The 110,451-nt window shown below is 43.1% G+C and overlaps 1 protein-coding gene across 1 annotated transcript; it reads left to right on the top strand.

Moving 5' to 3' along the window:
- Positions 1-18,564: 18,564 nt before the first annotated feature.
- On the top strand, positions 18,565-99,949 carry SNX31 (sorting nexin 31). Its single transcript, XM_061122862.1, has 15 exons — positions 18,565-18,630; positions 18,744-18,818; positions 31,614-31,728; positions 38,232-38,296; positions 53,464-53,574; positions 58,402-58,492; positions 60,329-60,416; positions 63,485-63,554; positions 74,580-74,672; positions 79,512-79,715; positions 87,481-87,594; positions 90,935-91,012; positions 96,930-96,986; positions 98,592-98,594; positions 99,857-99,949. The coding sequence occupies exons 1-15, from the start codon at positions 18,565-18,567 to the stop codon at positions 99,947-99,949; spliced, it is 1,323 nt and encodes a 440-aa protein (XP_060978845.1).
- Positions 99,950-110,451: the final 10,502 nt, after the last annotated feature.

Below are 110,451 nucleotides of genomic sequence, written 5' to 3' on the forward strand. Positions count from 1 at the left end.
AGGCTTCCCTGTCCTCCACTATCTCCCAGAGTTTGCACAAGTTCAAGTTCATTGAGTCGGTGATGCTGTCTAACCATCTCATCCTCTGGACCATGGCGGACCACTAAAATTCTTTTTCCCTGGAATTTCAGCCCTGGGCTCAGTGGACTGAAGCACTAGGGCTGGAACTGTTACAGGTAACATGAATGCTAGGGAGGGGGAAAGGGAGAGCTGTAAGGCACCTTTATTCTGTCAGATGATTTTAAAGAGGGAAACTGACTAGCAGAGGTGCAGAAAGAAAAGAAACAGTTTCAGAAGCATTCTAGTTCCAAGACCCATCCCTTCCCAAGATTCAACTGTATTCTGCTCGTAGGCTCTTCCAGAAGCCTTATATCTTTCAATGAATTTCTACCCTTTATTTACATCTCCAGTGAGTTTCTATTACTTGTCCCTAAAGAATTCTAACACTTTATTCCTCTAGGTATTCTAAGTTCTCTCCTCACATCAAATCAGATCACTAGGAAGCCACGCTGTGTAGTGAGAGTAAGAAGGTGGGTCATCCCTGCAGGACAGGACGGGAGAGCTGGTGGGGAGGTTTAAGTGTTGCCCTTAGCTTTAATCAAACGTCAACTCAAGAAACAACCAGAGGCTTTCACAACCAAATGTGGAAATCCAGGCTCTGAGCCTCATCAGCTGTGTCTCTTTGGGTAAGTTACTTAACTCCCCTGATCTCTAAACTTGGAACAATAAAAATACCACTTCCCAGGGTTGCAGTGGACAGCTCAGTGAGATGGAAGACAGAAATGTGCTCAGCGCAGTCATCCAGGCTCAGTAAATATTTCTCTCGCATCCTCCCCTGTCCTCTTTGCCACCTTGCTCTTAGCTGCTAACCAGTCCCTCAGTATCGGCACAAGTAATGCCTCTCTTGCACTTGAATTTTAATCTGAAATTCTGACAAAGCACAGAACGATAGAGGAGAATTGGGTCTTCAAGGTTATCTGGTCCCCTCTTTATTTTTAATTTAAAACAATTAAAAAATAATTTTATTTATTTTTGACTGTGCTGGGTCTTTGTTGCTGTGCAGGTTTTTCTCTAGTGGCAGCGAGCACGGTCTCCAGAACCCTCCGGTTTCAGCAGTTGCAGCTCCCGGGCTCTAGAGCTCTGGGTCAATAGCTGTGGCCCACAGGGGCTTAGTTGGTCTGAGGCTATGAGATCCCCTCGGATCAGGGATCGAACTTGTGTCTCCTGTATTGGCAGGGGTTCTTTGCCACTGAGCCACCAGGGAAGCCCCTTTTTTAATTTTTATGAGTTCAGAGCTGCATATAGGTTAAACAGTCAACTAATTCTATAAAGTTTATGAAGACAAGCAGCAGTCTCTGGACCTCACCCCCGTCTCACCCTCCAGAGAGAGGCAATCTCTCCTTGTCTCTGACTGATGATAACCTCCACGTTACCAAATGTCACCCTTGCAATGCCACTTATTTTTTAGGATCAAGCCTCATCTGTTGACCTCTCACTATAGAGAGTGAGAATCTGCTCCCTTATTTTGCAGATCAGGAAGCTGAAGTGGTTCAAGACCAGTGACTTTCCCAAGGCTCCACTCAGATAATCGGGTTGAGGTCGAGTTTTGTACTTTTTTTTTTTTTTAAAGCTTCACAGCATTTTCTCACACTCATGAAAGTTTGAGAGCCACTGCCAAGGCAGTGAGAGCTTTGGAGGCAGAACTTCAGCAAGACTTCAGCTTCAGAAGTCTTGACTCTGATGCTTCTGGCTATGTCACCTTGAGAAAACCTTTTCTGAGCCTCAGTTTCTTAATCTATAAAATGGGCACATTTTAAAGGCCTTATAGGAATAAAGGGGGGTCAAATGCTGTATGCAGATCTGTGATGACTGAGAGTTCCAGCGACAATAGCATAGGCACATCAGTGAGCTTCCCATTTTCCTCATCAGCCCAGTGGGCCTCACCTGACCCCATCTTACCTCTTCCTCCTCCATTCCAATTCAATGGGCTTAGTCCTATTTTTCTAAGAGGGCTAAGGGCTTCCTCACCCTTGCCCATTTTTTCTACCATAAACACTTGTCGCTTTCATCTGTTCATCAGACTAATCCTGACATACTTAAGGTCTCAGTTAACTGTGCCTTGCCCAGAGAAGCCTTACCTCTGCCCCTGACTCAGGGTTGACACCCTCCCACCCCAGCCCCATGCATGCGCCATGCTCAATGCTAGTCCCTGCGTGGAACAGATCGTGCTTGGAGACTACTGTGTTTTTTTCTTGCTGAATGTCTGGCTTCCCCACGAGCCAGTGTGGGCACAGAAGCAACATCTGTACAGTCACTGCAGTACCCACAGCCCAGACACAGGGCCAGATACGTGGTGGAAGTGGAAGTATCAGTCCCTCAGCTGTGTCTCTTTGTGACCCCATGGACCGTAGCCCATCAGGCTCCTCTGTCCATGGGATTCTACAGGCAAGAATACTGGAGTGGGTTGCCACACCCTCCACCAGGGGATCTTCCCAATCCAGGGATTGAACCCAGGTCTCTTTGCATTGCAGGCCTATTCTTTACCCTCTGAGCCACCAGGAAGACACATGGTAGATCTCCACTAACCATTCTCTTCTCTTGGCTGAATATCAGTCGCTCTTGCTGGCCTGGCTCACTGCTGGAACCACCAGCTCAACCTTGCTCCTACAACTCCCTGACTAGAGATGCAGAAAATCTGGTTGTCCTCAAGTTCATGTTTATTTCACCAAAATCAAAGTCTGACAGCTGAACAGTAAGACGGGCTCAGCAGGTGGGACATACTCAGGCATGTGGTTGTTGACAGAGTGTCCCGGTTTGGCTGGTAATGTTCTGTCTTCATTGCCAGCCTTGAAGTTGTGGCTGTCATTTCTGTTAAACATTTTTTTCTTTAAAAAATTTTTAACCTGCCTCAGTTTTTATTTTGAAAATATTTTTATTAAACTTTTCTTCTTTTTTTTTTTTTTCCTGGCTGTGTTACATGGCATGTGGGATTTCAGTTCTACAACCAGGGATCAAACCTGAGTGCCCTGTATTGGAAGCTCAGAGTCTTAACCACTGGACCACCTGGGATGTCCCCAGATCTTTATATGAACCCTTAAATAAGAGTTTCAAGTGACAGGGAGCATCCTGCTCTATTCCTAAACTGTGGGGCATCACTGCAGTTCACACGGTATCCATGGTATCCTCACAAGCAAGGAAGAGGAGCCAAAAGAATCAAAAGGAGAAAGAAAGCTTTTCCCAAAAGGCATTCCCTATGACCTCAGAAAAGCGCAGCTTGGGTCATTTCCAGACATACTGTTGGGAAAGAGTTCTCTTTTTAAACTTTCAAAGGTTTTTGTTCAGTGGCAATATTATGTTACCCATTTCTGTTGATTTTTCAAAAGCCAAAAGTATTCTTTAAAAACAGTAAGGCCAACTGTTATGATTCTTTATCATTGGAACAGAAATTTCTAGTGCTAAACAAATTCATACCTAGAAACGTTTTCCATTCAATGAATAAACACCTGAAATGGATGTTGTAGGGGACTTCAGCAAGGGGTAGGATTGTTCAGATGGCAAATGATGGAGCCTGGGTACTGCAAATACAAGGTGTAACTGCCATCTCCCCACCCCACCTATGACAGGAGTGGCTAAGCTTCGCTAACAGTTAAGTGGGGCAGTGTAGAATGTGGTCTCTAGAACCATGCTGCCTCTGAATCCTGGCTCTTCCTTTTAACAGCTGCATGACCGTGGGCATTGACTCAGCTACATGGTGCTCAGTCAGCTCATCAGCAAGGAGGAGGGGGCGTGCCTGCCTCGCGCATGCAGTGCTCAGTCTCTCGGGCGCGTCCGACTCTGTGTGACCCCATGGACTGTAGCCCACCAGGTTCCTCTGTCCATGGGATTCTCCAGGCAAGAATACTGGAGTGGGTTGCCATGCCCTCACTCCAGGGAATCTTCCCAACCCAGGGATCAAACCTGCTTCTGTTTACATCACCTACATTGCAGGCGGATTCTTTACCACCAGTGCCACCTAGGAAGCCTGATAAAGCACTTCGAGGGGTATTTGGCCCAAAGTACATACTCAAAAAAATATTAAGCTCTTAAGTCAAAAAGTAGACACAACCCTTTTATTGGCATAGAGCTGCTGGTAGTAGTCTCTTATGATCCTTTGTATTTCAGTGTTGTCTGTTGTGATCTCTCCATTTTCATTTCTAATTTTGTTGATTTGGTTCTTCTCCCTTTGTTTCTTAATGAGTCTTGCTAATGGTTTGTCAATCTTGTTTATCTTTTCAAAAACCCAGCTTTTAGCTTTGTTGATTTTTGTTATGGTCTCTTTTGTTTCTTTTGCATTTATTTCTGCCCTAATTTTTAAGATTTTTTTCCTTCTACTAACCCTGGGGTTCTTCATTTCTTCCTTCTCTAGTTGCTTTAGGTATAGAGTTAGGTTATTTATTTGACTTTTTTCTTGTTTCTTGAGGTAAGCCTGTAATGCTATGAACCTTCCCCTTAGCACCGCTTTTACAGTGTCCCATAGGTTTGGGGTTGTTGTGTTTTCATTTTCATTAGTTTCTATGCATATTTTGATTTCTTCTATGATTTGTTGGTTATTCAGAAGCATGTTATTTAGCCTCCATATGTTTGAATTTTTAATAGCTTTTTTTCCTGTAATTGAGATCTAATCTTACTGCATTGTGGTCAGAAAAGATGACTGGAATGATTTCAATTTTTTTTGAATTTACCAAGGCTAGATTTATGGCCCAGGATGTGATCTATTCTGGAGAAGGTTCTGTGTGCACTTGAGAAAAAGGTGAAATTGATTGTTTTGGGGTAAAATATCCTATAGATATCAGTTAGGTCTAGCTGGTCCATTGTGTCATTTAAAGTTTGTGTTTAGAACAGACTTTTGGACTCTCTGGGAGAAGGCGAGGGTGGGATGACCTGAGAGAACAGCATTGAAACATGTATATTATCAAGTGTGAAACAGATCGCCAGTCCAGGTTGGATGCATGAGACAAGTGCTCGGGGCTGGTGCACTGGGATGACCCAGAGGGATGGAATGGGGAGGGAGCTGGGAGGGGGGGATCAGGATGGGGAACACATGTAAATCCATGGCTGATTCATGTCAATGTATGGCAAAAACCACTACAATATTGTAAAGTAATTAGCCTCCAACTAATAAAAATAATTGGGGGGGGGGGAGGAAGTAGACAACCCAAGTAACCACAACAAGCCAATGGATAAATTGCAGTATATCTGTACACTGGAATACTACTCAACAATGAAAAGCAAAGCTCTCAACTAACACCTACAAGAACCTGGGTGAATTTCCAGATAACTACCCTGAAGAACCCCGGCCAGAAACACTACATGATTCCATTTATACAGAACCTGTGAAAAAACAAAAACAAATTTATAGTAACAGCACATTAGAGGTTGCTTGGGAATTGGGGGTGCAGGGAGCAGTGGTAGGGAAGAAAAAAGGGCACAAAGAAACCTTTGATGGTGATGAATGAATATGTTCACTATCTAGACTGTGGTGATGGTCTCATGACTATATGCATATGTCAAACTTATTACACATTTTAAGTAGGTCATTTGTTATATGTCAATTATATCTCAATAAAACTGCTTAAGAAATGTCAGCCATTACCAATTTCCCACTAATCCCACCCTTGTTAACAATGTCCCAGGTGGTCATTACTGGATCAGACTCCTTCAATTCTAGTCCTATTGGTTATCCCTGGTTTAAACAAACTTTTCTGATTCTCTCCCACTTTTGAGAATATATGATTCTGTAACTTACTAGTCCTCTGACCTTAGACAAATCACAAGCTCTCTGAGCCTCCATGTTTTCCATCTGTAACACATGGAAATTATATCTATCTGCCTTTCTGGATGGTTGTGAAGATAGAATGTGGAAATGTTGAAGTGCTCCAAAAATACTGTACGGTGTTACGTGTACACAAGGGAGGGACATGTGCTGCGTTCCTCTGAACACGTACTGTGTTTGCCAAGACTTGGTCTGCCAGCAGAACCTGATACCAAGCACCTCTTAAAATAGCCCTTCTACAAATACTACTTGGGTTTATGGTTTTTGTATGAATACCTTTGTTAGCTCATTTTTATGGTTACTCATCAGGCTGTGAAGAGCAGGGGTCCAGTGATGTCAAGAGTCTGAGGGACCCAGGCGAGGCCACTCGGAGAGGCATGCCAGTGTTGGTGGGATCACCTTATGTAGGAATTTTCCAGGTGGAGGTGCCACCACCTGTCAAAGCTGCTTCCTTCTGGCCCAGGGCCTCTGCCCTTTGGTGAGTTAAAACCTGCTGCTTATTAGCATAGTGGGGCCTAGGTTTGATCTCTTGTCATAAAACAAAACAAACAAAAACAATTGTTTAATATCACTCCAGAGAACCTGCTGGGTCCTTTGCAGAAAACAGCACTTGTTAGAAGACCTCATTTTAGTGGTGAGAAGGAGTTTATAAGCTCAAAAACAAACAAAAACAAAAAATAAAATGCTGGAAAGACACAACTAAAATTGTACTAAATAGGTGTTGAGAGGTATAAACCAAAACACAAACAGTGGTTCAGACTTCCCAGGTGGCGCAAGCGGTAAAGAACCCACCTGCCAACACAGAAGATGTAAGAGACTGTGGGTTCGATTCCTGGGTTGGGAAGATACCATGGAGTAGGAAACAGCAATCCACTCCAAGTAGTCTTGTCTGGAGAATCTCATGATCACAGGAGCCTGGCAGGCTACAGTATGTAGGGTCACAACTAAAGCAACTTAGCACATACAACAGTGGTTACCTTTAGACTTAGGGTGCAGATTTTTACTTTTCTCTTGGCTTTCCTGCATTTTCTAAGTTTTCTATGAGTGGATGTCAATTTTACAATAAGAAACTTAAAAAAAAAAACACACAAAACACAATAAAGGTATGTCTGGCATAGAAGTGCTACCTTTGCCCAGAAAGGCAAAGACATTCTTATTACCTCTAACCAATAAAGATGACCATCAGCTGTAAACAGAACACAGAATTAAAATGCCTCTAAGTATGATCTGTCAGCTCAGGCACCCATCTCTGAGGGCTGTGGCACTGGATAGTTTCAGGAAGAGCTTGCTATGCCCCTTGATACTGAAATGAAAATGATAGTGCTGTCCCCAAGCCTCCTTAAGTCCCTTACTGCTAGATCTTGTTCTGGAATCCACACATCTCAATTCTTCTTGGGTCAACATATTTTCTACCTGTATGACTTAGCTTGAGACTAATCATACCCTGAATTGCCCCCAAGCCTATCAGTCACTGGATCCCACCAAGAGCCATGAAACAGCCTCACTGGTTCACGTCCATCACTGCTCAAACCGAGACCACGAGCTATCGCAAGAAACTTTCTAAAAAGTACAGTGACCCCAGGAGCATCTCATGTATCTACTCCGGCCATGCCCCACAACTGGTTTTGTTTTTTCTTTTTTTTGTCTTAGACTTTCCTGCCAAGCCCAAACAGTCAAGTTTCAAATCTTGGGGTTTACCAGCTGGGTAATCTTGGATGAGACATTTAATTTCTCTGTATTTCAGTTTCCTTACCAGTAAAGTGAGCTCAGTAAAATCTCTTTCTTAGAACTGGTGTGAGAATGAAGTGATTGATATGGCAAAGTACTCCAAGTAGCACCTGGCACACAGTACCTACTCATACTCATGAACTATTTTTATTCAATGCCTCTGCTCAGCTTTTGAGCTGCACTCACCTCAGTAGGTCCCCATCAGTGTGCGAAAAAAATCTTCATTCTGCAAACGAATGTAAGACTTGGAATAAAATCCCAGGCAATGCTTCACAGACTTCATTTTAGCCCAGAAAGCAGCTTGGATGAAGTTCTAAATGCAGCCAGCCTCCCAGGGAGCCATCTCTCTGAGATTAGACGCTGTCTCACACAGAGCAAGGTAGAGCCAAACTCCAACCTTCAGAATCCGAAAGAGCTAGGAAAGGCTTTGACCATAATGGCTTTTATTACCTTCCCATAGCCCTCACACCTGGCAAGTTTTAAGAGCCTGATGCCCAGGATGTATCCCCAAACCAATGAAATCAGGATCCCTGAAGGCAGGACCCAGGCTTCTGTATCACAAGCTCCCCAGATAATTCCAATAAGCAGTCAAGGCTGAGAAGCGTTGCCTGGGCCTAAATCAAAGGTCATGAGTGGGTGAATGTTTTCACAGTAGGAATGGGTGACAGGTGGTTGCTAATACACATTGCTATTTAAAGATATAAAATACTGATAAATTGGCAAGATTGGAGGCAGAAAAGGGTCAGGAATGGGGCCTTTCATGAGACAGGCTTGGACTTGGGACCCTTTTCTGCAGTGCTCACATCTGACAAATGTCTCCTCCAGTAACAAAATGAAAGAAACTATAAGGGACCAAAAGTAACCATGTACTTGTGCGCGGTTGGGGGCAAATTATGAGCAAGAAGATACAAAAAGACCAAAACTGCAACTTCCACTTCTGAAGTGCCAGGAGCAAAAGCAGGGAATCTGCACGTGACCTCTGCACGAAGCACCACCAAGAGGGCCAGCATACCACATACACCACCCCTCCCAGCCGACCCATCAATCCGCTCCCATGCTCACCGCATTTTAGGGACCATCTTGCTTCACCTCGGGGAGCTAGCTGTACCTGTTACTGGTTTTTACTTCCTTGTGTAGCAGCGGGTGTCCCAGTGAGGTCTTGCCTGAATTCCTCCCCTGGCCTCTTATCAATTTCTGTTGATCAAAGAGTCCAAGAACGTGGGCCGGTAACATTAAGATGTTCAAGCTCCATGGTACTTGATCTTGACAAAAGATGCTTGACTTTGCGGGGATCCTCAGGTAGTACTGCTTGTGTTCTTATAATGGATAGAGCTTTAGGGGACCATTTCCCTCTTGTTGGCTAACACCTGTCCTACTCAGAACTTCCCACGTGAACCCGAAGGCAGGGCTGGGCAAAGGCACATTTGAGCCTCACACTTCTGGAATGGAGGCACTTGGGGTCTCACGGAGGAGAGTTGAGGGATAAAGGGGAAATGACCAGCCCTTCCGCATATGCTGAAGGTATGATGGGAGCCAAGCCTGGAAGCATAGTGAAGAGGGCTATGAAGAGTCTCCGAAGAGATGAGAGGCAGTCGGAGGAGGCCTCGAGGGAGGGACATGGGCTATGTGTCCTTAAGAAAGTTTCTCACCCTCACTGTGCCTGTTTCTTCAAAGGTCAAGTGAGGATAATAGTACCTATCTCAGGGTCACTGTAAGGATGGAGTTAGTACAACTTAGATAGTGCTTGGCACCGAGAAAACCCTAACAGGGGTAGGTGTGTTTTCATCTTCATCACCATCAGTATTAAGCAGCAATGGTTATTTAGACTCTTCTACAACTTAGATTAAGCTTTCCTCAATAACATGCCCATAACTTTTGAGAGGTGACAGACTCCTTTCCATTGTAGCTTTTGGGTAATGCTTTGGGTGGTCTTTGAATTCTGATGTTCAAGGTCTGTGCTGCTGTGAAAATCGTGGTTGACATCTACACTATCTGTAATAATTTAATAACACTCTTTCACTTCTGGAGGCTTCCCTGGTGGCTCAGATGGTAAAGCATCTTTCCGTAATGCGGGAGACCTGGGTTCGATCCCTGGGTCAGGAAGATCCCCTGGAGAAGGAAATGGCAACCCACTCCAGTATTCTTGCCTGGAGAATCCCATGGACAGAGAAGCCTGGTGGGCTACAGTCCATGGGGTTGCAAAGGGTTGGACGCAACTGAGCGACTTCACTTTTACTTTTCACTCTATATCCCATTTCTCTACAAAAGGTCATTTGTTCTTCATCCCTCTCATGAAAACCATCTATCTTTCCCCAAAAGCTACGCTGCCCTCAGAGACAGTTGCCAAAGTGGGTGCTTGTGGCCCAGTGGACTTCACACAGGGTTATGGCAATTGTCTCTTGCAGTCTCCATGGGCCAACCTGGGTACCTAGAATTGGTCAGGCTCACAAAGGACATATGAAGTAGGCTTACAGGAGGCTGATGTATACTGGCCAGCCTCTGATTTATTGAACTACCAGGGGGAGGGCAATTCTCCATGACAGGGTATTGCTGGCTGGGCGCTCCAGGACACCACTCCCTTGCTAGTCTTCCCAGAAACTCAAATTGCTGGTCAGAAGTTTGTGTGGTGAGCATCAAGTCAAAGTGGAGGACACTGGATGGTCTTGAGTGGTACCTCGTCCTGACTGTGCAAAAGCCTGAAACTCATCCTCTGTCTCACAGCTCCATCACCATTGGTGATGGATAAGTCACTTCCTCCTCTGCACAGAACTTGGGGAGGGGCAGAAGGAGGCGCCTGGGCTGGTTGGCTGCCCTTCCACCAACCAGAGGCCTTAGGGTTCTATATCCTTTCTCGGACACTCACTTCAGTAAAACTGGTTAGGTAACAGCTCTGATTTCATTCATTCCAGAGGAAGTCTTCTAGTTGCCTTGACCACACTTTGGAGGCTTTTACCAAGTTTCCACAACATAAGCCCACATCACACCCTCTGTGTCTTTGCCAGGTGACCAAATCCTCTCCTGTGATCTTGGCCTCCACTTGTATTCCCATTCGTGGCCTCATCCTTCCTCTCCAGCTTGAATATCTGAGTCCTCCAACTGACTTTCTTTCCAGCACATCCAACTCAGCACATCCAAACTCGTCTTGGGCTTCTCCCATCCCCTACCTGCTGTCTCTCCAGATGGAGGCCCCAGTGTCCATCGAGCCTCTCCAACCCAAACCCTGAGGCAGCCATGGGTCTTCTTTATCTTCTTTCTTCACCTCCCACGCCCATCATTTTAAGCCCTGAAACTTTGTCTCTTTTTTCCCCCCACAATTTAAGTACATTGATTTTACTGCAAGATATGATGATATGAAGGACAGGGAAGGCTGGTGTGCTGCAGCCCGTGGGGTTGGAAGAGGCGGACATGACCGAGTGACTGACCAGCAACAACGATGTCCCGTGCCCTGCCATCCTTCTGTCTGGTGACAGGGAAAGCCATGCAGTCGTGTGCAGCCCTTTGTGACCCCACGGACTTACACAGTCCATGGAATTCTCCAGGCCAGAATACTGGAGTGGGTAGGTAGCCTTTTCCTTCTCCAGCAGATATTCCCAACCCAAGAGTCGAACTGGGGTCTGTCTGGTGGTCATCATTAATAATAAAGCTAGATGTTTGATGTTTGCTCTTGCACCTTTATCTCTTCAGAAGTCAATCCCTAGTTCACTGCTTCCCATACACCTGGTTACCAGACCAGAACAGAGCAGGTCACATCAGCAGACAGTTGTTAGGAGCAACCATTACGCATGGAGAGAGGAGCCAAGAGAAAGGAAATAGAGCCCACAAATTACTCTAAAGTTTGGATCAGGTATAACTAGTCAAACTTTGCAACATATTGTGCAAGGATTACAAAGCAGCTTACAGTCAAAAGTTACCAGTGCCTTAAATGGATATCACTTGGCTGCCTGAGAACAAGGCCCGTTGCTAATTACCTACTTTGTGCTGTGCATGCGTGCTCAGTCTCTTCAGTCGTGTATGACTCCTTGTGATCCCATGGACTATAGTCCACCAGGCTCTTCTGGGATTCTCCAGGCAAGAATACTAGAGTGGGTGGCCGTTCCTTTCTCCAGGGGATCTTCCTGACCCAGGGATCAGACCTGGGTGTCCCGCATTGCAGGCAGATTCTTTACTGCCCAGTTTCTGCTGTCCTCCATATTTTAAATCTATCCCTGTGAACACTGCCCTGTCCTCTCTGGCTCAAGGACAGCATTTCCTGGGACTCCACTCCTCAGAGCGTGAACGGGAAGACCTGAAACAGCTCCAGGTTCTTCTGCTGCAGACTTCTCAAACTGTGTCGACAGCCCAGGAGGGGACTGTCATAAGTAGGGTCACCCCAAACTCTTAGAGCAGGCTTTGAAGAGCACTTTACGGGAATCTAGAATCTCTTTTGTCCGAAGACTTCCTTGCTGGTCTGACTGCCTCTGGTGGTGCAGTCACCAGTGACCCATCTAAAACGCGGCCACCACACCTTCTCTCTGTTTATAAAACTTCAGTGGCTCTCCATCTATGGGACAGACTCCAAGCTCCTTGGCCCAGCGGCGATGCCTTTCAAATCCTGCCTGCCTCCCTCACCAGTCTCAACATGTTCCTCTCTGAGCCTCCTTATAATAATAAACTTCTCGTTTTGTTTTGGTTTAGTTGCTTGATTTGTTTGTTTTCCCCAATCATCCTGGGTCTTTGCTGCTCTCCTTCCTGGAATGTTCTCACCAGTTAACTTCTCCTTGTCCTGAAAGGGGGCTGTCCTGGTGGTTCAGGCGGTAAGCAATCTGCCTGCAATGCTGGAGAACCAGGTTCAATCTCTGGATCAGGAAGATCCCCTACAGAAGGGAATGGCTACCCACTCCAGCATCCCATGGGGTCGCAAAGAGTTGGACATGACTGACACATTGACTTTGACTTTGTCCTGAAAGGATCCCTGAAAGGGGCAAAGCTCCCCTCCTCTAGGAAGTCTCCTCTGCCTCCCACCTCTCTCTGTGCTGGTTGGGTCAGGGTCCCCTCTTTGTGCCGTTGCTATGCACGGGGCATCTCTCTGTCCTTGAACTCACCACAGGCTGGTATTTCTGAGTCTCTGTGCCTGCTTCCCCCACCCAGGCATCAAGGCCCCCCGCCCTCCCCCCGCCCCGCAGTCAGTCCTGCCCCTCCTTCCTTCCCAGCCCCTGATGTGGTGTTGGGAGGCACTGGGGCAGAACTGAACTTGTTGGCAGTCTGTTCACAGGCTCCCTTGATGGGCTTGCTTCTGCAATGCCCTGTTCCCAGCCCTATATCTGCAGGGTAATCCCTTTCTGATGTCAGTGCCCCAAATCTGAAGGCCCTTGACTTCCTAGAGTTCCTTCCATGAGCAAGTACCACCTGAAAAGTTATTTTTGTTTGGAAAAGTGATGGGGAGCAAGGGCTTTAGAGACAGACAGGGGTTTCATCCTGACTCCCCTCTTACAAGCCGTGTAACTCTGGACAAGGGTTACACTCCGTGCACCTTGATTTGGTCTCCTGTTAACAGGAATGACAAGTGCACCCAGCCATACAGTTGTAACAGGGGTTAAGTGGGTTTGTATGTGTAAACACACAGCGTCATGCCTGGCCCAGAGTGAGCACTGCAAAAGGTTAGCCTGTCTTGTTATTTTCATGGGGAAAAACTTCCTTGCTTCTTCCAGTTTCCAATGACCCCAGGCATTCTGTGATTTGTGGCAGCAAAACTCCATTCTCTGCCTGTCTCCTCACATGACTTTCTGTGTGCATGTCTATGGGACCTTTTCTGTGCATTGTAAGGACACTTTAACTGGACAAGACATCTTAATCCAGCAGGATCTCATCTCAACTCTTACTTAAATGCATCTGCACAGATCCTATTTCCAAACAAGGTCCCATCTGAGGTTTCAGGTATACATGAATTTTTCGAGGACTCTATTCAACTGATTACAATCAGTCTCTGGGTTTAGGGGTTCCAGATCAGAAAATCACCTAGGAGCCCTGGGTGTTTCATAACGACCCATTAGTATAATTTTTCAGCTTTTATGTTTTCTATAGTTCTGTAGTCCTCTCAAGTTCTGAGGGGCCCAAAACACTCAACACAGCCCAATACGGGCAGAGTCAAGACAGAGAAACACGCAGCCCAAGCCCTCCAGTTTTCCTTTATGACTCACCTGTTTGAACCTCAAGGGGCTAAAGAGAATGCTGACAGATGAAGAAAAATAAGATGGGAAGATTTAACTTCACACCCCTCATCTTACGCCTCTTATACCTTAGTATATTTGCTCTAAAATGCTGCCGATCAACCCAGAAACTCTTTGCATGCTTGCTCAACTGCCTTTGTTCATATGGCCCATGGCTTTGACCCTTGGTGCCCAAAGACTGAGCTATAAGAAAAGAGGAAAGGGCATGTATGCATGGATGGGTTCCCGCAGCGTACGTGCGAGCACCAGTCATTATGAGCCACCCAGCTGGCTCTCTGATGGACCCCACTACACTGCCCATCCTAGAGGCCTGAGGGTGTGGACTCAGGAGAGGCAGGAAACTCAATCTCATTATTCATGCCCTCAGAAAGAGTGTGGGTACCATATATAAAAGGACCAAAATGATTACACATAGGATAAAGAACTATATGCAAAGAATATTTTAAAGGCTTAAAAAGCAGAAAATGTGTACTTGTTTGGTAATACTATAGAAATTGCCTTTAAAAAATCTGTAAACTAGGCTGTAGGTTCTGTGAGGTTAGGGTACTGAAATCTGTCACTGCAATGCCCAGCCAATAGCAGGCATTCAATAAATCATCCTTGACTGAACAAATGTTAAGCTTTTGTTGAATGCCTACCACATGCCAGGCACAGAGTAAATTAAAATACCCCTTAAAAACAATCTAGAATTGATTCAGAATGAGCAGCATAAAATTTATTTACTTAAAAACTTCATTAAGAGTTAAAAACTATAAAGGGCATGGGTGTAAACAAATGGCACAGATTTTACAAGTCATCCTTGAAAAGTAGCCATCTGGTCTCTTCAATAAACAGTGCTGGGAAAGCTTGACCACTGTCTAACACAATATCCCTCCTAATTAAATATGGATTAAAGACTTGAATGTAAGGCCCGAAACCTTAAACGTTCTAGAAGAAAACATTGGTGGTAAGTTCCTTGACACTGGTATTGGTGATGAATTTTGAGATATGACACCAAAAGCAAAGGCAACAAAAGCAGAAATAAATGAGGGGCTGCATCAAACTAAAAGCTTCTGCAGAGCAAAGCAAACCATCAATAAAATGAAAAGGAAACCTACCAAATGGGAGAAAATATTTGCAAGTCATATATTTGATAAGGGTTTAACACCCCAAATATAAAAAGGGCTTACACAACTTATTAGCAAAAAAAAAAGCATTATGGTTTAAAAATGGGCCGAAGGGACTTTCCTCATGGTCCAATGATTAGGAGTAGTGTAGGTGACATGGGTTTGATCCCTGGTCCAGGAAGATTCCACATGCTGCAGAGCAAATAGACTGATGGTCTCCATGGGTTGGGGGTGGAGGAATGGGTGATGGTGGTCAAAGGTACAAATTTCCAGTTATAAGATGAAAAATTTCTGGTGATCTAATGTACAGTATGGTGACTACAGTTAATAATACTGTGCTATGTATAGTATTATTAAATGTTCTCACTAAAAACAAAGTAGTTATATGAAGTGATAGATATATTAATTAACTTTATCATGGTAATATTTTACAATATATATATGTATCAAGTCTTCACATTATACACCTTAAACTTACACAATGTTAGATGTCAATTATATCTCAATAAAGTTGGGAATAAAATACTCCAGCAAAAAAAAAAAAATGTTCATTGACAATGAGTGATTGAGACCTGATTGTCAACTTAGAGGGGTGAGATGAGGTGGAAAGTGGGAAGGAGGTTCAAGAGGGAAGGGACGTATGTGTACCTATGGCTGATTCATTTGATGTATGGTAGAAACCAACACATCATCATAAAGCAGTTATCTTTCAATTAAAAGAAAGACCTGTCAGGGGCAGAGATCAGGCATGGAGGAGGGCAGGGACTTACAGAGAGGCCAGTCCTGTTCTCGGATTCAGGTGTGACATAAGTTAAAGGGAGGAAGTGGCCTGTTTGGACTTTGCTGGGGGTTGAGCCAGGACCCAGGCCCCTCACAGGCAGAAGTAAGTCCCCAGGAGGAGGAACCTGACCAGAGTGCTTCACGTTGCTGCCTGAAGACTGGACCAGACCCCAGAGCGTACGCTTAGCCTCTGGTCAAGGGGACGCTCAGGGACACCTCTGGCCTTGCTTTAGAGTGGCCCTCCATATTAGAGGGGGCCCACAGGCAAAGGAAAACCCTGAGCCCCCTCTGTCCTGGAATGAAAGTCCTCTTGAAGTGGGTGGCGTAGTTAACATGATTTCAGAGAAGGGAAGCACACACTTTAAGAATTCAGGGACTTCTCTGGCCGTCCAGTGATTAAGAATCTGCCTTCCAACGCTGGGGACGTGGGTTTTATCCCTGGTCGGGAAATAAGATCCACATGGAGCGGGGCAACTGACGGGCCCGTGCTCTGAAGCCTGCATGTCACAACTAGAGAGAGAAGCCCGCATGCCACAAAGCAAGATCCTGCGTATGGCAACTAAGACCCAGACACAGCCAAAAATAAATAAATAAATATTAAAAAAAAAAAAAAAAAGAATCCACTCACATGCCAAGACCTCTGAGTGAGAGGCTTCTGAGCTGGGATATAAATTCCTACTGCCACGCTCTTAGCCACACTGCCTTCTACAGCCTCTCTAACTCCAGGGTTCTAAATCTCAATTCCCTTTGCTGAAAAAGCAGAACAGATTCCTAGCTCACAGTCACTGGGGATGTTGAACGGCATGGTGTGCATCAGAGCCCGGCATCCAGCTAGCCGGCGGGAACCAACGGGGTTCAGCAGTGCTGCGCTCCTTCCCTGTCTCAGCTTCTCACGTCAGGCCCTCAGTTCTCACCCATGATAAGCGTCTTAAAGGACTTTCCATGGTTCTGCTGAAGTTCTAGAATAAACTATTTGGACCTATGAAAAACTGATCTGTGACTTGGAAAAGCTACCTCATTCTCTGGCCTGTTGTTGGTAGGATGTTACTCTTCATGTTTACCCGGAAGACTTAATGGGAGGATAAAGAAGAGGATAAAGCCCAGTGTCCACCTTGGGCTTCCCAGGTGGTACTAGTGGTAAAGAACTCGACTGCCAATGCAGGAGAACTAAGAGATGCTGGTACAATCCCTGGGTCGGGAAGATCCCCTGGAGAAGGAAATGGTAACCCACTCCTGTATTCTTGCCTGGAAAATCCCATGGACAGAGAAGCCCGGGTGGGCTACAGTCTCTGGGGTCCCCAAAAGTCGGACACAACTAAAAGTGACTTAACACAACATACAAAGGACAGGAAGCGAGGAGAGAGCCCAGGGCCCACCTATGACAGACATGCATGGGACTTCTACTTCCCTCCACCTTCCCCCCACCCTCCACCCTGAGGACCAGGCAGCAGGAATGCTATTTTGGTTTAACTAAAATAAGAGAATTAGGAGGATTACTTTCCAACTAAAATGAGAGACTGCTGAAAGAACTTAAGATGGTTAGTCCAGAGACCAAAGAGCTTAGGGGAACCCAGCTAACTGGGTGCTGGCACCTGTTTGAAATCAGGGCTTCTTGGGGATCAAGAGTTGCCCAAACCACCCAAATCAAATTTCCATTTGATGAGGTTTCTGGTGTATTAAGGGGAAAAAAATTTTTTTTTTTTAAGGAAAAATATTTAGTATTTAAAAAAATACTAAAGTGGTGTTGCAAATACTATGGCATTTCTTAAGTATTACCTTTAACAAATGTTAATACAAAATACTGAATCCAATACAAATGTCCTAGTCATAGGGTAATTACTTGTTCTTTAGTCGATAAGTCATGTCCTACTCTTTTGTGACCCCATGGACTGTAGCCCACCAGGCTCCTCTGCCCATGGAATTTTTGTACTCTCGCAAGAGTACTGGAATGGGTTGCCATTTCCTCCTCCAGGGGACCTTCCCCACCCGGGGATCAAACACACCTCTCTTGAGTCTCCTGCGTTGGCAGGCAGATTCTTTACCACTGAGTCACCTGGGAAGCCCAGGGTAATTACTAGATGTAGGCATATGTTGAAAATCTTAATTCACAGTGTACTGCAGGCAATGTTGGCTGGCAATGGGACACAATGTTTTTCAATCCTATCAGGACACTGACTTGCAAAAAAAAAAAGTCAACATTTGGAGTCTGAGGGTGGGTCTGCGTGTGACCTGTCTCTATCATGATGGACCCAATGGAAGGGAGCCTGCACATTCTGCTGGCCACAGAGATCAGAATGCGTCCCTGGAGCCCACACTTGGAGCAGACGGGGTTCTCCTGGGCTGTGCATCCCCCAGCCCCTAACCCCAGCAAGGAGCCTGAGATGCCACGGTGGGGTGGGGAGTAGTTAGTTAGTGAGTCACGCATTTGGCAGGTGCACACAACATTCCTGCCGCTGGAGCAACGATTTGTGACTTTCGTGGGTCCATGGAACCCTCTGAAAGTCAGATGAAACCCAGGACCTTCTCAGAAGAATTCCATTGCTCCACCCATCCATGCTCATTTTCCCCTAAAGAGCCCCGGGAGTCCACGGACCCCAGGGTGAAGCCTCTGGCCCAAGGCGCGGGCACTGGCATTTTCTAGCGTCTATCTTGAATTCGGTCCCTGGCCCCGCGGACGGAGCACCTGGAGCCCCGCCTGGGGCGCAGACTGGCTGTGGGGCGTGGACGGTAGCCGCGCTTCACCTCCTTCCCTTCTGGGGACCCGAGCGGTCCAGTCGGAGCGGGGCGGGGACCAGGAGGCGGGCCTCACCTGGGGACACCGGAGGCGAGCGGACCGCGGGGGCCCGCCGCTGCACCCATCGCCGCGGGGCTCAGAGCCCAGGGCCGCGCCGCCGCCGCCGCCGCGGGCCGGGTTCCCAGCGCCGCCCCAGCCATGAAGATGCATTTCTGCATCCCGGTGTCCCAGCAGCGGCCCGACGCGCTGGGGGGCCGCTACGTGGTGCGCCGGGGCGGGGGTGGGGGGGGGTGGGGGGTCGGGGTGAGACGGCAGGGACAAGGCGGGGCGGGGGTTCACCTCACTCAGCTGATTCGGACTGTGATGTCTGTTTGCAGCTGTATTCCGTGTACCTGGACGGGTTTCTGTTCTGCAAGGTGCGTTACAGCCAGCTGCATCGTTGGAACGAACAGGTGAGCGGACCCAGGCGGGTCCCAGCCGGACCACCTGACTTCAGTGCGGCTGTGGACTCTGGGTGCTTGACTCTGACAAGACACCGCACTTCCTGAGGGCTTTGGACTTCTAATCCGGGTCTTGGTAACTGGTTAATCTGAACTGCTTGGCATACAGCTCAATGACATGTTACCTGGTGTAATCACCTACAGCTGTGAGGTGAGGTGGGGTGCGGGTAGGTAATTAATTACCCAACCCACCCCAGCCCAGCGATCCCCACCAGCCCAACCTGGGCTCCATTTCAATGCCAGTTGTTTTCCCAAGACAATATCCTTGATGAGCAAACCAAGTCTAGATCAAGGTGTAGTCTTCAGTCTCTGGTATGTGAGTACTGGGCTTCGCTGGTGGCTCAGATGGCAAAGAGTCTGCCTGTGATGCAGGAGACCCAGGTTCGATCCCTGGGTTGAAAAGATCCCATGGAGAAGGGAATGGCAAGCCATACCAGTATTCTTGCTTGGAGATTTCCATGGACAGAGGAGCCTGGCGGGCTACAATCCATGGGGTTGCAAAGAGTTGGACACGACTGAGTGACTAACACTTTCTTTCTCCCAGAGTTTAATTTTCTCCCCTTTGAAAAGGTGTGTCTCTATTTTTGTTTTCAAAGGAAGGTATTCATAGGCTTCAAATATGGGCAGACTGGAAACCCAGGAAACAGAGGAATTATTCAATTAGAAGGCCATTTTCCACTCTAGTTTCTCACTCTGATGTCCTGATGACACTTTCTTTCAGCATGAAGACTGATTTATTAACCAGGTCTAATGGGTTTTGTTTTCTTAACAAGGAAGTGTTGCAAGTCATCATAGTGGGTTAAAGGAGTACATGGAAGTTTGGAAATGAACTTCACCTTTCTCCCACCTTCATGCACAGTTTTTGTTTTTGTTTTTTTTTAAGATTTTATATCCCAATTATAAAGAACACATACCTAAAGTTAGAAAGAAGAAAAGGAAAAAGAAAAAAGCTTGCCTCAGCAATAGATATTAACATTCTGGGGAGAATCCTTTCAGATAATCTCTGGTTTGTAGTGAGTAAATATATCATATTTTCTTTAAGACCATTTCCTGTTGATGGACAGCTCAGTTCTATTATTATACTATTATAAAAAGTCACTGAAGTGAGCCTTCTTCCTCATACATTCCAGTGTGTTGGAAAAGTCCATTTTCAAGGTATGACTAAGTTTCTCTGGATTCAGTGAAAACAGGTGTAATGTGGTTGTTACTTTTTGTGGTCATTTTTGAATTGCTAGCACCTAACACAGTGCCTGTGACCCAGTAGGTCCTCAGAAATGACTGTCAGTGGCTGAATAAAAAGGACATGGATTCAGACTTCTGCAGGATGACAAGCTACTTGTGACTGAAATCTGGCATTTTCTAGCGTCTATCTTGAATTCGGGGAGTTGGGAGGACTACAGATGGGGATCTTGGAGGAAGAGACAGTAGAGTTGGTTTAGGCAGTTGTAGGATGAACGTAAGGGTCACCTCCCCCCCTCATCTGCCTCCCTGCATGTGAGGTCAGGTTGGGGAGGCGGCCATCACAGGTAAAAGGCGGAAGTCGGCAGAGAGGAGAAGGGAGAGATGGACTGACCACTTCCTGGCGGGACACCTCACCTCTTCTCTGACCTTCAGTTTTCTCCTCAGAAATGACTGTGGATGTCAGCTTCACAAGGCTCTTGTGAAGATTAGAGTCCGGGTTCTCAGAGAACCTGGCGCATAGTTTACGTGCTCGGTAAATATTTACTGACTCAGAGGCTTGTCAAGCCCTCCTTAACCAACAGACTCAGAAAAATGCTTGTTTGCAGAAAAATTCGGACCTATCAAATTCTAGCAGGCCCTGAAGCAGAAATATAAAGCCAATTCTGATCGCCACAAAGATCTGCCTTTTGTAGAGTATACGATGGATATTAGTGAATACTTTGTATTAGTTTTTCAAAATTCTAAAGTGAGGATTTCTTTATCCATTTTCCAACCATCTTACATGTATCATTGTTTCCCTTTTCTGTAGGAACAGTTCCTTTTAAATAAACTATTTAGATCTTAGGAGGTGGCTATTGGTATTATTACTTTAGAACAATAACTAACAGTTACTCTGTGCTAAGGTTGGTGCCAAGAGCTTTATATGTAATATTGTGTTTAATTTTTATAACAGTCTTATGAGCTAGGATTATAATTAGCCCCATTTAACAAATGAGAAAACTGAGGTACACCTTGCCCAAGGTTGTACCACTCCAAGTGCTGGAGCCAAGATTTGATCTCTGGAACCTGTTCTAACCATTTTGTGGTTCCTTATCAAAGTTGGCAAAATATCAGAAAAACAACTGCATCCTAAGCTAACATTTTTTTTTACTTTATTTAAGCATAGCATAATAAAATTTCCCAATTGTGTGTGTCTAGTGTGATGAATTATAAATACATAAATATATTTAATCTACCACCACCATAATCAAGACAGAGAACAGTTTCCACACTCATAATGTTTCCTTGTCCCCTTTGCCCTTGATCCCCTCCCTCCACCTCAAGTCCCAGACAACAAGATCTGCTTTCTGTCCTTAGAGTTCCTGGCACAAGATTTTATTCCACCTGCCCTCTTGGGTGGTGGAATATAGGTGCAATGCCCCTATAAGGTTGGCATTGCAATTGTTATCATTACTCCCATTTTATAGATGAAAAGTCCAAGTAAGTTTGCTAGATTTAGCAAATAAAAATATAGGATCCTCAGTTAAATGTGAATTTCAGATAAATAATAAACACTTGTCTAGTATATCTCCTGCAATATTTGAGACATTCTTAACTGGGAATCCTCTATTTTATCTGGCAACCCTAAGTCAGAGTCCAAAAGACTGGCTGACTTCCCCCAGCCTCTTCTCAGCTAGTTTTTATTCTTCCTGCTCCATGGAAGATGTGAAATGGCTAAGAATTCTAAATCTGATTTAATATTAATACTGAATAAATAAAAAGGAGACAATATAAAGTCCCCATCTGTGTTTATGAATGTGTGTCATGTGTATGTTTGGTGAGTAGAAGTTTATTTCCAATTGATTTGGACGTTCTGCATCACAATAGAACAGAAATCTCATCTTAATAGAATTAACTGATTTACTCATTTACTTAAGAATATTTACTAAGTACCTATTAAATGCCAAGCACTATGTTAAATTAAGTGAAGACTCTGACTTTTAGCACATGTGTTTTTTGGATTTGCGAATTGTATTTCTATTTTGTATGTTGGTGGAGTGGAAGTCGCTCAGTTATATCCGACTCTTTGTGACACCATGGACGGTAGCCCACCAGACTCCTCGGTCCGTGGAATTCTCCAGCAAGAATATTGGAGTGGGTAACCATTCCCTTCTCCAGGGGATCTTCCCAACCCAGGGATCAAACCCAGGTCTCCTGCGTTGCAGGCAGATTCCTTATCATCTGAGCCACCAGGGAAGCCCTCTGCAATTGAGAAGGAGAACCTGACTGAGGTGACGTGGTCCCCGCCCCTTTTATGGGAGGCTAACGCGTATAAGACTGACCTGAGGAAAGATGGTTGTGTTTCCCAGAGGTCAGCTGTGACCCATGCTCTCTGAAGTCATGGCCGGCAGCCCGGTTCCCACGGAGGCTCTCAAGTTCTGGCAGCTTCCCTTCCACTGCTGAGTGTTATCCGTCTCTCTGCCACAGGAACTGCCTGACCTGACTGCTTTCTGTGCCTTTAAATGAATAAAATCGGTTTGATCTATGCCCTTGCCTATACCACCTCCCTCAAGGGGAGTTAAATCTGTGAAAGAAACCTTTAATTGGCTCATTGTGGCCATCCTGTGTAAATGAGGCTGGACTCTGTGGAAAGGATGCTTGCCTCTTTGAAAACGCCCTGCTGGCATCAGTCACAGCAGTGCTGACAAGCCTCGCAAACGATCCTCCGCGCGAGGAGGGCTCCGCACTGGTTCAGTCTTCTTCCCTGCCAGGTGCTGACTCAGTCTGGCTCCTTCCCTTCTTTTACCTGATATTTCTTCTTTTCCCGACTCTGTTCTTATGAGCTGGCCTGTTGCCACTCCCTGGCTCACTTCGCCCTCCTGAGAAGGCCTCTGCCTACTGGGCCGTGGGTTAGAGACCAGCCTTTCTCAAGGGTCACCTCAAGCCCCACCTCCTCTGGGAAGCCCCCTTAATTGCACAAGACGCCTTTCTCTGATTCTTGTGCCACTTTGTGTTTAGACCTTGTCACTTTCCCCTTCTTTGTGTGAAGATTTTGTTTCCCCTCTTTATTTAGTTGAGAAGCCCAAATACTTAAATGAAGGAATGAATGAAGGTTGTAGGCATTGCGTATCCAGCACAGAATCCTGTTTTAAGAGAGGCCCAAGAGAGATTTGATGGAGGAGGAGGGTGGGAGGAAAAGAGGGCAAGGAGAAGGGAAAAGTGGTGAAAAGAGTGTGTCCAGGTTCTGCTGCTCCTTGATCTTGGTTTGAGTCACTTCAGCTGCCTGAGTTACGCATTGGCCACCAACCTTGTTGTCAAGGAGGGAGGATGACAGGGTTCATGACCATGATGATCACTGACTTCACAGGACTGCACTGAGGAAGAAATGGGAAAATACACAAGACTAATGTTCTTTGGTACAAAATACCACAGTCCATGTTGATTTGAGCTTGTGACCCTTTATCTGGACAATCTGAGATTTTTAATACAAGGGGCCTTGGAAGGTGGGATGACTGAGTCAACATCAGAAACAGAGACTATCAAGAGGACAATGTTGTGACCGTAATTCCACTTGTCCCAGGTCACCGCCGAGGGATAGAAATAGGGGGCTGCAAGTGCATATGATAAAATGCACAAGATAAAAGGTCACAAGCTCAAAGCAACCTGGACTGTGATATTTTGTACCAAAGAATGTTAGTCTTGTATATTTTTCCATTTCTTCCTGAATACGGTCCTGTGAGATAGGTGATCATCATGGCCATTAAGCACTGTTATCCTCCTACCCTGACAACGACAGCAATCTGACCACATCCTCCCACCTTGACGTCAAGGTTCAATTGGCCAGTAGAGTTCTCTTCACGTTAAGAGGCTGAATTGTATGATGGAGAAATTGAAACTGGAGACTGTGCTGGAATTAAAAAAAAAAAAAAATTGTTACCTGAATGTGACTTTTCAAAGCAAGCAAACAAAAACACCTCTTACTAAATGGGCACAAGAGGTATGTTTTCCTTCTGATCTCTTGAAACAGTTTTTGAAAGAATATTGGGGCTAACTCTAATAACAGATAATTCTCAGTATGCAAGTGCTTTTAAGAGGTAAACGATGTAGTATTTGAGACCAATAGAAAAGACTGTATTTTGGTAGAGTTGAGGAATTTGTGCGGTTGTGATTGACTTTCGGCGGACTTTACTGCTCAGTTTATCGTGTTTATCTCCCCACTTAGACCCGTGTTTGAGAAAGGAGCGGAAAGATTCCTTGAGAATTCAGCTCAGGTTGTAAAACCTGCTCGAAGAGTTTTGGCTCTGGAGTGGGCATTAGGACCTTAATCCTTGTTGAGTTTTTGTCCAGCTCTTGGCTGTAGGGCTGTGCCCAGATCTCCCCTGGGTAACCCAGACAGCCCTGCTGGTTCATGGATATTGTGATTCCCACCCATTTGGGAGCATCGGTGGTGCTTATGAACACTTGACAAGAAGATTGCCTTTTAAAGATCACTCAATCAGTTAATCAGGAAATAAGTGCATGCAAAGAAGACGAATTCCTGCTTCTACTTAATGGAATTAGCAGAGAGGGGTGCATGCATCCCTTGCCTGGGATGATGCAATGACTGAGGGGCCTGTGGATCCTCTCTGGCATGGCAGGAAGATTTCCTTGAATTTGAAAGAAGCAGAATTGTTGCTCTAATATTTTATACTGCTAGATTTAAAGGAAAAATGACAAATAACTACTGGAATCTGGTGGGTAATTTATTTTCTCCATTTTATAAAGGTTATTTTCAATTGGAGGATAATTGCTTTACAATGTTGTGTTGGTTTCTGCCATACAAGAACGTGAGTCAGTCATAAGTGTATATGTGTCTCCCCCCTCTTGAACCTCCCACGCCATCCCACCCCTCTGGGTTGTCACCAAGCACCAGGTTGAGTTCCCTGTTATTCAGCAACTTCCCAGTAGTGATCTGTTTATGTGTGGCACTGGGTACGCTTCAGTGCTACTCCCCCGATTCATCCCACCCTCACCTTGTACCCACCGCCCGCTGTGTCCTCCCGGCTCTTCTCTGCGTCCGCATCTCCATCGGGCAGGTAATTTACATGAGAGGCAGTAGGCGTGGTAGGAACAGCCTGAGAGAATATAAACTCAAGTGATTCTAGACCTTCTTGTTTTTTTAAGAGAGGCCAGAGCATCGGTTTTCCTTTTTTAAAAAAATAAACATTATTTTTGTGGACCAATCTTAGATTTATTATTATTTTTTTAAGTGCAAAGATGGTACAGAGTTCTCATCTATCTCCCTTGCCCCCAGTTTCCGCTGTTGTTTTCCATAGGTATGGTACTTCGGTTACAGGCACTTCCCAGGTGGCGCTAGTGGTAAAGAACCCGTCTGCCAGTGCAGGAGAACTAAGAGACGCCGTTCAATCCCTGAGTCGGGAAGATCCCCTGGGGGAGGAAATGGCAACCCACTCCAGTAATCTCGCCTGGAAAATCCCATGGACAGAGAAGCCTGGGTGGGCTACAGTCCATGGGGTCCCAAAGAGTTGGACATGACTAAAAGTGACTTAACACAATGAACCTGTACTGATACAGAATTACAAACTATAGTCTATCATTTATTCCAACTTCTTTGGTCTTTACTTAATGTCCTTCTGTTCCAAGGCCACATCCAAGTCCCACATTAAGCTGTTATGTCTCTTTAGGCTCCTCTTGACTGTGACAGTTTCCCAGGCTTTCCTTGTTGTTCATGATTTTGACAGTTTTGAGGAGTATTGGGCGGGTAGTTTGTGGAATGTCCCTCTAGTGGACTTGGTCTGATGTTTTTCAGATGACCCGACTGGGTTTATGGTTTTGAGACAAAGACCCTGGGGGACAAGTGCTCCTAATCACATCTTGTCTGGGGCACTTGCTATTGATCTAACATGTTTGAGACTGCCTTTGGTCGCCTGGCTGAGGAAGTGTGGCAGGTTTCTCCATATCTCCATATAAAGTTGCTTCTTTCCCTGCCTTTCCAGTGTGTGCTCTTAGGAGGGAGGTCCCCATGCACAGACCACACTTAAAGACTGAGGATTTATGTTCAACTCCTTGTGGGATCAAGTATCTACATACATTATTTGGGATTCTTCTGCACCAGGATTTGTCTATTCTCTCAGATTTATTTAGTCAACAATTTATATCTGGGCTATAAATTATTACAGACTCCTGGATATAATACTCCTGGAGTGGACTCCTGGATATTTACTTTATACTTTGGGCTGTACTTCAGTTAGACTTTATTTTATTGTTCAAATTGTTCCAGCTTGGCCTGTGGGAGCTCTTTCAGTTTGTTCCTCTGTGTCTTTGACATACCCCTATTGTTGACTTTTGTTTGCTGTGCACACTTTTTTATTTTCTGGTGCTACAAGATTCCCCAGACTCATCTTTTTTTTAAATTAATTAATTTATTTTAATTGAAGGCTAATTACTTTACTATATTGTAGTGATTTTTGCCATACATTGACATGAATCAGCCATGGGTGTACATGTGATCCCCATCCTGAAGCCCCTCCCACCTCCCTCCCCACCCCATCCCTCAGGGTCATCCCAGTGCACCGGCCCTGGTCACCCTGCCTCATGCATTGAACCTGAACTGGCGATCTGTTTCACATATGATAATATGCATGTTTCAATGCTATTCTGTCAAATCATCCCACCCTTGCCTTCTCCCATGGTGTCCAAAAGTCTGTTCTTTACATCTGTGTCTCTTTTGCTGTCTCGCATATAGGGTCATCGTTACCATCTTTCTAAATTCCATATATATGCATTAATATACTGTATTGGTGATTTTCTCTCTGACTTACTTTGATCTGTATAATAGGCTCCAGTTCATCCACCTCATTAGAACTGATTCAAATGCCTTCTTTTTAACAGCTGAGTGATATTCCATTGTGTATATGTACCACAGCTTTCTTATCCATTCATCTGCCGATGGACATCTAGGTTGCTTCCATGTCCTGCCTATTGTAAACAGTGCTGCAATGAACAATGGGGTGCACGTGTCTCTTTCAATTCTGGTTTCCTCAGTGTGTATGCTCAGCAGTGAAGCTGGGCCGTATGGCAGTTCTATTTCCAGTTTTTTAAGGAATCTCCACACTGTTCTCCATAGTGGCTGTACTAGTTTGCATTCCCACCAACAGTGTAAGAGGGTTCCCTTTTCTCCACACCCTCTCCAGCATTTATTGCTTGTAGACTTTTTGATAGCAGCCATTCTGACCGGCGTGAGATGGTACCTCATTGTGGTTTTAATTTGCATTTCTTTGATAATGAATGATGTTGAGCATCTTTTCATGTGTTTGTTAGCCATCTGTATGTCTTCTTTGCAGAAATGTCTGTTTAGTTCTTTGGCCCATTTTTTGATTGGGTCATTTATTTTTCTGGGATTGAGCTGCATGAGCTGCTTGTATACTTTTGAGATTAATTCTTTGTCAGTTGCTTCGTTTGCTATTATTTTCTCCCATTATGAATGCTGTCTTTTCACCTTGCTTATAGTTTCCTTAGGTTTTTTTTTGGCCCCACTGTGTGGCATGTGGGATTTTTGTTCCCCAACCAGGGATCAAACCTGCACCCTCTGCATTTGAGGTGTGGAGTCTTAACCACTGGACCACCAGAGAAGTCCCAGTCCCAGAATCATCTTGTGTATTTCCTGCCTCAGTCCTAGAATCAACCATTTCTTCATGGAGTCCTAGTTGCTTTTATTGGAGAATAATATTAGAAACCAATATCTGGCACTAGATGTGTTCCCCACTATCACAGTGTCGTTGCTTCTAGACCCTCTAAGCTGACAGAGCAAGAAAATATATGTGTATCTATGCATGTCTATAAATAAATACTTCTGTGTGTAGCCATCTGTGTCTACATTAAGTTAAACATGAGTTCATACCAATGTCTTCAATGGTAATCCATCACCACATGGCTCACTCTAGCCTGTTCCCTTATCTGAAAACTCTCATTACAACAGGAGAAGCCACTCACACCACCTGCATCTGCTGACTTGATTGTTCCATTCTGTGGACACATATAGAGGTACCAGAATGGTTAACCTGTGTCCACGTAGGAAAAAATTTTATCGGCTAGAACTCAGTACTTCTGTACAGCTGCTTTTGCCTTTAATTTTATAGACACCACTCATTTGCAGAGTGACTTAGGTCAGCACCTTTTCCCTCATCCCCTTCACTGCAGTTGTTTCATCTATTTATAACATAGTTAAATTGTTTACTCACATTCTGCATTCCATTCTGGGTTTCCTCCCACTTCCTAAATGATTCTTTAAATATTTACACACATTGAAGTTGTGTTGTAAAGTTCAGTAGGTTTGGCAAATACCTAGTACCATGTATCATAGTATCATACAGACTAGTTTCACCACCCTAAAAGATTCCACGTGCTTCACCAGTTCAACATCCCCCTTTCCAAGCTCCTGGTGACCATGGATGTTTTTACTCTCTCTACCATTTTGCTTTTCCCCCAAGAATATCATATAATTGAAGTCATACAGTGTGTTTTTTCAGATTGACTTTTTGTTTATCAATATGTATCTCAGATTCCTCCATGTCTTTTTGTGGCTTGACAACTCATTTCTTTTTATTGCTGGGGAATATTCCATTGTAGGGATAGACCAGAGTTTGTTTATCCATTCATCTATTGAAGGATATCTCGGTTGTTTTCAGGTTTTGGTGATTATGAGTAAAGCACCTCTAAACATTTGTATGCTGTCTTTTTGTGGCCACAGTTTTCAAATCTGTTGGGTGAATAACTAGGAGTGTAGTTGCTGAATTATGTGGTAAAACTATGTTTACCTTGTAAGAAATTGCCAAAATTTCTTCCAAAGTGGCTGTACCATTTTATATTCTCTCCAGAATATCATTTGAATATTTTTAAATTGCAAAAATAAACGTTGGCATCAAATTCAGATTCCCTAGAAATCAAACAAACAATGCAGCAGACCAAACAAAATATAAGGGAGCTGTATCTTCCCTACAGGTAGGCAGGTAATAACCTTTCTAAGTGTTAGATCAACACTGTCCAATAGAAATTTATGTGCTGGTGGAAATGCTCTGTATCTTCTTTGTCCAATTTAGTAGGAACTTGCCATGTTTCCAGTGGCTATTGAGTATTTTAAATGTGGTTAGTGAGATGGAGGAGTTGAACTTTAAATTTTAAGTTTAAATTTAAATAGTCACAGGTGGCTAATGGACGTCTTATTGGGGGCCCAATTCTGGGCCACCCTAAGAATTTTGGCTCGTACTTGAGTGAGATGGGCTGCTATGAAGAATTTTGTGCAGGGCAGAGGAATGATCTGACTTACATTTTTTTTTTTTTTCCCAGTTCTTTTTTTTTTTTCCTTTATTTATTTATTTATTTTTTCAGTGGGTTTTGTCATACATTGATATGAATCCTGACTTACATTTTTAAGTAACTTTAGATTCTGTATTAGGAATAGATGGAAGGGGAGCAAGGGCGGAGGCAGAGAGATCTGTTGGAAAGTTACTGCAATAACCTGGAACAAGAGATGACAGGGGTGTGGACAAGAGTGATGGCAGTGGGGGAGGAAGAAGAGGCCAGATTTGGGATCTATTTTGAAGTTAGGGCTGGTGCAAGGTAAATATTTGCCAAACACACACTGTATTTTTGACAAAGGTCATGGAATTTTAGTTCGTTCTTGTTTGCAGTCTCATTTCTCTTAGATCTGCTCTTATTTTCTTTAAGCCAGTGAAATTTCCTGTTCCAGAGGTACCATGTTAAAATCGTACTGGTTTCCTTTCTTCTACTTTAAAGAGAATGATACAATGTCTTATTTTCAAGCTTTCACTGTAAATGTGAGTCTGGGATGAAGGTCATTTTTGATTACCTAATTTAAAAATTATTTTTGATGCATCCACTGTGAGCTTGCATAAAGATAGTTTCCAACATGGTCATGGTCTTGGGTCATATGTGGGTGGGGAAGAGGGAGGGGTCTGGCAGAGTTTCTATTGGGATCATATGTCAGCCTTGCAGGACTTTTAGAAACCAACATTGTCCACTAGCAATAGAATGTAAGCCACATATGTAACACTGCAAAATTTTGTGTTAAAATTTTAACATGTTAAAAAAGATTTAAAAAACAGGTGGAATTAATTTTAATGATATATTTTATTTAATCTGATATGTCTAAAATATTATGATTTCAGTAGGTAATCAATATAAAAAGTGATTGAGGAGGGTATGGCAACTCACTCCTATGTTCTTGCTTGGAGAATCTCACGGACAGAGCAGCCTGGCAGTCATATTCCAAAGAGTTGGACATAACTGAAGCTACTTAGCAGGCACATTCCTAAAAAGTTATTAGCAAAATGTTTTACATTCTCTTCCCTTTGTACGAAGTCTTCCCTTAAAACTAGAGTGTATTTTACACTTACCACCCATCTCAGTTTGAACTAGCTGCGTTGGCAGAGACTACCAAATTAGACTGCACAACTCTGAACATCTGCTGTTCTGTTCAAATTGGGTGGGTGTGGGGAGGGGTAATTAAATTCCTAACTCTAACCATTGATGTCATGAATACTACTGGGGAATGAATTAAAGGAATATTGTATGATGTGACTGATGTGTTGTGTAAAAACAAACGAAAGATTAAAATATACCCCAAATCTACCAAACTCAGACTGGAGTTGTCAGTCTGCGATACGTCTCACAGTGTTCTAGGAGCCTCTACTAAAATAAAATCCTCTTTAAGAAAATCAAGGTATTACTTTTTCCTCCTTTTGACCATCAGGAAGTGTTAATTTTAAATAAAGTGCTGGACTGTTTATAATAGCTAGGACATGGAAGCAACCTAGATGCCCATCAACAGACGAATGGATAAGGAAGCTGTGGTACATATACACCATGGAATATTACTCAGCCTTAAGCCAGAAAGATAAAGAACATTACAGCATACTAACACATATATATGGAATTTAGAAAGATGGTAATGATAACCCTATATGCAAAACAAAAAAAGAGACACAGATGTACAGAACAGACTTTTGGACTCTGTGGGAGAAGGCGAGGGTGGGCTGTTTCGAGAGAACAGCATCGAAACATGTATATTATCTAGGGTGAAACAGATCACCAGCCCAGGTTGGATGCATGAGACAAGTGCTCGGGCCTGGTGCACTGGGAAGACCCAGAGGAATCGGGTGGAGAGGGAGGTGGGAGGGGGGATCGGGATGGGGAATACATGTAACTCTATGGCTGATTCATGTCAATGTATGATAAAACCCACTGCAATGTTGTGAAGTAATTAGCCTCTAATTAGCAACTAAAAAAAAAAAAAAAAAAGAACTGTGAACAAACTAAAGAGTAAAAGCCATCTTCCTCAGTGTTATAAAGAGGTATTTCCAAAAAAGCTCCAGTGCTTCCCAAGTGGCACTAGTGGTAAATGTTTAGCCATTCAAGTATTCATATATCAATCAATTCCTTAAAAAAAAAAAAAAATAAACAAATAAAGTGCTGGAGAGAGACTTGCCCCAAGCAGAGGCTTTGATGTCTCACCAACCTTGAATGGTAGGCGCTTTGCCTTAACCTTGTGTTTTCTGGATCTTTCAGCTGAAGCGGGTGTTTGGAAATTGCCTGCCACCCTTTCCACCAAAGTACTATCTTGCAATGACCACATCTATGGCTGATGAGAGAAGGGACCAGTTAGAACAATATTTGCAAAATGGTATGTATTTGGATTTTTTTAAACAGATCTGTGGAAATGTGAAGGTTTATATCTGTCCTCAATGGCTCTTGGTATATTTACAGAATTGTGTAACCATCACCGTCATCTAATCTGAAAGCATTTTTACCACCCCAAAAGAAATTTTATACCTATTATCAGCCACTTCCTATTTCTCTCCCTTACCAGCCCTTGTCTTTATACACTAATTTATGCCTTTATAAATTTGCCTGCTCTGGATATTTCACGTAAATGGAATCATACAATATGTGGTCTTTGTATTTGGTATAAGAATGCTTTGTTTAGAGTCACCCCTCCCCCAGGTGCTCTGTGTTGGTTTTGATTGTAGAAATCAAAGGAATGGCATTTGGATTAAGACTGAACAAAAGGATAAAATGATCTGCTTTTATGTGAAAGATTTCAGGAGATATCAGAAATGTTTCCTGGCAGTGCTGGAGATGGCAGTTTCATCTCTGGCCTCCCTAGGAGCAGAGCTGAGGCACCAGGGATGCTTGGAGGTCTGCTCTGGACCCATGGGGCTAGTGATACAGAGTCTTGGTGCATTTCTGGGCTTCTGAAAAGTCCTATATGCACAGCAAGATGAGCTCTCATAAGAGAGGATGGTGGGGAGAAATTTTAGAATCATTGGCATTCAAACAGTTAAAGGTTTAAAAGGGGGAAATGGTATAGACATAAAATGTTTTAAAAATAAAACCTGGCCAAAGAGTTTAAAATGAAAGACATGTTCCCTTCCACCTCAGATTCCCATGCCTTTAAAAGAAAATACTATTATTAATACAAGAGGCTTGTGTATTTCTCAGAAACCATCCTGTGTATTCTAGTGTGTGTGTACATCTTTGTTGGTTAAAGACAAATTGAAGCTTACTCTGTACATTTTCCTGTATCTGAGTTTTGTTTTGAATTAATTAATTAGCTTATTTGGGCCGCTCTGGGTCTTCATTCCTGCATGTGGGCTTTCTTTAGCGGGGGCTACTGTGCGCTGCGGTACATGGGCTTCTCACCCCAAGTGGGTCTCTTATTGCAGAGCGCGGGCTCTAGAACACGTGGGCTCAGGAGCTGCGGCTCTTGGGCTCAGTAGCTGTGGCCCAAGGGCCCAGTTGCTCCACGGCAGGTGGAATCCCCCCCGGCCAGGGCCCGAACCCATGTCCCCTGTATTGGCAGGCAGATTTCTATTGGCTGTGCCACCAGGGATGTCCTGAATCTGAGTTTTTAGAACTTTTTAGTCTGAAAGAATTTCTGACTTACAGAGATGTTGCAAAATTAATGCAAAAATTTCTGTATATTCTACCCAGATTTCTCAGATGTTAACACTTTACATTTGCTTTATCCCTCTCTCTCACTTTCCCAAGTCTGCATTTGTGTTATGAATGAATGCATAATATATATTGTATATAATTTTTGAGACACTTGTTTTGCCTATATAAACTACCTTATCGTTAAGTACAGCTATGTGTATTTCCTGAGATCAAGGACTTTCTCTTCAGTAACTACAGTGTAGTTATAAAAATCGGGCAATTAACACTGATATAGTAATGCTATCTAGCATAGAGACTTTATTTAAACATCGCTGACTACCCCACTAATGTCCTTCACTACAAAAGAAAAAAACCTTTTTCTTCTGTATGTTGATTTTACTCCTCTTAAAACATTAATCTTACAGATCTTTCTTATTGTTGTTCAGTTGCTCAGTAGTGTCCGACTCTTTGCGACCCCATGGACTGCAGCACCCCAGGCTTCCCTGTCCATCACCATCTCCCAGAGCTTGCTCAAACTCATGTCAATTGAGTTGGTGATGCCATTCAACCATCTTGTCCTCTGTCGTCTCCTTCTCCTCCTGCCTTCAATCATTCCCAGCATCAGGGTCTTTTTTAATGAGTCGGCTCTTCACATCAGGTGGCCAAAGTATTGGAGCTTCTTCTTCAGCATCAGTCCTTCCAATGAATAAACAGGACTGATTTCCTTTAAGATTGACTGGTTTGATCTCCTTGTAGTCCAAGGGACTCTCAAGAGTCTTCTCCAACACTGCAGTTCAAAAGCATAAATTCTTCAACACAGCCTTCTTTATGGTCCAGCTCTCACATCCATACATGACTACTGGAAAAACCATAGCTTTGACTAGATGGATCTTTATTGGCAAAGTAATGTCTCTGCTTTCTAATATGCTGCCTAGGTTTCTCATAGCTTTTCTTCCAAGGAGCAAGCATCTTTTAATTTCATGGCTGCAGTCACAATCTGCAGTGATTTTGGAGCCCAAGAAAATAAAGTCTGTCACTGTTTTCATTGTTTCCCCATCTATTTGCCTTGAAGTGATGGGACTGTATGCCTTGATCTTAGTTTTTTGAATGTTGAGTTTTAAGACAGCTTTTTCACTCTCCTCTTTCACCTCCATCAAGAGGCTCTTTAGTTCCTCTTTGCTTTCTGCCATAAGGGTGATGTCATCTGAATATCTGAGGTTACTGATATTTCTCCCAGAAATCTTGATTTTAGTTTGTGCTTCATTCAGCCTGGCATTTCACATGATGTACTCTGAATACAAGTTAAACAAGTTAAACAGGCAAGGTGACAATATACAGCCTTGATGTACTCCTTTCCCAATTTGGAATCAGTCTGTTGCTCCATGTCCGGTTCTTACTATTGCTTCTTGACCTGCATACAAGTTTCTCTGAAGGCAGGTAAGGTGGTCTGGTATTCCCATCTCTTTAAGAATTTTCTACAGTTTGTTATGATACGCTAAAGTCAAAGGCTTTAGAGTAGTCAATGAAGCAGAAGTAGATGTTTTCCTGGAACTCTCTTGCTTTTTCTATGATCCAATGGATGTTGACAATTTGATCTTTGGTTCCTCTGCCTTTTCTAAATCCAGCAGTACATCTGGAAGTTCTTGATTCACATGCTGTTGAAACCTCGCTCGGAGACTTTTGAGCATTACTTTGCTAGCATGTAAGATAAACGCAATTGTGTGGTAGTTTGAACATTCTTTGGGATTGCCTTTCTTTGGGATTGGAATGAAAATTGACCTTTTCCAGTCCTGTGGCCACTGCTGAGTTTTCCAAATTTGCTGGCATATTGAGTGCAGCACTTTCACAGCATCATCTTTCAGGATTTGAAATAGCTCAACTGGAATTCCATCACCTCCACTAGCTTTGTTCATAGTGATGCTTCCTAAGGACCACTTGACTTCGCATTCCAGGATGTCTGGCTGTAGGTGAGTGATCACACCATAGTGGTTGTCTGGGTGATGATCTTTTTTTGTATAGTTCTTCTGTGTATTCTTGCTACCGCTTCTTATTATCTTCTGCTTCTGTTAGGTCCATACCATTTTTGTCCTTTATTGTGCCCATCTTTGCATGAAATGTTCCCTTGGTATCTCTAATTTTCTTGAAGAGATCTGTATTCTTTCCCCTTTTATTGTTTTTCTCTATTTCTTTGCACTGATCACTGAGGAAGGCTTTCTTATCTCTCCTTGCTATTCTTTGGAACTCTGCATTCAGATGGGTATATCTTTCCTGTTCTCTTTTGCCTTTCATGTCTCTCCTTTTCTCAGACAACCTGAGAAGGCCTTTCTGTAAGGCGTCCTCAGACAACCATTTTGCCTTTTTGTATTTCTTTTTCTTGGAGGTAGTTTTGGTCACAGCCTCCTGTACCTGTTATGAACCTCTGTCCATAGTTCTTCAGGCACTCTATCAGATCTAGTCCCTTGAATCTATTTCTCACTTCTACTGTATAATTGTGAGGGATTTGATTTAGGTCACACCTGAATGGTCTAGTGGTTTTCCCTACTTTCTTCAATTTAAGTCTGAATTTGGCAATAAGGAGTTCATGATGTGAGCCACAGTCAGCTACCGGTCTTGTTTTTGCTGACTGTATAGAGCTTCTCCATCTTTGGCCAAAAAGAATATAATCAGTCTGACTTCAGTATTGACCATCTGGTGATGTCCATGTGTAGAGTCTTCTCTTGTGTTGTTGGAAGAAGGTGTTTGCTATGACCAGTGCGTTCTCTTGGCAAAACTCTTTTAGCCTTTGCTCTGCTTCATTTTGAACTCCAAAGCCAAACTTGCCTGTTACTCCAGGTATCTCTTGACTTTTGCATTCCAGTCCCCTATGATAAAAAGGACATCTTGTTTTGGTGTTAGCTCTAGGTAGTAGTGTAGGTCTTCATAGAACCATTCAACTTCAGTTTCTTTGACATTACTGATTGGGGCATAGACTTGAATTACTTAGAATTGAATGGTTTGCCTTGGAAACAAACAGAGGTCATTCTCTTGTTATTGAGATTGTCCCCAAGTACTGCCTTTCAGACTCTTTAGTTGACTATGAGGACTACTCTATTTCTTCTAAGGGATTTGTGCTCAGAGTAGTAGATATAATGGTCATCTGAAGAAATTATTTTCAGAGTTGCACATATTTTTTTTTTTTTAATTTTTATTATTATTATTTTTTTTTCCAGTGGGTTTTGTCATACATTGATATGAATCAGCCATGGATTTACATGTATTCCCAATCCCGATCCCCCCTCCCACCTCCCTCTCCACCCGATTCCTCTGGGTCTTCCCAGTGCACCAGGCCGGAGCACTTGTCTCGTGCATCCCACCTGGGCTGGTGATCTGTTTCACCATAGATAGTATACATGCCACATATTTTTTTTAAAACATAGCAAATAGAAATTCTAGAAGTCATCTATTTTCCATTCATCTTTTGTAATGGAGAATGTACCCCTTTTTAGACATATTAAATAAATTTTTTTCGAGTTCAAAATGTAATATCTTTTGAAATTTCATTCTGTCTTGGTTTGCTTTCTCAGATCTTCATGAAATACTCCTTAACAACTGGCCTTTTCACAAATGATTACTGTGCTTAATGGGTCACTTCTCTAGACCTGGCCTTTATCCATAATCAGGATGCCCCATGCATCCCCTTGGAAGGTAGAGGAAGGAGGTGCTACAGTGCAGTCTAGCATTGTGACTGAGAGCACAGGCTCTGCTCAGACCTAGAGCCAAGCCCCCGGTTTGCACCTCACTGGCTGTGTGACCCGGGGAAAGAGACTTACCTTCTCTGAGCTTCAGTGTCTTTATCTGTAAAATGGAAATGCTCTTTACTTCAGCATTTGTTGTGAATATTGAGTGAGCTAAAACATGCAAAATGCTTTGCATAGTACTCGGTATTTAACGGTTGTACAGTAAATACTAATTTATTGAACACGTCTTCAACAGCGTTCCCCATCCCAAGGATCCAGGGTACTGATTGTCATGATTAACTTGCATACATGCCACATATAGGCTTCCCAGGTGACTCTAGTGGTAAAGGACCTGCCTGCCAATGCAGGAGACATATGCCACGTGGGTTCAATCCCTGGGTCAGAAAGATCCTCTGGAGAAGGGATTGACAACCTACTCCAGTATTCTTGCCTGGAGACTCCCATGAACAGTGGAGCCTGGTAGGCTACAGTTGATAGGGTCACACAGAGTCAAACATGACTGAAGTGACTTAGCACACATGCCACATATATTCCAGAAAGTAAGACAAGAGCTTGCCCACCTCCCCACCCCCCCCCCCACCCCGTGCTGAAATTATCTCTTTAAAAGAGAGGGGGAAGAGTTTTTGCTCTTACAGAGACTCTCTGTCTTAGTTATTTTATTTTGAAAAACCTGGCATCATTTGGGAAGCACAACCCGAAATGACCTCAGTCAGTGCTAGTTTGGAATGCTGGTAGAAGTGATTTGACAAGATCAGTAAAAGAGCAACGAAAAGAAAGACATTTAATATAGATTTAGAAGATGGATAAGTTCAGCTCAAGTGCAGAGTGTGGGAGAGGACTTGTGGGGAGGAAGATAAGAACTGAGAAAACTGTAGGGAAACCCCTCACGTGTAACTGTGGGGCCCTCGAGGGGCAGTCCCGGCCCCATGTACTCTGGCCACAGCTCTGGGTGTTGGTATCTGGAGCTTTACATCTAAGGGGGTAAATGTCATATAAGTACAGAAGAACAAAACTTTAAATCTTTGGTAGCCTTATTATTGATTTTTTTCTTTTTTTTTTTTTGGATAACCTCTTGAGAGCTCCCATTGTGAAAAGAAGTCCTCTCCATCCTTGTTTCTTGGCTGATTTAAAATTTTCAAATGACCAAGCATCTCGCTAAAGTGGGAGTCTAGATCCTCAGTTTTAGATCTTATTGTTTCTTCGTATCAACTTCATCATCTTTCTAGTAGGGGCAGCAAGATGGCTATTGAGTGATGGATGTGCATGAATGAAAAAGGACTCCTGGAAAGAGTCACCTGGGATGGTGTGATGGGTTCATGTTGTCAGTCCAGGCTTCCTGGAGGAGGAGGGCTTTGTAGGTTTTCATGGATTTGAGAAGTCAAAGGCTCCGTTGCCTTTAAGGAGGCTGCGGTGCACTGTCAAGGTCTGGAGGGCTCCCTGGAGGACGGAGCAGTTTAACAGAACAGTCAATCCAGCCCCCGTGCTAACCTGGCTTGCTGTCCCTGTTTTTCAGTAACCGTGGACCCAAACATGTTGAGAAGTGATGTCTTCGTTGATTTTTTAAAACTGGTGCAGCTGGTAAGCTTACTTTTCTTGACTAAGGTCATGATTTCACTACAGAACATGTCTCCATGGGTGTGTTTCTGACCATCAGCCCTGTGGAGCCTGGATTCAGATAAAAACATTCATTTGGAGGACACGGGAAGATGGTTTCTATTAATATTTTCTTCTTTTGGAGGCTTAGATTCTAAATGGAACATTAAGTGCATCACTTGGCCTTTTGCCCATTTTAATTAAGTTGATACCTTTTATCTGTTGCATAAGCACTGACATCTCAAAACTAGCCATGGAAAAGAGAACACATTATTATTAAGGGCTCCCATGACAACTCTGGGACCCTGCTTCTGTAACTGGGACTTCCAAGTTTGCTACAGTGGAGACCTCAGGATGGCAGTAATAGCCATGCCAGTTTATGTTTGTGTATTCTGTGCTTAGAACTTTACTGTAAATGAATTATGGAGAAAATTCAATCTCCATAGAAGGACAGACAGCAACTCCCTTTCCTTTGTTGGTCTAAAGAACCATTGGCCACTTGCCCCCAGAGGCTGGAGCTTGGCCAAATACATCTGTTTAGCGCAGGATCCATTCGGGTGGTACACTGGGAACATCTTTATGCCTCCTTGTACATTCTTGACTGAATGGAAGAGCTTTGAAAGGACTGAAGTTGTCCAATGATATGATATTACTGAACTGGTTCCTTGGTTCAGGGAGGAGTGATACCTTGATCAGACTTGTAAAAAACAGGAGCAAAGTACGTTTATTCAGTGGTTCAAGTGTGTTGATAAACTTACTGGTCCACCCAGCTGAGAAATGCCGCTGGAGCCTCCCATTGTATGACTGCCCGTATTTTCATGTATACTTAATGTTAGGTGTATGTGTGTGTGTGTGTGTGTGTGTGTGTGTGCACGTGTGTGCGTGTATATACACATACATGTGTATTTTCCTTTTATTTGAAAAGTTTGTTGTTGCGGTGGTGATGGTGGTAACATTCAAACAGCCCAAAATGGTACAAGATAAAAGTAACCTCAAAGTGGTGGAGAATCTGCCTGCCAGTGCAGGAGACGCAAGAGACATGGGTTCAATCCCTGGGTTGGGAAGATCTTCCTGGAGGAGGAAATGGCAATGCACTCCTGGAAAATTCCATGGACAGAGGAGCCTGGTGGACTACAGTCCAGGGGTCGCAAAGAGTTGGATGCGACTGAACACACACCCATGCAACCTTACTCCCACCATAGATCTCCAGGCTCCCTCCTCAGAGGCACTTGCTTACAGTTTAACACGTGTCCCCTCTACGCATTTTTGTGCAGATACAAGCCTTCTCACATATGCATATCCTTTTCTGTCTCATGAATAAGCACTTACTCTACCCACTTTCTGAACCTTGTTTTTCAAAATTTGCATCTTGCAAATCACTCTGTGTGAATGCACAGAGGTACAATCAGCCTTGGTTCTGTCATCTTTGCGTGCACTGTGGTTTTTGTTTTCAATGCTTCCTAAAAGTCATTCACAGGGTGGCAGAGTTTCGGAGCTTTGTTTTGGGTGCCCTTGTTTTGAGTGTTTTACTGCTCTTAGTATTTTTTTTATCTGTATAACTGCGCGGAAGCCTTTTGCCCCACTTTGCAGCGACTCTTTTTTGCTGCATTTTGCAGCATCTCTTCTTTCTTCTTGTGATGACGTTTTCACTTTTGCAGTGGCTTTATTTTTCTCTTCTGTTGCTTCCGTGAATTTGGCTAGCTTCCTTATATGCTTTTTTTTTTGCTTATCTCCTTGTTGAAGTCTTTATTTGTTCTTTGAGGTCTGAGTTCAGAGAAGTCTTGTTTTGGTTAACACAGCCATCATGTTCATTTCCTTATTTTCATCATTTTGCCTTTTTTTCTTTTTTAATTGAGATCTTACCAGACCAGGGAGCAAACCCGTGTCTCCTGCATTGGAGTCTTTACCACTGAGCCACCAGGGAAGCCCAGTGGCATCATTTTGGGGGCATATATTTTTCACCCACATTTGCTCACATTTCTTTCCTCCTTTCCTGAGGGATTTTTGCCTCTGGCTCTTCCCAAGAGACGCTCAATTTTGAAAGAGTTTATGTTCCCGGAGCCAGTTGTTTGTTGACCCACAATGCTGGGAGTTGCCAGAGCTGAGTTGGTGGAACCCGTCTGCTGGATTTTGCCTCTCATTTCTGGACGCTTTCTCACTAACACTGTGCCCCAGGGTGGAGTGGTGTGTCTGCCGGGAAGCCCAAACCACACAGTTCCTCTTCTCAAGATCATGTCTTCCACCCTCTGCTGACGAATCGGCCCCAGGACTGACTTAGTAGTTGGGAGTGCAGGTTGGGAGTGAGATGTTCAAGATTCATAGTTTGGTGGCTGCCCTACTTTCAGCTTGCGTGGCTTGAGGCCATTTACCTGGTCTCTTTGTATCTCGGTCTCCCTGTCTCTAGAATGAGTGGAGTAGCTCTTCTCTTGGGGTTGTTGGGAGGATGAAGTGAGCCGGTGCTCCTAAGGCACATAAATGTCCACTGGCCAATGTTGACACCTGTGAGGTCCTCCTGCCATTACCAACACCAATCCTTTTGCCTCTTCCCCACCTGCTGAGAGATTGCTTTGGGCAAAGACGGCAGGCCTGCGCATCTCTCTCCAGACATCTGGTGGCATCAGATGGGCCCAGACCTGTGCTCCCAGACCCCCTGGTGCCTCCTGATGAACTGTGTTAAGACAGCGTCAACGTGGCTTGAGTCCTGCCCGCTGCCCCTTTGTCCCTCTGCTTCCGTCCTCCCCGCACGGGTCCAGTGTTCACCAGACTTGGCAGCTCCTCTGCAAACCCAGCATTTCAGGCCTGGGACCATTTTAAACTTCTTCAAAGAGGATTTCCCTTCCACTTGTTTTCTGTTTGCCTCCGAAACAAAATGAGGACAATTCCTGAAGATGTTTATAAAAGAGGTTACAGTATGATTTTGAAAAGGATACTGAGTTTAAGTCAGGAAGGTGGTTCTTTGGTCCTCAGGCCCCTGCCCTGCCTGCCGTCCTTTGCTGTTTAGTCCCTAGGTCACATCTGACTCGATCACATCCGACTGTGAACCTATGGTCTGTAGCCTGCCAGGCTCCTCTGTCCGTGGGATTCTCCAGGCAAGAATACTAGAGTGGGTTGCCATGCCCTCCTCCAGGGGGGTCTTCCCAACTCAGGGATCAAACTCACGTCCCTTAAGTCTCCTGCATTGGCAGGCAGGTTCTTGACCGCTAGCGCCACCTGGGAAGCCCCGTGACTGTTTATAGTGGAACAAATATGTGTTCAGTGGTTGCTGGGACTTGATAATGCTCTAGCGGAGAGGGAGGCACCAGGAAATCATACCCAGTCCAATTGTGCAGTTTCCAGTCTTGTTGTGGAGACGGAAAAGTCACCGTGTAAGACCATAGATGTAATGAGCCCAGTGACACAGGAATGAGACCGGGATACAGGGCTACACGCTATGGTACAGGCCTCAGTGCTCTTATACAGGACCGAGTGCTGTGATACAGGGTCAGGATCCAGGAGAGGACTAGGGATATGTCGAGATCTCCATCCTCTCATCCCTGATGAAGCATCTGTGGGCCCACCCACCTCCAGCGGCTCCGTGCCCACTTTCCCTGGGTGCAGTGCAAACAGTATTATTTTCTCCGTGTGGCTTGGTGAGAAGAGGGATGGGAGGCACTGCCACAGAGTGAATGAGTGTCCGAGGGACATGACAGAGGGCACCTTGGTTAATGACCTGAAGAAGGACCTCTAAGTTAGCGTCGGGTGATTTCTGGGGTAAACAGGAAGGTAAGATTATACTCTAGCTTCTTCTTCCCATTCAGGGAAAAACTAGCAAATCATGTTAATAACCGGTGGTCTGGGAGACTCAGGACTGATATTGGTAAAAGGGAAGCAGTAGCCACTTATTACTGGGGGTGAGCAGCTCATCCCCTGACCACCTTCCAGGGCCAGAGTCATTGCTCAGCAGTGAACAGATGTGGTCGGTGCAGGGGAGACTTGACCAGCCGAGCCTGCGGTGAGATGGCTCATGGAGGACTGGTAAGTGCCGGGAGGACTGGGATGAGCACAGGGGATGTGTGGGTCTGCCAGACCATCAGAGGAGCCCAGGGAGCAAGGGTTGGGAAGTTTTCCCACCTCAATATTACACAGACACCCCCCCCCCCCCGCCAAATATTTTCACAGCCTTTAATGAGTGCTTGGCCTGCCGTTTCCCAGGTTATTACCCAATAGTCACACACTCGCAGGCCTGGCTCTCCAGGACTCAGCAGGTACATGCACACCTTCCTGTCTCTGGACAAGGACACAGCGTGTTAGAAATGTGAATGCGTGTGACCGTGTAGGAGCCTTCCGAGGAGCCTCCACCAAGGGCGAGCTGCAGTCGTCAGAAGGGGCTGCCTCTGCAGGATATTCGATCTGGGCTGGACCCGACACTTTCTGTGCAGTATCTCATTCACCCTGGCGACCTGCTGAGGGCGGTGCTGTTAGTATCTCTTTTTCAGTTAAGTAATTTGTCTAAGGATACACATCTCAGTAAGTGGAAGCCTAGGGAGCCTGGATCCGCTGATGTCATGAAGTATTTCTAGAGCGGTGGCAGCCCCCTCTAGCCCCGTCCCTCACCAGGTCCCCCTTGTTTTGTATCCAGACCCCTCCTGCCCACCCACTTACCCTGCTCCCTGCCTTTGGCCTGCGATTGCCTCTGAGATGAAGGGGTTTTTGAAAGGCAAAACCAGTCTTTAGAGTAAGGCCTGTAAGTTCCTGGTTCTTAATCTATATAGTGTGAACAGCATGTTTGAGAAGAAAGAGACTAAGAAGGTATTTGTTGTGGCTACTGTGTACTTGGGGAGTTAGGGGCAATGTATATATTTGGGGAGCGTTGCCCACCACGGGTCTAGGGGCTCTGGGAAGTGACTCTCTCCCCATTTCCTCTTAAGAATGTTTCCTGTTTCCCTTATAGTGAAATGATTAGGACTGATTAGTAAGTGTGCTGGAAATTTAGAGGTTGGCACATCCAAATATGGATTTTCTGGATAATAAAGATCAGGGTAAGTGCTATGGCTACCAGACATTCTTTGGCCTCAGAGGAGAATATCAATAAAGCCCATTGGTGGAGCTTCTTTGAAATATTAAACAATTTTTCAGGGTATTAAATTTGATTTGAAAAGAATTAACACATCTTTTAAAATGTGGTAAGGCAGCCCATGTGTGCTCAGTCACTAAGGTGTGTCCAACTGTTTGTGACCCCATGGACTGTAGCCTGCCAGGCTTCTCTGTCCATGGGATTTCCCAGGCAGGAATATTGGAGTGGGTTGCCATTCTTGTCTCCAAAGGCAGGCCATGGTAATGGAGGATTTAGAGGTATCTTAAAGATAAATGCATTTGGTTTACCAGTGTGAATTGTGTGTTTTAATTCCTGGTCCCCCTAAATCAAGATGACAGCTTAGTTAAGTTTTGTGTTTGTACAATCTGAACCCACCGTGTTGGCTTTTTTCCTCTAACTGCATTATTATGGCTTTTATATTTTATAAATTATATATATATATATATATATATATATATATATACAAGTAAAATTCAAATATCACAAATAGAGCCAAATTCCTCCTGATCACAACTCCCAACATAGAATGTTTCATCTGTTGTGCATTTGCTTTTATCTCATTAAAGTTTTTCAATGCTATCATTTCTCCTCTTCACCATATTGTTCTAAAATTTTTCATTTTTTTAAACCAAATAAAATGTGCTGATAATTTTAAAAGTAAAATAGTGTTAAAAAGTATTATAATATAACCATCTCCTGCTTCCCAGAGGCAATGGCTTTCAAAGCTTTTAGCTTTTTCTTCAGATATTTAAATATCTGGAGATTAATATTATCCATCTCTTTCTCCTGTTCTTCAGTTTGTAGATATTGTCCATTGACTCCCTGTATGAGGGATGAGGGGATTCTCTGGTAGCTCAGACAGTAAAGGATCTGCCCGCAATGAGGGAGACCTGGGTTCAATCCCTGGTTCAGGAACATCCCCTGGAGAAGGGCATGACAACCCACACCAGTATTCTTACCTGGAGAATCCCACGGACAGAGGAGCCTGGCAAGCCACAGTCCATAGGGTCGTAAAGAGTTGGACACAACTGAACGACTTTTACACACACACGCACACGAGGGATGTGGATTCAGCTTTCTTGTATCACCTTCTTTCATTCCTTTCTTCTCCCCAGTTTTATCTCACCATTAAAAACATTAAGTCCTTAGTATTTTGACCTTTATAACAGGTAAATATTTCTTACTACTGAACAAATAATGTTTATGATTATGATTGCCTTTACTTTCATGAACAACTTTTGTTTTCCTTGGAGTTAAAAATGACATCATTGAAAAGGGGGGAAAAAAGATGCTTAATTGTTTTTAAACATATGATTGGAGGGTTGCAACTTTGAGCCCCACCCGCTGGCCTCTGGGTTTGGGAGAGGGGTTGGGGACTGAGCTAATCGTTGGTCATGCTTACATGCTGAAACCTCCACAGAAATCCCTGAACTGTGGGGTTCAGCGAGCTTCTGCGTGGGCGAATATGTGAGGTAGGAACATGTAGAGAAGCCTCATCGCTTCTGTTTAGCTCTTCCTGAGTTTTATCCTTGGTAACAAACGGGTTATAGTAAGAAAAGAGCTTTCCTGAGTTCTATGAGCTATTCTAGGAAATCATCAAACTCCAGTAAGGGGTCATGGGCCTCCCAGATTTATAGCAAGTTGATATGGGAGGCCTGGACTTGCAGTTGGCTTCTGAAGTGGAGGAGGGGCCGTCCTGTGGGACTGGGTCCTTAATCTGTGTGGTCTGTGCTAACTCCAGGTAATTACTGTCAGACGTGTTGATGTGAGTGGAGTAGAGAAAAACAGTGCTTTGCCTTTTAGTTTTCTACGCACAGTGTAAGGGCATTAGAGAATTTTAAGCCAGAGGAGTACATTTTCGGCTTTGCACGAAAAGAAGCATTCTCTGGCTGCTGTATAGAGTGGCTTGCAAGGGGGACAAGAATGGAAGCAAGGTAACCAGTGAGGAGGCCATCACAGGGCTCAAGGAGGGGAGGATGTATCAGGTGGACTCAAGGGCAGGTGGTGAAGACGAAAAGAAGCAGATGGATTGAAGAGATTGTCTAAGATGTGAATATATAGGACTCGGCACTTGATTGGATATGAGTGTGGAAAACATCTCCCTGAATCTTTCCTAGGCCCCTTTATTTCTTAACTGTTGCCACTAAGTCAAATCAAAGGTATGTAATGACCTCCTCATTCCTATGCTAACAAAAATGAACCAAGAAAGCTGCCACTTGAATGTTTGCAGTGGGTGCCCTCCCAGAGCTGCCATCCTTACCTTAGAGCTGAAGGGATGCAGAGCACAGAGGGGAGTCGCCTGTCCAGATTTCCACAGGGTCCCGCACAGTGAGGGCAGAACTAGGCTTGGAACCAGGCAGTCTGCTCTGTGGATCACGCATTTCTTAACCCCACAGTCTAGCCCAGTCCCTTGGTACCTCGTGTATGAATGACCGCCACCCACTTCTCCCAAGTCTCCCACATCCTTCAGTCTCTCCTCTAGTTCGTTTTCACTTACAATGCCAGCCACATCTTTCCCTAACTCCATTTCCACCCTTCCAGAACCACCGTGACCCACTTTTGCCTTTTTTAATAAAACCCTCAAGTGTCTGATTTTAGGGCTTTCTATGATCTGACCCACTCTACCGATGCAATCTACTTCCTCACTTTTCTTTTGCAGAAGACTTTAATATGGGCATGCATCTGTATCATTTTAACTGTTTTCATAACTTAGATATCTCATTGGTCTGCAGTATAGTTTGAGTCGAGAGTTGCACTGAAGTAACAAATTAATGGTAGGTTTTCCCTTAAATCATATCAAAAGGCAATGGCATTTTTCCATTCATTTTGAGAGGGTTTTTCCTCTGAGGTAAGAGATGTTTGTGAGTCTAGGCCAAATACCTTTAAGAACCCAAGACCTAAGCAGAGGTGTGTACCTGGAAAGGGACTATTTGCAGCAGTTGCTCTGGAGAAGCCCTTGACCCTTGACTACTCAGCTAAATATGGGGTCTTGGGAGCCCTACCGTTACCAGTTATCATAACTGCCAGTTATCATAACTGCAGGGGAACTTGGGAAATCAGTCAGAATTCCCCTGGGTAGTTAGAAGTGAAGAAAGTATGGCTGAGGTGGTATGCGGGGAGCTCAGAGCGTGTGCTGGGGAGGAGGGAATCCAGTAGCCCTGACCTGCTGAGGAAGGGCTTGGAGTGATTCTCAGAGGTTCCCGGGAGGTGGGTTGTCCCAGCGCTGGACACTTAAAGGGAAAACCTGGCAGATGTTTGGGTCAGCATTTGCTGATGTGGAGACCAGTGTCGACAGAGGGAAGCCACAGGACTGTTTGAAAAGTGACCAACGTGGTGGTTAATAAGTGTGCAAATTCACTCAGGCAGATGGGCCCTTGTTGTACGTGAAGGGGCAGCATAACATGGTGCCTTATGCTGGTATTATGGTGGTAACATGATGGTCATATCATTTATCCAAGTGAAGTGAAGTGAAGTGAAAGTGGCTCAGTCGTATCAGACTCTTTTGTGACTGCATGGACTATACCGCCCATGGAATACTCCCAGCCAGAATACTGAAGTGGGTAGCCTTTCCCTTCTCCAGTGGATCTTCCTGACCCAGGAATCAAACCAGGGTCTCCTGTATTATAGGCAGATTCTTCACCAGCTGAGATACCAGGGAAGCCCAATTTATCCAAACTTAGACACTAAAAAAAAAAAAAAAAAAAATCTTATGATGATCTTTTATTTTTCAATTTTTACTTATTGCGTATTTTTGGCTGCACTGCGTCTTCATTACTGTACATGGGCTTTCTCTAGTTGTGACGAGTGGGGGCTACTCTCTGGTTGCAATGTGTGGGCTTCTCATTACAGTGGTTTCTCTTGTTGCAGAGCATGGGATCTAGGCACGCGGGCTTCAATAGTTGAGGCTCTCTGGCTCTAGAGCATGGGCTCAGTGGTTGTGCTGCATGGGCTTGCCATGTAGCATGTGGAATCTTCCCAGACTGGGGATCGAATCCACGTCCCCTGCACTGGCAGGCGGATTCTTAACCACTGGACCACCAGGGAAGTCCCCTTAGACACTTAGAAAGGAGCGCTATAATTGTTATGCCTATATTTGTCTGCTGGGGGTGCTGTAACCGGTAGCTCAAAGAACTGAAATTCCAAAAACTGTGAGAAATAAATTTCTTTTTTGTGCACGTGTGCAGAGAGCAAGCTCTCTGGTATCTCTTCTTACAGAGACATTAATCCCATCATGAGGACAGGACCTCACTTAACCCTAGTCACTTCCTAAAGGTCCCATCTGCAACACCATCACACTAGAGGTTAGGGCTCCGACATATGAATGGGGGTGTGGGGCACTGGGGACACAAACATGCACTCCAGAGCAATGCAGGAGCAACCTTCCTGGGCCAGCCAGGAGAGAAGTCTGCCCCATTTGAGTTTAGGCCCTGGATCATGCAGAGCTGACCTTGAGTCCTGCCTCTGCTACCAACTGCAGTATGTCCTAGAGGAGAGTCACTTAACCTTTGCAAACTTTTACTTCATCTGAAAAAGGGGGCTTTAAAATTTTTTTATTTTATTGCAGTATAGTTGATTTACAGTGTTGTATTAATTTCTGTTGCATAGCAAAGTTCCTATCTTTGCATGAAATGTTCCCTTGGTATCTCTAATTTTCTTGAAGCGATCTCTAGTCTTTCCCATTCTATTGTTTGCCTCTATTTCTTTGCATTGATCACTGAGGAAGTCTTTCTTATCTCTCCTTGCTGTTCTTTGGAACTCTGCATTCAGATGGGTATATCTTTCCTTTCCTCCTTTGCCTTTGGCTTCTCTTCTTTTCTCAGCTATTTGTAAGGGCTTCTTAGACAACCATTTTGCCTTTTTGCATTTGTTTTTATTGGAGATGGTCTTGATCACTGCCTCCTGTTCAGTGTCATGAACCTCTATCCATAGTTCTTCAGGCACTCTATCAGATCTAATCCCTTGAATCAATTTGTCATTTCCACTGTATAATTGTAAGGGATCTGATTTAGGTCATACCTGAATGGTCTAGTGGTTTTCCCTACTTTCTTCAATATAAGTCTGAATTTGGCTATAAGGAGTTCATGATCTGAGCCACAGTTAGCTCCCAGTCTTGTTTTTGCTGACTGAACAGAGCTTCGCCATCTTTGGCTAAAAAGAATATAATCAATCTGATTTCAGTATTGACCATCTGGTAATGTCCACGTGTAGAGTCATCTCTTGTATTGTTGGAAGAGGGTGTTTGCTATGACCAGTACATTCTCTTGGCAAAACTCTGTTAGCCTTTGCCCTGCTTCATTCTGTACTCCAAGGCCAAACTTGCCTGTTACTCCAGGTATCTCTTGACTTCCTACTTTTGCATTCCAGTCCCCTTTGATGAAAAGGACATCTTTTGCGGGTGTTAGTTCTAGAAGGTCATGTAGGTCTTCATAGAACCATTCAACTTCAGCTTCTTCTGCATTACTGGTTGGGGCATAGACTTGGATTACTGTGATGTTGAATGGTTTGCCTTGGAAATGAACAGAGATCATTCTGTTGTTTTTGAGGTTGCATCCAAGTACTGCATTTCGGACTCTTGTTGACTATGAGGGCTACTCCATTTCTTCTAAGGGATTCTTGCCCACAGTAGTAGATATAATGGTCATCTGAATTAAATTCACCCATTGCAGTCCATTTTAGTTAACTGATTCCTAAAATGTCGATGTTCACTCTTGCCATCTTCTGTTTGACCACTTCTAATTTACCTTGATTCATGGACCTAACATTCCAGGTTCCTATGCAATATTGCTTTTATAGCATCGGACTTTACTTCCATCACCAGTCACATCCACACCTGGGTGCTGTTTTCTCTTGGGCTCCATCTCTTCATTCTTTCTGGAGTTATTTCTCCACTGATCTCTAGTAGCATATTGGGCACCTACTGACCTGGGGAGTTCATCTTGCAGTGTCATATCTTTTTATCTTTTCATACTGTTCATGGGGTTCTCAAGGCAAAAAAGGGGAACATTTCATGCAAAGATGGACACAGTAAAGGACAGAAATCGTATGGACCTAACAGAAGTAGAAGATATTAAGAAGAGGTGGCAAGAATACACAGAAGAACTATCTTCATGAAAAAAGATCTTCATGACCCAGATAACCACTATGGTGTGATCACTCACCTAGAGCCTCACCTAGGATGCGAAATCAAGTGGGCCTTAGGAAGCATCAGTATGAACAAAGCTAGTGGAGGTATTGGAATTCCAGTGAGCCATTTCAAATCCTTAAAGATGATGCTGTGAAAGTGCTGCACTCAATATGCCAGCATATTTGGAAAATACAGCAGTGGCCACAGGACTGGGAAAGGTCAGTTTCCATTCCAATCCCAAAGAAAGGCAATGCCAAAAGATGTTCAGGCTACCACACAATTGCACTCATCTAACACGCTAGTAAAGCAATGCTCAAAATTCTCCAAGCCAGGTTTCAACAATATGTGAACTGTGAACTTCCAGATGTTCAAGCTGGATTTAGAAAAGCCAGAGGAACCAGAGATCAAGTTGCCAACATCTGTTGGATCATTAAAAAAGCAAGAGAATTCAAGAGAAACATCTACTTCTGCTTTATTGACTGTGCCAAAGCCTTTGACTCTGTGGATCTCAACAAACTGTGGAAAATTCTTAAAGAGATGGGAATACCAGACCACCTGACCTGCCTCTTGAGAAATCTGTATGCAGATCAAGAAGCAACATTTAGAACCAGACATGGAACAACAGATGGGTTCCAAATTGGGAAAGGAGTCCATCAAGGCTGTGCGTTGTCATTCTGCTTATTTAACTTATATGCAGAGTACATCACACCATGTGAAATGCTGGGCTGGATGAAGTACAAGCTGGAATCAAGATTGCCAAGAGAAATATCAATAACCTCAGATATGCAGATGACACCACCACCCTTATGGCTAAAAGCAAAGAGGAACTACACAGTCTCTTGATGAAAGTGAAACAGAGTGAAAAAGCTGGCTTAAAACCCAACATTCAGAAAACTAAGATCAAGGCATCTGGTCCCATCAATTCATGGCAAATAGGTGGGGAAACAATGGAAACAGTGACGGACTTTTTTCTCTTAGTCTTCAAAATCACTGCAGATGGTGGCTGCAGCTGTGAAAAAAAAAGATGCTTGCTCCTTGGAAGAAAAGTTATGACCAACCTAGACAGCTCATTAAAAAGCAGAGACATTACTTTGTTAACAAAGGGCCTTCTAGTCAAAGCTATGGTTTTTCCAGTAGTCATGTATGGATATGAGAGTTGGATTATAAAGAAAGCTGAGCACCAAAGAATTGACGCTTTTGAACTGTGGTGTTGGAAAAGACTCTTGAGAATCCTTTGGCCTTCAAGGAGATCCAACCAGTCCATCCTAAAGGAAATCAGTCCTGAATATTCATTGGAAGGACTGATGCTGAAGCTAAAACTCCAATACTTTGGCCACCTGATGTGAAGAACTGACTCAGTGGAAAAGACCCTGATGCTGGGAAAGATTGAAGGTAGGCGGAGAAGGGGACGACAGAGGATGAGATGGTTGGATGGCATCACTGACTCAATGGACATGAGTTTGAGCAAGCTCCGGGAGCTGGTGATGGACAGGGCAGCCTGGAGTGCTGCAGTCCATGGGGTCACAAAGAGTTGGACATGACTGAATGACTTAAATAGACTAGATAGCAAAGTTATACATATATATATATATATATATATCTCTTTTTCATATTCTTATCCATTATGGTTTATCAAAGAACACTGAGTGTAGCTCCTTGTGCTATTCAGTGGGACCTTGTTGTTTATCCATTCTCCATATACTGCTGGTCCCAAACTCCTGATCCTTCCTTCCCTACCCTCTCCCTTGGCAACCACCTGTCTGTGAGTCTGTTTCTGTTTCACAGATATGTTCATTTGTGTTGTATTTTAGATTCCACATATAAGTGATGTCATATAGCATTTGTCTTTCTCTGTCTGACTTATGTCTCTTTTTATCATCTCTAGGTCCTTCTATGTCACTGCAAATGGCATTATTTATTTCTTTTTATGGCTGAGTAGTATTCCATTGTATATATGTGCCATATCCTTATCCATTCATCTGTTTATGAACATTTAGTTTACTTCCATGTCTTGGCTATTGTAGGTAGTGCTGCAGTGAATATAAGGGTGTAAGTATCTTGAAAACGGGGGCTTAATTTGTGTATATTCCTCATGGAATTGTATGAGAATTGCATTAACTACTATATGTGAAGCAGCACAGAGCACAGTTATCAATATGGTGATCTAACAATAGATCTGTATGTAATAAATACACAGTATTTACACAATATTTACTCATAAACGAGATGCTATCTCTGCATGTTGACTGTATATATAACATATTCACAAACATATACTGTTTTGTGGACCAACCCTTTAAAATTGGAAAACAGCAGCCTTTATCTTCTCAAGTACTCAGGTTCAGAATCATAGCCATTTAGTAACTGTTAGTAGATGGGCTCAGGGTAGGGGTGGTTAACATTTAACCATTATTCAAGGCTTGCCCTTGGATAATAAAATTAGGAAAAAATAAGCCTGTCACTAAGGTGATGGGCCTTTTGAGGTAGCTGGCAGTGTGATTGGGCTTCCCCGGTGGCTCAGCTGATGAAGAACCCACCTGCCCGTGCAGGAGACATAAGAGACAGGTTCAATCCCTGGGTTGGGAAGATCCCCTGGAGAAGGAAATGACAACCTGCTCCAGTATTCTTACCTGGGAAATCCCATGGACAGAGGAGCCTGGCAGGCTATAGTCCTTGGGGTCACAAGATTCCCCTGTTCCCTACAAAGTCTGGTGCCTAATCTGCTGTGTCTGTGATCTGCAGGGGGTGGTCAGGAGGATGAAGGAAGGGAAGGGGCTGCCTGTTGAGGGGAAGGGGTCTCACTGGTCAGCTGACCTGAGCCCCAACCCCATGATCCCCAATAATCTGCTGATCGGTCATTTGGATCTTCCTTTCCCCAAACTGATTCCAGGAAGGAGGTGACCTGGCTGGAAATTTTCTGGTCACTAAAAAAAGGTACCTCCTCTCCCCTTCCCCCTCCCACCTCTATCCCCACCCACTGTATTGCTAACTACTAGTATCCCGGCTCATATAGTAGGCTCAGAACACAGAAGATGATTTGAGTGGCTCTTTTCTCAGTTCTCCCACGGATGTCACATCGCTAGTGCCATCCTAAATGCCTAGGAGGGAAGTGAACGCATTGCACGCAATGGCTGCATGAGTCCATTGTGCAACCTGGGATGAGAAGGGCTGTGACCAGGATCAGCCTCCCAGAGAGGAAGCAGTTCTGTGTACTGACAAGAACCCATTCGGGAGGTGCTGAGAACAGCCAGCCCCAGACGCAGCCACGCTGGGAGGCCCACATGGTCAGTCATTGACCCTTGTCCCTCCCCTGCCCGGGGTCCCTCTCGCTGAGCGCCAAACTCAGCCTCACACTTCCCCCAGCTCTGATGGGCTTCCCATGTCACTGGCATGTCTCTGACCTTCTAGAACACTCTATCCAAGAGGTTCACAGGTCCCTGGATTCCCAGTTGCCTCTGGCACACACAGGTCCCCTGAAGGAGGCTGGAATGCGTGTGCGCAGATAAGGCTGCACTCAGCAGGTCCTCAGCTGGTGCCATTCAACCAGATGGAGACTTGCTTCCCCACACGGGCCTCATGCTTTGCAACTTCAGAGTTTTGTTTAGCAGGAGCATAAATTACCGCCTATCACAAACCTGTAGGGATGCCTGGAAATATTCAAAATGAGTTAAAATCTGGGATGACCAAGAGTCACTTGTATTTTTATCAAAAGCTTTGTTTCTAAAATGGATGCCTTGTTTATCTGGAAATTTTTCAAGTCGCATGTCATCGCTTTGCCTGAACTCCTCTCCACCCGCTCCTCACTCCCACCTCACCCCCTTAAACTGATCCCCCCAAGTTTCTGCACTCGGCTTTCATGTGCTTGGGCACTGTGTTCCCCGAGGGCCTGGAGAAGGAGCTGACTGCCCCCCACAGAAGGGTGCCGAAGTTTATTGTGCTTCCTTTTGCTTACAGGACACATTCAGCATCACCACCAAGAAAGCGTCTCTGGATTTATTTCTGCCCGATGGAAGGAGCATTAAAGTCGAAATTCTAACATCAGATACTGCCGAAAGAGTCCTGGAGGTAAATTCAATCTAAGTTCCAGCCCCAGATCTGAATTTAGGAATCATTCTGTTTGAAGGCAGGGACTAGGATACGGTTACCTTCTGGAAGCTTCCTACCTGTCATTTTATTCTGGATGACTCGTCTGTAGAGATAAGAGACTGATGGAGAAATTATCTGAGCGACTGATGGAGGAATCTCAGCTACAGCCAATCTCCGGGGTCTCTTCGGTTTTCCCCACCGCCCGTGGGCTGGTGTTGGTTCCCTGGAACTCAGCCAGGCATGTGCCTCCTGCAAAAACTCAAGGTCCTTTATTATGGGATGTCCATGGTTGGGAGCAGGATGGAGGATGGAGCCCAGATGAATATATCCAGGGGGACTGATGTCAGGTTCTGGCAGAGAATGACAGGTTGTTAAAGCCAGAAAGAGTGCTCCCTTCTCTGACACAGGGAAAACCCCTGAAACCAATGCCCAATGCTTCTAATTATGGGTCCACAGGGCCTATCCTGTGTTCCAGTCAGCTCTCTAAGGACCCAGAGGATGGGACCCAGAAAGCCTTCTTCCTTCTCCAGATGCAGCGGTAACCAGCCTGTCCCCTGTGGCCTCTCCTCCCTCTACTGGGCTGTGGAGAGGACTCCTGGGCTGGCTCCCAGGTCCCTCTCCTATGGAGGGTTTTAGTTTGTCAACTTAAATAGGAAGGTAAAATCAGGCATCTCAAAATTGTCAAGAAGATGCATGTAAACGGGAATAGAAGAGGAATTGGCAATTGGGGGCATGCAAACTGGAGAGGTTGCTGGCATGTCCACTGAGGGCTTGGAAGAGACTGTATTTCCAGGCTGGGAAGGTAAAGAGGGGAGAGTTCAGTTAAAGTCTGCTGAAACCAAAACAAACAGAGACCGGATTTGAAAATTCCCTGAGCAGACAAAACCAGTCCAGTCACACAAACAAAGCTCCATTCCACTTATTTCATGAGACCAGCCTGACGTGGGTCATATCTTGTTTGGGTCTCTGGAAACCATGAGCAAAATTTCCCAAGGTTGATGTGAGGCAACCCTGGACCAGCTTCCTAGCATTAAAAAAAAAAAATTCCAATATAATCAGTTTTCTGTGAATCGGGCATTTATGAGAAATCAGCCTCTCAGTCCTAAGGATTTGTCTTCTTGAGGGCACACTTGTGTGGTTTTCCATTTTATATCCTCCAGTTGCATTTTAGATTGCAATGCTTTCACAAATTCTAACCTTCCAGAGAAATATTCAATGGAGAATAAGAAGTTAGGAACAGGAGAGGGTCAGAAAGCTTCTAGGACCTTTCCAAGGATGGGAAATCCCTGTGCTGAGGTTCTGGTATGGGCTGGCTTCTGAGCTGGTGACCGGAAGTGCTCCTTGCTGGGCTCCCATCCCTTGAGCCTGCCTTGCCCTGAGACCCTGGGCACTTCCTGTTGCATCCTGGCTCCCCTTCCCAGCCTGGAGATTTGAGCTCACCTGCGCCCTTTTGTTTGCACCCCAGATTAGGAAGTACCCCTTCTCTAGATTTTGCTCTGCTCAAGAATGATAATTTTATAACTTTCTTCCTGACTGAAATCACCACATAAAGCCTTTTCTTGGCTGCCGTATTGTGACCCATTTGCATGGTATCAGCGGCCACCTAGCTGCTGAAGCCATTCTTTGAGAAGTTACTGTGGTTCCTCCTCTTCCTCCTCTTTCACCCCCCAAATCCTACTTCCACTACATCCCAAGTCTCTCTCCTATTCATTCACCCTCCCTGTTTCCTCCTCTCCATCCCCATGCCCTTGTAGCCCCCCAAACTAGTTTCCCTGCTTCCAGTCTTGCTAATCTGTACTGATTTCTAGAATGATCTTTCTAAAATGCATCAAGGGCTCTTGAAGGGTTTTATACTGAGAGACCCCAAAACATAAATCACAGTTCCCTAAATTGCCCTCCCAGGACTAACAAAGTGGGAGACACTCACATAACAGAAGAAGACAGGAATAGTTAGTGTAGGAACCACAAACTCAGAGACTTTGGGGGCCAGGCACATAAGACAGGGATGCAGCTGCAGGGCGTAAGCTAATTGGGAAATGGTTGGACCTGTACGGACCTGGAGAGCAGCTGCCCTGCCTGAAGACACCATTATTGACATGTTTTTCATGTACTGGGCTCACTGGCCAAATTAGACATAACTGTAGCTGAAGTCGGCTGCTGCTGGGAATATGGGGTCTCGTCTCTTCTGGGGTTAGGACAAGTCCCAGATTCAAATTACAGAGCTGCCCCATCCTAGCTGTTTGAGTCTGGGTAAGTTATTTAATATTTTGAGTTGATGTCTAAGTAATTATAGGAATAGCTCGTGATCTGTCACCAGTAGTGGTTATTGTTCTTCATCAATATTGGTATTGGTACTGATATTAGAGGGAGTGCTGAATAAATATTGAGTAGGGCAGTAAGTCTGGAGGGCTTCCCTTGTAGCTCAGATGGTAGAGTCTGCCTGCAATGCCAGAGACCCGGGTTCGATCCCTGGGTCGGGAAGATCCCCTGGAGAAGGAAATGGCTACCCACTCCAGTCTTCTTGCTTGGAAAACCCCATGGACAGAGGAACCTGGCAGGCTACAGTCCATGGGGTCGCCAGAGTTGGACACGACTGAGCGGCCAAGCACATACAGAGGGCAGGGAGTCTAGGGTTCCACGATGCTGCCTGTTTTGGCCAGTTTCCCTTTGTAACTAATAGCATGAGTTGAATGAGGTACTTTAACCTCAGAAAAATGAGCTTCCCCTCTTCCAGCACATTGGCGCGTGAGAAAGTCAAACCCACGGCATGGACATCCTTGGCACTGGCAGTAAAACGAAGTAAAGGAGTTTCCCTAAAAGGTAAATAAAACACTCATGCTGTGTTGTGCTTAGTTACTCGGTCATATCCAGCTCTTTGAGACCCCATGGACAGTAGCCGGCCAGGCTCCTCTGGCCATGGCGATTCTCTAGGTAAGAATACTGGAGTGGTTTGCCACGCCCTACTCCAGGGGATCTTCCCAACCCAGGGATCGAACCCAGGTCTCCCACATTGCAAGCAGATTCTTTACCATCTAAACCACCAGGGAAGTCCAAAAACAAACACTTAGCCAGGCACTGGTGTGCATTCTCTTCCAGGGAAATTCAGTAGCTGAAAAAAAATGTAATTTGCATTTTGTAAGTAAAAAGTATTGTCCATATCTTTTCAAGCATACTTGTTACCACTCTCACTTCACCACTCTCATATCACTTCTCCAGCTATCCTACTGGGTTCTTTTAAGGACCAGCAGCAAAGTAAAATCTCTCTTTTATTTTGTATGCATTTGTGCTAATGTAGTTGTGCTAGTGGTATTTGAGTTTTGAAGCATCATTAACCTTTGCTAAGAAGGAAATACTATTGTGTCTCTTTTTGTACTGATTTCTCCTCTGAAAGAGAATGTTTGTATCTATGTCTTTATAAATTGTAGAAAGTATCTCTGTTCTCTTTCTTCTCACTCCACTATCTTCCTTGGCAGGTAAACTTGCTGTTTTCACTGAATGAGTCGGAGAAGAGAGGAATCTAATTTGAGTGGATATGGGTCATATTTACTTTAGGAAAGGATGACTTTGCAATCTATTACTACTTGTGCACACTCAGCCCCACACACAGAGGTGCCCTGTGGTTTGGTTTGGACTCTTGTTTGCTTATTTTTGCAAGGGCCTAGGGAAGAGAGTAAGGTAGAAAAAAGGAAAATGAGGATAAACATTGAGTAAAAGCTGTGAAAAGTTCCCAAGCTCATCTTTATTTTCAGAGCTATATTAAGAACACCCACTCCTACCATCCACCTCTTTAGATTGTCTCTCAAGGCAATTTACACCCCTCAGACAGGAAAAGTACCCCTTTGAACCTAGCATTTATACAACTGTCACCTTGAGAACTTGGAGCTCTGGTTAAAAGGTCAGCTCATGAAAAGAGCTGTATAGGTGAACCCTGACATGTTGCAGAGGTGGTCCAGTGAATTCAGACTAGGTGTGCAAAGAAATCACCCAGGAACCCCACCTTAAAGAGGGGTGGGCTGGATAAGTGGAGAGGGAAAGGGCCAATGGAACAGGAGCGTTCCTGCTAAGAGAGGGTGAATGGATGTGAAATGTTACAAGGTTACAGGCTTATGCTGCTGCTGCTGCTAAGTAACTTCAGCCGAGACGGTTGGATAAAAATGAAATCATCTGTGTTGAAATGAAAGCTGTTTGAGGTAAAGGTCAAAGAGGAATATGAAATGAAGGCAGCTTGTGCCTTCATTTACTTTAGGAAAGGATGACTTTGCAATCTATTACTACTTGTGCACACTCAGCCCCACACACAGAGGTGCTGAGGTTTCACTGAGCAAAAATCACATGAATTAGACTTGACCATCACAGCATACAGCAGAGAGAACGAGACTTGGGATATCACTTGTGACATTATCCTGTATACTTTTATATGCCAGCCAAGTGGTGGGGAGCATCCCTTTTCCCAGGATCTGGTAATCCATCCCCTGGGGCAGGCAGGTTGGACCAATGATCATGGGGAATGGCTACTGCCCCCAGGGGGCAATAAAGACCAAAACCATCTGGGAAGACACTCCCACATGTGAGATGGGACAAACCAGTCTCAGCTGGGACCAGTTCATGTCCATTGCAGGGGGACCAATTTTTATTTTCTTTACTGTAATTTTTTTTAAAATTTCTAATTTTCTAAAATGAATTTGTACCATTTTTAGATTCGGGAAAGAGTTCTCTTGGTGTACACTGCCCCCTTAAAGCTCTTTTTTATTGGCATTTACAGGTGGCCGCTCCTAACTTTTCCCTTTTTCTTGTCTTTGGTTAAAGGTGGTGTCACACAACATTGGACTGTGTCAGGAGCTGCTGGACTGCTTCGGCCTATTTCTCATTCAGTTTTGCAAAGAGGGCAGGCTGTCTGGTAAGAAGGACAGAAGGAGGTGCAGGCAGCCTGAGTTGGTGGGCTGGTATGGGCAAACGCTCAGCCAGGAGATGATGGATTGCAGCTGAGGGGCCGGTTATACCCCCCCCCCCCCCAAGGAGAACTCCCCAGTGTGCGGTCCCTATTATGACTCTTGGCTCCTGGACTGGACATTTGGTGGCAGGGGGGACACGGGGTGAGGGTTGTGCCTTTAGGCTTGCCTGGTGGCTCAGACAGTAAAGAATCTGCCTGCAATGCAGGAGACCTGGGTTCGATTCCTGGGTTGGGAAGACCCCCTGGAGAAGGCAATGGCAACCCACTCCAGTATTCTTGCGTGGAGAATCCCATGGACAGAGGAGTCTGATGGGCTACAGTCCATGGGGTCGCAGAGAGCTGGACATGACTAAGGGGCTAACACTTTCACTTTCACTGTGCCTTTGAGCTGGGGGTGCGCTGGGGCTGGGCAGCTCCAGAGAGGTAGTGCAGTCAGGAGCAAGACATCAGTTCTTCCCAGTAACTACACTCCCTCTGGTGGCTCTTGAGCCCCAGTCCTGCTGTCTAGGTGCACCTTCATCTCTGCCCTGGCTGCTGGCCGCCGGCCATGCCACAGCCCCCATGTGCTGGAGTGCTGGACTCTGGGCATCAGCAGATCCCATCAGACCATCATGTCTCCTTGTTACGGAATATTTGCTTTAAGTGTGGATGGTATAACTCAGTTCTTAGATTCTTTTAAAAAATACACTTGCAGTCAGATAGTGACTGATGACTTTATGTTTCATATCAGTCCATTCAGTCAATTCAGGTGCTCAGTCTTGTCGGACTCATTGTGACCCCATGGACTGCAGCACACCAGGCTTCCCTGTCCATCAACTACTCCCAGAGTTTACTCAAGCTCACATCCATCGCGTCGGTAATGCCATCCAACCCTCTCATCCTCTGTCATCCCCTCCTCCCGTCTTCAATCTTTCCCTGCATCAGGGTCTTTTCCCATACGTTTTGCTTTTCTCTGCAGGGAGTTTTTAGATATGACAAGTTTTTGTTGTTGTTGTGAAATCGTATGTTACCTCTGAGTAGTTTACATATGTTCTCAGGTGCTTTGGGGAGGTGATTTGGAGGTGGAAGTTAGGAAAATCTCTTAACTTGGCCACCAGGAGCTGTGGTGTGCTGGTAAAGGCATTGGATCTCTCTGGACCTCAGTTTCTTCATCCGTATCACAGTGAAAATGTCCCCTACTCAAACACTGGTCCCTTTTTTTTTTAATACCTGTGAAGTTTAAAAAAAAATTTTTTTTTTATTAGCTGCACTGAATCTTTGTTGCTGCACAGACTTTCCTTTAGTTGCGGCGAGCGGAGGCTATCCTGTAGTTGTGATGCATGGACTCCCATTGCAGCGGCTTCTCTTGTTGCCGAGCACAGGCTCCCGGGCATGTGGGCTCAGAAGCTGTCGCGGGAGGGCTCAATAGTTGCGGTTCCCAGGCTCTCCAGCACAGGCTCAATAGTTGTAGCACACAGGCTTAGTTGCTTTGCTTGCAGCATGTGGAATCCTCCTGGACCAGGATTTGAACCCGTGTGTCCTGCACTGGCAGGCAGATTCTCAACCACTGAGCCCCCAGGGAAGCCCAAGGCACGGGTCTTTCATGAGGATCAAAGGCTACTCATTTTTTGAATGAACTTTAGAAAGTTAAAAATTCCATACAAATGCAAGAGAATATTATTAATGTGATTTTATTCCTTCCAATATTAATGCTCCATTTTATCACTTTAAAGCCCTGTATGTGGATACTGCATGTAAATATGTATGTATTTCAACCAGTAAGACTCTTTCTTCTTTCTCTAGTCGTGAAAAAATTGGCAGACTTTGAACTCCCATATGTTAGCCTTCGAAGTTCTGAAGTGGAAAACTGCAAGGTTGGACTCAGGAAGTGGTGAGTAAGCATTTATTATGACAGAAAGTGCTTCAGGGTATCTCAGCTTTGCTAATAAGAATTTGTCTGAATCTCACCACATCCGGCTTACAGTCTAACAGCTGGACAGAGCACAGAGGCTTGGGGACGGTCAAGAGGAAAGCTTTGAAGGAGGGTGGTGGGAGGAAATGAACCAGAACATTTGTCCTAAAGAATAGAATGTGGAAGATGACTTTCACTGAGCTCAGATTAAAAACTTGAGGGATATTATCATAAAGATGGCAACCATGAAGATAAGGCTGGGGGTAGAGGGACTGGGGATTGAAGCAGGTAATGGGAAGGAATTGCAGGGTTTGCTTTGGAATATATGACTATTTAATTGAAGGACTTTATTGATGATTACAAGCAAGTCTGATTTATCTGTTGAACTGTGATATTTTCTGAAGGCAAAGAGTGGACTTAGCCAACTTGCAGTGAATTTGAACTCTGTATATTCGGCTTACCTTCCTAATGGATTCCAATTATACATGCTTATTTACCAGAGCTAGATATATTTTCCTAGATTGACAAGATGAAATTTAGGGGGAAAAAATCTGCTGCATTTTTGCAGAAAACACTTTTATTTCCCCCAGACACAAGGCACCCTATGCAGAACAAGCGAACAAAATAATGAGAAGCAGGATACTCTCCTTTGGCATGGGGGCGGGATTTGTCTCTATTTCCTAGTGTATATTGCTGTGGCTATATTGGATAGCTTCTTTGGTTTACTCTCTCCTGGCCCAGTTATTCTGTAATCTGAACACAGAGGCTCTAAAGAAAGGCATTTGAAATCAAGGAATAGTAATAATCTTGACCTTGTGGTGCCTTGTTAGACTTCCAGGCTGTGGCTTCAAATTTTGGAAAAGGATTCACAGCAAGGCTAGAAGTTCATGTACTGCTATTTGAAAGTATGCTGAGAAATAGTTGAAATATGTGGCAGAGAGCCCCGAGAAGGCAAAAAGGATGCAGTTTTGTCTGAGATTTTAGAGAGTAAAAGGTGGCTAAGCACAGTTGTTCCTGGGATCTGAATATGTGTGTCTCGGGGTTTAGTTCAATAACTCTAGCCAAGTTATTGAAGCTTTCTAATCTTCAATTTCTTTATCTGTAAAATGAAAATATTAATGATAGAGTCTGTCTCAGGATTATAGTGAGAGTTAAATGAAGTAACCCTATGTGCTCAATAAATTTTGGTCATGTTTTTTATTGTTATAGTGATAATAATCATGATGAAAATCGTAATTAAAAAACAAACCCTCTGGATTAGACTGTTTTGTCCACGAACTCCCTAAGAGATGAGGATTCTGTCCCTCATCTTAAGCTTGAATTGGAAATTGAGCTTTGCCTGTGTCTACATTAAATAGATAAATTCTAGATTATAAGTACAAGATAAAATGTCTACCCCATCACCAGCCTGCATTTCAGATCCAGGCAGATTGCCTTTGCTCGTGTGGACCGAGAGGAAAGGAGGTCCTACTTCAGCTCTTAGAGCTGAGGATGAGTTTACTGGAAGGGGAGAGTCTGGGGGCAGGATCCTACAGGTCCTGGTCCTCTGTCCTGAGGGGGCCCTCACTAGGTGGGAGCAGAGGGGCTAGGTCGACTACCACTAGCTGTGGAATCCCCAGCAGGTGAGGCCTGGCGGTGAGACCAAGTCGAGTTTTAGGGATTTTTCTGTCAATTCCCTGATGCTCCTTGCCAAAGATGGTATAGTTCCTTCCAGACCAGAGGGTGGCCTGCCCTGGCCTCTCAGAGCTCCGGTCTGGGGTGAGTCGGGACTGTCCATCTCTGGTGTAACAGTTGTTATCTCTGCCACACAGGGCGCCTGGGGTGCAGGGGTGAAATAGCTCAATGGAATACAAGTAGGAACGCTTCAGTTGTTTCTCCCCAGCCGCTAGAATGAAGTTGATCTTCAAGCATCTGTATTTTCATCCTTTTCCTGGTCTATGACAATCCCATCGTCTCCTCCCCCTCCCCTGCTGAGCTCCGTGATTCTGCTCACTCTGCCTTCAGACTGGTGATAGACCGAGCCTGGCGTACCCTCTCCTGATGGTTTCAGTCCGGTCTTGGCTGGCTACTGCGCTCACATAGTACCTGTAACTTCACTTCATCCTGGCAATCCTGGATCTGCTAGACAAACACGAAGCCCTGCTATTTGCAAGTCCCTTCACCAAGGTCCAGAGGGGCAAGCGGTCTGAGTAGGACCCAGCCCCTGGGCTCAGGGATCTTCATACCTTGTGTAATATCAGCTTGTTCAGAGCAGAGATCAGGGTAAATTCAGGGAGCTGAGGAAGCCCAGGGGACAGGTTGCTAACACAGCCTCGGGGAGTAGGGACCAGAGGAGCAGACACGAGGGTGAGGCTTGTGGGAGAGGCCGATAAGTCCAGGAAGGAGGCAGGTGAGGGGAGTGGTCTTTTGAATGGAGGGAGAAGAGAGAAGACAAGGTTGGAATGTATAGAGTGTGGGCCAGGGGAGAGGCCAGAGATAGAACTGGAAATGGAAGTGGGATCTCCAATGAAGGGCCTTGGGAGTCAACAGGATAAATGCTCTAACCCCTGGGACTATGAGCATATGAAAGTTTCCTTGGGAAAGACTATTCCAGTTCGAATGTGGAGCATGGGACTGAGGGACACAACTGAGGCGGAATGTCTGGTGAGGAGGTCACCGGAGCAGCTCAGGCAAGAGATGAGGTGGCCTGGGCACCGCACGGTAATGTGTATGTGGGTACAGGGCAGATGGCTATGCTGGGAATTGCAAGTGGGGAGGGGGCATGAAGACCTGGGGCTTGATGTGAATGGCGTGTGGACCATTTTCTTAAAGCCTTGTTTTTTGTATCTCTACTCTCAGAGGGCACTAAATAGTCTTACAATATAAAGACAGTGGGAAACAGAAGAGGTCAGAGGTCACTTGAAGACTAGGCAAGCAGAGGACTGTGGCTGTGCTGGAAAAGGGGCCTTGGTTCAAGGCATCAAGGGCCACCAGTTGAGAGAGCATGCCCACCCAGGTATGCCCGTCAACTGTGTCATAAATTAACTGAACACTCCTGAATCATGCAGGTACCTGGACCCATCCCTCGACGCCAGGCTGATGGACTGCAGAGCAGCTGTAGATCTGATCTACATGCAGGTGAGGGGAACCAAAGGCTATCAGGACACCGGATATTATAGGCCTTTTGGGTTTGGAACAGAGAACGTGTGTGTGGCAGTTCAGAATTCTATGGTGACACCTAGAAGAGGCAAATTCCTATAAACTGAAACTAGAACGGAGGTTACCAGGGGCTGAGGGGTGGGGAGGAGTTATTGTTTAATGGGGATAGATGTTTTGCTCGGGATAATGAAAAAGCTTTAGGTATAAAGAGAGGTGATGGTATATAACACTGCCAGTGTTTTTAGTGCCAGTGAATTGTACACCTCTAGATGGTTAAAATGTTATGTGTATTTTAATCGCAATAAATAAACAAATATTTTAAGAGAAGTAGAGTTTGAGGGAAAAGAATTCTACCTCCATTCTAACCATCTCTCCACACTGGCAGCTGACACTCCATCATCTAGGCTAATTTAATAGCCAGGAAAGGACATCCCTGTTAATCTAAAGTCACAGAGAAACTGAAAGTGAAAGTCACTCAGTCGTGTCTGACTCTTTGCGACCCCATGGACTGAAGCCCATCAGGCTCCTCTCTCCATGGAATTCTCCAGGCAAGAATATTGGAGTGGGTAGCCATTCTCTTCTCCATGAGATCTTCCCAACTCAAGGATCAAACCCATGTCTCCTACATTGCAGGTGGATTCTTTACTATTTGAACCACTGGGGAAGCCAATTTAAAGTCACACATGGTCCCTAAATCTCACTTTAGCACAATCTTTCTTTCCTAAGCCAACAAGTAGCGTACCTGTCGCCAGGGCCCGCTTCATAGGCAAGTGGCCTGTGTGGCTGCACTGCCCCTTCCCTCCCGCTCAGAAGGGCCCCAGGCTTGTCCCACTCTGCTGTCACATCTTGAAATTTCTTAAAGTTTTATAAAAGGACCCCACATTTTCATTTTGTACTAAGTCCTGCAAATGATGTAGTTGGTCTTGCCTTACCCCTGCCTCGCAACCCACAGAAAAGCACATTTAGAGTTTGGCCTCCTTTCTTTTCCCAACTCATGTGGTGAAGGTTCTGCTCATCTGTCTGGAGGTCAGCAGATGCTGCCCCTGTGATGTATTGCCGGCCACCCCCGCCTCAGCCCCCTCACCTCAGCTCCCACCTCAGCTCCCCTCATGTCAGCTCCCCTCACCTCAGCACCCCCACCTCAGCTCCCACCTCAGCCCCCCACCTCAGCTCCCCCCACGTCAGCCCCCTCACCTCAGCTGCCCAGCACAGCCCCCTCACCCCAACCCCCTGACCTCAGCCCCCCACCTCAGCTCCCCCCACGTCAGCCCCCTCACCTCAGCTCCCACTTCTTCCCCAGCTCCCTGCCACTGTTCACCCTCATGAGGCAGCATCTTTGGAGGCCCATCCTTTCCCAGGCCTGACTTGACAGTTCTGGAGGGAAGTTTGGAAGCTTCTTTTAAGGACTTCCTCGAAATTACCCAACAGTTTGTTCTCAAGCCCAGAACAGTGGGTCGAATTCCTGGCCTATTCAAACCCTCCCAAGGTTTCCCACTCCCTCAGAATAAATCCCACATCCTGATGTAAATACTTGTTTTATTTTCTCCTTAGCATTCCTACCATTTCACTATATAAAAATTTTGAGTTACTCTGTCTCTCCCTACTAGAATGATTTCTCCATGAAATTGGGGATTTACTGCTATTATCTCCAGAAACTAGAACTATTCCTGACATGACCTTAGCGTTAAGCCTTTTGGGGGATCCTACATTGTACCAAGTGTTTGAAATACATCGTTTCATTTAAGCTTCATAGTAACTCTGTCAGGCAGTTGGTGCTATCTACATTTTTTAAATAAAATTTATTTATTTGTTTTAATTGGAGGTTAATTACCTTACAGTACTGTGATGGTTTTTGTCATACATCAGTGTGAATCGGCCATAGGTATATATGTGTCCCCTCCATCCTGGCCATCTTTGTTTTTAAGAAGAAGAAATAAAGTTTGCTGACAAAGAATTGAGTAGGCTTAGATATGGAAGATTAGGAAAAGGGATTTAAAAACACATTTGCAGGTGGCTCTTATGTAGCGTGGTTCTAAACTGCTGTAGTCTCTAGCTTTTCATAAGTTAAGGCAGAATTGAAGAGAGGGGAGAAGTTTCAGATGTTACTTTAAAAAAAAAACAGGTATAACTCTTTTTTATTTTAACTTTATTTATTCTTGGCTGTGCTGAGTCGTCATTGCAGCGTGCAGGCTTTCTCTTAATTGCAGCGAGCAATTAAGACTACTTTTAAGCAATTAAAAACTACTCTAGTTGCAGTGCTCGGGCTTCTCATTGCAGTGGCTTCTCTTGTTGCAGAGCATGGGCTCTAGGCACGGGGGCTTCAGGAGTTACAGCTCGTGGGCTCAGCAGTTTCAGATCGCAGGCTCTAGAGCGTGGGCTCAGTAGTTGTGATGCATGGGCTTAGCTGCCTCTCAGCATTTGGAATCTTCCCAGATCAGAGACCGAATCCATGTCCCCTGCATTCGTAGGCGAACTGTTAACCACTGGGCCACCAGGGAAGTCCCAGACATTGCTTTTAAAGAGCTTTGCTAGGAGACAAGGAGGGCTTCCCAGGTGGGCTAGTGGTAGAGAACCCGCCTGCCAGTGCAGGAGACATAAGAGACGAGGGTTCGATCCCTGGGTCAGGAAGGTCCCCTGGAGGAGGGAATGGCAACCCACTCCAGAATTCTTGCCTAGAGAATCCCATGGACAGAAAAGCCTGAAGGGCTACAGTCCATGGGGTCGCAAAAAGCCAGACACAACTGAGTGACTGACAAGTTCACTTTCTTTCAAGAGACAAGAAAACATTAATAGAACCTCCTGCAGTAGTTTGGTTATAGCAAAAAAAGGTAAAAGGATGGATTTTGATGCTCAGGTTTACTAAAGAGCATCAGTTCAGTTCAGTTCAATTGCTCAGTTGTGTCCGACTCTTTGTGACCCCATGAACCGCAGCGCGCCAGGGCTCCCTGTCCATCACCAACTCCCGGAGTCCACCCAAACCCATGTCCATTGAGTCGGTGATGCCATCCAACCATCTCATCCTCTGTTGTCCCCTTCTCCTCCTGCCCTCAATCTTTCCTAGTACCAGGGTCTTTTCAAATGAGATAGCTCTTCACATCAGGTGGCCAAAGTATTGGAGTTTCAGCTTCAACATCAGTCCTTCCAATGAATACCCAGGACTGATCTCCTTTAAGAGGAAAAACAGGTACTTCGTTAGGTGACTTTTGGTCTTGTTTTCAGCAATTCCATTGCTTTAATTAGATTATTTTTAACAAGTCTTCATTTTTGGAGTGGTTTGTTATGCAGCAACTGATAAATAGCCGTTCCCTTTAGTTGGATTAGGTGTGTTGTTGATAGATGTGTTGAGTCTAATTGTCATTTAAAATCACTTCAAAAAGTATGATTCTGGATGGAAAGGGAGTTGCTTACGCAGAGAGGCAAAGACAGAGTGCAGGGTTCCCTTTTGTACCAGGAAAGCAAATGTTCGTCTTTGAAGACATGACCACAGTTCCATGTTTCACATTTTCTTGCAAAGGGACAACCAAGTGCTTTATGTTCACACAGAGAGGAAACTGCTCTGTTTTATAAGATTAAGCAAAAGGACTGCCTAGCACAGGCTGAGCAGTGCCTCTGCAGGTGAGAGAAATCGCCAGATGCCTCAGAAGAAATGAAAGCAATTACCAGCCGGGAGGGATACGCTGCATAGGACTGCCTCGTGGTCTGTGTCGTGATTTATTTGGCAGTGTTTTTTCTTAGTGTCACACAAGATCATGGCATCATAAAATCAGTGGAGTTTTCAGTTTGACAAAATAGAGCCTCATTTGTGTAGAGATCTCCCCCAGTAGACCACCAGCCCCACGCAGGGACCTTGGCTTTTTTGGCACAGGGCAGAGAAGCTGGGTGTCTGACTGAGCAGTCACAGCGGACCCAGCAGCCAGAATGTCACTGGAGGAGTCACAACCTTCACACCCTTTTCTCCTTAGGTGACTTTTTAAGAGACCAAGACCATCTAGTAAATGATTTCCATGAAACTCTAAGAAGGCAAATCAAAATATCACTTCTTAAATGTTTAATGTACACTATTGTGCTTTTATGGCTAGAATATAGTTTTCAGCTCATTTCACGTCCTGCTTTGATCCATGCATAATCATGTTCAATGTACTTTTACCCCTGTTACATGAGTTGGAATGTAATTCACCATTTTAAATGTTCCCTGAGGCTCAGCACCACGGTATCCTTGCTGTTACAATACCTTGTTAGTTATATCTGGTGTATTTGCCAGTGCATCCTTGGTTGACAATGCATCACCGAATTCTAATATTGTTTCTGTGGGATGGTTTCTAGGGATACAGAGTAACAAGAATTAGCAACTACTAGCATCATATGTTTATTGATCGTCATTAAAGAGTTGTAAACCAGGGAGAAACTGATGGTGTTTCCCCCTCTTGTGGCTTGGGAAAATATGGTTTCTGAATGGTAGTTTTAAAAATGTCTTCTGTCCCCTGCGGCGTCAGTGGCTGTCTCCTCTGGGTGACCTTGGACTGGTCACTTCTTCCTTCTGCAACTGGAACTGCAATGTCTCCCTGTGAAACTGAACTAACAGTCTCTAAGTGTTCTTGCAGCTTTAACAGACTGATATTCAAACCTTAGCTCTTGGCCTGGCAAAGTTTGCAAGAAACAATATAGCTGATGTCATAACAACCTCTGCCTTTATCATTTCTCAAGTTCGAGTGAAGCTCCTGAGAATTGGACAGGGGGCCCAAGGCCAGCAGGAGGGATGGAACCACAACTGCTGCCTCCTTTGGGAAGTCCTCTCTGTCCCTTCCCTCTCTGCCCCCTTGGCATTTTGTTCTGCCCTCCATCGTGGCAGTCCCACCCAGTGTTGTGAATGCGGGTTCACGTCTGTGTCTTGCTAATTAGACTCTGAATGGCCAAGGGCACAGACTGTGTCCTGGGCACTTGGGAGATATGAGTGAGCGAGAAGCAATCATCCTTTTAAAAAAAGTCAATGGAAGAAGTCTGGGGAGTTCCTCTGATAAATCACGGTGCCATCATAATTAACCGTTAAGAAATACTCTCAATTTTTTTAAAGTTAGTGTGTCTAGTGATGTCCCAGGAGCCAATACCACAAGGTGTTTCCTTCCTTCTTCTTTTCAAAAATTTGAATGACATTAAACAAAGTGGGGGCTTCCCTTGTAGCTCAGTTGGTAAAGAATCTGCCTGTAATGTAGGAGACCTGGGTTCAATTCCTGAGTCAGGAAGATCCCCTGGAGAAGGAAATGGCAACCCACTCTGGTATTCTTGCCTGGAGAATCCCATGGACAGAGGAGCCAGGCAGGCTACAGTCCATGGGGTCGCAAGAGCCGGATATGACTTAGCAACTAAACCACAAACAAAGTGGAAGATTGCCTATAAAAATAGAAGTTTCTGGATTTTCTAAAAAATACCGAAGGCTCTGTCCGGTTTGGGCCTACATTTCAGCAGGGCCCCCGCTGGCCTGGTTACAATTTGTACAAATTAGAAAAAGGTGCCCTTTCCCCCAGGCAGGTCAAGCCGTGCATCCGGCGTGTGGTGTGGTGAGGGGAGTGTGGGCTGACCACTACCCTCCTAATACCCCCATGGCCTGGTGCCCTTGTACTGGCCCAACGTGCTCCCTAGCCTTAATCTGTTCTGCCTCAACCACCCGGAGCCAAGTGGCTGCTGCCTTGTTTAAAAAGGCACGTACCCTCCATGTCTCACTACTGTAGACTGCAGAGAGCACTAGAGTGTGTGTGACTGAAGCTCATGAAAACCGTGACTTATGTGATTTCATGCAATTTTATAAATTAGGTTCCACATGAGTCTCCGTCAGCCAGTCTTCGGGGAACCATATAACTGAGTAAAGACATTTATCTAAACTTGACTCTCACTGTCTGGAGTGAGGCACTGTATATAATATATTTGAGTGATGACTTGTGAAATCATAATCAGGGTCAAAGGTTTTCAAGGGTAGTAAAACAAAAACATTTATCTTACTTCTCCTTTGGGTATTTAAAGCTCTACATTTGAGAGTCCCAGATCCTCTAATGATGAATGATGTATCTGTAGTTAGTACTTACCTACTTACCACCATGAATGCTGTTTACCTTGTATATTTAGTCAGGTTTCTCTCTGACATCGTTGCCAGGTTCTAACAGTCCTTACAGGGCTCTAAGATCAAGTGAATTCATGAAAGAAAAGGTGTTCCATTCTTCACACCCATGCTAATTCCATTCTTAGTTTAGGTATGGTATCTAAGTTCAGTTTTGAGAACAGTTGACAATAAGGAGAAAATCTGGGGGTGTGTAGCTGCCTATGTGGTCAAAATTCAGTGTCTCGGGCAGTAGGAGGAGGGCTTGGTAGAGTAGTCAGATCCGGGTTTTAATCCAACTGTTGCCGCTTACTTACTGGATTGTCTTGAAAGTTATAACATCTCTGGACCTTGATTTTACCCATCTCTAAAATGGGCGTAAATGTTCCTAACCCACAGAACCATTTGAAAAAAGTCAATGAGAAAACTTATCTAAAAAAGGTTCCCAACAAATAGTAGTTATTTTTCTTCTCCTCTTTAAATCTGTCTCCTTTTCCCCAACTTCAATAGTAATGTCAAAGTGTATTCAGCTTTTCTTTCTCCTCTTGGAGCTAAGGCATACCCTGTCCCTCAGTGATATGAGGGACATAACACATAGACTTACATTCAGACTAAGGTGTATACTATCATATACTATATTATATTCATATACTATATTCAGTATATTCATATACTATATTTAGACTATCATATACTAAGGTATAAAGTACTTGATAGCAAAGAATTGTTTGTGGGTTTGCTGTATGTAAGAAGTTGAACAAGATACACTCGGGTAAAGGACTCTGGTTCTTCTCTAGAAGGGTTAACAGTTTGAGGACCCGTGGAAAACTCCATTAAATAAAGCATGATGTCAGCTAGTGATAAAGAACCCACCTGCTAATGCAGGAGACAGAAGAGATGCAGATTTGATCCCTGGCTCAGGTAGATCCCCTGGAGGAGGCATGGCAACCCACTCCAGTATTCTTGCCTGGAGAAGCCCATGGACAGAGGAGACTGGGGGGCTACAGACACAGGGTCGCAAAGAGTTGGATACGACTAAAGCGACTTAGCGCAGCACACACGGTCAGCATAGCACGGGGTAAGTGTCTGCAGCTGATGAGATGGAAAGCTGATCTCAGAGCCTGTCCTGGGGCCAGGAAGCATAAAGGGGACGGGAGGCTGCATGCCAGGAGAAGAGGGGAAGAGCACAGGAAAAGTTGCTGAGGGTTCAGGAAATCCAGGGGGCATCTGTCTTCAGTGATTTCTGGCTTTGAGACCAGTGTTGTTCGGCTTGAACCCGCGGTGCAGACTAGGACAGAGGACTGAGCAGCCCATGAGGGAGTCAGAATTTGGGAACATTTGCTGGTGGCCGTTGCCCAAAGCCCAGCCAACAGGGCCTAATAGTGTATTCACTTCTCATTGTTTCTCAGTTATAAAATTTGTTTTCATCTTAAAAAAATGCGCAGATATGGAAGGACTCAAAAACAAAAGTAAACATCATCCCAAATCTTATATCAACCATACATATAAACTCTTAACTTTTTCAGTGTTTTTATTTTGTATACTATTAATTCATTTCACTCATGTGCACATCCATTTTTCATGACTCCTAAGTGTAACATACAAGGTCGTTGGGGCTTGGTTTATATTTATTGTTTTGTTTTATAAAAATCAGGATCTGATTACTATGCCCTTATTTTGTAACTTGACATGTTTTTAAGTATCAATGTCTCATAGACTCTTCCCATGTTGTTAAATATTTTACATAATTTTAAATAGTAGCATAACCTATTACTTGGTTGTGCCTAAACTCTATCACCTATTTTGGGGCATTTATTAATAGTACCTACTTCATAAGGTACTGTGAGGATTGACTTTTTTCTTTATGGGAGGAGGAGCTCTCAAATAATAAAAATTTATTTTCTCACAGTTCCATAGGTCAGAAGTCTGAAATCAAGGTATTGGCAGGGCCATGTTCCCTCTGAAGGTGCTAGGAGAGTTTCTGTTCCTTGTCTCTTTCATCTACTGGTGGCTTCAAGCATTCCTTGGGTGGAATACTACTCAGTCATAAAAAAGATGAAATTGTGCCATTTGTGACAACACAGATGGACCTTGAGGGTATTTTGCTAAAATAAGTTACATGTAGAAAGACAAATGATTTCATCAAAATATAAATTAAGTAATAAATAAATAGTATAATAAAATTAATGAACAAACCAAAGCAAACAAAAGCAACTAAGTAGATACCGAGAACAAATTAATAGTTACCAGAGAGAGGAGGGGCTGGGGCTGATTTTGTTTTAGAGCAACTAGAACATTGCCTGACACACAGTAAACATTATACATATGTTTGCCACAACTTATAGTTGAAAATTTTTCAATATTAAAAATGGTAGGAATAATAGCCTTAATAATACATTTTTCTTACATCTATGTTTATCATTCCTGTAGAGGGTTTTAGATTTAAATGCCAAACTATCTCCATAAAGTTGTACCTGTTTAAATTGTGTCAGATCTATATGAACTTCCTATTTCTTCAAACCCTTGCCAACTCTGAATATTATATATATATTTGTCTTCACATTGCCATTCTTTGGAATTGCCTTTCTTTGGGATTGGAATGAAAACTGAGATTTTCCAGTCCTGTGGCCATTGCTGGGTTTTCCAAATTTGTTGGCATATTGAGTGCAGCACTTTCACAGCATCATCTTTTAGGATTTGAAATAAATCAACTGGAATTTCATCACCTCCACTAGCTTTGTTGTAGTGATGCTTCCTAAGAGCCACTTGACTCCGCATTCCAGGATGTCTGGTTCTAGGTGAGAGATTGTGGTTATCTGATCACACCATTCTTTGAGCCAAGAATGCTCTAACTATCGTACAATTGCACTCATCTCACACACTAGCAAAGTAATGCTCAAAATTCTCCAAGCCAGGCATCAACAGTATGTGAACCATGAACTTTCAGATGTTCAAGCTGTATTTAGAAAAGGCAAAGGAACCAGAGATCAAATCGCCAACATCTGTTGGATCATAGAAAAAGCAAGAGAGTTCCAGAAAAACATCTACTTCTGCTTTATTGATTATACCAAAGCCTTTGACTGTGTGGATCACAACAAACTGTGGAAAATTCTTAAAGAGATGGGAATAGAAGACCACCTGACCTGCCTCCTGAGAAATCTGTATGCAGGTCAAGAAGCAACAGTTAGAACATGACATTGGAACAACAGACTGGTTCCAAATAGGGAAAGGAGTATGTCAAGGCTGTATATTGTCACCTTGCTTATTTAACTATATGCAGAGTACATTATGAGAAATGCTGGACTGGATGAAGCACATGCTGGAATCAAGATTGCCAGGAGAAATATCAGTAATCTCAGATATGTAGATGAGACCACCTTTATGGCAGAAAGTGCAGAAGAACTAAAGAGCCTCTTGATGAAAATGAAAGAGGAGAGTGAAAAAGTTGGCTTAAAACTCAACATTCAGAAAACTAAGATCATGGCATCTTAGCCCATCACTTCGTGGCAAATAGATGGGGAAACAATGGAAACAGTGAGAGACTTAATTTTCTTGGGCTCCAAAATCACTGTAGATGGTGACTGCAGCCATGAAATCAAAAGATGCTTACTCTTTGGAAGAAAAGTTATGACCAACCTAGATAGCATATTAAAAAGCAGAGACATTACTTTGCCAACAAAGGTCCATCTAGTCAAAGCTACGGTTTTTCCAGTTGTCATATATGGATGTGAGAGTTGGACTATAAAAAAAGTTGCTGCTGCTGCTGCTAAGTCACTTCAGTCATGTCCGACTCTGTGCGACCCCATAGACGGCAGCCCACCAAGCTCCCCCATCCCTGGGATTCTCCAGGCAAGAACACTGGAGTGGGTTGCCATTTCCTTCTCCACAAAGAAAGTTGAGTGCCAAAGAATTGATGCTTTTGAACTGTGGTATTGGAGAAGACTCCTGAGAGTCCCTTGGACTGCAAGAAGATCCAACCAGTCCATCCTAAAGGAAATCAGTCCTGAATATTCATTGGAAGGACTGATGCTGGAGCTGAAATTCTAATACTTTGGCCACCTGATGTGAAGAACTGACTCTTTTTAAAAGAACCTGAGGCTGGGAAAGATTGAAGGTGGGAGGAGAAGGGGATGACAGAGGATGAGATGGTTGGATGGCATCACCGACTCAATGGACATGAGTTTGAGCAAGCTCCGGGAGTTGGTGATGGACAGGGAAGCCTAGTGTGCTGCAGTCCTTGGGGTCACAAAGAGTTGGACACAACTGAGCGACTGAACTGAACTGATGAGTCTTCACCAAGTTGAGAGGAAAACAGATTCTTTGATTACTAGTGAGGTTCAATCTGTATTTGTCATTTGGAATTCCTTTTTATTAATTGCTGATATATAGCATTTCTTCATTTTCCTATTAGAGGTATTTATATTTTTACTATTGCTTTACATAAATAGGATTAACTCTTTGTCACATATGATGCAATTTTGCCTTGGTTTGCCATTTTCTTCTTAGTTTTATTCTTGGTGGCTTTAATATTTTTATGTAATTACATATTCATTTGTATGTTATTTGTCTTTGTATCTTAGAAAGGTATTTGCTATTGATCAGATAAGAATACTCACTTTTACTTTCTTCTGGTTCTTTTACAGTTTTTACTTTCAAATCTTTAACCTATCTGTGTTTATTTGATTGGGTGGTGTGTGGAAAGAGAGAATTTTATTTTCTTTTCCAAGTGCCACCAGTTGTACCCAAACCATTGTACCCACACCCAGTTAATTTTAAATGTAACCTTTATAACCTGCTAAATCCTTATATATGCCCACTCGGGTCTGTTTTTATAGCCTTTCATACACGAGTATATTTTTGTTAGGTTAATTCATTTCTGTTAAGTTTGCTAATTTTACAACTTTTATTGTTTTAAGGCAATACAGGACATTGAAAAAGAATGGGCCAAACCCACGGAGGTGCAGAGGCAGAAATTAGAGGCTCTCCAGAAAGAAGACAACAGAACAGAGGTGAATGAAATATTGCACCAAGAGAAATCTCTTGGAAGGGAGTTATAGAAACATATTGGAATTGAGTTGTTTCTGTAATTTATAAACCCATCAAACACTAAAAATGGGGCTCTTTTTAAAAATGAGAATACCTTCATTGATTTTTCTTTTCATAAAATTAATAAAGTCTTATTGTTTAAAGATTCTAAAAAATACAATATAGTGTGCGTCCTTTGCCAAGTTAATTAATATAGACCCTCAACATTATTTTTAATGATGCAGAGTATTCTATTTTATGATTATGTTATCATTTAGCTAACCAATTTCCTATTATTGGAAGTCAGGTTGTTTCCAGGATTTGCGTCTATAAATCACTGTGGCAGTGAGCACCACGAGGCCCAGGACTGAGTCTGTCTAATTTATATAATCCATACTCTGTGTTCCCAACACCTGGTATTGTTCCTGGCTGAAGGTCCCTGAACACAGCAGCCAACATCATCTGTCTTGAATACATGTTCTATTATTCTTTACATTATTTTTTTAAATTCTTTCTTTATTCATTTTTTCTAGAATTAATTATACTTGGTATATAATAGGTAACCCACTCCAGTATTCTTTTTTTTTTAATCCATTTACTATCTTTATTATTATTATTATTATTATTTTTTTTTGCAGTGGGTTTTGTCATACATTGACATGAATCAGCCATGGAGTTACATGTATTCCCCATCCCGATTCTTTACATTATTTCTTAATATTCATTTTTAAAACTTCCATAAAGATGGCACAGTACCAACGGACATACCCCCAAGAAGTATATGAGTCTGAAAAGTCATATTTTAACAGAAGAAATGGTCTTTGTTGCATTGTATTATCTTTTTGTAAAATCCTTTATACTTTACCAATGCTCATCACCAAAGCACTGATTTTGAAGAAAATGCAAATACAATTTAGATGACTCATTTACACTTAGGTTGATATAGAAAGCCATCCTTCAAAGTCACCGTATTTTGAGAATTTTATTGATGAGTTTCGGGAAAAAAAAAAAAGAGGGAAAAAGCATATACTGCCATGATTTAGTACTTCCCCCTTGGTATACTGAGAATTTGGAGAAGGAAATGGCAACCCACTCCAGTATTCTTGCCTGGAGAATCCCACGGACAAAGGAGCCTGGTGGGCTGCCGTCTATGGGGTCGCACAGAGTTGGACAGGACTGAAGCGACTTAGCAGCAACAGCAGCATACTGAGAAATCTTCCCAGGTGGCTCAGATGGTAAAGAATCTTCCCTGGGTTGGGAAGATCCCCTCGAGAAAGGAATGGAAACCCACCCCAGTATTCTTACCTGGAGATTCCCATGGACAGAGGAGCCTGGAGGGCTACAGTCCATAGGGTCGCAAAGAGTCTGACACGACTGAGTGACTAACTTTCCCACTTTCCCATTGGTATTCCATTACAGCTTTGTCTCAGAAATTTTGGAGTTCAATTTCTCTGCGTGTTTGCAAATTTTTATACTTACAGCTTTTATTTTGATGAATATTGTGTTGCTATTGCTTTGGACACAGTTACCAATTCTAAGGACATTTCTGGTCTATAAACTTCTCAGTAAGACTGTTGTTTTTAACCATGCTGCTATGCTCTGACAAAATTTCTGTTTTTGCCATAAAACAAAGTTTATTTTCTATGGTTGAATGTTTAACATCATTTTATCATACTATTTTAATAGTGATCTTTAAAAACTCTCATTTTGAGTGCATGAATTTAGTCCTCTAAATTTTCTTTGCATTTTGTTTGAAGTCAATGCTTTAGTAGTTGACTAAATATAAGGAATAAAAAAGATAACACAATGAAGGAGAGGCCATTTCTTTTGTAAAAATATGTCTTATTTTGTCAGACTCACATGTACTGCTTCAGGATAGAGGATGTGTGGGGTTTTTTTTTCACTTGGAAAAAACTGAACCATTATTCAAGTTAACAAATGATTTTTCTCTTGAAGCATCTAAGAATACTGTTATTAAAACCAATGTTATTTAAGTGTTTATAAAAGTTCTCCTGCTAATGGAGTCAACACATTAACAACTATTGCTTTACGTTATGTACATGTACAAGAAAACTTGGAATTGAGAATGAGTGAAATTAACTTAAAGGAACAGTCATTTGATCTAAATCAGAGAAAGACTGAACTATGGTCCCTGGGCCACTGTTTGTGTAAATAAAGCTTTATTGGCACATAGCCACACTCACTCATGTATGTGTTATCAAATGGTGATTTTGTGCTAGAGCAGTAGAGGTGGGTACTGGCAACAGTGCTCATGTGCCCACAGAATTGAAGATATTTACTACATGGCTCTGCAGGTAAGTTTGCCAAACGCTAATATACCTTTTGCAGTTCTACATGCTAAATTATCTTTTTTAGGTACTTCTTAAAAGAACAAACTTTCAGAAATTCCATGGTGGTCCAGTGGTTAGGACTCGGTGCTTTGACTGTCATGGCTTGGGTTCAACCCCTGGTTGGGGAACTTAGATCCTGCAAGCTGTGTGGTGTGTCCAATAACAAAACGAAACTCATTTTCAAGTAGATAATCCTTTTAGATTTCTGTTCTCTGCTTTTCACACAGGCAGTAATATCAGTGCCCCCCACCCCCTTACTTTGAATGGCAGGTGCCAGCTAGCATTTTGAACAAATTACTTATTCATAACCAACTTCTTAGAGAAATGGAGCTTAACTTTTAGTTAAACAAACACTTTCACCTCTTTTAGAGCACTGCAACCAAGACTGTATTACAGTTTATTACAAATTTTTTGTGTTATCAAAGAGTAAAATAATCAATTAAGGATTTTACCATATAATAAAAAAGTTTTGTAGCAAGAGCCATGAAATTACTCTAAATGCTCTGTGGCGGGATTACTCAGGCCCTGTCCCTACCACACAGGTAACATCTACTCACCACCTGTCATTTCTGATGTCTCCCACTGACCCAAAGGGAGGTCTGGCAGCTGAATGCATCTCCTAAGTTGAGTGCCTGGGCCTCAGTGCAATGAGCTGGTCCGACACGTGGCCGGGAGGGACGGGAGCCTGGAATATGTCCGCCACTTGGCACCAAGAGTCACCCGTCCCTCATGGCACATGTCTCATCCTGTTTCCCTTTATCAGAGAGCGCTCACGTAGCCCTCAAAAGGGAGGTGTAAGTTACCTTGCTTCAGGACAGGATTGGGAAAGAGCCAGGTTGTCGCTGAGTGGTCTTCATTCTGACTTAACCACGTGGTAAAGTGAGAACTACCTTCTCTGAACACACATCTTCCACCCCATCAGGTAGGACCATGGTGAAGGCTGGAAGAACAAAGTGGAGGTCACTAAACTGATGGCAGGTTAGCTGAAGGCAGTCACCAATGATCACTTTGTTGAAAGGTCCTCAATAGACATTAGCAGGACAGGATGCCAGGACCACAGGTGTGACCTGCAGCTGTCCTCTGTTCTTCAGTAACAACAGAAGCAGAGGGAAAAGCTAAACCTTAAACATCACCAACATTCAACATTCCGCTGGCACTTTGGAGCCGTGAAACTCGACTTAGAGATCAGATTCATTCTCGCCCTCACTTCATTGCCGTTTCCACCACTGTCTCTGACAGTGAATACCACCAGCATATAAAGCAGCCTGTATGCTATCCAAAAGTCTACAAGCAATAAATGCTGGAGAGGGTGTGGAGAAAAGGGAACCCTCTTACACTGTTGGTGGGAATGCAAACTAGTACAGCCACTATGGAAAACAGTGTGGAGATTTCTTAAAAAACTGGAAATAGAACTGCCATATGACCCAGCAATCCCACTTCTGGGCATACACACTGAAGAAACCAGATCTGAAAGAGACACGTGCACCCCAATGTTCATCGCAGCACTGTTTATAATAGCCAGGACATGGAAGCAACCTAGATGCCCATCAGCAGATGAATGGATAAGGAAGCTGTGGTACATATACACCATGGAATACTACTCAGCCATTAAAAAGAATTCATTTGAACCAGCCCTAATGAGATGGATGAAACTGGAGCCCCTTATACAGAGTGAAGTAAGCCAGAAAGATAAAGAACATTACAGCATACTAACACATATATATGGAATTTAGAAAGATGGTAACGATAACCCTATATGCAAAACAGAAAAAGAGGCACAGAAATACAGAACAGACTTTTGAACTCTGTGGGAGAATGTGAGGGTGGGATATTTCAAAAGAACAGCATGTATACTATCTATGGTGAAACAGATCACCAGTCCAGGTTGGATGCATGAGACAAGTGCTCGGACCTGGTGCACTGGGAAGACCCAGAGGAATCGGGTGGAGAGGGAGGTGGGAGGGGGGATCGGGATGGGGAATACGTGTAAATCTATGGCTGATTCATATCAATGTATGACAAAAAAATAATAATAATAATAAAAAATAAATAAAGCAGCCTGTAAAAATTTGATCTCAGCTTAGTTGTTTTTTTTAAACACAGCATTTTAAATATTCACTTTTTGTTTATTCTGCTGCTCTAATCTGCTGAGATAGAATCATAACTACTCATTCGATTACAGCCTACTCTTCCTTCATCATTCACACACTGAATATTTTATTTCCACTATGTCTGAGCACTGTACAAAGGGCAGGGACATGATGGTCAATGAGGAAGCACACACCGGGAACTTGGGCAGCCCTGTCAGCGAGTGGGGCATTGTCTTCATCTGCGTCACCCAGAAGAAAAAGGTGCTTTCACTGTGACTCCATTCCTGGTGTTGTGTTAGAATGGCAGTAGCTTCTGACTTGAGATTTTTCATCCGCTTCAAGCAGTCTTTTGCTTCCTCCATCCCCACTCGTTTTGGAGCAGTTTTTGGAGCTCGCCCGGGAGGTCCGGCACTATGGATATGTACAGCTGGAACCCTGCACCTGTGACCACCCAGAACCGGGCTGCCAGGCCCTTTTTTCCGTCGGCAATAATGAGATCAGCTGCTGCATAACCCTGCCTGATAACCAGACCCTGGACGTCATTTTCCAGATGGACAGAGTGAAGTGCTGGCAGGTCACTTTCCTTGTGAGTATCTTGGCACCTTGCCTTTCCCATCATTTAAAGCCTTCATCCATGGTTTTAAAAATCCTAGTGTTCTTGGATGACAGTGTTGGTATGGGGGAGACAGGTTTGCCATTTGAATCAGTACCTTGAGTGGACTGGCATCTAAGCCACTGTAAGCATCATAAAATCCCATGGACAGAGAAGCCTGGTGGGCTACAGTCCATGGGGTCGCAAAGGGTCGGACAGGACTGAGCATGCACAAAGCATCACCTAGTAGTAGAACCTACCTATTATCTGCTACAAGTTCCTCACTCTTGCTGTAGAGACACTCACCCTCTCACCTTCCAACAGCAGACTTCTCTACTGCTTGAAGGATATCTAAGGTAATAACAAAACATGTAGAAATAACAGCTACCATTTACTGAACACTTAATATGTGCTCAGTACCAAGATCTCTATGCTTGGAAACTGGATGCTGCCCAGCAGAGCTATTCTTTTTTTTAATTTTTAAAAAATTTATTTTAATTGGAGGATAATTACTTTACAATATTGTGATGGTTCTTGCCATACATCAACATGAATCAGCCACAGGTATACATGTGCCCCCCCATCCTGACCCCCCCCCTCCCACCTCCCTCCCCACCCTATCCCTCTAGGTTGTCCCAGAGCACTAGCTTTGGGTGCCCTGCTTCATGCTTCAAGCTTGCACTGGTCGTGTAATTTACATATGGTAATATACATGTTTCAATGCTACTCTTTCAGATCATCCCACCCTCGCCTTCTCCCACAGAGTCCACAATTCTGTTCTTTACACCTGTGTCTCTTTTGCTCCCCTGCTTGTAGGATCATTGTTACCATCTTTCTAAATTCCACGTATATGCATTAATATACAGTATTTGTCTTTCTCTTGCTGACTTACTTCATTGTGTATAATAAGCTCTGGTTTCATCCACCTCATTAGACCTGACTCAAATGTGTTCTTTTATTTTTTATAGCTGAGTAATATTTCATTGTGTATATGTAACACAACTTTCCTATCTATTCATCTGCCAATGGGCATCTAGGTGGCTTCCATGTCCTAGCTATTGTAAATAGTCCAGCAGAGCTATTCGTAAGGATCTCTGGCATCACACCTGCATTGCCATGTCCTTCTAAGAGAGAGCTTTCTGCCTAGACTTACTGAGTGCTCACTTTGTACCAGGTGCTATGCTAGGCCATGACACATATGCTATTTAATTAAGTTCTTTTTTTTTTCATTAAGAGGAAAACAAAGGTCAATATTTATAAGAAGTAGTTAGCATCTCTTAATAAAGTTCTTAAATATAACCCATTGAGCCAAGAGGCATTATCCCATTTACACAGGAAATGGAGATTAAGGAGTAGAGGACAAACGCTACTAAAGCAACCATGACACCCAGCTACTAAATCCATGAAGCCCATGGGGATTTTTTTAGCTGGCTCAGTACTAGGCCTGTCTGCAGCATTTGATATGTCAACCATGTCTTCCTTTTCACAGCTCCCCCTGCTTCCTCCTTTAATTTTTGTGGGCTGCCTCTCCCTCTGACCACTCCTGAAATGCTAGTGTTTCCTGGGGTTCCATTTCTAGACTCTCTCCTCTACTTATCTCCTGAAGTCAGTTTCCCAGATGACTGTCAACAGGTCCAGTATTTCCTACCGCATTCTTGACATCTTCACCAAGTGATTCACAGACACCTGAAACTCAGCCTGTCCCCAAACCGGACGCATCCTTTTCCATATGCCCAACCTAGGGTTCTTCCTCCTATGTTCCCTATCTTGATAAATGGGACTTCCACCACCACCCCTGGTTGCCAAACCAGCAATCTTGAAATTATCCCTAACTTCTCTCTTATCTTACATTTTTAATTGCTGATGCAGACCTATCTGTTCTATGACACTAATGGTGGTGGTGTTGTTCAGCTGCTAAGTCATGTCCGACTCTTTGCAACCCCATGGACTGCAGCACACCAGGCTTCCCTGTCCTTCACTGTCTCCTGGAGTTTGCTCACATTCATGTCCACTGAGTCGATGATGCTATCTAACCATCTCATCCTCTGCCGGCCCCTGCTCCTTTTGCCTTCAGTCTTTCCCAGCATCAGGGTCTTCTCCAGTGAGTCGGCTCTTCACATCATCCTATGGCACTGCTGACCTTCAAGATTCTCCTTTTCTCTCTGACCTCACGTATTGATTTCAACATTTGCTGCCTGGATGAAATCCCGCAGCCTCCTAACCCTTTTCACTGCCCTACTCTTTCCCTCTTGGGGTCAGAAGAAAAAATCATATGATTTCAGTCCCTTTATGGGAACTTGTTTTGTGGCCAACGTTTGGTATATCTTGAAATGTTCAGCGTGCACTTGAGAGGACTGTAGATGCTGCCACTGTTGAGAATGCATATGTTGCCCTAACTCTAACCCTAGAAATATCAATTAAATCAAGTGGTTAATGACGTTCAAGTCTCCTCTATCCTTACACACTTCTCTCTACTTGTTCTATCAGCTATTGTAAGGAGTGTTCAAATCTTCAAATATAATCGTAGATTTGTCCATTTCTTTAAATTTTGTTAGTTTTTTCCTTCTTGTCTTCTATAGATTATTTTATTATTTAGACATTCATTTGTTCCATTGTTTTTTTAGCCACACCTTTTAAATTTATGGTTACTTAAGAGTATTTAATATACATCTTTTTAACTTATTACAGTCTACTTTTGAATATTATATCATTTCACAAAAAGTTTAAAAATCTTACAGCAGTGTACCTCTGTTTGCCCCTCTGTCCTTTGTGGTATTTGTTGCCATACATTATTTCTACATATATTATAAACCTCATACTGTGTTATAATTATTTTTGCTTTCAACAGTTAATTGTTTTTTAATAATTTTGATATAATTATAGATTCATATGTAGTTGAAAGAAATGGTACAGAGATTTTGCATACACTTTACACACTTTTCTTCAATTATTACATCTTTCAAAACCAGAGTACAGTATCACCACTCAGGCTATTAACATTGATTACAATGAAGAGTCAAGACGTTTCCATCGTCGCAAGGATCCTTCATGTTGGCTTCTTATAGCTGTATCCACTTACTCCCACTGTCATCCTTCCTGAACCCCTGGCAACACTAATCTGTTTGCCATTTTCATATTGTATCATTTTAAGAATATTATATAAAGCTTTTGGAAGTAATGGATATATTTATGACTTGATTGTGGTGATCATTTCATGGCTATGCATATGTCCAAACTCTTCAATTGTGTACATTAAATATGTGCAGTTTTTTTGCACACCAATTATAATCTCAGTTAGCAAAAACACACACACACACACATAAAACAAGGTTATGCATCGGTCAGTTGGTGAACACATTGTGACCAGAGGTTCACAACAGCCTAAACCTATATTTCCCCTTGGACTGTGTGTCAGAACTCACTAATGCAGTGTTTATGGTAACTATAGATCACAGCTAGTGTAAACAAGAATTGACTGTGTTTAGGAGGTAAACATAAGTAAAAACAAGGAATTTGTTACCTTAAAAAATAAAAGAATGTTACATGAATATAATCACACAGTATGTAGTCTTTGGGATTTTTTTTTACTCAGCATAATTCTTTGGAAATTCATTCAGCTTGGTGTGTATATAGCAATAGTTTGTTGCTTTTTGCAGCTGAACAGTATTCCATGATATAGAATAGCTACAATTTTTTTAAACATTCACCCAAAGAAAGATATCTGGTTGTTTCCAGTTATTAGCTATTATGAATAAAGTGTCTATAAATATTCACTTATAGGTTTTTGTCTGAGCACAAGTTTTCATTTCTCTGGGATAAATGCCTAGAAGTGCAATTGCTGGAAGTTTAATTTTTTAAGAAACTGCCAAATTGTTTTCAAGGGAGCTGTGCCAATTTATTATACGTTCCCACCAGCGATGTATGAGCAAGCCAGTCTCTCCACTTTCTCATCAGCATTTGGTACTGTCATTATTTTTTATTTAGTCATCCTGATAAGTGTGTATTGGTATTCAATTGTGATTTTAATTTGCCTTTCCCTCATGGCTAACGATGTTGAACATCTTTTCATGTGCTTATTTACCATCTGGGTATCTTCTTAGGTGATATGTCTTCATAATTTCTCCCATTTTCCAATTGGATTTTTTGTTTACTATTGAGTTTTGAGAGCACTTACATTCTAGATATTAGTCCTTTTTTGGACATGTGGCTTGCTAGTATATTCCCTCACTTTATAGTTTTTCATTCTCTTTACAGGGTCTTTTGCAGAGCAAAAGACCTTAATTTTGATGAAGCTGTGTGTCTTTATTGTGTTTTGGTGTCAAGTCTAAATTCTTTGCCAAACCCTAAATCCTGAAGAGTTTTTCCCAGGGTGTTTTTTTTTTTCCCCTAAAGATTTCATAGGTATAGGTTATACATTTAAACCCATGAGCTGTTTTGAGTAAATTTTCATGTAAGGTGTGAAATTGACGTCCAATTGCTCCAGGACCATTAGTTGCAAAGGCTATACTTTCTTCAATTGAATTGCTGTCGTATCTTTGTTAAAAAATCAGGTGGGCACATTTGTGTGGGTCTAGTTCTGTTCCATTGATCTTTGTGTAGACACGCAGAGGGAGGCCTACATCCCTCTACCAATACCACATCAATCTTCTCTTCTTCTGTAACAGCTTTATCAAGATATTATTCACATTCCACACAATATAAAGTGTACAACTCAGTAGCATTCAGTATATTCAGAGTTGTGTAACCATCACCACAATCAATTTTAGAATGCCTCAAAAAGAAGCTCTATACCCTTTATTTGTTATTTCTTTGCCACCAGGCCTCAGAAACCACTAATTTACTTTCTCCCTCTGTAGATTTGCCTGTTCTGAACTTAGCATATTAATGGAATCATACATGGTGCTTGTGACTGTTTTTTTGGGAGGGATACCCAAACAGAGACCAGAGGTCTTTCGAAGTTGAGGAGAAAGAGATAAAAAATTTGTGAAGTGGTGGATAGAATTTATGGGATAAAAGAGTAAAGACAAGGGTTTTACATAGAGCAATAGCTCCAGAGAGCACCTTTCAAATCCTTTGGCTAAATAATGATTTGTGCATGTGTGGGCGATGCACAAATTTCCATCTGGGAAGTCTGGGGAAAAAAAACCACTGAAAAGCAGCAGGTTGAACAATTCCAAAAGCAGGTTGAACAATTAAAAAAAGATATACTGATGGTTTTACTTAACATAATGTTTCCAGGGTTCATCCTTGTTTTAGCATATATCTGTACTTTATTCCTTTTTATGGTCAAATAATATTCCATTGTATGGATATATCCACTTATCCATCGATGGTTGTTTCTACCTTTTGACTGTTATGAATTATGCTACTATGAACATTTGTGCATAAGTTGTTTTTTTTTTTTAATGTGGACATAGGTTTTCATTTCTCTTGGGTATATACCGAAGAGTGGAATTGCTGTTAATTCTACCATAGTGATTATCTTTTATGGTTAACTTTTTGAGGAAAGTCCAGACTGTCATTCACAGTGTCTTCTCCATTTTACATCCCCACCAGCAGCATAAGAGGATTCCAATTTCCCCATATCCTTGCCAGTACTTGTTATTATCTGATTTTTTTTCTTTTTTAAATATGGCCATTCTAATGGATGTAAAGTGGTATCTCACTGTGGTTTTATTTCAGTCTTTTTTTCTCTCTGTGCTTAATTTTGGGTAGTTTCTGTTGTCATGATTTCAAGGTCATCAATCTTCTGTAGCAACTAATGTGCATCTTTCCATCCATTATATTTTTATTTCTACTATTATACATTATTTTTCATCTCTAGAAAGTCCATTAAGGTCTTTTTTATATCTCCCATTTCTCTCCTTATCATGCTATTTTTTCTAAATTTTTGATTTTATGGAGCATATTTAAAATAACTGTTTTTATATTGTGGTCTACTAATTCCATCAGCTCTGACATTTCTATTGATTGATTTTTCTCCTGTTTGCAGAGTACACTTATCTCATACTTTGCACACCAGGTAATTTATTATGGTATGCCAAACGCTGTGAATTTTACATTGTTGAATGCTGGATTTTATTGTATTCCTTTAAAGAAAACTGGATTTTGTTCTGTCACACAATTTAATTACTTGTAATTAGTTTTATTTTTTTGAGACTTTGCTTTTAAGCTTTCTTAAGGCAAGTCAAGAGCAGTCTGGAGGACTAATTTAGTACTTTACTTAATAGCTACCATTCTTAGAACTCTCTGAGTCTTGTTTATTATGTTATCTCTACTCTGGTTGATAGAAACTATTTCCAGGCTGGTTTAAGAGCTTTTGGAATTGTGCAACCTGCTGCTTTTCAGTGGTTCTTTCTGCAGACTTCCCAGATGCAAATTTGTGCATCTCCCACACATGCACAAATCATTATTTAGCCAAAAGATTTGAAAGGTGCTCTCTGGAGCTCTTGCTCTATGTAAGACCTTTGTCTTTAGTCTTCCATCCCATAAATTCTAACCACCACTTCACAGAGTTTTGTTTCTTTCTCACCAACTTAGCAAGACCCCTGAACTCTGGGTTTCCCTCCCTGTACTGAATCTTGGAAACTCTTCCAGGCAGTAAACTGGGTGACTACAGGGCTCACTCTTCTTGTTTTCTGCTTCTCAGGGTTGACAGTTCTGCATTCTCTGCTGTTCTATGTCTGAAAACAGCTGTTTCTCAGTTCATTTTTTTACATTGATGCTACCAGACCCATAGTTCTAAAATACAAATTTGTGTTATTATTCAGCTTTTAAAATCTTTTGACAAATGGCCTGTTGCCCTTAAGATAAAGTTCAGACTCCTCCACTTAGCTTGTAAAACCTGTAACAGCCAGGGCTCTTTTGGTAGCAAATAGTAGAAACTAATACTTCTGGCTCTAGTGGGTGGGTGGGTGGGGGGAGGATTTATTAGAGGGATATGAGATAACCCACTGATTTAAAGGAAAGGGTGAAAAAGAAAAAAAAAAAAAAAAGACTGAAATAGAGGCTCAGGATAACCAGGAACCAGAGGAGCTCAAGATTTCTAGAAAACAGGGATTCTTTATCAGGACCTGCTCTTTGGATCCTCTGCCCTGGAATCGAATGAGAGACCCAGAGTATTTATCCAGTTGTCTTGAGCTCGGGTCACGTGCCACCCTCCAAGAGGGCAGCATTTCCTGACTGTGGTAGCTTGAGAGCCACAGTGAAAGGTTTTTCCCAAGGGAATTTGAAACTCTAGTACCAGAAGAAAAAGCGATCGATGCTGTAAAGCAAAAATCACAGGTGCTTCCTACCAGGCTTCCGGGCTCTGGCCCTGCCCTTCCTCTCTCAGCCCCCATCCACCACAGCGAATGGTTCAGCCACACTCCAGCGTGCCAGGCCCCCTCATGCATCTGCACTTATTTTGTCTTCTTCCAGGAACCACTGGTTACCCGCACACCCCCTCCCCTCAAAAAAACACACAACAAACTTGGATAATTTCTTCTTCTGCTCAGATAACACCCTCCCTCCACTCTCGCCCCACCAGAACTTCCTTTAACTCCTAGTCTGGATTAGATGTCCCTCCTGTTCACTTCCATAGACCTGTTTGTTTCCGTTAAAATACTTATATCGAACTATGATGATTTATTGTACTATCCCCAAAAGACTGATAGCGTCTTGGGAATAGGGACATTCTCACTTGTTTTGATATTTTGTGCAGCACATAAGAGCCATTTAAATGCCTGCTAAATGTCAAGTAATATCTTTTCCTTTGTAGGGGACTCTGCTGGGTACGGATGGGCCACAGCAAACTCTCAACCAGAACTTAGAGCTCAGATTTCAGTACTGCGAGGATAGTCACTGGCGGTGGTTTGTTATTTACACCAAACAGGTAAGTTCTCATGGCAGAGCAGGAAGACCTTCAGTGCTAAATGCTCTCTTGCATGCTGGGGTGGACAAAGCACCTTGCCCTAACCCAAGTGGAGCAGAATAGTAGAGTATGCCACACATGCGCTCTTAGGCCTGTAATCCCATTTATTTGTTTTGGTTTTGTTTTATTTTGTGGTTGTTCAGTTGCTGAGTCAAGTCCTACTCTTTGCGGCCCCGCAGACTGCAGCACGCCAGTCTTCCCTGTCCTTCACTATCTCCCAGAGTTTGCTCAGACTCGTGTCCATTGAGTCGGTGACGCCATCTAACCAACTCATCCTCTACTGCCCTCTTCTTTTGTTTTCAGTCTTTCCCAGCATCGGAGTATTTTCCAGTGAGCCGGCTCTCAAACTTGTTTTATTTTACTCATCACCAAAGCTTTACTATAACTTAGAAATAAATTTACTTACCAAGTAACAGAAGACTCAACTATCAGTGACTTAGACCATGGATCAGTTAACTTCTTGAGGAATCAACGATGGTAAACATTTTAGGTTTTAGGCTCATATGGTCTCTGTTGCAACTACTTAACTCTATTGTTGTAGCACAAAAGAAGCCACAGACCATATATAAACAAATGGGTACAGCTGTGTTCCAATAAAACTTTATTTATAAACACAAGTGGATGGGGCGAGATTTGTTTGCCAGCCTCTGGCTTATACAATACAAATTTTTATCATCTCACTTAGTAAGAATACTAGAGGGAAATGTTGGCATCCCTATAATGCTTTTGGCCTTTTCCAAGTAGATAAAAGCAAAAGTCATACCTCAGAACCACCCCCCCACCCCCCAGTAGACTTTCCATTTTGTCTTACTGGCCAGAACTGGGTCACATGAGTACTCCTAGCTTCAAGGGAGTCTGGCTTCAAGGGAATCTGGGAAGCAAGCATTTATCATAGAGGAACAGGATTCATAACCAACTTAGGATAAGCATGAGTCATTGCCTAGAGCTGGGTACTTTGTCATTCTCAAATCAGGGTTCTGTTGCTAGGGAAGGAGGGACAATGGCTTTTGGGTAGCAATAGTTAAATCTGAAGTAAATGTGAAATACTTTAAATAAAAAAATCCATTAAAAATCTAATTTTCTCTATGCCAGATCCAATTGGAAATTCTTTTTACTTAGCTAACTTAAACTATTTCAATTTGGAGTCAAAGCTGCAAGTGTTCTAAAACAAAACCAAAATATCAAAGTAATCTTTGCATCAACATTATATTCAACTTGAGTACCTGGTGTGCGTGCTCAGGCTCACTTGCTCAGACTCCTCTGTCCATGGGATTTTCCAGGCAAAAATACTAGAGCAGGTTGCCATGCCCTCCTCCAGGGGATCTTCCTGACCCAGGGATCGAACCCACGTCTCCTGCAATGGCAAGCAAATTCTTTACCACTGCGCCTGGTGATCACATTCAGTTCTGTGTTCCATGCAGCATTCCAGTTTTAGGCAACCAAAGCTCAGTTTTAACTCTCCACTAGTACAGTTCTGATCAAGAGATAATAGATATCCATGTCCTCTGAAAAACAAAGTACTAAATCAAAATCCCAGGTTGAAGAAATGGTCCCCCAGGTTCACCTTAAATATAAAACATCCTTAGGGGAGTGATAGGATGGTTTGTTGAGGCAAGATCTGCAGTCACGTGGAAGCACACAGAGAGATTTTGGCAGCAAAACCATCCCCTTCCCTCCGAATGCTAAGTGCGGTAGTTAAATTTTATTATGGTCTTTTAATCTAGTCTGTACAAATGAGTTTAAGCCACTAAGGAGAGGTGCAATAAACATCCTTTGAAAAGAGTCCTAGTCAGGTCTTACTTTCTTTGGAGTGTGGATTTATCGATGTGCACCCAAGGGCTACTTCTGCAAAAGGCAGAAATGTGGTTTGTGTGCCTTGCAAATACAAAAAGCAGGCTTGGCCCGACTTTTTCCTGGACCCTTTAAATGGAAGCTTAGTCCCTTTGTATACATACAGTAAGATTTATTGATTTATTCATATTTTATTTTTTGGCTGTGGTGGGTCTCTGTTGCTGCACTTCGGCTTTCTCTTGTTGCAGGGAGCAGGGGCTACTCTTCATTGTAGTGCTCTGGCTTCTCACTGCGGCAGTTTCTCTTGTTGCCGAGCATAGACTCTAGGCACACGGGCTTCAGTACGTTGTATAGGCGTAGGGAATCAGTCTGCACCTTGTGGGACACCGTTAAACACCCCTCCCAGCTGCATCGGCTCAGGGTTTGCTGTCATTTACCTATTTCGTACCCTGATGTCGCATAGGTGACACACGCACAGATAAACAGGGCTCGTTCTTCGCTGAGGCGGGAAGGAAGATTTGCTTATGTGTATAAACCCCCACATCCGTGACTCTTTTCCTTATTGGGGGCAGCCCTTTCTTTCCCCTCTTTTCTCTCTGCTTAAATAAAATGCAACCCAGCTCTGTAAAACTTTGAAACGCCCCCTCTATGTAGCCCCTTCGCCCTCTAGTTCTGCTTTCTGTATCCCGTCCTCCAAAAGCGCTCTACATCAGCTGCCACTGGAAGCTGAACTTTCCCTCCCTCTCCCCTCTCCTCCTCTCTGTCAACCCCTCACCCCCAAGTTCAGGGACCATCCTTGAGCACAAATTTATACTAAAGTTCTCTAGCCTCAAGCTTTGAGCTTGTGTTGTCTGAAACCTCAGTGGGGCTGAATGAGAAATGAACAGTCCAAGAGTTGACAACAGAAAAAAGAGGGGGGGAAACATCTGTGGGAAAGGAGCAAAAGGAAATCACAGCGGAACCTTAAGTTTGGCACATGGGATAAAGTTCCTAGAGAAAGGAAAACCCCAGCTTTTGTGCACCAAGATGTATATGATGTGTGTCTTGCCACTAGCAGTGATGAGCCAATGATAAGCCACAGGTGGTGTTAGGAGCAATGGTCAATCTTAACAATGAATGACTAAAAATACAAGGAAAATTAAAAAAGGAAGAAAAATGACTAATTATGTCTTCAGTTCAGTAAGAGCCATAAGGTGCTAATATAGCCTTTCAAACAGGTTAATATGTATGCCTACTAATAGATCTCTCAATCATTATGTATACAGTTAAATAGAGATCCTAGTCATTTTTAATCTATCTTTTAAAAAATTTACTGCAAGTATATCCCTGTAATTGAGAAAATTTATGGTTACTTGCTGGTTACAGCTTATGAAATTAATGAAAGTCAAAGAACTCTAAATTCTTAAAAGCATACTTTTGGAGGACAGGGCACAAAACCTGCTTCTCAGTATGAAGAGGGAAGAGAATGAAGTCTTTAACTGAAAGAGTTCTTTATTTCTGGGTTTCTTAGGCTTTTTTGCTAAGTAGCTGCTTGAAAAAGATGATCTCAGAGAAGATGGCAAAGCAAGCTGCAGAGAACCCAGAAATGGTGAGTGCTTTTATCTGTGTCTGTGTTTGTTTCCACCATCAGCTGACACTAAACTCCACTGATGAATTTCCCTGGGCCAGCAGCAAGTCTGGCCTTCCAGTTCAGTTCAGTTCAGTTGCTCAGTTGTGTCTGACTCTTTGAGACCCCATGGACTGCAGCATGCCAGGCTTCCCAGTCCTTCACCAACTCCCAGAGCTTGCTCAATCTCACATCCATCGAGTTGGTGATGCCATCCAACCATCTCATCCTCTGTCGTCCCCTTCTCCTCCCACCTTCAATCTTTCCCAGCATCAAGGTCTTTCAAATCCAGGGACGAACCCAACTACTCAGAAGTGAGCTTCTCAGCTCTCTGGGAGCTCAGTCTTAAGAATTCAAGCCAATTTCCCAGGGAGAAGCCAGTTGTCCTTGGATTGCTGAGAACTTGCTAACACTCTACTCTGTATTCTTGTATTTCTGCCTTCTCCCAAATGGAAGATTCCAGATTTACCATAAAAGCAACAACATAGACAGAATCAGCATGACAGGTATGAGCTTAAATAAGCTCTGAAGTTTTGTCTCTAGATGGAACTCACAGCTTCTTGATACTTCCACTGTACCAAATTAAAATGCCTTTAGCAGTTTGGAGAAGCCATCGAATAAAAGAAGCTCTCGAGGCTATCATTTTTTCTCAGTGTAAAATTTATTTTTCTTGTCTCCAAATCTTCAATAAAGGCCTAGTTATTCATTGAAAGTGTTGGTGCTTGGGCTGTAAAGAGAGTTCCTGAGATTCTAAACTTTCTACTTGCCTTGTCACCACCAGGATACAAGCTTGTCCCAAGTAAGACAGTACAGTTTGATTTTTAAAAATGACATTTACAAACATAATTTTCTTGTAGGGTAATACACTGGGCTTTAAAAATACAACAGAAAATATTTAAAAACTTTTCCTAATGTTTTCAATTTTAGTGTATTATAAGAGGGCGGATAATACCTTTAGTTTAACACTGATCTTTACTTGACTTTGCAGCTTTTTTCCTCAGAAAAATGTTGCATTTTATGCTTACTTTTCTTTCTTCTAGAATTCAAAATATTTTCCCAGGGAGGATAAAATTCACTGCCCCTTGGTGTTGGAACACTTCAAAATGTACTAGAGAATAGCAAATCATACCAATAAAACAATCAAGGGTGCTTTTTTCTTTTAAAGCATAATAAAATCTAACCTGCTATGGAGGATACACCTCCTTAGGCCTCAATTTAAATATATGTATATGATAAATATGTATAAACTTAAATATATCATATATCATTTTATATATGTATGTGTATATAGAGAGAGACAGAGAGAGACAAAAGCAATTAATAAAGCCCCATTAAAAGGGGGAAGTGCTCTCAAATGTGGTTCGATAAAGTGTAAGCTACTTGATGCAGGAAATACTTGTACAATGACTATCTAAAAGAGTTTTCTCTCAATAGGAGGAGGTAGTAATCTATTTAAATTTTTCAAGAAAACAACCACACCATCATATTCCATAGATTTGCATGCAAATTAAAATCTATACTTTATCCTGGTGACTGATAGCAAAATCAGCATGGTAGTCAATAAAACTTGTATTGCCTTATCCAAATACTCATCAAGTTTTATTTTCACAAACTGTTTATTTCTTTCCTTATGTTGGTTCTTAGAAAGAAGATTTTTCCTCTGAAAATTGGATGCTGTTGGAATAGTTCACATTTCAAGAGAATGTTGTAGGAATAGTCCACATTTTAGTCTGGAATTTCATCTATTAATACAAACCCCTGGGTAGAATGGGACCCTGGAAAGGAGATAGAAAAGACAGATCATCTCTTTGAACTTTGACTGGATCTCCTTGCAAAGCACAGTTGATAAGAACAAGTCATTTTATGGAGCTTAAAGTAACCATATAAATGTTACTGTGACATTTACTCATTTTCTAGCCAAAACATATAAAGCCTGAACTGACACCTATCACTTATAGAAGTCTCATAGACCAAAATGCAGAGGTCTCTAATTTACAAGGCAGAATAAATTCTAAGATTTTATAATTGTGAAGAATCTGGGGAGGGAAAGAAAAACTGAGAAAACTGTAACTAACTGAACCCTATAAATAAAGCAGATGGTCCCTTGAGAGATTAAATAGTACTGTTTTATCCTGGTAAGAAGGAAGAAGTGAAAGAAGAAATTAGTGCTAACTTAGAGTTAATTAGCTTAGTTAGCTTTAGGCAATGGTTTCAAAGGTTAAGGCTTGAACCACTTATGAAGAGATGATTAAGATTTGAAGTCAACTGAATGTACGAAAGAAAAATGTAGACATGCAGCAAAAAAAAAAAGTGTTAAATTCTTAAGACAGCATTAATTGAAAAACCAGAAAAGAGAAAATCGTGTAACATTATTTTTAGAGCTGTGCTCTTATACAAAAACCTAAATTGATTTTTTAAAATATTTTCTACTTTTAACTAGAACAAAATTAAAGGATTATTTTATTTGAAAATAAAATATATTAGTTAGGCGTAGTTTTGACTGCCAATAACAAAAGACAAAACAAGAAAAAATAAGTGTTTTGGACAAGATAAAAGTTGTTTCTATCGCATCGAAAAGCCCAGAAGCAGGCAGAATGGGGCTGTGATAGTGATTTCATGGTGTCACCAGAGATCTTTCTGCTCTGCCATCTTCAGTGTGTGGCTTTTACCTCATGCCCAAGATGACTGCTGGAGATCCAGCCATTACATGCACACTCTAGACAACAAGTAAAAGGAAAGTATGCAGATGCACTCACCTTTTTTCTTTAATGAGGAGTCTCAGAAGTCCCACACAGAATTTCTGCTTATAGCTCATTGTCCAAGAGCTAGTCACATCGCAGGTCCCCACCCAGCTGTAAGGAAGTCTGGCAAATGTAGTCTTTTTGCAGAGTATGTTGTCTTTCCAAATAAATGTGTGTGTTACTACTAAGAAAGAACAGAATGAATAATGGAGTAGGCTAACAGCAATGTCTGCTATGTAAAGAAATCTAAAAGACACCAAGAAAAGAAAGCAGGTGGATTTTGTGTAGTGTGTGTATTCCCTGCATACAGGATATATGGGCGTCCCTGATAGCTCAGTTGGTAAAGAATCACCTGCAATGCAGGAGACCCTGGTTTGATTCCTGGATTGGGACTATCCCATGGAGAAGGGAAAGACTACCCACTCCAGTATTCTGGCCTGAAGAATTTCATGGACTGTATAGTCCATGGGATCGCAAAGAGTTGGACAGGACTGATTGACTTTCACTTTCATTCCTAAGGAGCTTCTGAAAGTGTATTATCGTCATTATAATTATCATTATTTATATATTGAACCATAATCTGAATACATGAGAGTTATCAGAAATATGCTAGTAAATATTTTCTGAATTGGAAAACTATTTTTAAAATAGTCTATACCTAGTTTGTTTTTATTAGTTCGTATAATTTTTCCTTAGGTTTACTTAACAGTGGGTCCGAATCTCTAAACTGGTTTTCTGAAAAATGGCAAAGAACAAGGTGGACTTCTGATTCCAACTTGCCTCATACCTCCTATCCCCTCCCCAGTTACCATAACTATATATATTTCTCTCTCCACTCCTCTTTCATTTGGGGCGAGATCAGACAGTGTAAAAGGCCATTGGGTGCTTTGAAGTGTCTTTCTGTTATGTGATGAGAAGGGGAAACACCAAGGGCAGTGCCATCTGATGTCCTGGGATCGGCCGCCTCTGTGTAGCTTGTCCAGTTCAGAAAACAGAAAAGGTGCTGACAATACAGCCATCACAAGGATGGTCTGAGCATAGCGGGAGGACAGTTTCAGAGAGCCAGAGGGGAAGGAACGAAGGGTTATGCTATCAGCAGAAACTCTGTTGAGAGAGAGAGTGCAGGAATCCTGCATTATGGAAAAAAGATTAACTCCGCCCCCCCCCAACTTTATCACCCTGGTATATAAAATATAAAAAGCCTACTGAAATAAGTCAAGGAAACAAACTATATCAGAAATTGCTGAACGATTCTAGTGTGTTTTATTTTTACATAGGGAGAAGGAAGGGAAAGAGACTAGGAGAGAGAAAAATTCCAAGAAGTTTCCCCCAACTTCTGTATTTCATTGCACAAGACTACTTATTATCATGTAATGCTGTAAAATGATAAAATAACAAGACACAAGCCATCAGAACATTACTTTCTCATTTATCAAGACCTAATAATGATTTTTTAAAACTATTGAGATAGGCTGCAAATATATGAACATCTCTATTGAGAATACTAACCTAAAGGAAGTCCTATGTATCCTTCAAAGTGATATATTTTACAGAAAAATTAAGTTAATCATAGTTAAAAAATAATCCTCTTTTGCAGTACCATGTTATTTATCCCATTTATTTTGTAATGTCCTGCTCTATATAGGGGGACATGATCTCATGAATAATAAGCAACTTAGTTAATTCACCCCCTCATTCTATCATTTACTGATGCCTATATTTACCATATATGGAGAAGTCAATGGCACCCCACTCCAGTACTCTTGCCTGGAAAATCCCATGGATGGAGGAGCCTGGTAGGCTGCAGTCCATGGGGTCGCTAAGAGTCGGACACGACTGAGCGACTTCACTTTCACTTTTCACTTTCATGCATTAGAGAAGGAAATGGCAACCCACTCCAGTGTTCTTCTTGCCTGGAGAATCCCAGGGACGGGGGAGCCTGATGGGCTGCCGTCTATGGGGTCATACGGAGTCGGACATGACTGAGGTGACTTAGCGACAGCAGCATATTTACCATATATAGTGGCTAGAAGCTGAGAATCCGGAGTCAAGGAGTTTATTCATTGGAAAAGAAAAGCAGTTAGGAAAGAGACATTTAGGATGATAGAATGATAAGCTGAGATATGCACTGAATGCATAGTTCTTTAATAGTAGTTCTTTTCTTTTTCTGTTGGGCTGGCTAAAAAAATTCTTACAGGTCTTTCAGTATGCTTGGAAAAACCTGAATGACCTTTTTGGCCAACCCAATATAAGAAAAGTCTAAGAGTCGTTTACCCTAAACCCTGGCTAGGAGACTGACCTTGGTGTGCTATGACCTTACCCTCTGACCTCCAGCTTCCAACCGGGGTCACCCCTGGGGAAACCCAGTGAGGGGAGGAAATGCAGACCAGGATATTTATTTCTCCAACTCTGTCCCTGCCGGGTCTCTGCGGTTGGCCCAGTTCTCAGCTCAGGGCCACAGCTCCTGAAGCGACTTCTCCTACCTGCTGCTTCGGCCACTCCGGTTCCAATACCAGCTGCTCCCCTCACCCCTTCAGACCCAGAAGTGGTGAGAACCCACACCCACCCCAGCTCCTCTCCACTCGCTACACCCTTTCACTGATGCACTTCAATCCTTCCCATACCTCCATTAAGCAGTTCATTGTAGAAAACTCCCTCAGTTACCCTGGGAGTAAGCCATCTGCTTTCTGCTGGGCCCCTGACTGTTATATTAGGTTTACCTTATGTGCATGAGGTATATTCAAGTGCCTTAAACTTCAGTTTGATTCTTCTCTTGATTAATGATGCCTTTTGATTAATCAGAGCCCCATTTGGCTTTGGTTCAGCATATGGATTGGAGCTCTGTGGATTATTTCTGGATTTAGGAGTTCATTTTGTGTGAAGTCCTTTTAAAAGCTGTGTTAAATCACAAAATCCGTAGGCAGCCACCAATGTTAAACATTGAGCTTCACTTCACTTTCAGGGACTCAATTTCTGAAACGCTGAGATACTTGCAAACGAAGGGGGACTGTGCAGATGACGAGCAGGTGTCCTGCTGACTGGCAGCCTTCGGGACCATTAAGAGGATTATCGTGGAAGGAGAAATGTGCTGGTTAAATAGATTATTTGTGTGCTCGCTTCTCTGGCTGTGCTGACTGACATTTCACTAATCTATTTAGCAGATTGAAGTTCCAGAACAAGGCAAAAGTAAAAAATACCACATTCAACAAAACCAGGTCTGTGAGTAAAATTATGTAATGGGCATATTATAATTTTGATAAATCTGCCTGTTTTCCCCCTTTTAAGTAACCAAAGTCATTCTACTTTTAAGATTAAGCCAGAATTCTCTTCCTCAGAAGCTCCTCCATGCAGACTGGTCCAATTGGATGACCATCACAGAAACATAGTGTTTTTACTGTAGAACCCAGTTGGGCTAGGAGAAATGCTTTCCTGAATTTATATATACAAAAGTTCCAAGAAGAACACAAAACTCTAGTGATTTTCTCCTCCACTCCATGCAGTGTTGTTTTTTTTTTTCAAATGGTCTTTCTAGTGTGTATGTTTTCGTTTCATAGACTTTCTGCAGTGTATTCTGTATAAAACAGCCTTTAAGTTGATAAACTGCTTCTTCAAGCATTTAGGTCTGCTGTGCAGATAACAGTAGCAGTAAATATCATAATAGAAAGCATTACTAAACACTCATGGCCAGACCCCATTCAAAGTACTTCTCTGTGGATTAACACAGTTCTCCTCACCATGATCCTGTATCATTGGTACTGTATCACCATTCCTCAAATCAGCTGAGGAAACTGGGACACAGAGAGGCTAGGTGATTTGCTTCAGGTGGCATAGTTATCAGTGGTAGAAGGAAGCAAGCAGTCTGATTCCACAGCTGTGTCCTTAACTAACTTTTCCTTTAGAGGTTCAGATCTTAGTCGGGGTGAATGAAATAAAGGTGGCCTCTAAGTAGCATTGGATGGGATTCATTATTGGTTCAGCTCCTGTCACAGACCCTGCTGTGTGTATAAAGGTAGTTAGTATATAAGTACAGCATTTATAAATATATAATGTCCTTCCTTGAGTGGATAAGCTCAGAGAAAAATTTTAAACACAGACTAAAAGCAGACCTGTCTCTCTTACATAATAACAGCACTTCTGGCGGCTTACATCAGAGACAGGCAGTGAGAACTCCACCAGTTACTGGCTATGTGTCTTCAGGGAGATTAAAAAAAACTGAATGTGTAAAAGGGATGCTTGGGGTGTTAATTAAAATGCAAATTCCCACCCCAAAAGATGGATCCAGTAGTTCAGCATTTATAGCAAGAATGCCAATGGGAAACACTGCACCAGACTTCAATGTCTTTATCTTTAAGATAACTTCATCACTTAAATTCATCCATGTCAGCAGCATAGTATGGCACAGAGCTGTGGTTCTCAAACTTGGCTGTATAATGGTATCACCTGAAGAGCAGAGAAAACATGATGGCTGAGCCCTACTCTCAAAGACTCTGATTTATTAATAAATTTTTCTGAGGGGCCTGGCAGTGGGATTTTCTAGCTGCCCAGGTCATCTAAAGTACAGCCAGGATTGAAACCATTACTCTAAAAGAGTGGTCCTCAGAGTGGGGTCCCTAGACCATCAGGGTCAGCATCCCTTGGGAACTTACTAGAAATTCAAATTCTCAGGCCCCAATCGTATTGGACCGGAAGCTCTGGGGCTGGGGCCCAGCAATCGTATTGGGCAAGCCGTCCAAATGAGTCGGATGCATGTCTGAGTTCAAGAGCCACTGTCCTAGAACGACAGAGACGCCAGTCAGCACAGATAAACAGCAATGCTGAAGCAGGTGAACCTCTGTCACGCTCTGAGCAGGGCCAGCATGTTGGAAGGGAGCCTGGTGCCCAACTATATTGAATTCCAGCTTACTTTAGCCAACCGTTGTAGAGAGCTTATCCTGAGCTAGGCACTGTTATAATTGCTTTCCACATAGAACTCACAGCAACCCAGATATTATTATTACCCTTGGTTTGTAGCCAAGGGAACTGAAAACAGAAGGAAGGTTAAGTAACTTGCCCAAGGTCACCTAGCTGGTAAATGACGGAGTTAGTATCCATCCCCAAACACTCCTTGTTAGTTAAATAAAATTTTGTTGCTGTTGTTCCTTTAAATACTCTGCCATGAGGCCTCTATTAAGACTAATTCCTCATAGGGGGAAAAAAAAAGTTTTAGCAGCTCTGTCTGGTGAGCTGCCACACATTTATGTCACCGGGGCCAAAACCCAGTCTGTGACTCTGTCTTAGAGGTTTTATAAACACTGAAAGTCGGCTATTCACTCACCGAAGGTCTGCAGCAACTGTAACTTCTTAAAGTATGTTAAAATGTCTATAATACTTTTTTTAAAAACCTTCTGAGGGATGTGCACTGAAGATTTTGGTGAAGGTAAAAACAGAAAGTTGTATGTCTTTAAGAGGTGAGGAAAAGACAAGAGAGGCAGGGTTCGGGTGTTGCCTGGAGACACCCCCGCGCCTGCAAAGGTGCTCCGGACATGCCTCTTCTTACCAGTAGGGGGCACCCTCAGCAGTAACAGATGGACACCTACCCCTGAAACACAGGGGCTACAGGCTAAACCCATTTTTAAAAATTATTTATTTACTTGGTTGCGCTGTGTCTTCATTGATGCGCGGGGGCTTTCTCTGGCTGTGCTGAGGGGGGCTACTCTTCGTTGCGGTGCCGGGGCTTCTCAGGGTGGGGGCTTCTCTTGTGGCGGAGCACAGGCTCTAGGCGCGTGGGCTTCAGTAGTTTCCCCTGGGCGCCAGCTCGAAACAAAGGCTCGGCAGTTATGCAGGGGCTTAGATGCTCTGCGACACGGTGGAGTCTTCCTGGACCAGGGGTCGAACTGGTATCCGCTGCATTGGCAAATGGATTCCTCTCCACTCTACAACCAGGGAAGTCCAGGGTAAAACCATTTAAAACAATCATTGCTTAATAGATATTACCTTTCTGTTGCTTTTTAAAAATATTAATCTTTGGCTTTTTAACTATTATTGTTGTTATGGAAATTATTTCATCTCATATAAATTTCTGACCTCTCTGTTTACTTTGTAACAGAAAGACTATTCTAGTTTTCTGCCAAGAAAAAGCAAGATTAAGATAGCTGAAGTTGACTGTGGTTTTGGGACCATAAAGGAAGAAGATCTTTGAAGACAAAGTCTAACTTCTTAAAATGGTCTTAAAGGTGATCTTGACCATGAAAGGGCTTGGAAGTTGAAAGTGGGCTTCCTACCACCAATGGAAGAAATGTGAGCCTTCCCATTTTTTTCCTGGATGGACCATATTCATCAAGACTACTTCAGAACTCTCTTTATCTCAAGATTAAAATAAAATGCAAACCAAAGTTATACAGTTTGTATTTAATGACTTATAAATGACAAATGGTGAATCTGAAACAACTAGTACAAACCCCGTGCTTTTTTCTCCCCCTAAAATATATACTGACCTGGCTTCATGAAGCCTTTTATATGTTCTGATATTGCATGAATGAAAGACCTAATCTAAAACACTACAAATGCACTTGGGGTTAAGATCTGAAGACATGACTCATCAGCTGTGGCTCTAAGAAATGGAATCATTGAAAAGAAATCTGGACTTCACTGATCCGTCCACAGCATCAGAACAAGAAGGTGATGAAACACCAATTTGTTTTCTTATATAACTCTGAGCCTACCAGTAAGGATATACTCAAAGTAATAGGCTGCCCCGTTCTCTGTTTCTGCACAGTTGTAGTTGCATTCTGTCCTTAGTATACCGAGTTCAGTTCAACAGTCATGATGCTATTTTGGATATTTTTATTTTGGAAACCAAGGGGACCCTTCACTCAATATCAAATATCTTAGCTTTAAAACTGTGTATACTTTTTCACTAGACTTTTCCTTATCCAGTTTCAGTTCATCATGATAACTAATAGAATTATACACAGAATTAATATTGCTATAAAGAAGAGGGACAGAGGAATCAATGTAATCAGATAAAGTGTGATATTCTAATGTTCTTTTCTAACTGTGTTGTGTAACCAGTTATATAATAAATATGAATATATTCTAGTGAGTGTAGAATTTATTGGTGAAAAAATTCTGTGAATGATTTTTTTGAAGTGTAGATTCTATTAAAGCCTATTATATTTATAAAGTGTCTCTAACCATAACTCCTAGGGTCATGAAGTTTCATTTTTACATTTTAAGCAATAGTGAGACATTTTTGCAAGGTGGAATCATCCCAGATCACCCCTGGTGAGTGTATTAATGGGCTAAGATACATTTTCCAATTAAAATAGAAGCTTATTCTCTATTTTGCCAATTTAAGAATAGTCAAGTCTATTTCTTTTTAATAGCAAATGTCTACACTGTGTAAGGATTTATTGAAGACCTTAGAAATGCAAAGAGAATTTGTATTTGGGGTGAGAAAATGCATATATTAGATGGAACCATATTTAACTGCTGTGTTGTAGGTCAAAAATAGTTGAATATTAACCCTTTAATGTGTTACAACTTGATACATAGTTGCAAATAATCCAAGACAGCATGGGAGTAGGTGTCCAATGTGTAGTGTGGTCCTATGTGTCATAGGAAGTTGTGGGGGGTGGTCAATAAGGCCTGAGGTGAAGAGGGACTTTGAAGAAAGAGTAGAGCCAGGCAGAGGCAGAGATTGGGGCACACATGTAGAAAGAAAGGATCAACTCTGGTGGGAGAGCAAGTGCAGTGTCCAGGGAAGGACAAGCAGACCTGCTCTGGGCTAGCAAAGTCTGAGGTTAAGGGAGTGATTAGGAGATAAGCGGGACCAGCACCTATGCCTACAGGACTGCAGCATCCCTGTATTATAAGTAGAGCAGTTTACCCCTGTTTGATGATGGCAAAAACAGAAGCATTGAATTTAATAGTTTTTTCCCCCAAGACATTGAGATCACCATCAATATTAAAATAGGAGAAGAAAAATACAAGTGATGAAGTGCATTCCACAGTACATACTGTGAAGAATAAATGAACTGAGGCAGTGGGAAACAAAATTCCTCAGCAGTTATGCAAGAGAGGAAGGGGCTATTAATTAATTAGCCCCTGTGGGGGTCACTGGGCCTACCTGTATCTGGAAGGAATAGGGGGATTGAGTCACTTCTGGATCAAAGCTATTTCATTATTGGGTAAAAAGCCTGACTTCCAACTGCCAGAGTGACCTTCCCAGTGGCAGTCTCCGAGAGAAGATGGCCAGCAAGACCCCATCACTGCTCGGGTGAGGTCTTCACTCTCCAGGTGTGATGCTGGGGCGGGACCTTCCCAACAGCAGAGCCATCCACCCAGCAAGAAGACATCCTCAGGGGCGTGAGTTATGCAGGTAGGCAACTGCTGAATTCTTTCAAGTAACTCCTAAGAGGTGTGGTGTGGCTTTGGAAACCAGCATATGCTTTAATCTGTGGATTTACTCCTCATACATTTACAGTCGTCAACATCACTTCTCTCCATGTCGAGACGTACGTATATGTTTCCACCCCTATTCGGACTCCTAAAATAACTGGCACTTTGCCCACAGGCAAACACACTTGAGTCTGAAAATTTCACAAAAATAATTATGGGGAGAAAGGTCAGAGCTGATTCAATGGTGGTTGAGCCCTGAAATCTGAGCCCCTTTGGGACCCATGGAGGAAAGCACGTGTGGGCTTTGTCTGAAGAGCTGATGGACTCGCCAAAGCCACTGGTGAGCATCTGGCTTGCACACATCCCCATGTGGACAATTGGGAAGCAAATTTTGTGTGAAATATGTACATTAGAAATTACCTTAAGTTCCCGAATTTAAGAAGAGCTAAGGGATCTTAATTTGTGGAAAACTAAATAGGTTACTAAGCCTCAGTGGGGAAATAATGGCCAAAATAATCCTAAAATGCAGAATGAAATCAAACCACGCCGTGGAGGCAACGACTTCTCCGGATGCTTTCTGATCATCTCTCCTCCTGCTGTGTGTGGACGGGGGTCCACTAGGCAGGCTGAGGGAGGGGCCATATGGACTCAGGTGGGAGATGGAGTAGAAAGCGCTTCTCTCCTTCATGAGGAAGCTCTTGACCCTGCCAGCTGTGATCCCAGGAAAAAAGTCAAGAGACAGGCACTTTTTTCTGGCTCACATCACCCCAAAATAAGACATGCTGAGTTAACTTTCAAAATGTGTGGCAAACTAATAATCCCTCATAAGATGTCCTGAAAAGAAAGTGAGGGTTACTCAGTCTTGTCTGACTTTTTGTGACCCTGTGGACTGTATAGTCCATTGAATTCTCCAGGCCAGAATACTGGAGCGGGTAGCCTTTCCCTTGTCCAGCGGATCTTCCAACCCAGGGATGGAACCTAGGTCTCCCACATTGCAGGTGGATTCTTTACCAGCTGAGCCACAGGGGAAAGCCAAGAATACTGGAGTGGGTAGCCTACTCCTTTTCCAGTGGATCTTCCTGCCCCAGGAATCGAACTGGGGTCTCCTGCATTGCAGGCGGATTCTTTACCTACTGAATTATCAGGGAAGCCCTCAAGACAGCTTAAGCCTTATAATTGTACTTGCCCCTGCCACCTTATTCACCTATAATTGTTCTTATAAGTTGCTTTGTAATATCTATTTGTTACTATTTTTAAAAAGCAAGTCATTTGTATAACAATTTCCCAGATAAGAAAAATTAGTTAGAGCTATAGAAAAAAAATACATAGTGGGCTTGGGTCTTTAGTCCTAGCGCATGAACTTTGCTGTAGGGCAGAGCCTTTGGCTAACCATATGGGCTTTGCTTGTGTAATATCTTGGAAGAGATGAGACGTTCAGTTGATTTAAAGGCACTGACCCTAGTGATTTTGCACTGCTCCTGCACCGAATGTGGTTTCTCTCCCGGAAATGTGGGAACACAGAGTTGGCTGTACTTCTTAATGGGTTTTCCATCTGTCCACAAGATCACATATTTGATGGGGTCTGCGGCACAGCGCTTGCCTGGGGTGGAAGCGCTCAGAGCAGCAGGCTGAAAAGTGTGAGCTGGCTTTGCTCTGCACATGTGTGCTTTTGTTTGCACTCGAAACTGGTCCCCGCAGAATTTCTGAAGTGCTCCAGTCCTTTGGAATGGGGTCTGGTGAGCAGAGGAAGAGACGATGGAAATCTGCTGCTCCTGGTTCCTAATGAAGAGAAGGCCAGAACAAAGATGATGAGTGAGACAAGTGACATGGCTGTTATTAAACATATAGGTTGCAAAAGCCAACAACCTGAAGATGTGTTCTGTTCAAAAATCAATTAATCACAGAGTTGATTCCTGGATTTTGCTTCATACAAGCTGGTGGAGCTTCATGCTTTCCAGGAGCACTAGGCCAACAAGTACACCTCTTTATGCTCAGAGAGAAAGCAGGTCTACTCCCATCACTTTTATAACACCACGTTAAGGAAGAAAACAGGAAGATTATACATGAGAGTTTATTTTCACGTGTTGATGGAACACGCACCACAATGGTTAAACCTAAGATGTTTACTTGTAACTGAATTTATATCCATCATGTATCTAAGTATTAGTTGAAAGTGAAAGTCATGTCCGACTCTTTGTGACCCCATGGACTATACAGTCCATGGAATTTCCCAGGCCAGAATACTGGAATGGGTAGCCCAGGGGAATCTTCCCAACCCAGGGATCGAACCCAGGTCTCCTGCATTTCAGGCAGACTCTTTACCAGCTGAGCCACTAGTGAAGCCCAAGAATACGGGAGTGCGTATCCCTTTTCCTGTGGATCTACCCGACTCAGGAATCCAACCAGGGTCTCCTGCATTGCAAGCGGATCCTTTACCAACTGAGCTATCAGGGAAGCCCAAGTATTAGTTAGTCTTTTGCAATTAACCACAGGTTGTTTATGTTATGAAAGCAAAAGTGTTAGTCAATCGGTCTTGTCAGACTCTTTGTAACCCCATGGACCGTAGCCCACCAGGCTCCTCTGTCCATGGAATTCTCCAGGCAAGAATACTAGAGTGGGTTGCCATTCCCTTCTCCAGGGGATCTTCCCAACCCCGGGATCAAACCTGGGTTGCCTGCATTGCAGGCAGATTCTTTACCATCTGAGCCACCAGGGAAGCCCTGTTTATGCCATGCATGCAAGTATGCATGCATGCTAAGTCGCTTCAGTCTTGTCTGATTCTCTGCGACCCTGTGGACTGTAGCCCTCCAGACTCCTCTGTTTATGTCATAGATGTTCTTTTTTCCCTTTTATTCTGACCTCATCTTTTCCCTTTTATGTGTCAAAATTAAAATAGGTAACATGCAGTCTGGTGATTACAATGAAGATAGGCTGAGATCTTGGGCAGTGAATTCACTGAAGAAAAATCCTAAAACTTTTCTGCCCTATTGTCCTTACCTGCGACTTTAAAATAAAATCCAGCTAGATGATGAACAAACAAAAACAAACACAAGAAGTAACTTACTCCATTTGTCTTTTTTAATGGGCCTTGTGAGTTTGGAAGATAGACATATGAAATATATTTCTCAGATTAAAAAAAATAAAATCGTTTGAAAGTCTTTTCTCATTCCGCTTCCCTTAAAACAAATGCACAGGCTAGAAGCAATTTGTATGATTTATCCACCCTTTTTTCCCTATAAAAATGTCACAAGTCTCGTTTCTTGTTAGTCAAAGGTGTTAAGGTCAAAAGAAGCTTTAGTCCAGTCATATTTGCAGAAAATAATTGTCAGAGTAGAATCGCCTCCAGCTTTACCCTAACTTTGGCATCACAGTTTTGTGAAGGGGAAAATGAAACCATGGGATCAGTGTTTTGAAGGAGAGTGAAATTGAGGCCAGTTCTGATAAAGGTCACTTCCTGGAGTATATTTCAAGACTAAGAAGGAGATGTGCCTTGCTTCTGTTTGAATGGTTACTATTTCTTTCTGACACTAAGATGAGAGTTAATTTCACTCTTCGTTGCCAGTTTCTGAGAAAATTTACAAACCTATTATGAGTTTCTGGTGCTTGTTTTGAAGTATAAACAAAATGATCAAATATGTGGACATCATAATTTCTTAGGCAGTTTGGAGAGTATTTATTGATGTTTTCTATAATAAACAACAGTGCTCTTTGGGCAAGTTCTCACATAATCCTACACCCCAAATAAGACGATCCATCACATGCCTAATAGCTCATATCTCATTACTTAATGATTTTGAGGTCTGGTGGTCACAGGCATAACTTCTTATCAAAGAGCCCCAGTAACCCAGGTGACCAGAGACAGTCTGGGCAAGATAAAGTGGTTTAGGCCTACTGATGGTACACAGGCTACTCAGAGACTTTTAGCCTAGGAAAGGAACTCAGAAGTGATGCATGAAATTTTTCTCCTCTTTTCTTGAAACCCTTTAGAGTGTTTAAGTACCACAAAGGATGAGAGACGTGATAGTGGAATAGAAGATGACCCCTCTGACTTGAATTCTGAGCTTGCCCTCTGCTTCCAGGTAGTAATGTGAGTGTAGGCGATTTACCTACATGGCCCTTAGTTTCTCCATCTGTAAAATTAGTTGTAAGAACTTACACGTGTGCTGGGTCAGCTTGGTTAAGGTGGGAGCTTAACCAAGTGTCCCGGTTCCTGTGTGGATCCAGTTTAAAATGAGCACAGAGAGAAAGACTTTCCAGGAGACCCGGGAGACAGAGCGAGGCCGCGGCCGTTACCTTCTGACAGTCAGATACAGCGACATGGAAGGGCTGGTTTCTAGAAGCTTCTGTCCCCCTCCACTCTGTACCAGCTCTTCTTCTTGACCAACAGAGCCCGGGCCCACCACCAATTGCTTGGTGGGGGGGCTCACAAAGCAGCAGCTGGCTTCACAGAAACAGCAAGTCCTGAAGACCCCCTTCATGGTCCCACTTGCCGTGGGCTCCAAGCCCTACTTGGCTTCTAGAATCCTCAGAGAGACTAGTTTGTGACCTTTTATCTAAGCCTCCAACACCTCTTTCCAGACTTTCACTTCCTGGACTCCTGCCCCAGTTGTGTGAGACAGAATGCCTGTAATAAATCCATTATCCCCTCACACAGCCGTTCTGCCTCTCTGACCAAACCCACGTCTCCCCAGTGGCATTTAAAGGCTTGCAAAGCAATGCTTTCCTTAAATCTCTGCAAAAGGTATTCCCTGGCTAACAATCAGTTACTTTACTTTTGGAAGAGAAGGATAATCGGGGTTAGGCTCTATATACATTCCCACCACATATATTATTCAATCTAATGTACATGTGAAAACCTGTGTGGTTCTGCCACGTGCAGGTTAAGTGCAAAGAAAAATAACAAATTGGGTTTTCAACAAGCAGCCAAGCTCTTTTCTTCTTCCCAGGGGTGTTGCTGTTGTTGTCTTAAACTCCGGAAATTCAAGGAGACCTAAGATGTTTACTTTTCAATTAACGAAAGAAGAGAGATCCCTTTTCGAAAGATTTGCTTGCTGCTTCATTTCTAATTGCGTTGGCTGCTGAAGGAAAATATCTTCCTAGGTTTCAATTTTTTCCCTTAATTTTGTAAATATAATGCCTGGCACACATACGTTGTTTATTTATTTCTCCAGTGGTTTGAATGTGTAAACTGTTGGAGAACTGACATGAATGGAACCCTGGCGTAGATAAATATATGCTGCCTGCTGCTGCTGCTAAGTCGCTTCAGTCGTGTCCGACTCTGTGCGACCCCATAGACGGCAGCCCACCAGGCTCCCCCGTCCCTGGGATTCTCCAGGCAAGAGCACTGGAGTGGGTTGCCATTTCCTTCTCCAATGCATGAAAGTGAAAAGGGAAAGTGAAGTCGCTCAGGTCGTGTCCGACTCCTAGCGACCCCATGGACTGCAGCCTACCAGGCTTCTCCGTCCATGGGATTTTCTAGGCAAGAGTACTGCAGTGGGTTGCCATTGCCTTCTCCAAAATATATGCTACTTAAGTCTTATTCTGTGACTTGCTCACTCGATGATTATGCCTTGAGAACTCTCTGTTGTTTCTTGTTAGCCCGGGTGAGAGACTGGAGACAGGGGAAGTCACGCTTTCTGTGAGCATGTCTCCCCCTGATGGTCATTCATTAGTACTACAAAAAACTGGAATGCCTTCTGGGAAACAGAACTCAAAACCAAAAAACACCCTTTCCTTTGTAGATATGGTGTGTTTTTAAAACACCTGTCCATTCCAACACACCTCTTTTCTACAGAGACAACTGGTTACACTGGGATGGTTGCTGGTTCACTTGAGTGTCTTCTGATAAGCATTCTATCACAAAGTGGTCTTTTCTTAAAAAAATTTGAGATATAGTTGATATACAATATTTTGTAAGCTACAGATATATAACATAGTGATCCACAAACTCCAAAGGTTATACTATATTTATATTGTAAATGTCAGTTAAAAAATATTGGCTATATACCCTGTATTGTACAATATAAACTTGTAGTTTATTTAACAATGTTTTTGAAAGTTTTTCTGCATTTTCTAAGACTGAAGAGGAATGTATAATCAAGATGACCAAAACCCTTCTTTTCTTTAAACAGAAGAAAACCTCTTAAGAGAAAATCCTACCCCAAGCAAATATTTTTTGTCATTATTTTATTCTTACTCCTGTGGTTGTATCTAACTGAGTGGGTTCTCAGCCCTGTCTACATATTAGTATTCTCTGAGCACCTTTAAAAGCTATGGATACTGGGCCATACTTCCAAATAATTCTGGCTCAGTCTCGGCCAGGGTGCTGGTGTTTTAAGGCCTGCAGTGACTACAATGTGCTGCCAGGGCTAAGAACTGCTACGTGTCACTCCCTGTGGTGTGCTAAGGATTTGGTGGCAGGGACACGGCTCGGTCCCCCTCTGACACCACCATTCCCAGGCCTCACATGCTGTTCCCTGTGTCTGAAACACTCCCCTTGTTCCTTGTATAATTAATTCCTCCTCCTTTGCATCTCAGTTAAATATCACTTATTCAAAAGCATTACTGCTCTTCCATCTAAGTTAGGTCCTGTACTGTTTGCCCTCATATAACATCTCCCTTCTTTTCCTCCGTTAACACTTACCCTAGTTATAAGTACAGGTACTCTTCATGTTGGAACTCTCATAATCAGAACTCAGGACCAAAGAGATTTTGCTAATGAGGAAGAAAAGGTAGATTTCCCTGAAGGAAACAGAGTTTAAGCATCAGGGCTTTTGTGTGGGCTGAATAACATTTCCTCCAAAGGTGTCCCTGTCCTAATCCCCAGAATCTGTGACTGCGTTAACTTGTACGATAAAAAGAACTTTTCAGATGGGGCTAAAATTAAAGATCTTGAAATGGAGGGACTGGTCTGGATTATTCAGATGTACCCAACATGATCCAAAGGTTCTTATAAAGAGGCAAGAGCAGTATCAAAGTCAGGATACACAGTTGGAAGCAGAGGTCAGAGAGGAGAAAAGATGCTACACTGCTGATTTTAAACATGGAATGGGCCATGAGCCAAGGACTGTAGTGACCTCCAGAAGCTGGGGAAACAAGGAAATGGGTTCTCAGAGCCTCCAGGAGGAATGCAGCACTTCTAACACTTAGCAGTCTCTACACTTTTTCAGATCAAACAAAAGCAGATCATGAAGATGGAAAGATTCATTTGAACAGAAGTAATGAATAAGCTCTTGGATTGTTTGTTAACCAATTAACAAAAAAGAGGAAATTGTAAGAACACACTGGAGAAGGTTGAAATTCTTTGCTGATTTGACATAATTTACTGGCATCAATGAAGATATTATAAACTCAGCACACAACCTCAAGGAGAATATCAATGACAAATTGGTTAATAAATGCCATCAACTCAAAGAATATTTAATATTTATGATAGTCACTGCACAAGAAAATGTGAAATGTCTGAAATCTTATTCTTATGTGAAAGAGATTTGATAGAGGCTTTCTCAAATTTGACAAAAATCCTAAACATTTACATGACATTTCCAGGAACACACTGTTAGTAATAGCCCTTGAATGGATGGACATTCCCCTAGAAGGGAAGGTGGATTGGCTGGGTGAGTATGCTAAAATTCAGGGGGAAAGAGGATCGCTATGCAGGGCAAGTCTTCTTGGCTACAGGACTGGAGTTGTTGGTAAACTTAGGAAAAAAAAAGTTACAGCAAATGTACTTCTCACCACCCACCATCTTTATAGTTTTGGCTAGACATATTGCATTTCCTCTAGGAACTGTAAAAAGTGGGATGTGAGTATTCAAACCCTTTTTGAAAAAATTTAGGTTTGTATTAGAGCAGCTAGTTGCTATTACTAATACATTCTTACCTGAAAGCCAGCAACTATTAATTGATGCTTACAACTCTTGGTAGATCATGGCATCTGATTCCATCTCTTCATGGCAAATAGATGGGGGAAAAGTGGAAACAGTGGCAGGTTTTATTTTCTTGGGCTCCCAAATCACTGCAGATAGTGACTGCAGCCACGAAGTTAAAAGACTCTTGCTCCTTGGAAGGAAAGCTATGACAAATCTAGACAGTGTATTAAAAAACAGAGACATCGCTTTGCTGACAAAGGTCCATATAGTCAAAGCTATGTTTTTTCCAGTTGTCATGAACGGATGTGAGAGTTGGACCGTAAAGAAGGCTGAGCACCAAAGAACTGATGCCTTTGAATTGTGGTGCTGGAGAAGACTCTTCAGAGTCCCTTGGACTGCAAAGAGATCAAACCAGTCAATCCTAAAGGAAA

Source organism: Dama dama, chromosome 21 (genome assembly GCF_033118175.1).
Source record: "Dama dama isolate Ldn47 chromosome 21, ASM3311817v1, whole genome shotgun sequence".
Classification (NCBI taxonomy): domain Eukaryota; kingdom Metazoa; phylum Chordata; class Mammalia; order Artiodactyla; family Cervidae; genus Dama; species Dama dama.

Bases quoted from the DNA above. Each gene is read 5' to 3' on its own strand.
- SNX31 (XM_061122862.1), top strand. From the start codon at position 18,565: ATGAAGATGCATTTCTGCATCCCGGTGTCCCAGCAGCGGCCCGACGCG. The intron at 18,631-18,743 runs GTGCGCCGGGGC...GTCTGTTTGCAG, and splicing joins CGCTGGGGGGCCGCTACGTG to CTGTATTCCGTGTACCTGGA. The intron at 87,595-90,934 runs GTAAGTTCTCAT...TGGGTTTCTTAG, and splicing joins TTGTTATTTACACCAAACAG to GCTTTTTTGCTAAGTAGCTG.